General features: G+C 39.3%; 1 protein-coding gene and 1 non-coding gene across 2 annotated transcripts; one reads left to right on the forward strand and one right to left on the reverse strand.

The window, feature by feature from the left end:
• Window positions 1–28,423: 28,423 nt before the first annotated feature.
• Window positions 28,424–101,713, reverse strand: UGT8 (UDP glycosyltransferase 8). The gene is made up of 5 exons (XM_075544841.1): window positions 100,892–101,713; window positions 45,807–45,949; window positions 43,441–43,517; window positions 38,434–38,653; window positions 28,424–30,638 (listed from the first exon to the last, which is right to left on the reverse strand). Exons 1-5 carry the CDS (start codon window positions 101,711–101,713, stop codon window positions 30,275–30,277), a joined length of 1,626 nt encoding a protein of 541 aa, XP_075400956.1. The 3' UTR covers window positions 28,424–30,274.
• On the forward strand, window positions 38,342–38,402 carry LOC142444045 (U7 small nuclear RNA). Its single transcript, XR_012783726.1, has one exon. It is a non-coding gene; the product is annotated as a U7 small nuclear RNA (small nuclear RNA).
• Window positions 101,714–144,179: the final 42,466 nt, after the last annotated feature.

Raw genomic sequence — 144,179 nt, forward strand, 5'->3', positions numbered from 1 at the left:
ACTGCATTCGTCTGGCACTTGGTTTATATCTGGTCTCTCTTTCCCTGTGAAGACACAAAAAATACCCTCCCCTTGGGTGTGTCAGTACTCTATTCCCCCATCACACATCTATTATTTCCTTTCCTCTTTCCTTCTTCCACCCCTATTTTAGTTGGCTACCATATGTAGCCCTGGATTTGGTCTGGCTCCTGGCATACTACCTGGACCTCTCCCCTGGAGTGTTTGTAGACAGCAGCTTTTTCCCTGTGCCCCTTTGCACTTGCTTCTCTCTTCTCTCATATATATATAAGCTTACCTCAGCAGACTCATGTTATACTTGTCCTTTTGTGCTTGGCTTACTTCACTTAGCATAATTTCCTTCAGTTCTTCCCATGCATTGATATGCTTCATGCATTCATCACTGCTTTTTAGCGATGCATAGTACTTCATTGTATGTATGCACCACACTTTTTAAATCCATTTGTCTATTGATGGAAATTTGGGTTGTTTCCAACTCCTTGAGATTGTGAACTGTGCCACAATGAACATTGCAGCACAGATGTCTGGCTGTGGTTTGTTTCTTGCCTCTTCTGGGTATATGCCCAATAGAGGGATTGCTGGGTTGTGTGGTAACTCAATTTCCATCAGTTTGAGAAATCACCAAATCTGGTGGCTGTCAATACCTACAGGTCCACCAGCAGTGGATGATGGTTCCTATCTTACCACAGCCACTCACTCCAACACTTATTGCTTTCTGATTTTTTGAATTGGGCTATCTTTGAGGGTGTTAGGTGGTTTCTCATAGTTATTTCAATTTGCATTTCTCTTCTGGCTAATGATCAAGATAATTTTCTCATGTTTATTGGCCATTCTGATTTCTGCCCCTATGTAACTTCTGTTCAGATCCTTTGCCCACCTCCTCAGTGGGCAATAATTTTTTCTCTTATTGTAAGCTTGCAAAGTATTGTTGATTTTAGTAATAAGGCCTTTGTCTGATGTGTCATTGCTACAGATGTTTTCCCAGTTGGTGGACTCTCTTATTACTCTGTTGGTGAATTCTTTTGATGTACAGAGGTGGCTTATCTTCAGTATATCCCACTTGTCTATTTGTGACTCCTCTGTATTTGCATCCTTCCATATTTCTGGTAGCCTATATAATCCCTGTGCCAAGGTTCTCAGATTTGTCCAAATTCCCTCATTGATGGCCCTAATTGTTGGGGATTTATCTAAAGGTATGTGATCCACCTTGAGTTTTTCTTGTGCCTGGGGTGAGGTAAGGGTCTTGTTTCATTTTTCTGAAGGTAGATATCCATTTTTTCCAGCACCATTTATTGAAGATGGCATCTGCTTCCCATTTAATAGTCCTTGGGCCATTATCAAAGATCAGTTGCCAGTATGCTAACATTTTTATTTCTGGGTCTTCAGCTTTTTTCCATTGGTCTGAATATCTGCCATTATGCCAGTACCACACTGTTTTGACTACTGTGGCTCTATAGTACATGCTAAAATCAGGTAGAGCAGGCCCTCCCACTTTGACATTCTTCTTGAGGAGTTCTCTGCTAATTCTGGGCTTCTTCCCTCTCCATATGAAGTTGGTCATCTGTTTTTCCAATTCTTTGAAGAAGGATGGTAGTATTCGTATCGGGATAGCATTGAACTTATATATGCTTTGGGCAAAACTGTCATCTTTACTATATTTAGTCTGCCAATCCATGAGCAAGGGATATACTTCCATTTGTTGAGGTCACTCTTGATTTCTTGAAGTAGTGTTTTATAATGTTCCTCATACAAATTTTTCAGTTTTTTATTCAGGTATATCCCTAGGTATTTCAATTTTGTGCTTGGCTATTATAAATGATACTACCTTTTTAATTGTCTCTTCTGTGGTCTTGTCTGATGTGTATAGCAGTCCAATAGGCTTTTGTTTGTTGATTTTGTATCCTGCCACGCTGACATATTCCTCTATTTCTTCCAACATTCCGCTTGTGGAGTTTAAGGGAGCTTCAATATATAGAATCATATCATATGCAAATAATGATAGTTTTGCTTCTCCTTCCCCAGCTGAATACCTTTAATATCTTTCCTTTGTCTTATGTTGTTAGCTAGGACCTCTAGTATGATGTTAAATAGGAGTGTGGACAAGGGGCACCCTTGTCTGGTCCCGTTTCAGTAGAATTGTTTTTGTCTTTTCTCCATTAACTACCACATTAGCTGTTGGTTTTTCATATATGAGTTGTATAATATTGAGGAATTTTCCTTCTATTTCTATCTTCTTGTCTTAAACAGGAATATGTGTTGAGTTTTGTCTGTTTTTTCTGTGTCTATTGATATTATCATGTGGTTCTTATAATTTGTCCTGCCAATATGGTGAATAATGCTGATGGTCTTTCATATGTTGAACCATTCCTGCATCCCTGGTATTAATCCCACTTTGTTGTGGTGAATTATTTTTTAATATGTTTTTGTATACTATTGGTCAGTATTTTGTTAAAGATTTTTGCATCGATGTTCATTAGAGATAGTGGTCTATAGTTCTCAATTCTTGTGGCATCTTTGCCCGCTTTATGTATCAAAGTTATACTAGCTTCAAAGAAAGAGTTTGAGAGTTTTCCGTCTTTATCTATGTTCTGGAAGAGTTTGTATAGGATTGGTGTCAGTTCTTCCCTGAATGCTTTGTAGAATTCTCCTGTGAAACCGTCTGGCCCAGGGGATTTTTTTGTTGGTAATCCCTTGATTACCTTCTCTATTTCTTCCTTTGCTATGGGTCTGTTGAGGTTGTTGACATCCATCTGGGATAGTCTAGGGTGGGATTGTGTTTCCAAATATTTGTCCATGTCTTCCAAATTGTTGAATTCGTTAGAATATAGACCTTCATAGTACTGTGCAATTATCCTTTTGATTTCATTAGGGTCCATTGTAATGTCCCCTGTTTCATCCCTCATCCTTGTAAATGTTGTTTGTTCCTTCCTTTCTTTGGTTAGGTTTGCCAGAGGTCTATCAATTCTGTTAATTCTTTCAAAGAACAACTTTAGCAGCATTAATTTTTCCATAGTTTTCTTGTTTTCCCTCTCCTGTATCTCTGCTATGATTTTTATTATATCTATCCTCTTGCTATTAGTAGCGTTGTTGTTGACTCTGCTCTAATTGGTGTAAGTTTTGTGTCAGCATATCATCCACGAGTCTTTCTTCTTTTTTTAATGTGTGTGTTTATTACTAGCAGCCTTCCTCTGATAAATGCCTTTGCCATATCCCTCAGGTTTTGCCACGTCACATTTTTGTTCTCATTGGTTTCTAGAAACTTCCTGTTTCCATCTCTGATCTGGGTCAATACCCACTCCTTTTGCAATAGGAAATTGTTCATCCTCCAATTGTTTACCATTGTTTTCTTCACTTCCTGTTAATTTCCAGTTTTGTGGTGCAATGATTGGAGAATGATGTCTGTCTAATCTCAATGTGCTTGAATTTATTCAAGTTTGACTTGTGTCCCAGCATGTGGTCTATTTTTGAATATGTGTCATGTGGGCTAGAAAAGAATGTGAATTAATTTGCATGTGAGTGGAAAACTCTGAAAATATCTATCAAGTCAGGTCGTCTTATTGTGCTATTTAGATCTGTAGCCTCCTTGTTGAGTTTCTTTCCCAATGGTCTGTCTTTAACAGAGAGTGGTGTATTAAAGACACCAACTATAATTGTTGAGCCTGTGATCTCTTTTTTTCATCTTTTGGAGTGTTTGATTTATGAATTTCGCAGGTCTCTCATTAGGTGCACATATATTTATTATGCTCGCTGGTTCTTGGTTTATTGTTCCCTTGAGGATAATATAGTGCCCCTCCTTGTCTCTTGTTATGGCCTGTATCTTGAGGTCAGTTTGGCCAGATATTAAGATCGCTACACCTGCTTTTTTTGCATTACCATTTGCTTGGTATATTTTTCTCCAGCCTTTAATTCTCAACCTGTTTTTGTCGGTAAACTTGAGATGAGTCTCCTGGAGGAAGCAGCTCGATACGTTATGTTTCCTGAGCCAGTGTGTTAGCCTCTGCCTTTAATGCCTGAGTTTAGGCCATGGATATTCAGTGGACTCTATCTGTGGACTCTGTGATGTCATATTGTACCTTTTGTGATGGATATTTCCCTATCTACCTATCTTATCCCCTTGTTTTGTGTGAGTGGTTTATATTTACCTTCTTTCCACTACTGAGCGGATGCTATCCTGGGGGCTGTTTCCTCTTTGTCACCCTATGGGTGGAGTTGTTCTATGTGATGGTCTCTTATTTGACCTTGATCAGTGTTGATTTTCTGCCCATACTAAATCAGCAAGGATCTTTTGTAGGGCTGGGTTTCTTTTTATGTATTCTTTGAGGTTTTCCTTGTCTGGGAAGACTCTTACTTCTCCATCTATCTTAATAGATAGTTAGGCTGGGTAACGTATTCTTGGGTTTCCATTGTTTTCCTTCAATTTTTGGAATATGTTACTCCACTCCCTCCTCTTCTTCATTGTTTCCGCTGATAGATATGAACATATTCTTATTGTGGTACATTTATACGTGACTGTTTCTTTTTCCCTAGCTGCTTTTATGATCTTTTCCTCATAGTTGGATAGTTTGACAATTATGTGTCTTGGTGACTTCTTCTTGGGATTCAGTCTGCTGGTGTTCTTTCAACCTCTTGGATGGTTGCTTGATTTTCATTTAAGCTTGGGAAGTTATCCTCTAAGAATTTCCTTGCTATTTTCCTGTTGACTTCTTTGTTGTGTCTTGTTCTGGTAGTCAAATTATTCTAATATTGTTGCTTTCCATAGCATCTGACATGGCTCTCAAGTTTTCTTCAGCTTCTTTGATTGTCTTATTTGACTGTTTTTCCCATTTGCTGAGTACTGCAAGGTTGCTCTCTAGGTCACTGTTGTAATTTTCTGCCTCCTCAAGCCTATTCGCAAAGTCTGTCAATTTGTCACTGGATTCTGTTATTTTGTCCCTTAACTCTTGTATTTCCCTTTGGTGCATAACCTTTATCTCCTCTATCATTTCATCTTTTTTTCTGAATTGCTTCCCTCATATTCTTTATGATGTTAAGCAGCATTTTGAAAATTTATTTTTGTTGTAGGTCAATATCTGCTTCTATGCACATCAATAGGTTCATGGCTTCTTCCGTCACTGTTTTCTGTTTTTTCCTGCTTTTTCGTTGAAGCTGTTAGAACTGGTTGCTGTTTATGTGTTGTTTTGGAGAAGCCTGGAGTCATATATTCCTGACTCAGAGATTCCTGGGCTCCTTCTTGGGGGATTTGTATGAGTACTTCTATGAACTACCTGCCAGTAGCTGTTCTGATGGGTCAGGCTATCGCTATATCTCCCTGTGGTTTCACTCTTATCCTAACAGTCCAGAATTCCATTACTTGGAACGTGTGATGACTAGTCCTCTCATGTGACACTGGTCGGATTGTTGTGGGCCCATGATGGCATCAATTCCCTGCCCTATCTCTAAGTAGGCTTCACAGTTCTTGGAGCACCTCAGCTGTCCTGTGGTGTTTTTCTTTGCAACTGTAGTGTTCAGGAGGCATACGAGTATACCCTCCTTGGTGTAGCACTCTGTAGCTGGCAGAGGAATTACTGTAGACAAAGATATCACCTTGGAGGGTGCGTGGATTTTCCCACAGTGGCATGGAGCCCCACAATTGATGGTCAGGCATTTCCCCCAATATATTGTAGGGCCTCAGGATTTAGGCTGGGGATGCCCCCACTTTTTGTAGGGGATAACCCCCTGCTGCTTGGTGTGTGGTAGAGGACTGTCATGAGTTCCCCACCTGCTTGCCAAGCCAATAAATGTGGTGGGAGCTCCCCCAGTTGGGCCTTCAGAGTTGTCCTAGGCAGAGGGGAGTGGCCTGTTGGCCGCTAGTGTCTTGTGAATGGATGAAGAGGGAAAGGAGAGGGGAAAGAGAGAAAGAGGAAGACACAGACTGTGGGAATAATGCCAAGCATACTGACACCCACTCATCCATGCACAACTAAAATGCACAGAGTAAACAAATGTAAAAACAGTAAAAAAATAAAAAAGAAAGAAAGAAGAGAAAGCAACTAAAAAGGAGAACTAAATCTGTAGAGGCTGTGGTACGAAATAGAGAAGAACTTGAAGGAGAGGAGTAAAGAACAAAACGTGTAAGAAGAGCACAATGAAAGCAAAAAAGAGAAGAGAAAAGGAAGGAGGAGGAGAGAGAATTTTAAAAACAGTTAAAGAAACAGCTGACCCTGTGCTGTGCTGTGTGTAGCACTGACTCGTCCTGTGTGCAACACTGTCTTAGAGGTCAGGCTGCCCACTGGGAGGACAGGGTTGACCTAGGCTGAGTGTAGGGGTCAGGGAACCAGCAGTGGTATGTGCAAAGATTGACAGGGAGCAGAGAGAATCATGCAAGCAGAGAGAGGGGCAAAGAGAGCAAAGACAGAAAGGAAAGAAAGAAAAAGAGAATAAAGAGAAAGAAGGACATAAACCCAACTGAGTTCACTAAGATTGGCTGTGACGGTAAAGAGGGAGGAGAGAGAGAACGAGGAAATAAGAATAAAGAGATAGCATCCCTAATTGCTTGGATGTGGGGCCAGAGGGGTTTAGACCCTGCCCCAAAATGGCAGGTTTGTGTTCCCTTTTAATTCTGGGACCCAGTGGTGCTGGGCAGAATTGTCCTAGTTGCTGAGATCGCCTTATAAGTTTGACAGAGGTTTCCTCAGCAGTGCAGCATGGTGTAGATCTTTCTCCCAGCTGCTTTGTGTGGTGTACAGCACTCCCACGGAGGGCAGGCTGGAGTTCCTCCTGCTATTTGGGATGATTTTCCCTAAGCGGTGGGTAGTGGCCTGGAAGCCAGTAGTGGCATATGATAGGAGAGAGTGGAAGAGAAGAGAATAAAGAGGGGGAAAAAGAAAGGGAAAAAAGAGGGATAAAGAAGAGAGAATAATAAAACCCCAACAGAAACCTGAACTCATTGAGAATGAGTGCAGTGGAAAAGTTAGAAGGGCTAGTGAATAAAGAGAGAATAGAATAGTAGGTAAGGAAATAATTGAGACTTGATCACCTGTCCGTGAGGCAGGAAGTGTTTCAACTGTTCCTCAAGGTAGCAGGGTGTTGTACCCGTTTGATGTCGGTGAATATGATTTTAAGAGAAAGTTTTGACTCCCTCTTTGTCAAAAACACTTGGTCTAAACTTCCTAAGGAAGAAACTCTAGGTGACATAGCCAATGTCCTTTATGAGTTGATATTTAAATAATTTTTCTTTGGAGGAGCATGAAAAATTATCTAAATTGTTATATCTTAGTCATTATTCCTCAAGCATCCCCACTATCTTAAACACCAAGATCTGGCGACATATCGGGTAGTTATATACACGCCTAGACTGCATTAGGCTAGGTTCTCTAGAGAAGTAAAAACAGTGACTCTTGTCTATGTATGTATATGTATATATAGAGAAAGAGATCTATATCAAGAAAGGGCTGAAACATGTAGAAGTGGTTAAGTTCAGTGCTCCTTAAATCTGTATGTCAGATGTGAACGGAAGGTTTCCCCTGAGTCCTGTAGCTAGAGGGGCTGATAAACAATAAGCAGAAACATGAAGCAGGAAGACCATGGATTTGTGAATGCCTAACTCAATGATCAGAGATCAGCCGGAATGAATCAAAGGCCAGCAGTCCTCTAATGAGCCCTGGGATTGGTAGACCATATAACAGGAGGTTGACAAACCAGATTTGGATTCAACAGAAGTAAGCTAGTTTCTAGCATCCACATACTGGCTGTTTATACTGAGTAGCCCACATCCTGAATGAAACATTCCTATTTTACTGGTATATCAAAACTATAAACAGAGGAACTACTTGGCTACTTTATGGAAGATTCCATCATGTAGTAAGATCATAACATGTGTAAGATCGTAATATATCATGACATATGTCAAAAGATTTATGTCTATAATTGGTGTGTCCAATCTATTAGCAGATTATATCCTTATCAATCTCCATGCAAAGAAACGAAAAGTTGTTTGGCGTCCCATTCAATTTCCCTCACTATCTTGCCAGAATGCAGCCGGATCAAAGATTTTTTAAACATATTTCATTTCTTTTCATTCTCAATGAAGATGCATGCTACTTATTGCAATATCTTAAGATAGGATCACTCATGTATATAGAACAAGCTAATTAACCTGAAGACAAGCAAGGAAGTCCCTAAAGGGTTCCAAGAAAACAAAACTCAAAACTTTATCACTTTGCATTCAACTTAAATTCTTCTTTACCCATTGGCAGGGAAAACAAAACGGACCTCACATGAGCCTTACTATTTCGTTACTGGTCACAAGCAAGGGATGCTTCCTTTATCACCTTGGTCACAAGCCTTGTTACCTTCAGTACTTTTGTTTTTTGTTTGTTCATATTGGGGTTTATCTTAGATGTACTTGGTCATTGAGGGTGATCCTCTTGGATTTGTCTTATATGTTTTTCAGTATATGTAACCCAGGACTGATGAACCTATAGGGCCAGTAAATAAACTAAGGGTTTCTGGGGGATGAATGAGAGGGGGTACAATGTGGGTGGGTGGGAAGAGTGAGTGGCGGGGGTGGGGGGTAGTGGACAGGGGTAAAAGGGAGCTGATGTCAAGGGGTTCAAGAAGGAAAAGGGTGTTTTGAAACTGATTGTTGTAGCAATTGTACTACATTGCTTGATGTGATTTAATTACAAAATGATATATCTGTATTAGCTTCCAATAAAAAGTTTTTAAAAAAGTTATACTCTATGAAATGCACAGGGGCAGTTCTACTCTGTCCTATAGTGTTGCTATGAGTTGGCATCAATTGATGGCAGTCAGTATGGTTTGGGTTTGGTAGAATCCTGGTGGCATAGTGGTAATGCATAGGGCTGCAATCTGAAAAGTCAGCAGTTGAAAACCACCAGCTGTCTAGTGGGTGAAAGACAAGGCTTTTTACTCCCATAAGTAACGGTCATGGAAAGTCACAGGGACAGTTCTATTTGTCCTGTAGTGTCATTATGCATTTTCACTGACTCGGTGGCAGTGCGTTTTTTTGTTTGTTTTGGGTTACTATAGCGATTTCTTTTTTTTTTCAAGAAATATATTATAATCTGTTTATTCCAAGGTAATAATAAGGAGCCTTGGTCTGGGAGACATTATACTGCTGACCACAAGGCCAATGGCTCAAACCCACCAGCTGCCCAGTGGAAGAAAGATGACAGTCAGCATTTAAGTTACTAAGTTAAAAATAATTTGTAATTTTTAAATTTATGCCTTGGGTGATTTTGTTTTATTACTAAAACATACTCTTTTGTAAGAGGAAATAATTCTCATTTACTATCAAATTAGCTAAACTGTTTATATTACAACTATTTTACAGATTTCCTACTCTATGCAAAAGTAGATTTAACAAGAGTACAAAACTTTTGTACTTACCTAGAATTTAAATTGGTAGAGGAAACCTTATATGACATCATATGATCCACAACAATTTTATAAGTAATGACTAAAAAGTATACCCATGACTAGACCATGAGCATATCCACTCAGGTAAATAAGCAGGCATCTTGCGGAACATTGTTAAGTACTACTGAAGTGCAAAAGTGTTTGACAGTGATAAAATGAAAATCCAAATGGAAGTGTGCTATCAGTTGCTTTGTTAGGTACCAATACGTCAATTCTGACTGAAGGTAATTCTTTGTAAAACAGAAGAAAACACTGGCTGGTCCTGTGCCATCATTTCTACTTTTGAGGCTCTTCCTGTTTTCTGCTTGTTTTACTTTAATTGCTATAAAAAATCTTTTTTATAGCAATTTTTCCATTGTAACTAGACTTTTTCCTTTAAAAACACTGGTTCTTCATCATTTGCTACTTCCTGAAATGGTTGAACAGTGAACAATAATTTGGGGTACAATAACTGCATGTCTTCCATCTTCATCTGATACTTCCTGTGCCATTCAATATTTTGTCCACAGAACCCTTCAACATTAGAACTGGTCTTCTGTTCATGATTTTAAGAAGCACTCACAGTCTTTGGGTGTTTGCTAACTCCACAACTTTGTACATTTCACTCTCCTTTGTCTTCTCAAGCTCTCCTTTAAAATCTTCTGTCTCGGCCCTTTTACTTAATCACTTCTTCCATTTGTTTCAGCTATTCTGCATTCCACAAAAAGTTTCAAAGTTTCTTCTGACATTCATTCTGGTCTTTTTTCTTTTCTGTTATTTTTCATGACCTTTTGCTGTTTTCATGTGTGATGATCTTGGTATAATCCCACAAATTGTTGGGTCATTAGTGTTCAATGCATCAAATATTTTCATGAGACAGTTTCTAACCTCAAGTGGGAATTATTCAAGGCTCTCCTTTGTGGACTTTTAATTTATTCAACTTCAAATTGAACTAGTGTTTAAGAATTGATGGTCTCTTCCACTGTACACACCCGGTCTTGTTCTGACCAATGGTATTGAATTTCTCCATTATCTACAAATGAAGTAAAGTTCTCTGTGTTCCATCTATTGAGGTGCACTTTATAGTCTTATGTTTCTGTTATAAGAAATTATTTGTAATGGGTATGCGTGTCATCGGTTATGCAAAATTTTATCATTTCTATCAGTAAGACCTTATTATCACTGCATCTTGATTGCCTGTTTGATCAACTTCAGAACACTGAGGTTGGTAAAACTCTTAAAATGTTTTCTCATCTCCGGCATTAGCAGCAGCTTTCAGGTGTCATGGGATTGGCTTTCGACTGCTAACTGAAAGGTCAATGACTTGAACCAACCAGCTGTTCTGGGGCAGGCAGAGAAATCAGTCTTGCTCCTGTAAGCATTGAGTCTGGAAATCCAATTCGGAGCAGCTCTGCTTTGCTTTATAGGGTGACTATCAGCTGGAATCAATTTGATGGCAGTGGGTTTTGACATTAGTAGTTAGTGTGCTAATTTTAATGTAATTGTTCATAGTTAATCTAGTCTTCTTTGTACGCATGTAGAGATTACCCAATAACCAGCGTTGTTCTTCAGGATATATCTTTAGTCTTTTTTAAACAATGAATGTGACTCAATTCCTCTTTATTTTGCTATTCCCAATAAATGACCAATAATGAGTTCATTTTAATTCCTTAATGCCTACGATGCTGATGTTTATGTGTTCTAATATACAATTGACATCTTGCAATTTTCTTGATTCATAAGTCTTGCATTCCAAATTCTAATTATTAATGGATGTGTACAGATGTTTTCTCTCACCTTGAGTCATGTCACAGCAGCAGAGGAAGATCCCAATAGCTTTGCTTTATCTACCTCATTAAGGTGAACTCTACCTTCACATCATAGTTTGACTGCCTTTATACATTGAGTTGTTAACTGAAAAGACAGTATTTCAAACCAGATGACTCTGTAGGCTGCTGTAAAAAGTTAAAGTCTCAGAAACCAGAAGGGGCAGTTCCACTCTGTCCAATAAGGTGGCTATGCATTGTAATGGAGTCAGTGGCCACGGGTTTGGTTTGGGTTTCCCAACCTGAGGGGCTCATCTCCTGGCACTCTATCAGACAATGCTCTACTTCTGTGCATATGATTGTCATTGACCACTTTTTAATAGATAAACCACCAGCTGTTTATCCATGTGTCTGATTCTGGAAGCTCCCCCTGGAACCTGTTGGCCTTGGTATTAGAAATACTGATGCTATGACTTCCTGCAATACAGCAACACACATGACAATGAAATATCACAAACTTACAAACAAGTGGTTGGATAGGGTCATACTTAAAAAAAATTACCATCTCTGGTATTTTCTCTGCCTGACACACTTCAAGGTACCTTTAAAAGTCAACTAAATAAACAATGAGGTGGACAATTATCTGTTGATTCCTAAATTCCAATTATATATATAATAAATATATAATATAATCTTTCCTTTATGGCACATATATATCTGTTGATTCCTAAATTTGTATATATATAATTGCTTACTGAGGTTTCTGTGTTGGCTTTGTCTTCTTGAAATCGGGGACTAAGGCATCTTCACTTTTTATTCCCAGTGTCACAGACAGTGCCTGGCACTTCACAAACAAGGAAAACAATGTTGGTCTGTGTTTTAATAAAGGCACTTCTCGCAACAGTGAGATCAAGAAAATAATAAGACAACAGAAAAAAGAATACATTTAATGGTATTATAAACAAAGAAACAACAGTTTTGACTATGCAAACTAAAATCATGTCCAATTAAAGAGAATTCGAGATATAAGTGTTCATAATTGAAGGTAAAAATATCAGGCATCCTTTCATATAAAAATAGGAACTGTTAGATAGGAGGAAGAAAGTGAATGCAGCAGATCAGGCACTAGAGATAAAAAGTGCATTAAAATGTAGCTGGATGCACTTTTTAGTAAGTGCTTCGGGAGAAAAAGAAGATCCAGTGCATATTTATTAAAACAAAAAACCTGACGTCTCAGGAAACGGAATGATGCATTAAGATGCTTAGAGTGATAAATGAAGCAAACTAAAAACCAATGAAAACACTGCATTCATGGTTTAGCATAAAAACACCATAAGAATACAGCTAACAAGAAGGTAATTAATGAGAAAATGGTCAGATAATTCAGAACAAACTTGAGAGAAAAGATGAGTGTTGGAAAAGAATAGGTATCTAGGCAAATCCAAGATGGGAGAGAAAATGAACTGCGCATAAAGAGCTGAAGAAAGACGAGGCCAGGGAGACCAGAATGCTTTCTGAAGGGTGATAAATGGCGAACGTCAAGATCTAAGCTGTAATACACAATGTAGTTCATTTCCATAGCCCTGCAAGTCTTTCTCTGTGGTGCTGATAGCAACACCAATGGATACTTAACTTACAATGAAATAGGGAGTCTTCTAGGAGAGGACACCAGATCAAGAGTAACTAGAGCTATTCGATACTGATTCTGACAAGATGTACTCCTACCTTGAACTAATACGAGCATTTGGATGGACAGGTAAGGGGCTTTCGGGGGTTTGAACACTAGCAAAGTTCAGCCGACAGGCAATCTTGGGCAATGTTTTGTATCACAGCCTCAAACTAAAAAGGAGCCCAGTTTTCATAGTTTAACTGGCAGTGTCCAAAAACAAGGATTATAAAAACAAAAACCTCAAAAGTAATAAACATGGCTTTCGATGCCATAAACAACATTAAAATAATGCAACTGACCATTATCCACTTTAGTTGCATGGTTTACTTCCTCTGAAGGGCATACTAATTACCTTTACTTTGTCCTTGCAAAAAGAATTCTAGGATGGAAATCTTAAGACTGGAATCTTAAGGTTTAGTATGAAGTGATCGCAGACAAAAACTTGTAACTGCGATTCATTTCATAGTGAGCCCTATGGGGCAATTCTACTTTGTCCTACGGGATCAGTCACTGTGGTTGGAATCAACTCAAGGGCACACGATAACATGTCCTTAACCAGTGAAGTGAGGAACAGCAGAGGTGTAGCAACACATGTAACAGACTCGACCAACTCTTCCTGAAGTTATATTCTCAAGCATCATATTTATGTTGAAAATTCCATAATTAAGATATCGAGGATTTATTAGGGTGTATCTTATAGGTGATGTCATTGGAGGTCACCCTCTCAAAGTTGTGCTTTATGTTTTTATGTGTTTTGGTTTATGAACCCCAGGATTGATGAACCTATAAAGACAACAAGTAGAATAAGGGCTTCGGGGCCAGGAGTAGTGGGGAGTTGGTAACTAATACTAACAGTAATAGTGGGGGTTGGTAAGAGGGAGACCATATCAAGGAGTCCTAGAAGAAAAATACTGTTTGGAAACTGATCATTGTAGCAATTCTACAATTTTGCTTGACATGATTGAACCCTGGAAATGACACATGTATTAACTCCAAGTTAATAACTATACCTTTTTAAAAAGGCATAATAAATAATATATCAAGGACACAATAAGACTCACATGACTATACCAAACTCACTGCCATTGAGTCTATTCTGACTCATAGGAACCTTATAGGACAGGGAAGAACTGTCCCTGTGGTTTTCCAATACTGTAATTTGTTACAAGGGTAGAAAGCCATGTCTTTTTCTTGCAAAGCGGTGGTCATTTCGAACTGCTGACCTTGAAGTTAGCAGCCCAAAGTGTAATCACTACACTATCAGGGCTCCAAACACATGAGTGCAGGTGCCTGGATAAGGCCCAAGCCTTGAAGTTGACAAATTTCACTGACTTATCTGCCTCCTCTATGTAGAACCTCTTTCAGAACTTGAACTGAATTGTCTGATGTCAAAAAAATTTTTAAAGATGAATTTCCACCAGAAATGCAGAATGCACAGAAGAAGCACTCATCCAATATAGATAAAGCTCTCTGGAATATCACAAAAATATTTTATGTGGAACAATACCGCATGATGGAAAGCACAAGTGACATTCTGAAGTCTAACGGGAGAGGGGAATAAAAACTCCTATTGCTGTTTTCTTTCCAGGCTGTTCATGTTTTTGTTACTGAAACCTTTCTGCCTATTGAACAAACAATAAACAACAAAAACATCACTGCATTTAGTTGATTCCAACTAATAGTAACCTTGTAGGGCAGTGTAGAACTGGTCCTGTGCATTTCCAAGACTAAATCTTCACGGGAGTAGAAAGCCTCGTATTTCTCCTATAGAAGACCTGGTGGTCTCAAACTCCTGCCCTTGCGGTTAGCAGACTAATGTGTAACCCTTATGCCACCAGGGCTCCTATGGGAGATAATCTTGCTATGATTTTAGGTTCAGATACACTTGTGAATTCTTGCTACTTCTCTGTCTTGATCCTTTCTCTGGCTATACAAGACAGCTGGCTGTGGTTCCAGGATTTGGCTGTCATTGGGTATCTGTGTGATATTAGTGAGAGCTAGAGACTAAGAGAACAACCACAGTTCCAAGGGCGGAAGGCTCCTACCGGGAATATCACTAACTTACAAAGCAGCCTTCTATCAGAAAGAAATCTCTCTTTGTGTAAGGCAGTTGTACAAGAATTGTTGCTGAGCAAGTGTTAAAAAGTATATATCTAGGTTTCTAGTTTACAGATCACTGCCCTTTGCATTTCATTCCCTATTAAGTATTCATTCCAATATCCCTAAGTGTGCTGAGTCAGAAATGACTTCCAAATGTTTCCACATTATTTTCAAAAAAGGTTTGATATTAACTTATAGTCAATTAATATGGCCCTTCCAGTCATAATGCTTTATGTGACATAATTCATACCACTGTGGCTATGGTCCCATTTGGGAAGCTATTACTTGATAATAAAGAGAAATAGGATGAGATTGTGAAGTGATTTTATTAGAGGGTATAAATTGGACCACACTCTGTGTAATTATTTTCTTGGTTACTCTCACTTTTACTGGATGCAAGGAATGACACAGTAGAGCTGAGAGGAGAGAACCGGCTTCTGGAGTGGCCTGGGAAAAAACTTGGCTAAGATTAATAGGAGGCCAGTGGCTACTGGAAACATCCTCCCAGAGACTCCAGATCTAATGAACATAATAAGATAGTCTACGGGTGGAGAACAGATGATTATTTGGGGTATTATTAAAAAGGTGAAGGGTTATATGTTAATTTGATTGCACTATCGATACTCAATGTAACGCTAACTGAATGATCTTTCCCTGCATGAGTCTGGTAAGAGAAGGGGAAGACAATGATGGGATTTGTCTGTGAGTGACTGAGAACAGGATTCCCTGCAATGTCACCCTGCCATGAAAAAAGTGAACCCTCTGAGCAGGGGAGAGATCTAATCACTGCCAAGATCCAGGAATGGGTCCTCTGGGCCCAGCATCTGGCTGACCACTCCTGCCCTTCGGATTGTCCAATACACAACACTCTCCATCATCTGAGACATTTCCTCAACCTTTTGTGAGTTTCTGTGGGACAATGCTGGATTCACAGGACCCAGCAAGGGGAGAGCATATACTCCAGGGAGAATGAGGGGAAAGGGAGCGGAATAGCATCAAGGAAGACTTAGACATTTGGGGTATCATCAATCCCCAGTTCTTTGGAACTAGTCTGGTTAATTTTTCTCAAAGATTCATTAAAAAATCATTTTATTGTGGGCTCGTACAACTCATATCACAATCCATATATACATTCATTGTATGTCAAGCACATTTGTTGCCCTCATCATTCTCAAAACATTTTCTTTCTACTTGAGCCCTTGGTATCAGTTCATTTCCTCCTTCCCCCATGTACCCTTGATAAGTTATAAATTATTATTATTTTGTCATGTCTTACACTGTCCAACATCTCCCTTCACCCACTTTTCTGTTGTCTGTTCCCCAGGGAGGAGGCTGTATTTAGATCCTTGTAATCTGTTCCCCTTTTCTACCCCACTTTCCCTCTACCCTCCCAGTATCGCCACTCACCACTGGTCTTGAAGAGATCATGTCCTGGACCTGTGTTTCAGGTTCCTATCTGTACCAGTGTACCTTCTCTGGTCTAGCCAGATTTGTAAATTAGAATTGGGATCATGACAGTGAGGAGTTGGGGGGTGGGGGGATGGGGAGAAGCACTTAGGAACTAGAGGAAAGTTGTATGCTTCACTGTTGCTACATTTGCACCGACTGGCTCGTCTCCTCCCCGTGACTCTTCTGTACTTTGGTTTCTCTTCAGATTGTATAAATCTTTCACCTTTTACTGAAAGATTCTTAACAAACACATAGACACAACTCATTTGCCACAGCCATAAAATGGCAGGGAGTCTTAAAACATACCTAATTACAATGAGGAAGTGGATGGACTTTGGGCCTCTGCTCAAGCCCTTCCTCAATGGAGGAACACTTTGTTCTAACAACCTAACATTCTGTGGTGCTTACCCGCCGGACATGATTGCTGAAGACAAAATGGGTGCACAGCAAATGTGAAGAAAGCTGATGGTGTGCCTGGCTATTAGGCTTGAAGTTAAGTGAACAGGCATCTAGCAGAGAAGCAAAAAAGCCACAGGGAAGAAACACACCAGCCTGTGTGACCACGAGCTGTCGACAGGATCAGGCAACAGGCATCAGAAGAACCAAAACAAACAAGCATACTGTTGAGAACAACGGTGGTTGGAGCAAAGACCCTGAACCCATCTGTAGACAATGTGACATCCCTTCACGGAAGGGTAGCAATGAAAGGGCGAGTCAACCAGGGCTAAATATAGCACCAATTAAACACACAATATTCCTCTGGTTCCTAGAGGCTTTTTCACCCCCCCCCCCCACTATCGTGACCCCAGTCCTGCCTTTCACTGTGGGCTAAGCCAGAGCATGTGCACAGGTACAGATAATAACTCAGGACACACGGAATTCAGGTCAGATAAATCCCTCAGGAACAGAAATGGGAGTAGCAATACTAGGAGGGTAGGGGGAAGGTGGGGTGAGGGGAGAAAAGAAACCATGGAAGCAGGGAGACAGAGGTCGGTATAAGATACAAAAGGAATAATAATTTATAATTTATCAAGCGGTCATGAGGGGGCAGGGGGGAAGGAGGGTAAAAAGAGGAGCTGATACCAAGGACTAAAACAGAACGTAAATGTTTATAAAATAACGATGGCAACATATGAATGTGCTTGATATAATTGATATATTGATAGTTATAAGAGCTGTAAGAGCCCCCAATAAAATTATATTTAAAAACAAATTTAAAAAAAACCTAACCGGAACTACTGAAAACCCAAAAGAACAAATTGAAAGCAGGAAGATGGGAGAAACCAGCTAAGGGAGGGAAAAACGAGTCGTTCAGTATCAGTAGCACATCTTGAGCCAGATTCCAAAATAAATTCAACATCAATTGTGCTTTCACAGATGGTAAAATTGATGTATCCATTCCTTCAGATCAATAAAATGTCTTCAGTGTTAAACCTGGCCAAATGTCTTCCTTGCCTTAATGTTCTTCATACCTCAAAGGTGAAACTACGCGAAGTATCAGTTTGAATAACTTTTAAGAGAAAATGTTTTTCATAACTGAGGTCTAAATGTTTAAATATCTATTTTTTTCCTAGAATAAATAAGTAGAAGTACAAGAAGGATGATATAATCGAAGCATAGGCTGGATTATACTTCTTAACAATGTAATCTTTATTTTCATAGCATGTTAATACGCGTTGAAGTGGTATTTCTAACTTGGTTGCTGAAACTTGTTAGCTCATCTAAACTTTGTTTACAAAAATGTTTTTGTTTTATGAAATAAATTCCTAAATGTAACCATTTTGCTTGGTTTTAGTTAACCTTTATAAATCTAAATTCTAAAGAACCTATAGTTACTTACACATTAAAGCTCTTTGACTATATGAATATTAACAATACATTGTCCAAATTTGGGATATCATTAGCATTTACTTCTTCTTGTGGCAAAGATAATTGCTCAAAGTAACCCTTAAAGCAATCTGGCACACTGTCTTCTAATTCATAGGCTAAATGTTGTATTATATCCAGAGTTCTGAATTGGTACATCCTGATTTAGGACTGATGGCAGAACTGTTAACTGTCATGGTATCTTAGCTTTAGCTTGTCAAGATGCCTGTTTCTGTCGGCTGGTCCTTTGATCTGTGACCAAAATGCATAGAAGTCACCTAGAAATATGACATCATTAAGAACTTGAAATGTAGCATTACACTCGTGGCCATCTAGTTGATTCCAATTCATAGTTACTTTTACAGAGTAGAATGGTTTCTTAGTTTCCCAAACTGTGAATCTTTATGTATGGGATAGATGGTTTATTTGTCACCCATGGGCCAGCAGGAGGGTTTGAACCACCATCTTTGCCGTTTGCAGCCCACAACTTAACCCACTCCACCACCAGGGTCGCTTGAAATAAGATATTATGGGGAAATTTATTTAACTGTGTTTACACTCAAAAGTCCCAATTTCTGCTAAAAGTGATGAATATTCATGGTTATAGTCAAAATTCCTTACGGGTCTGACAAATCTTCAAAAAGTACCTGGAAAAATGGAATTAAAAGATGATTGAATTTTCCCATAAGCTTTTTGAAGCTGCTTCCTATGTAAAACCCATCCTCTCAAACTTAGTTAATTGACATTCTGGAACAATGCAATGCTAAGTAAGAGTGACAAAATCCGTAAACAGGAAAAGTATCAATTTGCATGAAGCAATATCAAGCTCTTCTTAGTTGCTTTGTCTTTACTTATTTTTGAACTAAATAGAAATTGGATCCTAACATTAGTACCAAAGAATTGGACTCGTGGCTTAGAAGAAACGTCCTTTAAAAAGCAGAGATGCAATATTGATTGAGTGGAATTCAAGACAACTGTGCCCTTTGTAATAGGAAATGATCACTTATTTCATGAGTTACTGAAATGATTGAAATTAATTATAGATAGGAATTAACAGAGATACAGTATTTTTAGTTGTATAAAATTCAATGGGAACTCCAGGTTCTCTCAGTTGATAACAATCATTTTTAATGCCTGAGATACTTAATGTCTTTACTAGATTTATTTCAGTAGCTTTGCACTATACTTGTTTTATTTGAATTATGTATACTTTTACCTATAGTTCTGGATTTCAAGTCTGAACTTGAATTATATTTTATTCTGCTGAATGAGAAAAAAAAAACCTGGTTTGATGAAGCCAGGGTATGTTTTCAGTAATCTGGCAGAGTACTGTATACATAAAGAAGGAAATGCTTGTGTTTCGTGTTGTTGCCATAATTTGAAAACTAAAAGTGTTGGCATCCATACTACCCTCCTTCTGCCATTCCAACTTAGCAGCTTTCTCATGTGATTCTGAACCCACAGCATTCTCCACAATTTGTATGAAAAAAATGACAATATGAATGTTTTAATGATATAGTTTACTAAGGCATTTCTAAATAAAATTGGTTGGGATAAATATTGTTCCATCTGCCATAATTTACTATATTACAAGAAATATTTATCTTGAAAATATATCTCAGAACTACAAAAAGGAGAGAAAATGAGTATTTTAGAAAATTCAGAGAGAGTACATATGATTCTTAACTTCTGTTAGATTGAATTTAAAAGGTTCCTATTCAAATGGTTTTAGAATATACCAACTGCAAATAAGTCTTCTCTAAGGCAAGAGTTTACACTTAGAAACAGTTGAATTATGTAGAAGAATGACAAGTTAACTATACTTCAATAATAAAGTGGATCACTGAATTATCCTTTGGTGGTGTTTGCCAATTTACTCTGGTTCTTTCATATTTAATCCTTTTATTTTCAAAGTTAAGTCACTCAATTGCAGGAACACTTTGGGATGTGGCAGATGGCTGAGCTTTGAAGACAGAAGACTAGAAATGCTTGTGACAGCCCAGTACATGGCTGGCACTTACGATAGCACCAGGCAAATATGACTTAAGGAACAGATTATGAATAAATGACCAACAACAAAAGAATTCAAACAACAATGCACAATATTATGAAATGGTTAGTCAATTATGTGTATCCAGGAATATAGTAATACCACACATTTGAGGACTTGCTCTGTGCTAATATTAAATGTTTTAAATACATTGCACAAACATATATACTGGCTTATATGAGCATTTCAAAGCGATGAATGGTATTTCCCATGAAATTTTTGAAGTCCTCTCTCTCTCTCTCTCTGACACACAGACAGATACACACACACGAACATACACACTCACTCTGGTTCACATACCCTTGAGAGGTAAGCATCAATTGCCATTGAGCCCATTCCAGCTCCAGTCAACTCCCTGTCAAAGGAGCCTGTGGTCCCTAGGCATTGTGATGGCTTCTTTGCAGAAGTAGATTACCAGACCTTTCCCCCAGGCACCTGAGTGGATTAGAACCTTTAACCTTTCAGGTTAGCAGCAGACCACACTATAGTCCATTGTAATAGTTGGCCTAAGTAAAGCCATTATGTATTAAACAAACATTCTGCACCAAACCCTAGGTGCGACCACAGGCCTTATAACATTCTCAGAAAAACTAAGTAACCCCTTGTTCTTGGAACTAGCAGCACGCCCCCCTGCAGCAGGAAATTGTGCTTAACTGCCCAACTGCAAGATCTGCTTCTGTACCAGCTTGCTTGCACAGCTCAATTGTTTGCTTCCACACTATAAAAACCTAAGTCCGTAAGCAAAGGGGGCCAGCCAGACAGACACCTTCTTTCTTTAGGCGGCTGGTCCCTGCGCAGGTTTTGTTAATGAACTCTTTTAATTCTTCCAATGTCACGTCTCAGTTGTTCTTGTCCGTATTGTGTACAACATTTTGGATGTACCACCGAGATATTGGTGACCAGGTTCTGCCTCAGCAGGACAAGTGAGACCCCGGGAACGAATGATCTCCTGAGCCAGTGCCACAACTAGGGGAAGGCCTTGGAGAGGGAGAGATGTTCCTCCACCCTGGTTGTTGGGTCTGGTCTTGAAGGCTAGAGAAATTGGTGTGCACATCTGAATTGGGAGAATCGGTTTGGTTGGATGCAACATTCGGACACCCCCAGAGGACCACGGAGACGTCCGTGTTCTCCTGTTCCTGTAAGTTAATGCCCTGGTGGTATTATTTTATTTGTCTTGTATGTCTAGGGTTGTTGTTCCTTGTTTATCGGTGTTTTCATCCTTGTGTAGCTTGGTCTTGCTCCAGCTCGTTACCCATTATTATTTAATTTCCAGCAGTCTGATGTAAAGATCATGGGACGACAACACTAGACTCCACTGCAGTGCCTCTTAAATAATTTTTCTGATTTTTTAAAAGGTCTATGTCAAATTATGGGTTCAAAGCTAAGGCATTCTACATTAGGTCCTTTTGTGAAATGGGTTGGGTGCAGGAGTACCCGACTGGCTTTCAGGGGCTCCCTTTTCTCTGCCCCTGCTGTATCAAGTACACAGGCTTGGCTATGGAAAACCAGGTCACCCATACCAAATCCCGTACATTGAAGTGTGGATTGAAATAGCCTCTGACCCTCCTCTATGTATTTGAAAGTTCCTTCCCCCTGAACAGGTCCTGGTGGCAATAGAAAAGGAAACCCAAGCTAAAAACAAGAAGCCTCAGAAATTTTATCCGGTCCTCCAGAGTGCTGAGGAAGAACTTGAAATTCACCCTCCCCCGCAAGTCCTCCTTGAAGCAGGCGGGCCCCCGGTCCTGGCCCCTCATCTGTATCCAACGGGTGTGTGTGTGTGTGTGTGTGTGTGTGTGTGTGTGTGTGTGTGTCGGGGGGAAATCCGGCACCTGCCCCATAGTATCTGTGCCTTTCAGTCCTCCCGATACCTGGGGGGGAACAATATATGTAAACTTCAAGGGTGACCAAATAAGTCAGACTGGGCTCCAGTTGGCATTTCCCCCTGAGACAAACCATTCTACCCCTGGGGCAGATCAAGCGGTCCCCTTTATGGCTTATGTAAACCCATCTTTTCCTGATAAGCCCCAGGGTTTCACCTCTTTCCTAGAAACTGTCTACCATACCCACCAACCTACCTGGGATGATTATCAGCAACTCTCCCAGGTCTTCGCTGCGAAGGAGCGGGAAAGAGTCCAGCAGGAAGCCCATTAGGTCCTGCTTGGGACTGACAGACAGACAGTCACTGTCCCCATCTGTGAGAAGCCTTGTTTCCAATTCAGCGTCCTCCATAGGGCCCCAATGATGCGCAGGACAGGGAAGCCCTGATCAGGTACCACCAATATATGTTGCAGGCCCTCGGGGGGCTGTCAGGAAGCCCACTAATTTGTCTAAGGTAAGTGAGACAGTGCAGAAAGCTACTGGAAAGCTACCAGCGCTGTCCTTGAACACCTTATGGAGGCTTATAGGCTGTACATCCCAATCAACCCTGAGGCCCCTGAAAATCGGCAGGACACCAATACAGCATTTGTAGCACAATCAGACCCAGATACCCACAAAAGCTGCAAAAGCTAGAGGGGTTTGAAGGTAAAAATATTAGTAAGTGAATATAGCTAGCCCAGAAAGTTTATAATAACATGGAGGATCCACCTGTAACCTCCACAAGGCAGATGGCAAAAGTTACAGTGGCTGCCCTGCGGAAGCCAAGAAAAACATAAACCCTGGCAAAGGCAAGGGGCAGGACGTCCTGAAAACTCCTAAGTGAGAAACTGCCTTAAAAAAAAAAAAAAAAACTAAAATAAAAAGGGCCCTTCTGTCGGCCCCAGTCCTAGCTCTTCCGAATCTGCAAAAAACATTTAAACTGTTAGTACCAGAAGGTAAGGGGACTGCCAAGGGGGTCCTTATGCAACACCTGGTACCAGGAAGAAGACCTGTGGCCTATCTATCAAAAAAGCTGGCCCAGTAGCCTCCAGCTGGCCAGGATGTATGCTGGCCATAGCAGCTACAGCAGCTTTGGTAAAGGAAGCATCAAAGCAGATGCTGGACTAGGGCATTACTGTCACAGGAGGACACTCAGTGGAGAGTCTCCTAAGAAGCTCACCTGACTGCTGAATAACAAATGCCCGCATGCTCCAATACCAAGTACTGTTGCTAAACCCACCTAGTGCCCAGTTTAACAAAACAGCTACTTTCAACCCCACAACCCTGTTGCCCGACAAGCTGGTTGAGGAGCCAGTCCATGACTGCATGGATACACAGGGAAACTCAAAAGTAATTAAAGAAAACAACCTGGGTGACCAAGTGGCCAAGGAAGCAGCTGTGGGTGCTCGAAACCTGGGACTGACAGTGGCCCTAGTCGAAGATGGCGGAAAAGGCAGCCCAGCTGGCCTGTGTCAAAGACCCACATGGATGGCTAATCCCGCAGACTAGTTCCAGAAGCAGGTGGGGGAGAACTGGTGGACCATCTTGATAAAACCACTCATTTGAAAGAAACCAAGTTATACCGATATTTGTCTAAGAGGTACAAAATTCCAAACCTCCAAAAGCGGTATCAAGCAGCAATTTGAAAATGTTTCACTTGCGCCCAAGTAAATGCCCACCCCCCCCCCAACCAGGCTCATGAAACACCTCAGCATCAAGAACGAGGTCAATCCCCAGCCCAATACTTCGAGGTGGACTTCACTGAGGTAAAACCAGGACTGTATGGCCATAAATAAATTATGCATAGAAATTGGTGAAAACTTGGTCAGATTTTTACCTTTTGTCCTCTTGCATGTGTGGTGTACACCTTACCTCAAAAACCTAACACCTTTTGAAATTCTATATGGCCGCCGTCTCCTCTCTTACCAACCATAGCAGGAGGAGCTGGACCCAATCTGGCCAATAGGCCAGACCTGGCTGGAAAGCCTGGACCTCTCCATAACATATCTGTAGGTGACTGGGTCTGGGTCACATGACACAAGGCGCCTGCTTGCAGCCAATGTGGACTAGACATTACCAGGTGATTCCCCTCACCCCTACGGCGTCAAGGTTGCTGGGAAGCTGCCATGGATCCCCTGCACCCAAATAAAAAAAGCATCCAAAGAACACCGGCCCGAGGAATGGATTGGGCAAAACAATCAGATGACCCACTAAAGATCAAGCTGCTCAAGCTGTTTTAATTGGACTAATCTTGCTGTCTGGCACTGGGTTCAAGGCAAACCCTCACAAGCCAGTCCCCTGTGTTTGAACCTTAAGTGATTACAATCCGGGAAAATCCATTAATGTCAGCAAACCTACAGTAATTTCTCCCACCTGTGAGTTTGATTCATGTGCATTTTGGCCAGTACTCCCCCCTCCCCCAGGAAAGATCACTTGTGGGTAGGTTATGGAACACAAGTGGTAGAAGAGTTACAGGCAGCAGATCTATATGCTTTTCCCACTAACAGCAGAAAAGTTGCCAATGGCTACCTGAATTATATTGCCCCAAGTGGAGTTGTAAACCCATGGTAGCAGGGTACTGGCAGCCTATAGAGATGCATATTCTCAATTCTGGAGAAAGACTAATCCTAGTACTTGTAAGGTGGGGAAGTGTAACCCTATAAAATGGCAAGTTAAAAATCATTTATTCCAAGAGTGGCTAAAAGGAAAAACTTGGGGGATCCGACTATTTGTCAGTGGGCCCAATCCTGGTGTCATAGCTACACAGTCCAAAAATGAGTCGCACCTCCAAACTGGTTCAGCCCATCGGGCCTAGCAAAGTGTTAAACTCCCCATGTGCTCCACTGCCTGGGTTGGAAACCCAGCTGCAGGAACAATCTTATTCCACATTCCTATAACTAAACTAACTAAAAGAAAACCAACAGTAGTTCCTGAAAATAAACCACCAATATCAGAAGTTAAAACCTTAGAAACATTCTTTTCTTTTATAAACACAACAAACCCAAATTTTACTGAAGAATGTTGGCTATCTTTAACCCACCTCACCCCCTTATTTTGCGGGTATAGGGACCAATGTCTCCTCCTTCATAGAAAACATCACTTTAACTCAGTACAACAAAAACAGCAGTGTGTGTCTGTGGAGAGAGGATGGAGGATGATCTACTCTTACCCTAGAAAGCTTACAAGGGGAAGGGCACTGTTATCAAAGATCCCCAGGAGCCCAGCAGTATAGTCAGTATTGTGCTACTGTCTCTGTAATCCCCTCCCTAACAGACCCAGATCTATTAGTTGCACCTCCAGGCATGTGGCTTGTCTGCTCCAGTGGAGTCACTTCATGTTTGTTTTCCCTGACTTTGCTTGCCTCTTTGCAATGTGTGTTTTAGTACATGGTTTGCCCTACGTGTACATGTACTCCGGGAAAGCTGAATGGCAGCATTTCAATACCTACTCAAGAGTTAAAAGAACGCCCATCCTAGTTCCCCTGGTCATGGGTTTGGGCATTGCTGGATCAGCTTCAATAAGCACAGCTGCCTTATTATAAGGAAATGAAAACTATAAACTACCTAGTCATCAAGTAGATAATGATGTGCAAGACTTAGAAAACTGTCAGCTATTTAGAAAAATCGCTTAACTCCCTACCTTAAGTAGTACTGCAAAATCGGCGGGGTCTTGACTTCTTGCTCAAGCAAGGAGTATTGTGCATGGCCCTAGGAGAAAACTGTTGCTTTTATGCCAATCATTCAGAAATAATTAAAGATAGTTTAACTGTAGTTAGAAAAAGACTTAGTGAACGGGAGAAAAGTAGAAAAAGTCAAGAAGGCTGGTTTCAACAGCTGTTCAATTGGTCGCCCTGGCTCACCACCTTAGTGTCCAGCCTAACAGGCCCGCTACTCTTGCTTTTAATTGGGCTAACCTGCGGGCCGCTCATTATCCATAAGCTAGTCCAGTTTGTGCAAGATTGAGTAAAATCAGTTGTTAGTGCTTAGCAAATCAGACAAGTGGCTAGCCCAAAGTGAGCTGCCACTACAGTCGTATGAAAGCTTGCACTTGGAAGATCCACAGGTGTAACAAGAACAGGGGGAAATGTAATAGTTGGCCTAAGTAAAGCCATTTTGTATTAAACATTCTGCACCAAACCCTAGGTGAAACAGCAGGTCTTATAACATTCTCAGAAAAATCAAGTAACCCCTTGTTCTTGGAACTAGCAGCACACCCCTGCAGCAGGAAATTGTGCTTAACTGCCCAACTGCAAGATCTGCTTCTGTACCAGCTTGCTTGCACAACTCGATTGTTTGCTTCCACCCTATAAAAACCTAAGTCTATAAGTAAACAGGGCCAGCCACGCAGACACTTTCTTTCTTTAGGCGGCTAGTCCCTGCGCAGGTTTTGTTAATAAACTCATTTAATTCTTCCAATGTCACGTCCCAGTTGTTCTTGTCCAGACTATGTACAACACCATTTGCTATGTATATCGCAAGGGGAATCTTGTGAGGTAATTGTCATTATACAAATAAAGACAAAAGAAAAATAACAGTTAAGTGTTGGACTCCGCCATATTTCAGAAAACCTCAGCTTGAGCTTAAAACATGATCCTCTCAAAAAAAACATAATGGTACTTTAAAGAACATAAACTATTGTTTTAAATATCCATTATTTAAATGCCAAATGTTTTAATGCCAAACACAAAGACATTAATCATATCAAAGGTGTAATCAAATGCCAAAATTGGGTAGACAAGTGGAGCACGCCAAGGCTTCTTTGACAAGGGATTCCTACAGACGTGCCTACACATACTCGTACATGTGCTACAGCCCTCATCATGTGTACTTATATGTCAGTTTCTCCTACCAGAGCATATACGTCTTGAAGGTCTGGCATTGCCCTAATCATCTGTAATTTATCTCGGCATCTGGACTATGATTGGGTAGGAGGTAGATAGTCAAGGTTTGCAGGAAGAATGCCTTCCATGGCAGTTGTAAGTCTTGGTGTATAAACATGCTTTCCTGGGTTCCAAGTAGTGGTGGATCAGAAGGCACTTACCGTTCGTAAACAGAGTGGTCCAAGAGGTCTTACATCACTAAACCGAACTTCATGCTAATTCCATTACACATATTTTTGGCCCTATAATATCTAATTAATGTCTGAGAGGCCTAATTACAATGCAGAGCTAAAAGCAGCAAACTGAGGTGGGGTGTGTGACTTCACCAGGTCATCTGAATGCAAATGTTATTATAGTTTGTGTGGAAGCAGGAATGGGGGATAGTACTTAAATGACACAGGGCTTCTGCTGTGCCCTGACACCGGAGGTTCCCATCAGGGGTCCAGGAGAGCGGGCAGGTGTCAGACCACATGATCACAGTTTTCAAGTGAGAATCCAGTGCGGGGGTGTTGCAGAGGAGTGTCATGTATCAGAGTCTAGCAGGTAGAGTGGTCAACATGCAATTGGATTGAGTTAATAGGTGATTCTTTGAGGATACTAACAATCCCAAGTCCAATTTGTTAAGCACCACAAGAAAACTTCCAGAATATGCGCAGTAACAGGGAGCAAAAAGACTATGCCTAAGTTGTATACACTGTTTCTATGTCCTCAAGAGAGAACCTTCTAGCTTTCTTCAATCTCTGACACATAACAAACCAATTACTCACTTCCAAACTTTAGCACCTCTGGTCCTGGACATCCAAGTTCTTCCTCTGTGTAGTCAGAGGGATATTAATATGTTTTTACTCTCTGGAAAAAGCAGTTATCTTGACCTTTTAATTTGGGTTTAACATGGCCAGCTATGAAGGTATTAGAAGAGGCTTTCTAAAAAAAATTAAAACTTTCTTAAAGAAGATCTTGAAACCTTTATTAGAGAATTCAACCCAAGTGAAGAAAAATAAAAGCCATTCTATCAATACTAACAACAAACTTATTAGAAAAAGAAACAAACCTACAACAACAAAAAATAAGAGTGATCAGGAGATCCCTCCACTTGACATTCTTTTGGGGCAGTTTTAATAGCCATGTTGATGTATTTGTAGGGTAAGTTCCTCTGTTCAGTAATGACTAATAAATCTTCTGATGTAATACAGTTTCCACAAACACAGACACATATAAATGTTTGGAGACCTGCTTATAATAAAATATGTAATATCATAAATAAAATCTGAATAAAAATTTTATTCCAACAACATTTCTCTATTTTAAATTATGTTTATTGTTTAAGGTTTTTATCACAGTGGAAATTAGTTTATGCTTAATCACCCAGTCAATGCTTACTGTTAACTTCATCCAATTCCAAAAAAGTAAAATCAACTCATTCATACACTCTAATCCTATTACTTTCCCACCACTCATTGCCTGTGTCTCTATCTCATTGAATGCAACATTGTGAAAAGATTGTGAAAAGGTATAATTAATAGGCTTATTTGCATAATACCATTTCTTCAAGTATTCAGAGAGCAGGACATTTGCCTGCGTTGTACCTTAGAAAACTACAAGTGGCATTCTTTCTACGTACAGGGGAATGGCTCCTGGTGGGAGTGCAATGAAGTTGTATGTCACTGTGTATGACACGGATTTACAGTATTCTAGAATTTTCACAACTCTTCCCATGTTAGCGAGCAACATTAAGTAATGGTGTACTTCTCAGCTCACAGCTTTCAGATGTGGGACTTCAAAAATACAAATAAATAAAGCATACACTCAACATGTGTAGTGCAAATGCTAAGTAAACAGAATGACATGGAATAACTTGTCTTTGCTAACCAGTGCAGGTTCAGCAGGGCATCATGGTGTTACCATGCCTGTGCCTCGTATCCTGTTCTCATATGAACTTCTCACTGTTCCATGCCAGTCACGAGGACTTAAAAAAGGAGCTGGGATGGGGTTGAAGGAATGAGGAAGGAAATAGAAACTCATTTTCACAAACAACTAGGACAGGTTTGCTTTCACTTCTGTATATAGCATGTAAAATTTGATTTGTTAACAAGATATCATATCTCTGAAGACATAGTGGGAACCTTGATGGAGAAGTGGAAATGTCCCATTTAAAAGAATGAAATATTGGCAACAATGTGACAGAGACTGTGTGACCCAGACCAAAAAAAAAGGGGGAAGGAAGATGATGAAGATTGTGTGTGTTTTAAAATGAAATTCTTTTGAAATATAACACATGAACATGCAAAAACTGACATCACATGAAAGTCATCAAACAACTGCAGAAACACCGGACAGTGGGCTTGGTTAACAATGCTGTAAATCAATAAAATCATACTTTGAACAAAAGTCACAGCTTCATCTCAATTATGAATTTAACATAGCATTACTCAGTAGAATGGAAAAATTCTTATAAAATTCTTCAAGAGAAAAATTACCAGCAAAAGGTAACTAAAAGTCGACAACCAATTTTACATTTACTTAAGTGCCTGGATTCTCCCACCCTTGGGACTAACTATAATCTGTAAGAAAAGGAAAACAAGACAAAACAAAACAAACATAAACACAAAGCAAACAAAACAAAAAGTACAAAAAGCCTTCCCCTGTCTTTTTATTTTCTTCCTCAGTATTCAGTTTTGAAAGAAAAATGTTCTTTTCATGGTAGTGTTTCTGAGTTCATACCTATTAAAAGCTAGAAGAGAAATATTTTGAATCCTGTCTTTCTATTTCGGTCTTGAATGTGTTGCACTTTCAACAAATATAACAAACAGCCAGCTAAAGTGTTCTTAATTAGGACACACACACACACACACACACACACACACACAAGTCTTAAGAGAAAAGAAACCATTCTTTATCTGGGACATACACATCTCAAAAGTTAAAACTAAGGTCTGACACAGTCACTTACGTATTTGATTTAAATAATTAAGGCTTCTAAAAGGTTCGGTGCCACAACTCTCTGCATCAGTACTTGGATAAAATATATATATATCTGTTTCTCATTTTAGGTTTGTGCTTTTTACAGCCATCTTAATTCCACGGAATTTCATTAGTAAGATCTGATAAAGGAGTGTTAGAATTGCTTACTGACATATTACTTTTAGTAGCTGTTAGACTAAATTCTCGTGATAAAAATTCCATGACTGAACAGACTTGTTAGCATCACCTGAGCAGCGGGCTCATTTTACCTTCTTTTCATGGATAATGTGCCCATTTCTGTTGTACTTGCCATTGAGGATGCCATTGTGGTAATGTCCGTTCACTGTACTATGCTCACTTCTAGACCACACACTTTTGATTTTTCTATAGATAAATTTTGTCACTATGGACCAGAGGAAATAAAACAAGGCAGCACCCAGCAGAAGCACAGAGACAATATCCAGTAAAAAATACTGACAGAAAGAGATTTGATGAACAACAGCACGTAGGTGATGGGCTCCGTTGTGACGAAGAATGTAATCTATCCAATAGACAGTCCGATTAACAGGGTGGCCAGGTTGATCCTTGTGAATCTCTGACAGCTTCTGAGCCCTCTGGCGGTAGCTAGGGGGCAAACAAAGAATGACCAATTAGATAAGGAGGTGCTTTGCCACTCACATTTAATTCCTATTAGAAATAAAATAATAAAAAATATTTATCCTTTATTAAGTACCAAGTATACTTACTCAAAGGGTAGACTGCATTTCAAGTAAGTCCACCAATTAATTACATATCTTTGTAGTACTTGAGTAACTGGACTGATTGCACAAGATCTCTTTAAAGTGTTCAAAACAAGTATGTTTCTTTGAGGACTAAGTTGTGGCTGACCTAAGGCTTGGTATTTCCAATTGAATACAATAGTGCTGGCAAAAAATATTGAAAGTACTATGGACTGCCTAAAGAACAAACAGATTTGTCTTGAAAGAAGTACAGCCAAAAAGCTCCTTAGAGGCAAGATTTTGTCTCACATACTTTGGACATGTGGCCAGAAGAGACCAGACCCTGGAGAAGGACATCATGCTTGCTAAAACAATGGGGCAGCAAAAAAGAAGAAAGACTTCTACAAGATGAACTGACATGTGGCTGCATGGATGGGCTCAAACATCAGAACAATTCTGAGCATGGCACAAGACCAGGTAGTGTTTGTTCTGTTGTACAGAGTTACTCTGAGTCAGACCCCCCCTTGATTGTATATAACAATACAATATCACGTAGTGAGTATCAGCCAGGGAATAAAGTAAAGGTACTATATTCTAAAATAAGATGATAAGAGATAGATAGATAAGATATAAATAGATAGCAATATTGATTACTTGGTATAAACTGAAATATCTCTTGGACATATATCAGTGAAGTAAATTAGCCTTTTGGATCATTATTGCATGTTGGGTGTGAAAAATGGTCATATATTTGAAACAAAGAAATGTAAATTAAATGACTGCCGATGAAATGACCTTTGGCAAAAACATTGTAATAGCCAAATCACTGTTTTCTGTTTATTTTTCCCGAGTTTTAAAAAATCATTTTATTGGAGGCTCGTAAAACTCTTATCACAATCTATACATACATCAATTGTATACAGCACATTTGTACACTCGGTACTCTCATCATTCTCAAAACATTTACTCTCCAAGTAAACCCCTGGCATCAGCTCCTCATTTGTCCCCTTCCCTCCCCACTACCTCATAAACCCTTGATAATTTAAAAATTATTATTTTGTCATTTCTTATGTTATCCAACATCTCCCTTCACCCACTTTTCTGTTGTGCATCCCCCAGGAAGGAGGTTATATGTAGATCTCTGTAATCAGTTCCCCCTTTCTACCGCACCCTTTTTTTAAAAAAACATTTTATTAGGGGCTCATACAACTCTTATCACAATCCACACATATGCATACATCAATTGTATAAAGCACATCCGTACATTCTTTGCCCTAATCACTCTCAAAGCATTTGCTCTCCACTTAAGCCCTCTGCATCAGGTCCTCTTTTTTTCCCCCTCCCTCCCCGCTCCCCCATCACTCATCAGCCCTTGATAATCCACAGATTGTTATTTTGTCATATCTTGCCCTATCTGGAGTCTCCCTTCCCCCACTTCTCTGCCATCCAACTCCAAGGGAGGAGGTCATATGTGGATCCTTGTAATTAGTTCCCCCTTTCCAACCCACTCACCCTCCACTCTCCCAGCATCGCCCCTCACAGCCCTGGTCCTGAAGGTATCATCCACCCTGGATTCCCTTTGCCTCCAGCTCCCAGATGCACCAGTGGACAACCTCTGCCCTATCCAGTCCTGCAAGGTAGAATTAGGATCATGGTAGTTGGGGGAAGGAAGCATCTAGGATCTGGGGGAAAGCTGTGTTCTTCATCGCACCCTTCTTATACACTCCTGATATCACCACTCTCATCACTAGTCCTGAATTCCCTGTGTTTCTAGTTCCTATCTGTACCAGTATAGATGTGGTGAAGAAAACTGATGGAGGCTGGCTATCAAAAGATATAATGTGTAGGGTCTTAAGGACTTAAAAGTAAACAAGCGGCCACCTAGCTCAGAAGCAACAAAGCCCACATGGAAGAAGCACACCAGCCTGTGTGATCACGAGGTATCGAAGGGATGAGCTATCAGGCATCACAGAACAAAAAATGATATCATTAAAATGGGTGCATAAGCAAATGTAGTGAAGAAAGATGATGGTGCCCGGCTATCAAAAGTTATAACATCTGGGGTCTTAAGGGCTTGAAGGTAAACAAGTGGTCATCTAACTGGGAACCAACAAAGCCCACATGGAAGAAGCACACCAGCCTGTGTGATCACAAGGTATCGAAGGGATGAGGTATCAGGCAACAAAGAACAAAAAATCATATCATTGTGAATGAGGGGGAGTGTGGAGTGGGGACCCAAAGCCCATCTGTAGGCAACTGGACATCCCCTTATGGAAGGGTTGTGGGGAAGAGACAAGTCAGTCAGGCTGCAGTGTAGCAACGATGAAACATACAACTTTCCTCTAGTTCCTAAATGCTTCCTCTCCACTCTATCCCCCACTATCGTGATCCCAAAATGTGCTTCTATCCCAATGTGCTGAAAACTTTTAAATACTTACATGTTTCAAATGTTATATATGAAATTTATACCTTATTGACCTCTCTCACACCCTTCAGGATGTTATAAATGTATTCACTGTTTAATATCAAGAATATTCTAAAATAAAGCACTGAGACCGTTAAAGTATATTGTGCCAACCTGGCCAATAAACACATGTGGGCTTAATTGAAGGGCAGAGAGACAAATGGCTCTGTGAGCATGCCTTTTTAGTTCTCAGGTCTCGCTTTCTGCTGGTTGGACCAGGGTGCAGCTGCCTTAGCCAGCAAGGCTCACTTCCTGCAAGACATCATTGAAGATAAGTCACATGGACCTACCCTGATGCAGCCCTCGGTGCTGGAGTAGCCATGTGGAGACCCCTGCCAGCACTGAGATGCTTACATGTTCACTGACTCAGCTTTCCTCCTGTAGTCGGCATTACTGCGTCTGTTTTGTGAGGTGGAGGAGGACTTTGTGGATTGGTGTCAGACATATGGGATCATGTTGGACTTGTGGGCTTGGGTAGCAGTGAGTTGGGATGTTTTCTTGATGTGCACTTACCCTTTATATAAAACTCTCTCTTATACATAAGAATTTCTTTGGCTTTGTATCTCTAATTTACCCAGACTAACACAAGCACATACACATATTTTAAAATATCACTGAGAATTAACTGCTGAGTGGCCTATGATTACCATCTGTTTTCTCTCTGATTAAACAGGGCTCATGCCTCATAGAACACTGGCTATATGAAGGTAATCCAGCCTTTTGCTGTTTTCTGTGGAAAGGATCCACTCTTAGGAGCTCTGCAACTGTTAGCCTTCACCAACTCTAGGACTGCATTTTTTTTTAATTTAATTTATTTTTTCATTTATTTTTACATTTTATTAGGGGCTCATACAACTCTTATCACAATCCACACATATACATACATCAATTGTATAAAGCACATCCGTACATTCTTTGCCCTAATCATTTTCAAAGCATTTGCTCTCCACTTAAGCCCTTTGCAACAAATAGTTCATTTTTAAGGATATAAATGTGTCTTCTCATACTTCTGGAGACTAGACATTCAAATTTAAGGCACCGGATCTAAAGGATTTTTAATATTGCAATTTTTTATTATTGCAAACGGAGAGATCCTTGTGTCAAAAATAGTACATGAAAGTTGCAAACAAGTGCAAAGAAAATAACCTTGATTTATACATTACAACTTATTGGAAAAAAAACTCACATAGATTGTCTTTGTAAACGAAAAAGCATAAAACCAAAGAGAGATAGTATCTCTCACAATAAAGCCATTAATGACTCAATCAACTGGAGAAATTGCATGTACTACCACCAACTGTGCATTATTTTAATATAAAATCACTCGAACGACTGAGTATTAAAATATTAGGCAGTTTAAATTGGTTAAGAATTCTCTTCAGAGATAAATAATATTTAATATCACCAAAATAGGTATACTAAATTTAACTCTGAGTGAAATCATTTCAATAGCTGAGTATTCATGGGAAGACAAAGAAAGAAATTCACTCTCACAATGAATTTATCTACAAGGGTGTTATAGACAAGTGCATTCTCCAAAACAGAATAAGCATGGAGGTCACTCAAGGACCTGGCTATCTATTCTCTCTTGAGCTGTGACACAGCCTCACTTCTTCTTCTACCTTGTGCCTCCACTAGAGGATCCAGTCACATCCTCCCAGTCCAAGCATTGGCCAGAGCATTCTACGGAGATGGTGGTGACTCCCACTGTGTGGACATGGCTCTATTTCCTGTAGAATCTGTTCTGAGTACCCCAACATGTCACGGTGAGCAGGGGCTCCACAGTCATAGGTCAGAGGATTGAGCACATCCTTAGAGAGAGAACAACTCAGGCCAGGCTTGGCAGTTGCTCAACCCACAGCATATCAAGAAGACCTAGCGATGTGACATCTTGCTTGGCCTCTTATATCCTTCCTTGGGCTCCACATGCAAACCTCCCGCAGGCTATCACTAGAAACCCCATGCCAAGCCTGCCATGTGCGGCCTTCTTCAAGGTAAAGATGGCATGCAGAACCTGTGGTTATTCCTCTGCCTTCAGGCAGCTCCCTTGGGGGAGCTTCTCTAGAGATTCAGGAGTCACAAGGAATGAGGGAGGGATGAGGGAGATTGGCTCGTGGGGTCTTTTCTGTAGGGGTTCTCTCTGAGCTGATTCTGCAGGAGTTGGGCCCACAGCCGATCCTTCACAGGCCCTGTCCCTCATGTGCTCTGTTTCCGGGCTCTCCATCACAAGCAGTGGTGACTGCTGGCATTGGATCCTCCAGCCCCCGAGATAAAGGCTGCAGCGATTGTCAGCAATACGCCACGAGGGAAGCACCTCCTGCCCTGTCTCTGAAGAGTCAACTCTCCATCTCCAGAGACGCACCTAAAAACAAGCTCTTGAAACCGTCAAGATTCCTGGAAGAAGTTCAGACTTACACAGCTTTGAAATTAGGGGTGCTTTAGAGTATAGCTCTGAAGTATAAGGAGACCAGGGACCGGAGAATATTTGTCCCCAAGAAGTTCCTAGGAAAAGTCCATTTTCTTTCATTCCATTTTCCTGTGACCTTTTTGAAATTGCTTTGTATGTGGGAGACAGGTGACATGAGCCCAACCTTGTACTGATGGTGTGCTAAGACAAGAAGAGCGGGAAGAGAAGGTGGAACTGCCCAAATAAAGGGCAAGTGAAAAGGACGGAGAGATATACTGAGCTGGATGGTGGGCTGGAGGGCTGCGGGTCAGCTTCTTTTTGCCGTCCATCCCCTCTCCTCTCAGGAGCCCTTTGTGATGAGGCTACTGCTCTGTGATACAGGCCTGGATTTATAGACCAGTGTGTCCTCCGAGTGCTCAGTGGCCTGAGAACAACAGTGTGAGTCAGACCATGGGGAATTCCCTCTGTGCGCTGAGAAGCATCGGTCCTCATTACTGAACCGAGCTGCGTTGACAGGAGCCCTGCAAGCATCTTGGCCACTGGGGGTGGAGTGAGGGTTTTCTTCCTGTTTCTCTCCTACCTTCCTGTTACTCCACCACAAGAAAACAAGAAACTTTCCAATTACGTGAGAAATGGATTTTCTTTTTCTGTTCCTATTTCTAAATCAAGCACATAGGCTCTGAGACGAGAAATCTTAGGAAAGTATAGAGCCTTCGTACTTAGAAGAACACAGGCCAAGCAGAGAGAGTGAGCACAGGGATTTTTATCTGTAGACATCAGACAGGAAAGGGCTCCAGGGGGAAAATACCCAAGCAAAGTGGCTCAGTGGCTGAGGACTGGATTCCCAGAGTTTGAGAACCCTGTGGGTAGACAGAGCCTTCACACGGGCTCACCCTTAGCCTTCCCGAGGCAGGGATCTCAGAGTGATGTCCTCCTGTTTTGGTAGGGCTAATCTGGAGCATGATGTTGCATACCCAAAAGTCTGCTCGGAAGTTGGAGGCCAACTCCGGCCTCTAAAATGAAATCCTACCAGATGGAGCACAGAGGCATCTGGAGATCTAAGTCTATGACTTTCATGAGCAGAAGGAATCTGGCTAGATCTCATGAGAAACATCCTCAAATGAGTTCTTTGAAGAAGGAAAACAATATGTTTTCATCTCCTGTGAGCCAGATACAGGAGCCTGGGTGCATAGTGGTTATGAGACAGTCAGCTTGAGCTGTTCAAGGTCAGCAGTTCAAAATCGCCTGTGTGCACTGGGAGGGAAGAGCAGATTTTCTAATCCCAGAAACTCTTACAGTCTTGGAAATGGTCATTTGTACCTGTCCAAGGGGGTCACTGTGAGTGAAAATCAACCCAGTGTCAGCAACTCAATGGCAGTAAGAATAAGAGTAAAATGAGCACAAGAGGGAAAGCAAAGAACACCATGAAATAAATGCAGACAGTCATGCTATTCGTAAGTAGTGAATGTCTGAAACTTGTCCTAATAGGCAACAGAAGGACTGCATTTTATGATGCTTCCTTTAAAGACCAGCATGCTAGGTATCATTTTCATAACAAAACATATTTTGTGAAGCCCTAGGGCTTAAGAGAAAAACTACAGGACACCAGGAAGAGATATATGCAAGCACTTGGGTCACAGAACATATTGCTCCAAGAGCCAGAACTGCAACCAAGACACTGGCTCCTTTATGGGGCCAGAGCATGAAGGCTGCCTGTGAGCCCACACAAAAACAGCATAATGAACCTTCAGTTTGCTTGAATCCCATTTATGGATCATTTTAAATGAAAGAATTTATCCTATTGTTGGTTGTTCCTTAGAATAGAACAGAGCTCCACAATCTAGTTTTAAACTGTATCACACAGGTTTCAACAGCAACACACACACACACACACACACACACACGTTTCAACAGCAACACACATACACACACAATCTAGTTTTAAACTGTATCATACAGGTTTAAACAGCAACACACACATCAAAAACAGCAACTAGGAGAAAACAACTGAAAACAAGAGCAAAGACCCACTTACACTGTGAAGGCTTAAATGTCATTTGAAAGGTAAGAAGAATCTGGTATCATGGCTGAACAGGGGGAAAATGCTTTAAAACTACACAGGTCTCCTCCCACCCTTTGAAACTCCTGTGACGTGGCTTATTTACCTCAGGATACATCAAGAAGTAACAAAATAAAATAAAGATTTAGATTAGTCATTCATGTAAGTAAACATGTTTTAGTATTTCAGTGACACCCAGTGCTAGGGAACCTAAGCACCCAGGTTTAATGTCCAGTACAAAGTTCACCAACCTTGAAATAAGACAGTTCTGACTTCAAACTTCTACTCTTAACAGTTGTGCAATTTTGGGCAAATTTCTTTACCTCTTTGAATTTCAAATGTCTCATCCCTGTACCATGGATAATAGAAATTATGGTATATGGTCATTATAAGTATGAAAATGAGATAAAAATGTAAATGCCCATTAGGATTTCAAAAAGGGAGCTTTTTATAAGATTTAGAAATTCTCAGACTAACACTCAGCTTCATAACGTGGCTTGTACCAAATTATGGCTATTTTTAGTTTCCAGTTTAAAGGATACTTATACCAGACATTACACAAAGAAACATACAAGTTACTATTGTAGTTGGTTTATCAACAATTTATTGACATTATTAGGTTACTTATACCAAGCTATTATATGCATAATTGATCTGCTATGTTATTAATTGAAAGCTTAGTGCTACAGCTCTTTTAGAATTTGTCTAGCAGGTTTTCTGGTTTTCCCAGAAAACCCATTAAAAAAAAAGAAAAGAAAAAGAAAGCTTACCTGGGGTTATTGATAACCTTCATCAGTGCTTCATACAGCTCTCCTTCAGTAACTGTCTTCCATTCTAGCAATATGCCCATGCCTTTTGCTTGTACCCGGGTCATAGTATCATAATGGTCTCCAAAGAGTGGAATTCCCACTACAGGTACACCATGATACATAGTTTCAAAAATACTATTCAAACCACCATGACTCAGGAAGGCTTTAATATTTGCTTGTCCTAAAAACACGAAAAAAGGAGAACAACTCATAATATTGAATTAGTTTAAAGAAAAATCTTTGTCTAGAAATTTGCTTAAAAACTGTCACAGTAATAGGAATACATTATGGCAGATATAGAGTTTTTAGTAGTATAACCTTACCAAGTCTCACAATACACTTAGTAAAATAGGGTTTTGGTTTTCAGACTCCATGGAAAGTTAGTAGCTTAAGTCCTTCCAGAAGTACATTAAAAAAAAAAAAAACCTTCTCACACTTTGACTACTGTAAATGTTCTGAAAGATAAACCCTATCCCTACTACCTCACAATAATTTTTTAAAAATTCATTTTAAAAAGGAAAAGAAAAGGCTAAGATAGAGGTAGTTCATTGAGACCATAGGGTCTGAACTCAAGCAGTCCTAGATTGGGGTAATATAAATCTCCCTCCCTTGAAAATTAACTGAATGAATGAATACATGAGTAAATCAATAACTAATAAATGGCTTAATGATCTACTTTTGAAAAATGCATCATAGAACACACTAGGGAGTACATTCTCCTCCTACACATATTCGTGGACACAAATCAGAAGCTACTCATGGAACCCACTGCTGTGCAGGCCCTTCTGGTTCAGTCATCATCTAGGATGGAGGAGGACAGCATCACAGGCTTCCCATGGCTGATGGGTTTTAACTTCTGACATTACAGCTAGCACCAGTGTACTACAAGTGCACTACTTAATAACTGTGCCACCAGGACTCCATACATCATGATCCAATTAGTAAATATCAACTGAGAAGAATTTTAAGTAGCTGAAATGTGTAATTTCAGTACTACATTATTAATTTCTCTTAAAAAACAAACACAGGTAGCAATGTGAAGGGGCCACAATGTGACATAGTGGTTACACATTGGGTTGCAATTTGCAAGGTCAGATTGCACCAACCACCCCAAGAAAGAAAGATGTATGAAGAGTTAAAGTCAAGTCCCATAAAGGGTTACTGTCTTGGAAACCCCACAGGGACAGGTCTACCCTGTCCTAGAGGGCTGCTCTGTGTACGTATTGACTTGATGGTTGTTGAGTATTTTACCTACTTAAGTGAGCAATAAGAAATAGGGGGTTACAAAGGGATCAGTTATCACGCATCAAAGACCAAAAAATCATATCAATGGCTGCACAAGTCCACGATATAATCGCTGAAGACAAACAGATACCTTCAGGACCAGGGGTGTGAGGGCGATGCTGGGAGAGTGGAGGGTGAGTGGGTTGGAAAGGGGGAACTGACTACAAGGATCCAAATGTGACCTCCTCCCTGGGAAATGGACGGCAGAGAAGGGGGGGAAGGGAGACTCCAGATAGGGCAAGATATGACAAAATAACAATCTGTGGATTATCAAGGGCTCATGAGTGAGGGGGGAGCGGGGAGGGAGGGGAAAAAAAGAGGACCTGATGCAGAGGGCTTAAGTGGAGAGCAAATACTTTGGAAGTGATTAGGGCAAAGAATGTACGGATGTGCTTTATACAATTGATGTATGCATATGTGTGGATTGTGATAAGAGTTGTATGAGCCCCTAATAAAATGTTTTTAAAAGAAAGAAAGAAATAGGGGGTTATACGACATTCCTCAAGTTTCTTTAATGCTTACTCTCCACTCCCTCCCACTATCATGACCCCAGTTCTCTCTTACAAATCTGGCTAGACCAGAGCATGTACACTGGTACATATAAGAACTCTTGACATAATACAGAATCCAGGACAGATAAACTCCTCAAGATCAATAATGAGAGTAGTAATACCATGAAGGTAGGGGAATGTGGGGGAGATAGAGGGAACCAATCACAATGATTGAGGTACAACACCCTGACCTCCAGGGGGATGAACATCAGAAACATGGGCAATGTAAAATATGAAAATAAAAACAACTTATAAATTATCAAAGGTTTATGAGGATGGGAGGGTGGAGAAAAAGGGGAGCTGATACCAAGGGCTCAAGTAGAAAGAAAATGTTTTGGAAATGATGATGGCAAAATATGTACAATGTGCTTGACACAATGATGTACAGATTGTTATAAGAGCTGTAGGAGCCCCCCAATCACATGACTTATTAAAATTAAAAAAAAAAGAAACGGAATGCTGACGAAAGCAAAAATGCCAAATAATGTGTGATTAAATCCTACTAAAACATAAGAAGCACATTATCCACATTAGGCTTGGTATGAAAGTGTTTTTAAAAACAAGGGACTGAAGCCAGGAAGTGCAAGGTGAGTTTCTGTGCTTACTCAGGAGACACATTATGTCATACAATTTATTTATAATGTTCAAGTGATGTTAGCCATCAGCATTTTACATTTTCCAGGGTTCAGTTTTGCATGTCAGGTATACATGCACGTTGGCACAAACACTTCTAAAAATCAGTTGTGAGAGTTGACGCAATATACAACATATAGATGCCTGCTGAATAACAAAAAAGATAATTTTCCAAAATCAATGAAGTATTTCAAAAGCCTGAACTCCCATTGAGCCACCTACAGTATATAAAAGGAGCCAAATGACTTGCATTAGAAGAGCAAGTTAAGGAAGCACTGAATCTAATAAATCATTGTACAGCAAGAAAGGAATTATGGTTTGCAAAAATGCCAATCCTTCAAAAGGGGCTATCTACCACCCAGGCATAAAACTGGTTATGCGTGAGCTGCCACCTTCTCAATGAGGCCCCAGTGGATCTCCTGCCCCAAGGTCTATGACACTTTCTAACATAGTTGGTCACTTAGTGTTTCTATTCCATACTGACAATGGGGATGCTCAGCTTCCTACGTCCAAATGAGCGATCTATCCAGCATACTTCCCTAGCATTGGATTCAAAATATCTTTTAAGCAGCGATGCCTTTTTTGAATAAATCCTTACCATCCAAGCCAGTAGTGACTGAAAGGAGCAGAGCTGGTGTATGTGCATGAGTGTATGTGTATTGGGGAGTCAAAGGAGACTAGTTTGATTCCTGCTTCTCATCCTGCAGAAACCTGTGATCACAGTTTAGAAACTGTTACAAAAAAACCAGCTGACATACTAAAGGTCCATACCTACAGTTTTTAAATTACTCTGAAGGAGCCCTGGTGGTGGAGTGGTTATGTGTTGGGCTCCTAACCACACAATCAAAAGCTCGAAACACCCAGTGGCTCCGTGGGAGAGAGACGAGGCTTTTTACTCCCATGAAGAGGAACAAACTCAGAAACCCAAAAGGGCAGTTCTACCCTGTTTTATAGACCACTGAGTTGGAATCAACCCAATCCAGTGAGTTTTTTTGAGTGAGATACTCAGAGGAGTATGTGACTTGGTGAATGGTATTCAGCTATAGACTTCCAGCTAGCTACAGAATGCTGTAGAGGTCCACAGTATAAAAGCAACAACAACCAAAGAAGCTCACATGATAAAATGTTAGGTGTTTCTATATATTAGTGCCACATGGCTGGATTGAGCTAGCTAGATTGAATACCTTAAGGTATATCATTTAAATCTGCTGCTACTTTATCCTATGTATAGGATCCCTGGTGGCATAGTGGTTGCACTTTGGGCTACTAACTGCAACGTCAGCAGTTCAAATTCACCAGCTGCTCCTCTGGAGTAAAATGTGCTTTCTACTTCTTTACAGAATCACAATCTCAGAAAATCATAGGAACAGTTCTCTCCTGTCCTGTAGGTTAATTAGAAGTTGGTATGGACTCATGGCAATGAGTTTGGTTTAGTTTTCTGGGTATATTGTTTAGAACCTTAAGTCATACAGTAAAAATTAAAAAAAAAAGAATAGTAAAGATTTAAAAGGCACTTGTAATTACCTTGTTTTTCTATTTTATCATTTATAAAATTAATAATGAAAAATGGTTACATAAATATAAAAAATTTATTTACTGTGTTTAGTTACAAAACTCAATTGGCTAGTTTACAGGATTGGACCCACTGTAGTTCCAATAAACAAACTTTTAAAACTTTAATTGTAAATAATATAATTTTAAATTTTACGCTACTTTGTACATAATCTGTTAATTTAAGTATTATTAAATAAACAAAGCTTAGTATTTCCAAAATAAATAATCCTTTTGTAATTTCCTTAGTAAATAATATATTAAGAAGATAGATTAGTGCACAGTATGTTTTCCTAGAAAGGTAATAAACAAAATGAAATTGACATTCTTACTATCTGGGTTTATATAACCAATATACATTATTTAGGCTCCAATATACTTTTAAGAGTATGCAAATAATGAGAGATATTTTAATTCTGAGTTGAACATCACAATCCTGTAACCCAAAGGAATAAAGTACTTCAATGTCAACTGATGATTTATGGAGAAATGTAGGCAGATGACACAAGTCAAGTTAAAATGAATTCACTCTTTCCATGATCTTCTGAATTCTGGTTTCAAACTAGTCTATTACGAACTTTTGGTTTCTCTGGGCTATTAGAAACATCTGCAAAAGCTATAAACCAAACTATTTGCACTGTTTTAATTTGACTACTTCTTAGCTGGTCAGCTTAAGGAGGTCACACTTTAATCACTGCCAATTTATATAGTTTACTAAGTGCAATGACCAGATAAGTAATTTTTTAATTGACAATTTAATATATAGGCCTAGACAATACATGTTATATTTCTTCTACTAAAAAATATTTGTCTAATTTATTTGAAATAGTGGAGCATAATGGCCATATCATAGAGCAATTACACAATGCACAATCAATTACACTTAAAAACTCACAGTTACACAATAAAGACCAGAGTCAAGTAAGTGTCAAATACACCAGTGACTTACCAAGCAGATCATTTTGGGGTAACCATTCTATGAGCTTAGTGTTGTTCCCCAGATTCTTGGGTTTGGTTCCAGAAAACCTACAATGCACAGCAGACAATAAAGCCTTTTTTTAAATCAAACCTTACCTAGAGTAGAGATGTTTCAATTAAATTATTAGATTTAAAATCAAACATAATCTTTTTTTGTCTTCTTAAGAATATAATTGTGCAACCAATAAACTGATTGCTTCATTTTCAAACGTGCATAGGCTGAATAAGAAATACTTTGACTACTGCTTGTGGTAGCAGCTGTACAATTCTACTTGATGGTACTGAAATATGGAATGGTATCGTATATATATTGAATCCCAATCAATAAGAAAACCACTTTGCTTAAGTTGAGGTCTATTTTCTACCAACACCACCCGCTCACCATTACACAGAGATGGGGGAAATACAAGCAAATAAACCTATGCTAGAAAGTTCTTCTCCACTAGTACGCAGAAGTTGGAATACAAAGGGACAAAGAAGTCCATCAGTGAGCAATTTTTAAGTCCAATTCTTGACATGCAAATTTTAAGAGAAGGTGTGAAAGAAGAAAGCAATTTTATCCTATATGGCCCTAGAGAAGAGGTATTCTGTGTGGGGTGGGATTGGGGGATGGGAGGTGGTTGGAAGAACATAATTATGCGGTTCCTTGTTTTAAAACATACCACAAAAGTGTTTATCATCTTAGAGAATAAGCGTCTAAATAGAGCAGACATAAATTGAAGCTAACAGGGTACCAAGGTCTGAAAGTTTAGAATAAAATATATATACAATTCATAACTTATAGGTAGATGAGCTGGGAAGAAAATCTATACATTGTTGTCATAAAAGAAAACCCACATTAGTCAGAGCCTACTGGCAATGGCAAGGCTCCTAAACAGTGCAAATGGTTTGTGTACAATCATTATCCTAAACAGTTGGTGTGTAGAACCAACCAGTGGTACAGAAGAAAAGGTTTGGTGATATTCTCCATTAGAACACAGGGGTGGGGGTACTAATGAACAATCCTGCTCTGTAACACATGGGGTTGTCATGACTAACAATAAGCTCTGCCGCAACATGTAATGATCACGACATTTCTTTAATCATGGAGGAATCATTGCTATATCCCCAGAACCTAATAAAAATGGTAACATCAACTGAAGTAACATGTTCAGTAAAGTAATTAGGCCCCAATTATGAAACACTGGGTTGAAAATCCCAGAGGCAGAGACAATGCCTTGGCATTGGGATCACAAATAAATTTGGGTCTACCTACGGGTCTGTTTATAGTAGTCGGCTGCTTGTGTTTCCAAAGAGTTTGATCTTTTATATAATAAAAGAAGTGGAAAATGTCTGTGATTGACAACAAATCAGAATCCAGAATGTCCTTTCCAGAGTGTACCTGATCATTAGTCCATCTATCATTTTCTACCTTATTCCAAATCTCATTTGAAGCATTGAAATGCATACAATTATAACTACCGTATATATTCGCATATAAGCTAAGTTTTTCAGCACAAAAAAATGTGCTGAAAAACGGGTTCGGCTTATAAATGGGTCAGTGGTACCCCAGCGAAGTGTAACATCTCGCTGCCCCCTCCCCTAAGGTAATGGAATGAGTGCCCGTTATCACCTGGATGAATGCCATTTCTCCGCTGTTCATTCAAAGCCCCGCTGACACTGCAGGTCTTTGAATGTTTTTTTACTCACATCTAACCAATCAGAGCCATCCTATGATGTGTGATGTGGACGGCTCCAATTCGCAAGCACACGTAGTGATTCATTTACGCTGGCAGCTGAACTGGTAAGGATGTATCTGTGGCTGCGCTCCGTCTCTCTCCTCTGGTCTCTGTGTTAATTCACATCCTGTATCCCCTGTCCGCGCGGACTCCCCGGCCTCCTCCGGGCTAACATTACCCCACTGATGTCTCATTTTTCAGTAATTTTATTTTCATTATTGAAACTCACCAATGACTTCCGTATTTTCCACCCTAGGCTTATACTCGAGTCAATCAGTTTTTCTGGTTTCCCAGGTAATAATTAGGTACCTGGGCTCATACTTAGGTCAGCTTATATTCGAGTACATATGGTAAATTTTAACAAGTAACAGTAAATAATCCAAGGGTAGATGCGGGAAGAAATCCAATGATAACATAAAAATACACCTCACTTGAAGATAAATCCTTCCCAGTTGCATCTTCTTTCTATACTTTAAGATAGTTGCTTATGAATTAATCCCTAGATTCCAATAAACTCAGAAACAAAAGGAATATCATTGTGTTGTGCTTTATTGGGGCCTGTAGGCTAAATAACAGATTACTAAAAAAATAAGAACATTCTCTGCCATTATTACCTTACCTCCAAATTACTTTTTGAGGCAATCTTGCCAGAGCTCCTGCCAGTTTGTTAGCAATATCTTCTGACAGATACTTGACTCCAGCGCCGAAAGACACCAGGACAAAGCCATGTTCATTAGCACCATTTACCCACCTTTGAAGATCCTGCCAAACACAGTAGAGAAGTTAATTTTATTAAAGACCAAGATCGCATAATCAATGTTCAGATAACTCAGTTAAAACACACATCCCCCACCACCACCACCACCACTTTGAAGCTATTTATTACTCAATAAGATGTAAAGGAGAGAGTATCATCTTTGCTTCTTTAAGTACTTAAGATATATCATCTAACAAATTAACTACAAGAGGGCAAATAGATAATTTGATAACAGCATGTAACAATAACAAAAAATTGAGTAACTAAGGACCTGAGATCTCAAAGTGAAAACAAACTTATGGTTGATAACAAGAGACCTTAAAATGTTAGTGGGAAATGTCATTATCTTTCCATTCCACCTTTGGAAGCCTTCTCATGTATACGTGTTCAGAGATGAATCTGCATGAGGATACAATCATATATGGATTGAACATATGTCACAAGCAGTGTCCTTGAATCAAGGGTGGGTCTACCTGGGGATGAGTCAGGGCTGCTGGAAACAATGTTAACATTTGATTCCAACAAAAGCCTGCCTGATGAGCCACTTAAATACATCGTTCATTAAGAAACTCAATGCACCGCCACCAACTGCTCTGACAGGGATCACACTAGAAGATCCTGGATATAGTAAAACAAAACGGAGGAAGAAAACATCCTCAAAAACACGAGGCTTCTTAGCCAGATAGAAATCGGTAGAACCCAAGCACTATGGACTGAAGTCGCCCTTAAAGTCTGAAGCTACACTCACTGCTGTGGATCACTTTTCAGCCAATTAATAAACAGATACATAAGGGAAACAATAATACTACCGAGATGCACACACGTTAGAAAAATCAACCACTTGAGATCAAAAGGGCAGCATTTACTCCAGGACAAAATTCAGAAGGATTAGGTAAAAAAGGAGATGAAAACAAGAAACTCAAGGGGGTGCTGGGGTAAGAGATGTTATTTTGAAGGGACTATAATTAATGACATGAAACAAAAAGTAGGAGAGTTGTTGAATGAAAACCTGATGGTCTGCTCTGGAAACCTGTGCCCAATTCACAATAAATATAGTGGAGGAAAAAGAGAAAGAAACCCAATGGATCATAATTCCTCCCTGACACACAGGCACCTCATCTGCATTGTTTTCCTGTTGCTGTTTTGGTGTGGTTTGGTCTTGGATATATTAAATAATTTTCATCTCTGAAGTGTTATATACTATAGTACAAACATGATTCGGGAAGATAAGTAATGAGCTAACAGTGCCAAAATCTACAGACCTGATGAGTTTCTTCCAATTTCTCTAAATATTTCTCAACTATCCATAGAAGAGACATCCTACATGCTGGACAATGAGGCATCTGGATTCTGGAGACCACTCGGTGGTCACTCTCCCACAATTTGTGCCATCAAGTTGAATTTTCAGGTGTGTCTTTACAAACATCCTTTACATAGATTCTATGATAAGGCAGCTCTGCTCATTAATAGGGACCATCTTTAAATTGCTGGCATCATTTATTTTGTAGGATATACCATTAGCAATATTTTTCAGCAGAGTTGATTTGTACTGAAAATAAAAGCATCTAATTTTAAGCGACATCATCCTTGTTGTATATCATTTGGTAAGCACAAGCTTGTGTTTATAGCAAGTCATCCTTTGACTAAATCTGTGCCTAAGCCTCCCAGCTTCCATTTCCTATGTGAAAACTAATAAAGTCAGGGCACTTTGCAGAACACCTAAGTCCATGGTAAGAAAAAAAACCTGTTGTACATCAACAACTCTGAAACCTTGTAATGAATACAGAGGACAGGCCCCATTCTGTATTAATAAAATGCAAAGGGAATGTCACAGTGACAGGTCATACACTCCATGGATCTCTCACTTCAAGACTCTGTTACCTGCTTTGCAGTTAGTAATATGGAACAATTTCTTCACAGTGGCATTGTTACCTAGGTCAGGATTGGTTTTAAAGTTCAGGTTTCTATTTTGTTTCTTTTTCTTGTATTACTTAATGAAGTCTGGTATTAACTACTTCTATCTACTCATTAGAGTAACAGGAGAGCTAAAACCTCAGTCTGTGATCAAAATTACTTAGTGAATATTGTCACTTTTTAAGACCAATAGAATGAACAAAAGGAGGCATCCCTTTCTACTTAAGTATTACATATTTTAAAGAATGCTTATTATTTTTATGGATAAATGAGTTGTCTGAAATCCTTTGTGGGGGACAGGAAGGAAAATAAGGAAACAATTATGTATTACAAATCTTAAAGGATGTTTATTATCATCAAAGGCTCTATAGTAATATATTTGACTTTTTATGATCATGATCTAGATAGAAACTGACTTGATTTCTAGCATTGCCATTCTCTATTCTTAGAAGGAGTAATACCAACTGCCTTTCCACGGTGTCAGGAAGCATAAAGCAGCAAGTGGTGTCACATCCTCCTTCCCTTTGCCATGCCCGCTCATGAAGGTGCATTTCAGGGAGAGTCAGTGTGAAGCAAAGCTAGGAGACAAGACCTGGACCATGCCCGAGAGTTAGACTGCGTGCACAAATGCAGAACCTTATAAAAGAATTGTAGGTGCTATTTCGGCATGATGAATGTTAAGAAATTGAGACTGATGCAAAGAAAGTGTCAAGAGAAGAGGGAAGTATGATCTTGAGACTTCTAAAGAAGAAAGTCATGGATAATTTCATCTCTCAGCTTCTCTACTCCAAAACAAACAAACTTTTTATCACTTGGGCTCCATGTAAAATACATCCTAACCTCAGAAATATGAAGGTAGCCTTCTTTCAACATCCCATTAGAATAAAATAAAAATATTTTTAAAAACTGGATTGTGCACACCCACTTTTTAGTCCCACTAGACTTGATGCTGAGGTACGCCAGACTCCGAGGTCTCTGGGAGACCTTCAACAGGTCTGGGGGCAGGCAGGATGCTGTGGTTAACAGTAAATGTGTCCTGACGGCAGCCTAAGACCCAAACCTCCTTTTTTTTTTTTTTTTGCTTTGAGAATAGAAGCCTTGAGAGGGGCCAGAACAGTTGAGAAATCCCTAACACTACATTCTTTGTCAGACCCATCATTCGGAAGCAAAGAATGCCTGGACTGTGCAAGAATCCGACACAGAGATAATGATGGGAGAAAGGGGGATGGGTACTTGGTGCCTCTTTGTTGTTGTTGTTCCAAAGACCAAATCAATAAGTCTCTGTTCAGACTTTACAGAAACTTCTGCATGGTCAGGTGGGTTGCAGAGGAACCAAACATCTATTCTGCACAATCCAATAACTAACAAGAGGGTTTTGCAACACAATTGTGACATCAAACATGACCTGTGCCTACTTCTAAGCATGCTATCTATATCAAACAAAAATTAGTACTGTTAACACAAAAGATACCATTCAAAAGGCGCATGTAACTATCAGTTTTGAGGTTGATAGGCACCTATCTTTTTCTGTTTTCATGCCTGGCAGGAGATTTTACTGAAACTGAAATTGCAAATTGTGCTGTGTGATCTTATTCAAGGCATGAATTCCCATCTCTAAATAATCCTAAAATTTAGAAGAGTGTTATGAAGTTTTAGTGAGATTAAATATATCAAGGTGCTGTGCTAACTAAAAATGACCCTGTTATTTTCCCTGGATAGAATGTTTGAGAAGTACACACAAATTGTGGGTTGAAATGAAATCCATGTGGTGGGAGGAGGTCATGCTACACCCAAAGATATTTTCTTCAATAGTACTTTGTTTACAATATTTCTGAACTTTGAAGATAAAGCTAGTTAAAATAAATGCATAAACATGATCATTAGCCATAAAGTCAGTTCTGATGCATAGAGATGCTATGTTCAACAGAATGAAACAGTGAGTGTGAAGACCTGCATCGTCATCACAATTCTGTCTATTCAGTCTAGTGTTGCTGTCGGTGTCCCAATCCAACACAGTGAGGGTTTTCCTCATTTTCTCTTACCCTCTACTTTACCAAACATAGACCCTCCTGATAATATGTCCAAAGTCCTCTCAGCATCTTCACGTTATGGCTATACTTTTCCCTAAAACAGATGTATTCTTTCTTCTGCCAGTCTATGATATATTCAGTATTTTTCGCTAACACCATAATTCAAGTGCATCAGCTGTTCTATCTTCCTTGCTCATTGTTCAGCGTGTGCATGCATATGAGGCAACTGAATATACCACAGTTTGGTCAAGGGCAGCTTAGTCCTCAGTCTTTGCTTTAATATTTTAAATTGGTCTGTTGCTTTTGGGCAATACATTCTTTGATATCTTGACTGCTCATTCCACAAATCCTAATTGTGGATTTAAATAAATTGAAATATTTCAAAACTTCAGTATTGTCTACACTGCTCATATTGTTGTTTATTGGTCCAGCTATGAAGAATTTTGCTTTTGTTGAGGTGTGTGTAAACTGAAGGATACAGTCCTTTATCTGTATCAATAAGTGTTTCAAGTCCTCACTTTTTCAGCAAGCAAAGTTGTACTATCTGCATATCTAAGGTTGTTAATAAGCCATCCTCCAATCTTGATGTTTGCACATCTTCCTTTAATATTATCTTGATCATGTTACTGAACATACAACTGAACCACTTGATCAATGACCAATTCTTTTTGATACATTCATTGTCTTTGTATTCCTTTGATCTTCTTTTGATGCTTAATAAACCTTCCCCCAATCCTGATGCCTCATCAGTTCCTCAGATTATTTGCTCAGCGTTCAGAATGTTAAACAATGCACCCTGGCACCCTCCTTTCCTGATATCAATCCACACCATATCCCCTTGTTCTGTAGGAAAACGGCTTCTTAGTCTGTCAACAAGTTCCACATGAGCACAATTAAATGTTCTAAAATTCCCACTCTATACAGTGCTATGATCCACACAGGAATCCATGTAGTTGAATGCTGTTGCATACCCGATAAAACACAGTACAACATCTTCCTGGTGTTTTCTGCTTGAAGTAAAGATTAATCTGACATCAGCATTATATCCCTCATTCCATGTCCACTTTAGAATCTATTATGAATTTTTGGAAGATCCTCTAAATAGACTTCTGCAACCCTTTCTGAATTATCTTCAGTGAAATATAACCAATGTGTGCTATCAATGATGGTGTGCAGGAGCATTGTCCCAATATTATTGGAACAATAATTTCCCATTCTGTTGGGTCTGCTTTCTTTGAAAGGAGTGAGCACGTCCAGTATTGCATTCATTTGTTGAAATGCCTCAATTGGTATTTTGCCAATTCCTTGAGCCTTGCTTTTCAAGAGTGTCTCAGTGTAGCTTGCACTTCTTCTTTCAATATTACCAGTTTTTGATCCTATGTTCTCACCGAACTAGTTGATCAATAACCAATTATTTTTGGTAGAGTGTCTCTCTATTCCTTTTATCATCTTTTGATGCTCTCTAGTCAATATTCTGTCCATAAAATCTTCCCATCTGAAGAAATTCCAAACATCTTCTTCCCTTTTGGTTTTCTAACGCCAAGTATTTACACATTTTATTATAATATTTTAGTTTCCATTGTAGGGATATAAACCAAAACTTAACAAGATGCCATCTGACGCCAGCAATAGTGACACTGATCAAAGCAGAGAGAACAAGATAAGTATGGCTGTAAAGATGTGGAAACCAAACGATGTATACACTGCTAGTAAGACTGGAACACGACCTAACTGCTATGGAAAAGTGGTATAGCGCTTCCTTAGCAAGCTAGAACTGTGAATGCGATACTACCCAACAATCCGACTCCCGAGGGTAGGATATGCATATATCCTAGAGAAATGTGAGCTATGACATGAAGACACATATGCACACAATTGTTCACTGCAGCATTATTGACATAGCAAAAAGAGAAAAATATAAATGTCCATCAACAGATGAAGGGATTACCACAGGCTGTGAAATATGCAAGCAGTGGAATTTGGTTCAATGATGAGGAATAATGAATAGTTTCATGAAACACCTCTCAACATGGATGAATCAGGAAGACAACAATCTGAGTAAAATAATCAATCACAAAAAGACAAATATTATTTGAAAACTCCATTATAAAAAGTCAAGATTAGGTTTACACACTTCCAAAGGTGAAAAAGCAGAGACGAGCAGTGAAACTGGATGAATGGAAATGTGAAAGTCTGGGAGGAAATAAGCTAAGTGCTTACACATTGAGTGGATAAAAACCAGTATCAAAGGACAGTCTGTGTCTGAATCACTGATTGAAAAAGAAATTTTCTATGTGCACTGTCCCCTAAAGCACAATGAAATGTTCAAAAAGAAATGTAAGATTAAATAAATAGATGCATAAATAAGCAGTTTCCAAAAAATACACAATATTAAATCTGGTCAATATCCCAATCCCAGAAAGCCCAAGTGATTTCCAAGATTGTCCAAAGGGATTTACATATACAAGGCCAATGGATGTCAAGGTGAAGGTTTGATGAAAAGAAGAAAAACAAAGTGTTTACCTGTTCACTAAAAGCTTCGCAGTAGTTCCAGTCCACTGTTTCAGGTGGGGGAGAAAGATGTTGGAAAGACACACTCAATAAACAAAGGTAGATATCTCACCAGAAAAGAAAATAAGTCCAACACCCACATTGCTACAGCATATGTTCTGTATCAAAAGGGACTTAAGAAATCAGCGGAGCTTTGTGGAAACCAGGAAAGATGTAAACATGAGTATCTGTAATAGGCTCTGTTGGTCCTGTGGCGTGAGCACGGGATGGCTCACTTTAAGAAGTTTGATTCAAATCCACCACGAGGCTGTCTGCTTCTGTCAAGGTTGAAAGCCTGAGAAACCCTCAATATGGACATTAAGAGTCACACCCCACCCAGTGTGGTTGGTGAGTACTTGCAATAGAGAACAAGAATGGGAGAAAGGAGGCTTGATGCAGCATAGAGAAGCAGAAAATAGGGAGCAAGATTAGAAGATTCTATCTTTAACAGTCTACTGTCAGACCAAATATTCACCTTACCACTGTAAAATTTACAGACTCCCATGGCCACCAAATACTGGTTTCTCAAATCATGTCTCAGAAAGTTAGATGAAATTTAAAATGCTTCAGTAATTCAACAAACACTCATTGAGCACTGATTACACACCATCTTGCACATACGACGTGACACATACACTGTTCATGGTACAGTCTCAGAGACTTGTAATTTATAAAAGATTACATGAACAAATACCCTTGTTCTCATGGGGTTTACATTCTAATATGGTCATAATCTAGTATTCTTCCCTTAGCCCCCACCATTTTCCAGTACATTATCTTCTCGTCAGTCCCCTAAGAACAGATGGCCTTTGATATCTGGGATGTCGTCCTGGCATGATAACTATTTGTCAAAACCCAAAAAAGAATATACTTCAGTGATTTCCTGTGAGGCCTATTCCTTCCTATGGATCTTGTCACACAGGTATATATTTTTTTGCACAAGACTCTCTCTCTGCCTAAGTTGTAGGGAATAATAGGAATTCAATCTTGTTTATTTTAATAAATTAAGAGAACTAGTAAGTAATCTGATTCGGATGAGAGAAAAATAGCACATGCATTGTTTTACTTTTGGACGTTTGCCCTTTCCCAGAGAATTTCAACCGACAGAGACTACCGGATACTTTATAGAAATATCACATTTTAAAATTCCAAATATAAGCCACAATATTATGTATCCTGCTAAGACAAAGTGAATAGTTCTGCCTGTCAGGTCACTTGTCAGCTGCTTTCCTTCAAGAGTTTGGTAGTTACATAATATGGTGTCAACTGGATACTATTAAGAGTGAAGGGGTGGAAGTTAGCCTGTCAATGAGGTCACAGCCTGATGACCTCATTGGAAGGCACCAAGGAGATAAATAGCTCACTGGAGGCCAGTCCCACACTCTCTCTCCCTGGGAGACATTCCTGTTGACAAGCTACATGTAGCTACACTGATGGAGGCAGAGCCCTGGAGCTGAAGAAGCCACGTGGAGACGCACGCCCACACTGAAATCATTCCACCATCACTGGATCTACAAGACTTTCCATACACTGGCCTGTGATCTTCCTGCATTCAGCATTATTACATGTCTCCGTGAGTCTAAAGAAGAATTTATGGACTAGTATTGGACACATTGGGCTAATACTGGACTTATGGACTTGTTCTGGACTGGGCTAGGATGTTTCTCAATATACAATTGCTCTTCGATATAAAATTCTTTCATATACATATGAGTCACCCTGGATGTTTCCTAGTCCAGCCAGACTAACACAGTGGGTATCATAATATTATGCTATAAAGATTCAAATATGAATATTGGCCATTATAGAGGATACCCACCTCAATGCCCACTGCAGAGTTGATTTTGACTAAACAAGATCCTACTTCAAGTTTCTGAAGCTGTAAATCTTTATGGGCATAGACAGCCTCATCTTTTCCCCTCAGAGTGACTGGTAAATATGCACTACCGACATTACAGTTAGTTGTCTGAAGCAGGAAATAAAGGAGATAGTTGAAACAAAGAGATCTCTGAGAGGTGATGAGTGAAGAGTGAGGAGGCAGGAGAGACAAACTGAGGGTCTAAGCCAGTGTTTCCCAAAGCGGCTGGTACTATGCCCTGGGGGCACTAGAACAGTCCAGTAGGTTGAAAAAGGATACCTATAGTTTATCCTAGATTATGGGTTAAAAGTTTTTAATTGCCAGGGAGGACCATGAATAACTTTTTTGTTCTTTCTGAAAATAGGTCAGTAGGACAAATAAGTGGGTCTAAACCAAGTTTGTATTGGTGAAAATAAGGAGTGGATATATTTGGCTGTATATTTTATATCATTTTACTTTATTTTAAAAGGGGTTTAGAAAGTGCATGGGATAGGAAGGGTCTAGAGTGAGTCTCCAGTTTATGAAATGGAATGATTACATAATTAACCAAGAAAAGAAACAAATAAGGAGAAGTAGGTTAGGTGGGGGGGGGAGGGGGAGAAAGGAAGAGAGTTCATATTGGAATTCGAGTATGTTTATAGGTGGAACTATCTATAGAGTGGTAGAATATGAAACGTTTCAGGAAAGAAACAGGCAGCAGATAGAGCCTTGAAGAATGATCAACTATGGCAGTGGTTCTCAACCTTCCTAATGCTGCCACCATTTAATACAGTTCCTCATGTTGTGGTGATTCCCCAACCATAAAATTATTTTCCTTGCTACTTCATAACTGTAACTTTGCTACTGTTATGAGTCTGGCGACCCCTGTGAAGGGTTGTTTGAACCCAATAGGGGTCGCAAACCACAGGTTGAGAACCACTGAACTATAGTAATTGAAACCTGTGTGGTGTCAAACAAATGGGCACACAGTAGCCCATTGTCTTTTTGCCAAAGTGAATATGGTGGAGAAACTATTGCAATTACTAAGTAGGGGTTAAAAAAAAAAAGCAAAGTCTGAGTCTAAAATCTCCATTGGCTTCATTTAGTCTCATTTCTGTTAACAGCACCAATGAGAAATGATCCATGGGTTCAGTTAAGTTGGAATGTGAAGAATCTGTGCTGTGTGCCTCTGGCCCTTGGCTGTGGAACCCCACAGAAGGTCATTTTGTCCCGACACTCGTTAGTTCACTCATGCATGATTCCAAACCAAAGCAGAAGCCCCAAATGACCATTAGAGAGTTCTAGAACAAGGACAACTGAGAGTATTAGTGTGATGGTATTAATGCAATGGAAGACCAATATTAGGATTATGTCCTCCAGGCCACCCTCAGACTAGCATGAGGAAGTAGCGAGTTATTCTAAAGTTTAACTCACAAGAAATTATAAATAATATGCTAATATCTCCAAAATCAGGGCTAAACATATTGAAGGCCAATTTATTGAAATAAAATGTCAAGAATTGTTTGGTAGCTAAAAAGCCCCTTCATAGATCAAAGAAGTATTTTATTCTTTGTATTACTGATTTGGGTGTTTCTAGAATATAAGCAAAGTTTTGTCAAGAAAAAAGTAAATGCAGAATTTGACTACAACCATCGGCTTTTAGCTCATCTCACTTCCCAGATCAATCAGCTAGATAAACAGATTCTAGTAGGTCAATGAAAGAATGAGAGTGCACCTGAGTCAGCTTCTCCCAGATATATAGCCAAGTAAATATGAAGCTAGAAAAAGCAAGCAAAAGAGAAAAAATAAATAAATAACACCTGCTATAACATTCTATAGCCATTGTTAGTTCTTGCAGTCGCTACCTGTGGAGCATGAGCAATATAATTAGACAGGAAGAAGTCAAGACATGGCTTAAAATTACTTATGGAGACCTCCTCCCATCCTCAATCTTATTCCCTCTGTAGCTAAAACATGACTACAATTATTCAGGAAGTATAACTGCTCCAATGCAACAAAACCAATGACCCAGAAGGGTATGGGCAATGGTGCATTGATGCTGGGATGAGTAATCAGTCAGCTCAGGCAGAGCACTTGTACCTGGGGCAGAAACACGCACACCTCTGGGAACAGTCCCTGATGCACTGTGTAGTCTTCCACTTTATATACATGCAATTTACAAAACTGATCTCACTCTATTCTTGGATAGAGAACGAGAGTTCAGATAAGAGGAAAACCACAGTTAGACACAACACTTTACATAAATGTGGGATAAACATCATAAAATTGTTTAACCATACACCTCAGTCTCCCATCTAGGTCTACCCTGAAAGGACTCCAACCAGGCATTACTCACTATAGATTCAACTCTACAAAACAAAAATTTGCATTATCTGCTCTTCTAGTCTGTCAATCTTATGACTTCTTTCCATGAATACAATTATCCAATACACGCCTAGAGAACTTATAGTAGTAAAACATTGCTTTACTTTTTAAACAATTTCATATTATCCTAATTCCAGCACCCTATCAGCACCCTATGAGTCAGAACAAATCAGATGTCAGTGGTACAATATAAGTGAAGGAGCCTTGGTGGTGCTGTGGGTTTGGCACTAGGTTGTTAATAACAAAGCCAGCCGTTCAAACCCACCAGCCATCTACCAAGGAGAAAGATTTACAGTCCCCAAAATTCTATATAAAGTCACCTTGAGTCAGAATAGACTTATTGGCAGGCTGTTGGTTTGGGGTTATCATTGTTGGGTGATACAAATGGCTAAGTTTATACTAATAACCAGAAGACCTCTAGCTTGAACCACCAAGAGAAACTTTGCACAACAAGCTTGGCAATTGGTTCCCCAAAATTCCAGCTTCAGAAACTACAGAGCAAGTCTGCAATGGTCATGAGTTGGACTCAGTATGATAGCAGCTAACAACAATAGAAACAACAAAAATTATTAGTAAAGTTTACTTCCCAACCTCAACCACTACATTTAAACATTTTTATCCAAGTTCTCACCACTAAATGACCAGTGTTCAAGTTTTCAATTCTAATTACTATCTATTAAACATTATTCCACCTGGTCTGTTTGTCATAGTGTGGTGGCATGCTGCTGTAAGAGAATCTATGCCCCCCAGTATTTCAAACACCAGCAGGGACATCAATGTAGGAAATATTTCAGTGGAGTTTCCTGACTAAAACTTAACCAGTGAAAACCTTATGAATAGCAGCAGAACATTTTCTGATACAGTGCCAGATAATGAACCCTTGGTTGGAAGGCACTCTAAACAACTAAGAACTGCCCCTTCTAACTCGAGTCGACCTTATATATGTAGATGGCCTTAAGCTTTTAGGACCCTCATTTATGGATGAAGTATGACTCAATATGATAAAAAACAGTGGTGAATATTCATTTAAAATCTGAATCCAGTATGTATTAATTATGATTATCAGAAAATTGAAGTAGTTGTGAATAAAATGGAACACATATTGTTCCATATCCTAAGCATTAATGAATAGAATATTACTGGCAGTGGTAGTTTCATAATCTGTTGTCAATTTGAGACTATTTAGAGTAAAGGGGTAGAGTTTAGCCTGTCTATCGGGTCACAGCTTGATGACCTCATTTGGAAGCATTAAGGAGACAAATAGCTCACTGGAGGCAGGACACACACACACACACACACACACACACACACACACACCCTGTGAGGCATTCCTATTGACAAGACACATGGAGTTACTCTAGAGCCCTGGAGCAGAAGGGGCTATATAGAGACCCCTGCCAGAGTGGAGATGTTTCCACTGCCACTGGTTCCACAAGACTTTCCACCCACTGGCCAGTGACCTTCCTGCATTCGGTGTCATTTCATGTGTTACATGAGTCTGAAGAGAAATTTATAGATTGGTATCGGACATACGGGCTAATATCGGAATTATGGACTTTGACTGGGCTGGTATGTTTCCTTAATGTACAATTACTCTTTTAAATAAAGCTCTTTCCGATACACATATAAGTCTCCCTGGATTTGCATCTCTAGTCTTCCCAGGTTAACACAGTGGCCATTTTGAACTGGATCACTGTATGCTGTACTATGCCAGAAATGAGGAATTGAAAAACACACTAGTGTTTCATACATCAAGAAGAGCCTCTGTGCAAACCCTCCCTCAACTAAGAACACTTTGTTCTAACAACCTGCCATTCTGTGCTGCTCACGCTCCCAGCACGATCGCAGAAGACAAAATGAGTATATAAGCAAATATGATGAAGAAAGCTGACATTCCCCACTATCAAAAGATAAAGTGTCTGGGGCCTTAAAGGCTTGAAGTTAAAAAAGCAGCCATGTAGCAGAGAAGCCACAAATCTACATGGAAGAAGCACACAAGCCTGTGGGATCATGAGGTGTCAACGGGATCAGGTAACAGGCATAAGAAGATCCCAAACAAACAAACAAAAACATATTGTCGAGAATGAGGAGAGTCACAGCAGAGACCCCCAAACCATCTGTAGATAATGGGACATACCCTCACAGATGGGTCACAAGGAAGGGAGGAGTCAACCAGAGCGCAGTACATCACCACTGAAACAAACATGATTCCTCTGGTTCCTTGAGGTTTCCTCACCCCTCACCATCATGACACCAGTCCTGCCTTTCACTGCAGGCTAGATTAGAGCATGTACACAGTTACAGAAAAGAGAGAAGAGCTTACAACACATGGAATCCAGGAACAGGAATGGGAGTAGCTAGAGAGGAGGGGGGAGGGGGGAAGGGATCGCAATGACCGGCACATAACCACACTCACCTCCATGAGGATGAACACAGACACCATGAGGGAAGGGAAACAGTGGACAGTATAAGATATGAAAATAATAATTTATAATTTATCAAGGGGTCACGAGAATGGGTCGGGAAAGGTGGGGAGAAAAAAGGAGCTGATACCAAGGGTTGAAATAAAAAGCGAATGTTTAAGAAATAATGATGGAAACATATGTACAAATATACTTGATACAATTGATATATGGATTGTATAAAAGCCCCCAATAAAAAGATCTAAAATAAAAAGAACTGTAGGTTGAATGACAGAATTCTACATAATCGACTAGTTATACATGGCAAATACCTTTTTTCCAGACACATAAACAATGAATTTACCCTGGGGCCTCCGCAGATGGAGTGCATAGGAGATAGACAAACTACATATGTGAAAAACCATAATGAAAAACAATACAGTCATTCTGAACAATCCACAGGACGATAGTGAAACAGACCATCAATTGCTCGTAAGTAAGTTAAAGTTCACTTTTAAGTGAAGAAAATTAGAACAAGTCCAAAAGAGCCAAAGTACAACATTGAGTCTAAGTGTAGCCCACCTAAACTTAGAGAACATGTCAAGAACAGATTTGGCATATTGAAGACTAAAAATCATGGGATGGCACCAAGGACATCCCACATGAAGAAATCAAAATGTCATTAAAAAGACACAAGACAGTACGGAAAGCATCAACAGCATTCATATCAGAAGAGACTCTGAAACTGGCTTTACACGTAAGAGTAGCTGAAGCAAAAGGAACAAATGATTAAGTCAAAAAGGTGAACAGATCATTTGAAAGGGTGACTCGACTGGAGTAAGTGAATCAAAAGGGATGAACATGTTCGGCATTCCTCTGGCTGAGGGACTTGAAGGGAAGTTTAAGCTTCAAGTTATACAAGATCAGAAGTCTATGGGTCAAAAATTGAATAATGTAGTACGTAAAGAAGATGGAACAAACACACAAAGTTGCTATGTCCCAAAGACTTGGTCAATATTCACCCATTTTAGTAGGTAGCAGATGTTCAAGATTCAATGATTTTGTTCCAAGATGTACTGAAATCATTAGCATAAGACAAGTCTCCAGGAATTGACCAAGTATTAATTGAGATATTTCAACAAACTGATGCAGCACTGGAAACACTAATCTATGCCAAGAAATTTGGAAGAGAGATACCTGGTGCCTATTGAAAAGAAAGGTGGTCCAGTTTAATGTGAAAATTATCAAACAATAGCATTAATGTCATATGCAAATAGAAATTTCACTGAAGCTATTTAAAGAAAGATGTCACAGTGAATATTCAAGGAACTACCAAAATTGTAAATCATATTCAGAAGAGATATGTAATGATGATAATGTAAATATGATTTATGATATAAGATAGATTTGGGTTGAAAACAGAATATCAGAAAGATGTCTTCCTATGTTTTATTGACTATGCAAAAACATTCAAATGGATGGATTATAATACATTAAGAATAATATTGCCAAGAACAGGAAATTCCACAACTCTTAATTATGCTCACTCAGAACACATATATGCAGAACACTTGTAAAATGCACATTTAATTGTGCTCTTGTGGAATATTTGTATAGAGCAAGAGGCAGTCTTTTGGGGGAAGAGGAGTAGGGAGGGAGGGATGCTGCATACTTTAAAATCAGGAAAGGTATGTGTCAGAGTTATATCCTTTCATGATATTTACGCAATTTATATGCTGAGCAAATAATCAGAGAAGATGAACTATGTGCATAATAGGACATCAAGATTGGAGGTAGATAATCAACTGACACAACCAGCTTGTTAAAGCAAAGAGGACTTGAAGCCCTTACTGTAAAGCGTCTGAAGGGATTACACACACACACACACACACACACACACACACACACAACCTTCACAATTGGACCAAAGAGCAGCATCATGATAAATGGAAATAAGATTAAAGGTATCAAGGATTAAACTTTACTTGAATCCACAGTCAATGCACAGAGAAGCATTATTCAAGAGATGAAACAATGTATTGCACTGGGAAAATCTACTTGTCAAAACCTCTTTTAAGTGTTAAAAAGTAAGAATGTCACTTTGAGACTAAAGCATACCTGACTTACACCATGGCATTTTCAGTTATTCCACATGCATGGAAAAACGGATAATGACTAAGACTGGAGAATAATTGATGCCTTAATGTTATAATGTTAGTGAAAAATGTTAAATATACCACGGACTGCCAGAAAAGCAAACAAATCTATCTTGGTAGAAATATAGCTAGAATGCTCCTTAAAATTGGAGATGGAGAGACTTTAGTATAAAATACTTAAGGAATGCCATCAGAGGAGACTAGTGCCTGGGAAAGCACATTATGTCTGGTAAAGTGTAAGGTCAGTGAGAACTATGAAGACCTTCAATGGATGTAAGGCAGACGCAATGGTTGCAACAGCAATTGTGAGGATGCAACACAACTGGGCAGATTTTGATTCTGTTGAACAATCAGCATGAGTCAGACAATTTGAGAACACCTAATAACAACATCTATTGGACACTAAAATTTCAGTATTTCAATCTTTGACAATCCCACCTATCCTACTGTTATGCAAGACACTGAGATTCCCAGTCATGCAGGGAGCAGAGCAGGATTCTGTAAGAATCTAGTGGTCCAACCACCTCACTACTGAACAGAAGAGGTGGAAAGCAGTGCCTTACCCAGGCAACAGGGTAAGTCAGTTCAGTTTCCTGAATTTCAAGCGTTACAGAGCTTCTAATCACTCTTAGTTAAGGTATACAGAAATGACCAACAGTCAACTCCAGTCACCTCCACTGTGGAAATGAGGGGTGAGCATTATTGCCTTGCTAAATCAAATCCAGAAATGACAATCTGCTGTTGAAACCCAAAGTTTAATTTTATTTTCACAATCCTATGTGAATTTCCCAAGAATGTTAATTTTATACATGATAATTTAGAGTAATTGAAGCTATACTCCAGTACTTCCGCTACATTATGAATTAATTGTTTAATTGAAAAGGTATTTGGAAGATGACTTAAGAACCACTTAGCTGTGATGCATACCATTGTTTAGATGGAAATCTTTGCATCAGTTTTACCCTAGAAAAACAAATTCAATGTTTCTGCTCCTGTCTCTATGAACGAGGAACTGAAGGACTTGTTACATCTGTTCAAAATAAATAATTTCTCTGCATGTGCGTAGCAGTAAACACCTGAAACGCCTAAGATGAATCTCAGATGTTTATAGAAGGAGAGAGATTGGGAAACTCTTATCAGAACATTTCAGAATGAGAGCTGAAATGATAAGTATTTGGAAAATCAACAAGCACTTATTTTTCATCTTGAAATTGTTTTAAGTTACACAGAACTTCAGAGAGAATGTGTGACCGGCCTAGAGACACAAGAGAAACAAGAATAAAGAAAAAGGGTAAAGGAACACTTTCAGGACGAGAACGCATTTAGTACTTTACTGAGGAGCAACAGGAAAAATCAACAAGAAAAAATTTATTGGGTTTCTTCAAGTCAAATTGTTTGCACATTTTTTTCATACATGTGACTTGTTTGTGTTTTGACAAACAGCCACTAGGATAAAAAGTTAGGAACATGGATAAGCAGCTTTCCCCTGTAAATAGCTAAAAGAGGCAGGCAGGTAGAGATTTCAACTATCTCATCCATTTCTGAAACTCTTAAGTGTAACATTCAGAAAAATGGTAAGAGAATCAAGGGCCAGATCTGACTCCTTGTCTCCCAAAGCTGATTGCCACAAGGCAGGAGTCAGACATGGATCCACTCTCCATCCTTCTTAGTCCTAGTTTGACATCATGCCCTCACCCCATTCCTGGCAATCATTGCTTGCTGATAGTGACATCTATAACCCTACTTCTGAGATGGCTCATTTTATACCCAGCAGGAGGCAATTGCAATTATGGTAATTCAGTTTACAACCACATACAGCTAAATCATAATCCAATCAGTATCTTCCCCTCACCTTCTTACTCAGACTCACCAGGAAAGCAAAGATCTTTTGGTGGAAGTAATAAAAGGTCATGGCCACTGAAGCCATACAGATAATTGACTGCGCTGCAAGAAGTCTCAAAGAAATGCAGAACAAAGTAGAGGTCAGATTCTTTTTCTTTTCTTTTATCAGATACTTTAATGATTAATCAAGTAAGTGATTTTTGAAGTGATGAATTTCAGATAGGACATTTTTCTAAGACAGAAAATGCAAGTATTAAGCTAAAAAACAATTTTTCAAGAATAGAGAATTGTGTTAGATGGAACTTAAACAGTAAGAAAGGTGGTAAAGACCCAAAGACAATGTGCACATCTACAGAAGAAAAAAATATATTCTATGGAAAAACAATGTCTGCACAATCAATACTCCTGGAAACAACAGTCAAGAGCTCAAACAATGCATCGCATTGGGTAAATATCCTTCACAAGAACTCTTTAAAGCGTTTACAGATAAGGATGTTGCTTTAGGCCTAAGGCTCTGTGCCTGACCCAACCTCTAGCATTTTCAATCGCAGCATATGCTTGCAAAAGTTAAGATAATGAATAAGGAAGTGAACAGAAGAACTGATTCATTTGAATTATGGTGCTGACAACAAATATTGATAGTACCATGGACTGCCTACAGAACAAACACATTTTTCTTGGTAGAAGTACAGCCAAATACAGCTTAGAGGCAATGAGGCAAGGCTTGGTCTCACATTGAACATATAATCAGGAGAGATGTGTCCCTGAAGGACAGACACCATGATTGGCAAAGTAGATAGGACAGGACCTAGCAGTATCTAGTTCTGTTGTTCACAGAGTCACCATGAGTCAGAACTGACTTGCTGACACATAACCATATGGGAAAACAATCGACCAAAACAAAGGTTGGTTAAAGACTCAGCGATATAAGGGCTCAAAGATTTTTTTAAAAAGTAATAATAATAAACCTGAATTTATAATGAGCTCATTCTGGATTCCTATTAATTAGGAGTCGACTGACAAACTGAGTAACAATCAAAATAGATTTTAAAATAAAAGTCCTGAATCTGAAAACAGTGATACAAGGTATATACTTTTTATGTATCTGGACAACTTAGTTACAATATTAGACTAAAGAGATCATAACAATATAAAGAGGTAAACAATCCCAAGGAGAAAACACTGGGACCAATGGTTTCGGGGAAACATGGGAAAAGAGGAGGTGGGGGAAAGGAAGGGAGAAGCCAACAAACCAAGGGACAACAGAACAACAAATGCTCTAAAATTGATGGTGAGGAAGGCATAGAAAGCCTCCTGGGGTTCAATCAAGTGCAAGGTAACTGAGAGGAATTGCTGAAAGCTGAATGAAGGTTGAACATGATGGTGGGATTAGAGGAAAGTAAAAAGAAATAGAGGAAAGAACTAGTAGGACAAGGTCATTTATAGAGGTGTAAATATAAACATATGTAAATACACTTTATAGATAACAATAGAGACATAGATCTATGTACCCATATTTATATGTTAAGTATTAAGGTAGCAGACCCACATTGGATCTCTACTCATGTATTCCCTCAACAAAAAAACACTTTGTTCTAATAACCTGGCATTCTGTGATGCTCACCTTGCAGACATGATCGCTGAAGACAAAATGGGTACATAAGCAAATGTGGTGAAGAAAGCTGATGGTGTCTGGCTATTAAAAGATATAGTGTCTGGGGTCTTAAAGGCTTGTAGTTCAACAGGGGGTCATCAAGCTGGGAAGCAATAAAGCCTACATGGAAGAAGCACACCAGCCTGTGTGATCATGAGGTGTTGACAGGATCAGGTATCAGGCATCAGAAGACCGAAAAGAAACAATCATATCAATGTGAAGGAGGGAGGTCAGAGTGGAGACCAAAAGCCCATCGGTGGATAACTGGACTTCCCCTAAAAGAAGAGTCACAAGGACGGGACCAACCAGCCAGGGAGCAGGTATAGCACCAATGAAACGCACATCATGCAGTTCTTTAATGCTTTCTCCCCCCCCCCCAGCCCCACTACCATGACCCCAGTTCTACTTTACAAATCCAGCTAGATCAGAGCATGTACACTGGTACAAATAAAAGCTCTCGACACAAGGAATTCAGGGCAACTAAACCCCTCGGGAACAATAAAGAGAGTAGCAATATCATGAGGCTAGGGAGAAGGTGGGGGGGGGAGAAAAAGAGAACTGATTGCAATGATTGACATATAATTACTCCCACCCAGGGTGACCAACAACAGAAACATGGGTGAAGGAAGACAGTGGATTGTATAAGATATGAAAATAATAACAATTTATCATTTATCAAGGATTCATGAGGGTGAGAGGGTGGGAGGAGAAGGAAAAAATGAGCCAACATCAAGAGCTCAAGTAGAAAGAAAATGTTTTGAAAAGGATGATGACAACATTATGTATAAATATGCTTGACACAATGGATGTGTAGATTGATATAAGAGCTGTAGGTCCCCAATAAAACAATGTTTAAAAAAATGTAAAGAATGCACTCATTTTGTTTTGACAGTAAAATTAGGCAAATTTAACTTTTATATATTTGTATGTAGCATCGAGTACATACACTGAATCGAAGACTATGAACTTTTGAAAAATAGCTAACACATAAGGAGAATGTGGAAAAATTCTCTACAGGTGTTATTTGTATTACTTCATGTAAAACTACATGAGGAGAATGTACAGGTAAGATTGTAATAAAAAAGACTCCAGGTCAGTTAACTGCCAGTCATTTTGAAATAATATGACAGCACAGTGGGAGTCATTGCAAAGAATGTAGCACCTGGGCAAAGGGGAATCAGTGAACCTATTATTCAGCAGGTCCTGTGGGCAAATGCAGAGATCACCTCATGAGTTCAATTCGGGAAAACTTTTGTGGACTCGTTAAGAAGGGGCAAAACACCGTGGATCCAAAATATTGCTGCTTTTATATATTTAACAATTCTCATCACAATTTCAATCAGATGTTTTGTAAGTGTACAATCACATGTAAATCTATACTTTTCTACCTGGTCAAAAGTACCCATCAAGAAATAAAGGCTTACCAGACAAAGCAAACTACAAAGCTATAAAATAAACAAGTACATACTCCTAGGTTTAATCCATAAACCACTTTTAGCTATATTTATGAACATACGCATGGCATTGTAGAGAGAGACTTCTAAAAGAGTCCTACAATCTTAAGTAACAAGTCTCAACCTTTACCAACCGCACTGTAGATACACTTAGCTATAGATACACTTAGTTGAACTGATGTGTGGGCACATGGCAACCTAAATTCAGGTCAATGAGGTCCAAGTAGAAAGGAGATTTCCTATAGCAGGAATTAATCTGTCATTTCGAGCAAGAGAACAAAAATTACACACTGATAATTGTAAAGCAGTAAGCTGAATGAATTTTGGTTCCTGCTGACTTCTCAGAGACACTGAACTACCTACCTCAGAACTTGTCTTGTGTTACAGAGAAACTTCCCTTGAGTCATCAGAGCTCAAACTTGATTCATGCTATCTTTATGGTTCATTAATGTACTAAAGAGAGTGCCCTGGTGGCATGCTGGTTAAAAGTTGGGTTGTAAACCTCAAGGTTGGTAGTTCAATATCATCTGCCACTCCTTGGGAGAAAGATGGAGATTACTATTCCCATAAAGAGTTACAGCCTCGGAAACTCACAGGGACAGTTCTACCCTGTCCAATAGGGTAGAAATAAGTGGGCTTGGAGTAATTGGCAGTGAGTTGTTTGTTTTTGCTAGTTTAATGTATTAAAGGCTTAAATTTTACGGACTTGGTCTGCTGAAGGCTATGGTTTTTACAGTGAGAGCTTCAACTCCATTTTCAGTTTTCACATAAATTCAGCTTATATTGGAGGGTTTTTTGGTTTCGTTTTATTTTTAATGAACATTAACCAGAAGTATGGCCTTAGTTTTGGCCTCAGAAAAAAGTATGCTTGAAAATGGATTACAACTGCCTCGTGTAGCCCAGTGTAGCTCTAATGATACTGTTGATTTAGCATTGAGCTTCTAATCACAGGTTATTAGTTCAACCTCACCAATGGATGCTCAGGTGGAAGATGGGACTGTCTTTCTCAGAAACATTTACAGAATTCTCTACTCTGTCCTTTAGTGTTTTGATGACTCACAATGACTCCATGGAAGTGGGTTTATTAGCAAGGTGGCCAGATAAGAGATAGGCAGTCTTGTCCCCATAGGGGACTTACCTGGAAAACTGCCAGGAACTTTGTGGAAATTGACATACCAGGATATCATGGTCAGGACCCATACTCTGACCATCAAGTCGTCACGTGGTCAAAGTGTCCCAGAAGTAATCATTTCAGCTTTTCTAACGGCATTAATGGGCCTATCCCAATCATGGTCCTTTTCCCACTTCTGTGATTCCATGTGCAATGATGATAAAATTGATCTGCTGGCAATTATGATTTTGTGATAACTTCTTTTGTTTTCTATTGTCTATTAATCAGCATCATGGACAGAAATCCTTTGGACAATATTTGCCAAATCAATTCTGACTCATGGCAGCCTTATATAGGGTTTCAGATGCTGATTTCTTTTCAGGAGCAGATAGCCTCAACTGTTTCCTAGGAGTGGCTGGTGGGTTTGAACTGCCAACCTTGAGGTTAACAATACAATGTTTACCTGATTGCACTACCAGAGCACCTCCTTAGACACCATTTTGGCCAAATGCTGATGGTCTCCCTCATCCAGATGATCTGTCTTATCTTTGTCTTATTTACGACTTAATAAAGAAGTCTCTATAAAATATTTTAATGTATGGTGTTTTTTGCATATTAGGATGCTAACTGCAAGGTCAGCAATTTAAAACCACCACCTGCTTCTCAGGAGAAAGATAAGGAATTCTACTTCAGTAAAGACGTACAGTTTCAGAAACCCACCGAAGCAGTTCTACTCTGTCCTATAGGGTCATGACAAGTCATAATAGACTAGATTGCAGTGGGAGGGGATGTGCCTCAGGAGACAGGCCTGCCAATCTGCTTCCAAAGGCTACAGTCTAGAAAACCTGATGGGGCAGTTCTACTCTGTGTACACCATGTTTCCTGGAGTCACAAGCCACTCAACAACAGCGAACAGCAATAGTACCTGCCAAAAATTCTTCCTTCTAAATTATTATTCCATATACCTTATATGATATTGCAAAGACTAACTTGGCAGAGGGAAAAATGTATGCAATTTGAAATGATCAATCCAGAGACTTCATAAGAAATATTTTATTTCCTCAATGAAAGGAAATCTGTTGTATCTCGAAAACTAAATGTTACCTACTCTTTGTAGGGCATTTGGAAAAAAATATGGATGGATACATTTTAGCTGTCTGATAAATACTTTGGGTTTCATTTTTTCATCTCTCTCTTTTTTTAAATTTGCTTTAATGTACCTGCAACATCTACAATATCTTTTGGGAGAGAGGGTCAACTGCCTTTTCCTTATTCTTGTCAAGGACAAGATAGATGCATGCTTGTAGACACAGATGAGACGAGGCACAATGGCACAAAGAACCATTCTTCACATTTTTTGCGCTGAAATGTAACCTGTTAACCTCTCTAATAAACCCCTTAGTCAAAAAGTATTGGTGGGAGTTCTGTGTAGCCATTGAAATTACCTAGAAAAGCTAACAGATAATCAGTGAGGGATAATTGCTGTAAGAACTGGTAAAGGAGGGGAGAGGGTAAAAGCATAACTGCTCTACTTCCTAAGAATCAGGAGTCAGCCAAGGGCTCATGTTGACGGTGGTTCCACTCCTTTGTGTAGGAGGTCAGACACTGCCCTATCCCCACTCTTACATCTGCTTATAAACTCTTACATCTGCTTACAACTCTGTTTGGACAAAGGCAAAAAGCGTAGGCTCCTAGCTGATATCCCATTCTATACAATGAAGATGAATAAAAGGAATCAAAACTAGGGCTCTTACATTTTATATTCCCAGGGGCGGACAAGACAAAGAACTTTAAGAACTACTAAATTGCATGGATTTTAAGTTAGAGAATAAGACAATCTCTCCCAATGGCAAATTAAAGATACTGAATTGAAAGAAATAACCACAATACAAGCAAAAAATAAGACATTATACATTATCTGGAATACCTGTTTATGTTCATGAAAGTGTCCTGCACAGCCTGCCAATCAATAAGCAAACACAAGGAAAGAAAAGATAATGGCACGAAGTGAAAGACAGGGGTACTTGAGTCACACGTCAGTAACCTGAGCTTAAATGCTGCCTTTGCCACTAACTGGCTAGGTAATCTTTGGCAAGTTATTTAGCCTCCTTGTACCTCTATGTTCCTCATCTGTAAAACAGAGATAAAAATAGATATTACCTCATAAAAATGATAGAAAGCTTTAATGAGTTAATTAATGCTAAGTTCTTAGAATGGTAATTGTCATATAAAAAGCACTATGTATTATTGATCCCACAAATAATTTTCTGTAGGGCTTTTCTCTTGAAGACCTGTTAAAAAATGCTGTTTTTGGGAAATAGGCTCTTCTCATGAAAAGAAGAATTGTGTCTGATTGTACTCTTTTTGTTTGTTTCCATATTTTTACTGTGAACAATGCTGTGATGAACATGAGTGTGTGTATAACTATCTTTTTCTTTTCATTAAATACTTTTATTGGGGGCTCTTACATCACGATCTATACATTCATCCACTGTGTCAGGCACATTTGTACATATGCTGCCATCATCATTTTCATAATATTTTCTTTCTACTTGAGCCCTTGATATCACTTCCTCATTTCCCCCTCCCTCCACAAGACCACCCTCCCCCATGAACCCTTGATAAGTTATAGATTATTATTTTCATATCTTCCATTGTTCTCTGTCACTGTTCATCCCCTATTCTGTTGTTCAGCCCCCTGGGAGGGGCTCACCCCAACTTCCCTTAATCTTCCTGGTATCTCTATTCTCATTGTTGGCCTTGAGGGCTTCTCTATCCTAGATTCCCAATGTTTTGGGTCTTATCTGTAGCAGTGTGCATGTTCTGGTCTAATCCAATTTGTAAGGTAGATTTGAGATCATGATAATGGGGGAAAGGAAGCATTAAAGAAATGGAGAAAAGTTGTATGTTTCATTGATGCTATACTGCACCCTGACTGGCTCATCTCTTCCTTGTGGCACTTCTATGAAGGGATGTCCAATTGTCTAGAGATGGGCTTTGGGTCTTCACTCCTGGCTCTCTCCCTCCTCCCTGACCCCTGACCCCCACCCAATTCACATTGGGTATGATTTTGTTCTAGGTCTTAGATGCCTGATATCTGATCCCATCGATGCCTCATGATCACACAGACTGGTGTGTTTCTTCCAAGTGGGCTTTGTTGCTTCTCAGCTAGATGGCTGTTTGTTTATCTTTAAGCCTTTAAGACCCCAGTCACTATATCTTTTGAGAGCCGGACACCATCAGCTTTCTTCACTACATTTGCTTATCCACCCATTTTGTCTTCAGTGATCGTGTCGAGACTGTAAGCATCACAGAACGCTGGATTATTAGAACAAAATGATCTTGTGTTGAGGGAGTACCTGGATCAAGGCCCAATGTCCTGATGGTACTCTTAACAAAGGTAATGATGACACCCACAACTGCTTTCCTCATTGTTTCTGTGGCATGTATTGGCATTGAAGTGTTTTACTGTTTTGCAGGTCAGAGCCAGTCAGAATGTGAGAATCTATAAAGTCTGTCACATATATCTATTATTCAAGCATAACATAAATTCAGCAGCTATCTTTATCATAGTAAATTTCAAACAAAGAGCTTGAGTTATACTTTCCTAACAATTTGGTTAATTTTAAATTCTTAATTTACAAAAAAGTAAATGCAGTTATTGGAAAATGAGACTAAGTAACTTACTGCTATCAAATTGCTGCGGACTCAAAGAAACCCTATAAGATAGGGTAGAACTGCCCCCTCTGAGTTTGCAAGACTGTAACTGTGATGGCAATAGAGACCTCATCTTTCTCCAATGTTTATTAGAGCAAGTTAAGAAATATTTAGAAGATTATTGTGGATAATCAAGTGAATGAAGAATGTAGCTAGCGGGGTACAGAGCTTTAATTGAGTCAAGCTCACGATATAACTATGTACAAAAGAATGAACCTCTGCCCGTTTCTCTTTTATCCTCACAGTCCCTGGCATGTGCAAGTATATCAAGCTCACTATTGCGCCGACACTTCTCACTGAGGGTCCTCCTCACCCTCAATGACCCTTTACTTCATCAGGTATGGGGTTCTTTAGGGATTGGTTTCTTCCTGATTAGATGACCAAGGCAAGCAAGTCAAGCAATGTTCTATCATGATCTGTAACATTTCCATTGGCTAATTTTTGGAAATAAGTCACCAGGCCTTTCTTTCTGGTCTTATCTAGAAAGTTGCAGGAACCTATCATCCATAGAGGAACCCTACTGGTGTTTGAAACACTAGTGAAGTGATGTGCAAGCCACCACAGGAGGATAAGCTAACAGAAGGCAGGTAGATAGGTAAAAAAAAAAAAGTAAGGTGAAAGTGTTGTTTCAAGCTTAGCCAAACTCTCACTGCCATCAAGTTGATATTAACTCATAGCGACCCTGTTGGACGGGTAGAACTGCCTCTGTGAGTTTCTTACACTGTAACTGGTAACAGGAGTTGAAAGTCCCATCTCTCTCCCTTGGAGTGGTTGGTGGTTTCTAACTGCTGACCTTGTGAATCGCAGTCCACTATGCTACCAGAGCTCTATTAAAAAGTAAAGGAGACCCACAAATGGTAAATGTGTGCTATGGTATAACTCTTTATAATGCATTCTACAGACCAAAGAAGAACAGATTAAAAGTTTCCCTTTAAGGCATCAAAGGCAAAAGGAGCTTACAGTAAAGAAATAAACAATCAGTACATATCAATGGCCTCAAGTTAGTGATATCCAAGAAAAGCAAATTTTTATCACAATCCACACATAAGCTTTCTGATAAATTTTGGTTAAGCAGTCATCGCTATTTCAATGAAATAAGTAAGCTTTATGTTTTTCAAGATAGTGTTAATTGAAGTAAACTATTGAATAATTACTACAAACTACAATGAAATAAAAAGAGACATGGTGGCACTTATAGGGTGTGGGTTTTTTGTTGTTCTTCTTTTTGTAATGAAATGAGCAAATACTTTAATTTTGAAATCTAAAGCAAATAACATGGCATACTTAAGCTGAGAAACCGAAGAAAATTTTGAGCTGCTAGTGGGTAGATTGAAGGATTCTATAAAGAGAGAGAGAGAAAAAAAAAATTAACCCTGAACATTGCAGAAAGTATCAAATGAAAAATGTAGAAATAAACAGTCACTCTTTCAAAAAATATTGGTTAGCATTCACCCATTTCGGTTACTGATTGTACAGAAAGAAATCCAAGATGCACTGAGGGAGCTAGTGGAAAATAAGACTCCAGGAAATGACAGAATAATAGCTGAGATGTTTCAATAAAGAGACACAATCCTAGAAGCACTCACTTGTCTAGTCTGAGGACAGTTTCCTGGGCAACTGACTAGACAAGATCTAGATTCCAAAGAAAGATGATCCTGTAGAATGTGGAAATTACTGAATGAAATAACTAATACCACATACACTTAACATTTTGCTAAAGATATTTCCCAAAAATGTTGCAAAAGTACATAAGCAAATAATTGCCAAAACCTCAAACCATACATAAAGGAGGGCACAGAACAAGACATACTAATGATTGATGCCAGATGGATCTTGGGTGAAAACAGAAAACACTAGAAAGATGTCTTATGTATGCAAAGGCATGGTATTGTGTAGAATAATGGATTATTAACATTGAGAAGAATGAGAATTCTGGAATATTTGTGATCATGTAGAATCTATCTATCTATCTATCTATCTATCTATCTATCTATCTATCTATCTATCTATCTATCTATCTACACACACACCAAGAGTCAGTTGTAAGTTCATACAGAACAGGGGATAATTCATGGTTAAAAAGCAGACAAAGTGTGAGCCAGGATTGTATCCTCACAACAAATGTATTCCATTTATATGCTGAATAAATAATATGAAAAGCTAGATTACATGAAGAAGAGTGTGGCAACAGAACTAGAGGGACGCTTAACAAACTGAAATATGCAGATGGTATAACCTTGTTTGTTGATATTGGAGAGAACTTCAAGCACGTCTTTAGGAAAATGAAGACCACAATCTTTGGTATGGATTAGATCTCGACACAAAGAAAGCAAAAACCCTCACAACTGGACCAAAAAGAACAGCATGATTAACGTAGAAAATATTGAGGTTGCCAAGGATTTTGTTTTACTTGGATCCACATGCAACAACACCCATGGAAACAGGCAAGAACTCAAACAACATACTGCATTAGGAAATGACAAAAGACTTTTAAAAGTGTTACAAAGTAAAGATATCCTTCTGAGACTAAGGTGCTCCTGGTGAAGAAAAGCATGCTTCGTAAAGGAGAGTCAGGGAAAGAGAGGATAACCCTCAAGAGATGGACAGACACCATGTTTGCAACAATGGGCTCAAACACATTAATGATTGGGAGAACCGGTACATGATCAGGTGGTGTTGTGTTGTTTTACACTAGGTTGCTTTGAATCTGGAGGGATCGTGACAGAACTTAACAACAAAACAATTTTCTTAGGCTTTGGGGAAGGAAGTATGAATGATATAAGGTGCATCAAAATGGTACATTCTAGAATAGGGTAATCAGATTAAACAGATAAATACAAAGGCACAATATTACCCCCAAAATATCTTTTTGTCATGTTATTTTGTATATATTAGGAAACATTGCAGATCTCTATTTGTTTAATTTTATTAACTTGTTCTTTCAGATAATTTTTATGGAATACCTACAATCTTTCAGGAGTCCCAGAGTTGTGTAAACGGCCAATGAGCTTAACTGTCAATTGAAAACTAGGTGTTTCCACTCCACTCAGAAGCTACTACAAAGAAAATCTCAATGTTCTATTCCAAAAGGTCACAGCCATTGAAAAACACGGTGTACAGTTCTCCTGAAACCTACATGGAATCATCATGATTCAAAATCCACTCAATGTAAACTGGTAGTCTTCTAACACCAGGAATGCAAAAATGAAACAGGGTATCTACTCTAGAGGCTCAGGCTAATGAGAAAAAAAGGAATAAACAAAGTGCTGCAATTCTATGTGTTGTCTTTTTAAAACAGACAAGGAACTATGAGAATGAAAATGAGCAGCCTCGGGGAGCCAAGAAAGCTATTGAAAAGAAGTGGTGTGTAGACTACAGAGTTAAGATTGGGTTCTCCTAGGAAGCAAAGAGTATTTACAGAGGTCTAAATACAAGCAAGTACATATGTAAATATATTTATATATGATGATGGGGAAATAAATCAATATGCATATATTTACAGGTTTAGTATTTAGGTATCAGATGGATATTGGGCCTCCACTCAAGTATTCTCTCAATGCAAGAACACTTTGCTCTATTAAATTAGCATTCTATGATACTTATCTTCCCGACATGATCACTGAAGACAAATATGGTGAAGAAAGCTGATGATGCCCAGCTATCAAAAGATACAGTATCTGGGATCTTAAAGGCTTGAAGGTAAACAAGCAGCTATCTAGCTCAGAAGCAACAAAACCCACATGGTAGAAGCACAGCAGCCTGTGTGATCATGAGGTGTTGAAGGGATCCGGTATCAGGCATCAAAGAACAAAAAATCAAACCATTGTGAATGAGGGGGAGTGCAGAGTGGAGACCCAAAGCCCATCTACAGGCAATTGGACATCCCCTCATGGAAGGGTCACTGGCAAGAGAACAGCCAGTCATGTAGTGTAGCAAAGATGAAACATACAACTTTCCTCTAGTTCCTAAATGCTTTCTCCCTCCCCCATTATCATGATCCCAACTCTACCTTACAAATCTGGCTAGACCAGAGGATGTACATTGGTACAGATAGTAACGGGAAACACAGGGAATCCAGGGTGGATAATCCCTTCAGAACCAGTGGTGAAAGTGGTGCTATCATGAGGGTGGAGGGTGGGTGGCGTGGAAAGGGGGAACCTATTATAAGGATCTACATATAACCTCCTCCCTGGGAGATGGACAACAGAAAAGTGGGTGAAGGGAGACGTCAGACAGTGCAAGATATGACAAAATAAGAATTATAAATTATCAAGGGTTTATGAGGGAGGGGGGAGCGGGAAGGGAGGGGGAAACTGAGGAACTGATGCCAAGGGCTTAAGTGGAGAGCAAATGTTTTGAGAATGAAGAGGGTAATGAATGTACAAATGTGCTTTACACAATTGATGAATGTATGGATTGTGATAAGAGTTGTATATGCCTCTAATAAAATGATTTTTAAAAATAATAATAAAATAAAGAGTGTGCATACAGTAGATATATAACAAACGACTATAACAAACCATTTATCTCACACTATACGGGTTGAGGTAAAGGCAGTTGGGTGGGGGTCAGACTAAACCCAAGGAGGTACATGTTATTCCAACACGTAGATGGGGACTAGAAGGAACAGGGAAATAGAAAAGGGGGAAAATGGAGAGATGATGGCACAGGGGGACCAGGGCATTAACCCAATGGGGTGGGGTGATTAGGTATGTCTCCACAGAATTGGGAGTGTGCATGCAGACCCATGGCACACCAAACCTCGAGGGCTACGAAACCACTTGGAGAAACTCATGAAAAGTGTGGGTTACAGGGCTGGCCCCAATCAGAACCAAACTGACCCCTGCCCTAGAAGCATGCGCTACAGACTGGGGAGAGGGGACGGCATGCCACGCTCACAAAGAAGGAAAACGAGAGAGGGAGAGTATGGGCATATCAGCACACCAAGCAAGAGGACATGTCCCCGCACAGAGCTGATGAGGTACAGAGAAGACTGTAGGTTTCATAACAGCTCAAGACATGATGTCCCCTCATGGGAGCATGCCATGATGGACAACACTGGGGGCACATGGTAGGGAGTTAGTCTAGTCTGAACAACCCACAACAGGGTGAACCAAAGAGAAAACATAACAGATCGGCAACAGGAGAAAACTCAAGCCACAAAGTCCCTTGAAGCCCCCCAAATAGACTCCAGGCTAGGAGGGGCAGTTCCTGGAATTCCACCAGGAGCAGTGGAGTGATAGTCATAAAGGTCAGTGGACAGCCATCAAATTATGTATACTTTTTTTTTTGCTAGCTATGATTATCCATTTTTCCCTTCAATCTTTGGTTGTCTTTTTGTTTGGTCTATTATTGTTTGGTCTATATTGTTACCTATATAAGTGGCATAAAAAGCAAGCTCAAGGAGAAAACAATGGGGCTGATGGTTCCAGAAGGACTTTGGGGAGGAAGAAGGGGGGGAAGGGAGGAGTGAGCAAACAGTGCCATATACAGGGGAGCAACAAGGGAATTAACATCAACAAAGAGGAGGACATAAAGATCCTGGGGTGATGGAGCAACAGCAATCTAGTTAACAGGCAGAAGAAGGGTTGTGGGATACAGAAGGATTTCTCCCAAGCTGTCTCCCCCAAATATATGCCAAATAGCTGCTTGCGAATGACTACACTTGGAGGTCATCAAAAGTAGGTCAGGGGTTATGCTCCCTGAGAGTAATCAGCCATCTAGAGCTAGCAGTCACCACTGTTTATCCCACAACAAGTAGGGACCACTCCCTTCTGATAAGGATACTTGTCTGTTTCCTTGTAGGAGACCCCAGAGAGGTCAACCACCCCCCACCCCCCAAGGATGACTAAGGTTAGGCTGCCATCCTGACTCTAGGTTCCGCCCATCTTGTCACATGTATACTCCCATTCCCTCCTCTTCCTATTGCATGTATGTCCCTAGACCACCCCCTCTCATTACTGTATTACCTACTGCAAAACCCCTTCCTGTGATGTATGTCCTCACCTGTAATTAGGGGGCTTGCATGTCCCCAGAGAAGATAAAAAGCCTGGGATAGCATTAAAGATCTCTCTCTCCCTCCATGTTGACCACCAAGCGGGGCTGAGGTGAGCATGCTACCAATCAATTGTGGCTGACTCCATTTATTTCAATATTTCTCTTCTATCTCTCATGCTCTCTATAACTTTACTATGATCTTTACTTATTATAGCTATACAATTGCGCCAACCGGACCCGTAATGATGTGTTAGGTACTGCCTTCTCCTGACAAAGGGTGAGTATGATGGTGGGGCAGGAGGAAGGTAAAAGGAAACAGAGAGAGAAGAATCTAGGAAGCAAAGCTATGGGTAGAGGTATAAACATAGGTGTGTACATATGTAAATACATTGATTGATAAAAATAGAGGTATTGGCCTATATACATATTTATATGCCAATACACTGAGGTAGCATAAGGACTTTAGCCCTTGTTCAAGCCTTGTCTTAACACAAGAACACTTTGTTCTAACAACCTGGCATTCTGTGATGCTCACCCTCCAGGCACGACTGCTGAAGACAAAATGGCTGTATAAGCCAAGCCAATGTGGTAAAGACAGCGGATGATGCCAGCTATCAAAAGATACAGCATCTGGGGTCTTAAAGGCTTATAGTTAAACAAGCAGCCATCTAGCAGAGAAGCAACAGCCCACATGGAAGAAGTGCACCAGCCTGTGTGATCATGAGGTGTGGACAAGATCAGGTAACAGGGCATCAGAAGTCCCCAAACCAACAAAACACATATTGTTGAGAACGAGGACAAGAGACTTCCGAACCTTGAGGTTAGCAGTCCCATGTTTAACCCGCAGTGCCACAGAATAAATTAAATTCAAATTTAAGTAGTTACTTAATTATGGAAGTAAAGAGAAACCAAGGATTAGCAAATGTGCTATATTTTAAGGTAATCTACTACCTATAAAGATGAGGCTTTTATGACTGTTTATTCCACAATTGATTATTAATTGACATCGATTCACCAGAAAGCTCTTTCTGGAAAACAAAGCTGGAATGTACGGGTGAAGTACCCTACCCATTACTTATCTATACTTTGCAAAAAGTAAGCCTGTGCATACAAAGTAAGCCAAACTTTTCTATGCACATTAGTAATTCCTCACAAATAAAATCATGCTGGTCTTGTTTCATGAGTAATCATACACTGGACAGTATGGCAAGGAAAGGAAGTATGTGCTAAATACTTAACACAAATAATATTACTATTAATTCCAACTCCATCTTTAGCCTTCAAAGACTTGACGGTATTTTATGCATTTCATGTAAAAGTTAAAAAGCCTTGACACAGTGTTTAAGTGCGAGCTTGATAAAATACTAGGTGGATGAAACCTACAGTCGGCTTCAGTAGAAAATGTTGTTAGGTGCCATCAAGTAGGTTCTGACTCATAACAACCCAAGTACAGAAAGAAGCACTGGATGACATACTTTTGCAGGGACTAGGCTCTCCTGGTCAAATGTCCAAAGTATGTGAGAAGTCTAGACATTCATTGCATCTAAAGAGCATTCTAGCTCTACTTCTTCAAAGACAGATTTGTTTGTTCTTTGGACATTCTAAAAGACCAGAATTCAGGTATTTTAAGATTCTTTGCTAGTACCATAAGTCAAATGCATCTATTCTTCTTCAGTCTTCCTTATTTAATGTCCAACTCTCACACTCATATGAGGAGAATCAAAATACCATCAGGTGCTCCTTGGTCCTCAAAGTGGAATCCTTGCTTTGCAACACTTTAAAGAGGTCTTGTGCATCTGATGTATCCAATGTACTGTGTTGTTTGAGCTCTTGGCATGCTTCTTTAAGCATCGGTTGTGGATCCAAGCAAGAAGAAATCTTGGACAATTTCAACTTTTCTCTGTTTATCATGACGTTGCCTATTAGTCCAGTTGTGAAAATTTGGTTTTCTTTGCATTAAGTTGTAATCCATACTATAGACAGCAAACTGCTCTTCATGAACAAGTGCTTCAAGTTCTCACTTTCGGCAAGTATTGTTGTGTCACCTGCACATCACAGGTGAGTAAGCCTTTCTCCAACCTTGATGCCACACTCTTCTTCATATATTCTAGCATCTCTAATTATTTAGTCAGCATCAAGACCAAATTACTATGAGCGGATACAACCCGGAAGCACACTTTTCCTGCTTTTAAGGCATGCGGTATTCCTTTGTTCTGTTCACACAACTGTTTCTTGATCCATATACAAGTGCCACATGAGCACAATTAGGGTTTCTGGAATTCCTATTTTTCGCAAAGCTATCTGCTCCACACATTTGAATGCCCTTGCATAGTCAATACAACTCTGGTATTCTCTGCTTTCAGTAAACATCTATCCTGCATTAGCAACAATATCCTTTGTTCCATGTCCTATTCTAAATCTGGTCTGATTTCTGACAGCTCCCTGTCAATGTACTGCTACAACCCTTGTTGAATAATTTTCAGTAAAATTTTACTTGCAAAAGAAAAATTTTTACTTGCATGTGATATTATCGATATTGTTCTGTAATTTGTGCTTTCAGTTGGAGCACCTTTCTGAAATGAACACGAATATGGAGATCTCTTCTAAGCAGTTGCCAAATTTCTTGGCATAGACACGTGAGTGCTTTCAAGGCTTCATCAGCTTGCTGAAGCATTTCAACTGGTATTCCCTCAATTCCTGGAGCATTCTTTTTTGACTAATGTCTTCAGTACAACTTGAGTTTCTTCCTTCAGCAGCATTGGTTCTTGCTCATATGCTACTTTTTTGAAATGACTGAATGTTGACTAGTCCTTTGTGGTATAGCTACCCTGTGTATTTTTTCCACCTCCTTTTAGTTATTCCTGCATTGTTCAATATTTTCCCATAGTATTGTTCAATATTACATTCTGAGGCTTGAATTTTTCCTCAGTTTTTTCATTTTAATATATGTTGAATGTGTTCTTTTATGGTTTTCTACCTCTAGGCCTATAATACTTTACCTTTTCCTTCTTGAGCTGCCTTTGAAATGTTTTGTTCAGCTCTTTGACTTCAACCTTCAATTTGCCTTAGCTACTCTACATGATGAAGAGCGGATGTCAGAATCTCTTCCGATGTATACTTTATCTTGTCTCTCCTGTCCTCTTAATGATCTTTTGCTTTCTGCATGTATGATATTCTTAATCCCATCCCACAACTCAACAGGTTGTCTGTCGTGAGTGTTCTACAGAAAAGCTGTTCTTAAAATGTTCTAGAGATACGATCTCCAGGTTTGCCTCTATATCACCAAGCCTGTATTTTCCAACTACTGCCCCTTCCTCTTTGTTTCTACCTTTTGAATTTCAGTTGCTAAAAATTATCGGTGCATCTTGATTGCATGTTCAGGTGGGTAGACTCAGGGTCATATTTTGGTTCTCAAGAATTTGTTTCAATTTTCTTCAGCTTCAACATGAACTTACATATGAGCAATTTGTTCTGTTCCACAGTCTGCTTTTAGCTTCATTTTAGCTGCTGATATTGTTTCCCCAGTTTCCTCTCATAAATGTAGTCAATGTGATTTCTGTGTAGCCCATCTGTAGAAGTCCCGTAGTGTGCCCTTTTATGTTGTTGATCAAAGATATTCAATATGAAGAAGTTGTTGGCCTTGAAACATTCTATCATGCAATCTCCAGTTTTAATTCTAATGCCCAGGCCTAATTTTCCAATTTCTGCATTTCAATTGCCAGCAGTTATCAGTGCCCCTTGATTTCATGTTTGGCCAATTGCAAACTGATGACATTGATAATATTCTTCGATTTCTTTACTACTCGCTTTGGTGGTTGATTCATAAGTTTGAATAATAAATGTACTGACTGAATTTCCCTATGTACAGATATAATCCTACCACAGATAACATTGTACTTCAAGATAGACCTTGAAATACCCTTTTGTTGATAAATGAAGCACCATTACACTTAAATCCATCATTATGGGTATAGTAAATTGTATGGTGGGTTTTTTAAATTCAAAATTGGTCAATAATGGTCTATTTTAGCTCACTAATGTCTGGAATATTGATCTTTATGAATTCCATTTTATTTTTGACAACTTCCAATTTTCCTAGATTCATAATTCACATATTGCAAGTTCCAATTATTATTAGATGTTTGCAGTTGTTTGGTCTAATTTTGAGTCATGCCCTATAAGCCAAAGAACGTCCTGAAGGTTTTTCTCCATACATATTATTATTGTGGACTCCACTCTGAGAAGGCAGCTCTTCATCAGTCATATTTCACCCGAGGGTCTAATTTTCTGGCACTATATATCTGACCATGTTTTGCTTCTATTCATGAAGGCTTTCAGGATCTGACAATGTTTTGATTCTAACCATAGGGTTGTCAGTAGCTAATTCCTGGTAAGCGGACAGCGTATTACTTCTTAATAGTCTGTTCTTTGTCTGAAAACTTTGCTGGAAGCTGTTCACTTCGGGTGGACCTGCTGGTATTTTAAATATCAATAACATAACTTCAAGCATTACAGCTACACTCAAATCACCACAGTAAAACAAACTGAGAAAGGTTAAAGATCACTACCCTGGAATCTATGGGGTAATGCTACTCTGTCCTACAGAGTAGAGTTATTCTGAAACAGAATTATTTGGCAGGCAATATGTGTGTTTCTGTTTTACATGCAATTTAGCATTCATATATTGTCAGAAATATAAATTCTCTAATATATAATTTCAGATACACATAAGGGAAACCCAATAAATGTTTTTACTATTCAAATCCGCTTTGACCAAAGAAGTAATGGTTTGTCAAGAAACAGTTCAAATTGTTGGAGAGGAGGACGTATAATGTCTGGTAGGGTTTGGTCAAGTACAAAGTATCTGAGAGGAATTACTCAGAGTCAAATGGTAAGTTAGCATGATAGACGGACATGAAAAAGGTGAAAGGAAATAGAGAAAAGAAGTAGGAGGAAAAAGCTATGTATAGAGATATAGCTACAGGCATGTACCTATGTAAATAATACATTAATTTATAAAGAAAGGGACAAAGGCCAATGTACATATATTTATATGTTAAGTATTAAGATAACAGACGGACCTTGGGGATTGATTCCACTTAAGGCCTCCCTAAACTCAAGAATACATTGTTCTAATTATCTGGCACTCTTTGATACTCACCTTCCGGACACAATCGCTGAAGAAAAAATGGGTGTGTAAGCAAATGTGGTGAAGAAAGCAAATGGTTCCAGCTATCAAAGATATAGAGTCTGGGGTCATAAAGGCTTGAAGTTAAATAAGCAGCCATCTATCAGGGAGCAAATAAGCCCACATAGAAGAAGCACACCATCTATGTGGTCATGATGTGTTGACAGGATCAGGTATCAGGAATCAAAGGGTCCAAAATAAGCAATTATAAAGATGTGAAGAAGGGGGTTTGGAGTGGAACCCCACCTGTAGACAACTGGACACTCCACACCCTCTGAACAGAAGGGTTACAAGGAGGGGACGATTCAATCAGGGTACAGTATAGCACCGATGAAACACACATTATTCCTCTAGTTCCTGAAAGCTCTCCCGCCACCTCCCATAACCCAGTTCTATCTTAGAAATCTGGCTAGACTGCAGTACACACATTGGTACAGATAAGAGCTCTAGACACATGGAACTTAGGATAGATAAAACTCTCAGCAACAGTAATGGGAATAGTGATGTCATGAGGGTAGGGGGATGGTGGGGCGGGTGGGGTGGGGGGAGAAAAAGGGAACCCATCACAAAGTTGGATATATAGCCAGCCCACCCCCCAGGAGAATAAATAATAGAAATGTGGATGAAGGGAGATGATGAAGAGTGTAAGACATGAAACAACAATAATAATATACAATTGATCAAGGATTCACGAGGGTGGTAGGGTGGGAGAAGAAGGGATAAAATAGGAGATGACATCAAGGGCTCGAGTAGAAAGAAAATGATACACAGAATCCAGGGCAGATAAACCCCTCAGGGTCAATAATGGGAGTAGCGATACCATGAAGGTAGAGGGAAGGTGAGGGGAAAAGGGGGGGCCAATCACAATGATCGACATACAACCCTCCCCCCTACCTCCACCTTTGGGATGAACAGGTATATGGGTGAAAGGAAACAGAGGATGGTATAAAATATGAAATTAAAAATCATTTATAAATTATCAAGAATTCATGAGGTTGGGAGATTGGGGAGGGAGGGGGGAAAAGAGGAACTGATACCAAGGGCTCAAGTAGAGAGAAAATGTTTTATAAACGTTGATGGCAACATGTACAAATGTGTTTGATACAATTGATGTATGGATTGTTATAAGAGCTGGAAGAGCCTCCAGCAAAATGATTTATATAAAAAAATTAGATTCAATAAATTCCAGCAATATATGATTCTATGGCATCATGTTTTGCTTTGAACAATATCATTATTTGTAAAAATATTCTAATTTGTATATTTTGAAAGATATCTATTGTCTTTGGGTGCCAATATGTATAAGCTTGTTTGTCCTGAAAAATATTCCAGTAGTGGGAACCACAGAAATTATTCTCTTCTAACAAATAGCTCTTCCCACACAATCTATCACCAGATGTTAGCACTGAAAATAAGTAACACTGGAAACATACAACTTTCCTCTAGTACCCAAATGCTTCCTCCTCACCCACTATCATGATCCGAATTCTACCTCACAAATCTGGCTAGACCAGAGGATGTACACTGGTACAGAAAGGAACTGGAAACACAGGGAATCCAGGGTGGATGATCCCTTCAGGACCAGTCGGGTGAGTGGCGATACTGGGAGGGTAGAGGGAGAGTGGGTTGGAAAGGGGGAACAGATTACAAGGATCTACATGTGACCTCCTCCCTGAGGTACGGACAACAGAAAAGTGGCTGAAGGGAGACATTGGACAGTGAAAGACATGATGAAATAATAATTTAGAAATTATCAAAGGTTCAAGAAGCAGGGGGAGTGGGGAGGGAGTTGGAAAATGAGGAGCTGATACCAAGGGCTCAAGTAAAAACAAATGTTTTGAGAATGGTGAGGGTAATGAATGTACAAATGTGCTTTACACAATTTGTGTATGGATTGTGATAAGAACTGTATGAGCCCCTAATAAAATAATTTTTTAAAAAGAGGCTAGAAAAAAATAATAGCCTAAAAAGAATAGCCTAAATAAATTAAAGTGAAAAATTGTGTTCCATGTATCCAATAAGACATTAAATAATTCTACTATAGTTCATTTCTTTCAGGTCATGTCTTTCTTCTCCCTCTAACCTGTTTCAGAACAGATTAAAAAGAAAATAATGCCAAAGGGAAATAGTTAAGCACCACAATATAATGATCTTATTCATTTTACAAAATACTTTTTTGCATCATTTCATGGATAAAGAATTTGGGTTGAGGTCCACAACAATTAAACAAATTACCTTACAGTACTATTCACAATAAAATCTAGAGTAAAACAAAACAAGTCTTGCCTTATGTGAAATCCTGTGCACACTCAGTACTCTAGTGAGTTAAGAGGGAAGATTTTCAAAAGGAACTATGCTCGGAAATTATGGGAAATTTCACTCCAAAACTAAACCAAGCTCACTGCCATTGAGTGGCTACTGAATTATGATGACCCTATGGGGCAGAGCAGAACTGGCCCTGTGAGTTTCCATGGCTGTAACTCTTTAGGGCAGTAGAAAACACCATCTTTCTCCCAAGGAGCAATTGCTGGTTTTGAACTGCTGACCTTGCAGATTGCAGTCTAATACACCATCAGGGAAAGTGGAACAGACAGAGAATACATTACATTTTCATTCAATATTAACTACCGTCCACTGAGACTATCTTTTTTGACACTGCTTTCTGGGCACAAAATCCTATTCCACCTCTTGGCCTGAGTTCAATGAACTGTGAGTGTCTTAATGCTAAAAATCAAAGAGTAAGACATAACAAAATGCTCAGAGTACGGTTTGGAGCGGCTGGCTTTTCAAGTTCCTCTAATACACCACTCGCCCTTGGCCTCAAGAATCAACACCTGACAATAAAAATTTGTTGAAAGAAATGGTGGATGAATGAAATGAGTGAATAGAATTTGATTAGAGGGTGGCAAAGAGCCAGAGACTGACGTCCATTAATTCCAATTAGGGTTTTCTTTCATAAGCAGAACCCTTAGTGGAACTTTGGTGGTCTAAAAAACTAATAAGTGGTTTGCTATATCCTTAAAAGCTTTGTAAGGATTTTGGCATTTCACTCATTCTATTCGACATCTCATGTATTAGCTTCTACACAGTAGACCAGCAGACACTTTAACAAATAGTACTCAATAAGTGAATGAATAAGTTCCATAATTTCTTTCTTTCGTAGGGATGAGGCAATGATGACCTCTTCTCAGCTAGAAACTTGTGTGCAGCAACAAAGAGCTTCCTAAGAACGAGATTTGGACCTAAGACGGGGGGGGGGGGGTGTGTTAGTAGCCACAAACCTGTAAACTCAAAGAAACCTTTAAAACTCAGTAGACTCATACTGAAATAAAAACAAGTATTCAGCATGATCCAAAGTTCGGAATAAAAAGCAGGTTCATGTTCCCAGTTAATGAAGATGAGATTTAAAATGGGAGAGAGTATAGTGCTTCAGACATACTGTTTATTGTTAGTTGTGTTCAACTGCGTTCCCACTCATAGAGACCTTATGCACAACAAATACAAAGCACTGTGCCATTCTGGTCTACCTGCACAATCATTGTTATGTTTGAGTTCATAGTCACAGCCACTGTGTCAATCCATCTCCTTGACGGTTTCCCTCTTTTTCACTAATACTCCATTTACCAAGCATGATGTCCTTGCCCAGAGACTGGTCTTTCTTGATCGCATGTCTAAAGAACACCTCAGATCTTCCACTGATTGTGATGGAACAGTAAAAGGAAGGATGAGAAGTGTAGGTAATAGCAATGCGCCCTAAAATGTGGGATATTTCTAGCTACTTCTTTCAATCAGTTTTAGTTACTGAGTTGCCCAGAGAATTTTGTTCTAATGTCTTAATCAAGTGGACATGTTCCCAGCACAAATCCAGTGACCAGCATGATGGAAAACCTGCAGTGGAACATGCTTTAGAACCCCTTCAAAAAGCTCTTACTGGTCACTGTCTATTATTCCCAGGTCATGTTATCTCCCTCTGCACCCTGTGTCTTTCCTTTACAGAACCTCTAAACATCAGTTCATCTGATTAATAATTTAATGTCCATCTTTTCCATCAGACTTGAACTCTTTTGGGGGCAGGAGTCAAGCTGTTTCCTAAATTCTGTGCTCAGGGGAACAGGCCGAAGCCTTTGAATTTAGGAAAGTGTAAATGTATATACCTTAAATAAATTAATGAATGACTTAACAATGTCTGTGTCTTTTACCTGATCTGAGTACCATGATAAAAGCATATTGTTGGTGCTAGTAACTAAGTAAAAAGAGCACCCAGGGTCACTGTATGTCTTATATCGTCTATAGAATAATCAACATAAAGAAATCTGCGTTTTAAGACATGCATTAATCTGTCAGATGCTTTATGCAGATATGTATTTTAGCCTGTAAATGAAGGTCAAACCAGTTCAAACTTCATTTTGCAAAAGGATAAACTGTGCGTATTTTTGGTTCAGTAGGTCCAGGCCCCTTGCAAGAAGCACAGGTACGTGTGAAGTGTATTGAGAATGGAGTCACTTTGAGTTTAGTTTGTTTGATTGCTATAGGACCTATTGCTGATGCAATCCTGCAGTCCAAATCTACCCAGAGGTGCTGCTAAAGCATGGCCTGGCAGCCTACTGCAGAAGTCAGCCAACGAAAACCCATTGGGTTTATCAGTTCTATCCTGGTACACATAGGGTCAGCACAGAGTTGTAAATGACTCAATGCCAACTAGTACTGGTAGTGTTCCCGGAATAATTTATGAGACAGGCAGTACATTCTTTCCATGATGACAAAGAATATCAAACTTAATTAAGTTGTGTGGCCCTGAGGGATAAATGCCCAAGGAAGGATATCTATTATGAGTCAAGTATAGGAGCTTTAGTTCCCGGACATTTGGCATTTATTTGGGCTTTTAAAATATCTTTTTTTGATTTCCTTTCTACATCTTGATTTTCACCAGAAAAGTGAAACTGTCAGAAAAAGCTGTTAGTGAAGTTCAGTTGTATAAATGGTATTGGAATCCCTATCTTTGGTTCTCCATTAAATATTTCCTTAAAAATGCAGTTAAATTTGCTCTAGTTTTTAGTATTGTCTGTTTTCGATTGAGGTTTTTATCTGTTTTACTTCCTTGTTTTTGTTAGTTTTGTTTGCTTTTGAAATTTTTTCCTCTATATGAAATCCAGCATAGATAAATCTATAGAGATAGTACCTGGATCAATGGCTCCTTGAGGATATGGCAGGGGAGGTTGGCAGGAAATGGGGTGCTAATAACGATGAGTACAAGAAGGAAGAAAATGTTGTATGATGATGTGGTAATGACTAAACTCTGTGTAATGTGCCTACATTGTTGAATCGTATGATATGTAAAGTATATGTCAATAAAACTGTTGGGAATATGTACTTCACACCTTATGATGCTCTTTAATTGGATTTAAATTGATCTTCAATGAAATTATTGAAATAAATAAACATTTAATGATTCCCCTTGGAAGAGTCATATGCCAAGTCCATGATGACAATACCAGTTACGTGTGTCACATGTGACTAAAACATCAGTTTCTTCCATCCAGGGCTCTTTGCTCATTATGATGAAATGACAAATTTTCATGTCAATCTAGCTAGGCTCACTTGTTTGGCCAAATACTAGTTCAGAGAGTGTTTTTAGATAGTTATTTAAAAAGTATTTTTGATAATACATAGTTTAATATTTTTAAATTAGTTGGTCTTAGGCAAAGCACATTATTTTCACAATGTGTGTGGAGTTCATCAAAGGAGCTTGAAGGCCTTAAAGACAAAACATAGTTAATCCTATAGTGTATTCTGCTTATTGATGCACATTTTTCCAGAAGGCCCTCAATCTTCACTTTTCCCCATTGCCTGACACAAGACTGCAGACATTTCCAGCCTTGGCTGACCTATCGGTCTGTGTGATTGCATGGCTGTGTTCTCTAGAGAACTTTAAGACAGACAGAGGCATAGTTTAGATAATATGATAGAGAACAAAGCTAATCTAGAAAGCTAAACACACTAAAAGTGTGTACTTAATAGATTTGAGACAAACATTCAACTTCACCAATTCCCAAATTTACATTTCTAAACAAGGAACCATTTTAAACAAAATTTGTACAATTTAAGCATTTCAAAGATTTAAGTGTTTTCTGTACATCTTAGCTTCTCGCCCTTGTTTTGTATTGAGCCGATTTTATTCTGAAACCTGGGATGGGGTGGGGTGGGGAGTAGAAACACCTCACTGCCATCGAGTTGATCCAAACTCTTAGACACTTTATAGGGTAGATTAAAACTGGTCTGTGAATTTCCGAGACTGTAATATCCTTAAGGGATTAGAGAGGCCCATCTTTCTTCTGGTGGGTTCAAACTGCTGACCTTGCAGTTAGCAGTCCACTTGTAAACCTACCAAGCCAACACGGACAAATAAAATCTCTAAGAGAAGGTTAAAACTCACATTATGTGTAGCACTGTATTATCTATGAACTCACAATAATTGTGAGATCTGAGGCTGTAAATACTGAAAATGGTGTCTTACTTCCTTTAGGAGTACAATCCCCTGCTATTCAGTCACTCAAACTACACCCTCTAATTCCCTTCCACTATGATCTAGACGCCGTTTACTCACAGACTAATTATACTGCTAGTATTGATTTTTTTAGCTATGCCTTATGGTCTTTAGACCTTGTATTTCCATATAAAATATTCACTACCCATACATGTGTTAAATCACTTAAGTCATTAACAAAGCATAAACAAATTTCAGTCTTCATTCACTGCTGCAACCAACTAAAGCTGAGGTTTAGAAACAAGGCAGTTTTGACCCCAAAAAGAGGTGTTTGGGAGCCTGTTCCTAAGGAAGATTGACTGAGGATGCTACAATACAGTAGGGGTTCCTGGTCTAAAAGGATCACAGGAGGTAAAACAGGCAGAGGGCTGCAGGATACAGGAAGGGGATGAAATACGTGAAAATGGAGAGCAATCGAAGTCTACAAGCGAAATACAAACTTGGAAACTTAAGAGGATAGCCACGTTTTTAAAAGATGGTGAATCTCGGTGCAAGAACGATATTGATAAATTATTCCTAGCAGGTAAAACATTGTTCAAAGACTGCCCTTTCTGTAAGCTCAGCACAAATGTTTTTCAATGAAGCCACTAATATGCAAAGATTATTTATTTAAGTTTCTCAAACAAAAATGGTATTGTATCAACACTACTGGGTACGCTTTGTCCAGTTTGATTTCTAATTAGCAATTCTTAGCAGGATTAAATGCTGAATACACAGCTGGGCTTGAGAGTGAGGCTTCAGCTGGTAGTGCCTAATACTGATTTTTTTTTTTTTTTGAGCAGAAAAACAAAAGTACTCAAACACTGGATAGAAAACTTTTGAGGTTCCACACTCAGGAGCAAGGGGCAATGCTATCAAAATGAGCACACAAACTGATAGTGCACAACATCTAAAAAAGTCGAAAGCTGTGTAGTATTTGTCCTCTCTGTTGATAAGCTATTTCTAATAAGCAGAAAAAAACAAGTCTAACTCAGGTGACTTATTCAGGTGAAATTATAAACATTATGTACTACATGCACATGTTACATATTGTGTACCTATATCACATATTATATATGGTTTCAATTAAATTATAACTAAAATAGACTTTCAATGTGTGCTTCACTAAAGCGATACACTAAATCATCTATATTCAAACTTTACTACCAGAAGCCCATATAATTTAAATTAAAATAAAAAGAGCTTTCTGGCATCCAACCAAAAGCAAATATTAGATAATCTAGAGCACAAACGTCTTCACTTTGTATCTTTTTAAAAAATATTTTATTTTATATCATTTTATTGTATCTTTCTCTCTCATAAAACATTTAACTCTTCAAATCATTGAAGACATTATATTTTTCTCTTTTTAACAAAAAAATTAGCCAAGTTACACATCAGTATCAAAATTTTACCCTTGAAATCCATAAATATCCTGTAAACCAGACTCATTTAAAGTCTATTCGTGAAACAACCTATTTAAAGCTTAACTGGGTGGGGGGGGCGGTGGAAGAGGGAATAAAATAAAACTGAAACAACTATCAGTTGTAAAATAAATTTTTACAGTAAATATCTTGTTTGGTATGCATTATTTACAGACAGTAGGGTAGTGTTAGGTGTCTCCTGACTGATTATTCTTTTATTTATAACTAAGCCAAGTTTTCGTGAATGTAAGTGTTGGCAGCACAGTAGGCAAATCCATTCCCCCTTTACTTACACTATACATAGTGTTCAGTTAAATATGAGCTTTACCAAAATGATATCAAATTATTTGCAAAGGCCCTAAAGGCCTCCCTACATGTGGTTTTCTTTTTTGCCTTTTGGAATAAATATGCTTCACAGAATAATATTCACAAAGAAGAGCATATTGTCATACACACACACAAAAGCTTACAGATAGACTTTAAAACTTGAGAAGTCAAATTATATATCACAGATTGATATGTTCTCTTTGACATTACATTTCAAGAAAAAAAGTAATTCAATTATATTTCTGGAGATGGGGTAAGGGGAAAATATTTTCTCTATTTTAAAATAAAACAAATGATACTTTGAATTATTCATGTTTTCAAAGTCAAAGTTGCTTGTATTAATGCTATCCCAAATTACATCATGTGATTCCTCAGAAAATTAATGTTTCATTATTCCCATCTCTTATCTATTCTCTACTGAAAGTTCCCACTTTTATGAGTTACTACATCACACATGGAGGTCTGCTTAACTCTGCACCAGAAACCAATTGTACCATGAAAAAGAATTAGAGTTAAGAATAAAACTCTCATACTGACAATCTCGTATTCATCTCCTCACTGGGAAAAAAAAAAAAAAAAAAAACCTGTGCAAGTCTCCCCCATTAGCCTTGCCACAATTTACTGATCAAGAAATAAGGAACCCAAAATATGAAACAACCTTCTCAAAGACCTAGATTCTGAATTTGAATATGTGCACATTACAATCCTTGAGAAGACTGAGTATTCCAGAGCACATCACTGTAATCATACAGAACATAGACCAAGAGGCAGCCATCAGAACATAAATTTTATGGTTTAACATCAGGAAAGATGTTAAGCTTTCAATATGGATTACAATTAAATGTACAGAAAATAAAAATCATCACAACTGGACCAATAGGTAACTTTGTGATAAACAGAGAAAATAATGAAGTTGTCAAGCATTTTATCTTGCTGGGAATCAATGTTCATGAAAGAAGCAGTCAAAAGATCAGAAGAAACATTGAACTTGGCAAATCTGCTGCACAAGATCTCTTTACAGTGGATTTCACTTTGAAGATTTAGGTGTGAAGATTAAGATTAAACATTAAGACTGGCCCAAGCTAAAATATTTTCAATAGTTTCATATGAACATGAAAAGTTGTACATTAAATAAAACTGAGGAAGGAGGAATGCATTGAATTATAGTGCTGGTGAAGAATATTGAAAGAACCATGGACTGACTAAAGAACAAACATCCACCTTGGAACAAGAAAAGCCAAAATATTTAGAGGGGCGGATGGTAAGATTTCTTTCTCACCCTTGAACATATTATTTGGAGAAACAGTCCCTGGGAAAGGATGTCAAGCTTCTAAAGGAAAAGGATTTTGAAAAAGAGGAAGATGCTTAATGAGATGGATGGACACAGTGGCTGCAACAATGGACGCAAACCTTAGAACAAAACCCAAACTACTTATCACAGTGGATAAAAATATGCTATGATAGCTGCTCAACTCTTAAATTACCAGAATCACCTTCACCCTGACCCCACTGATTTTTCTTGGTCTTCAAATTGTACGTTTTACAAACCTTATGATGTGATGCTGTGTTCTCTGCCTGGAATGTTCTTCCTATACTAATTGGCTCCACCTTTTAATAAGGCCCTTCTCTGACAACCTGAAGAACTACACTTGTCCTTTATCAATACACTGGGTGGGTTTCTTTTACAGCATTGTATTTGTTTACTATTTTTCTCTGCACTTCCCCCACTGAAGTATAATTAGCATGAATAAAGGCATTATGACCTGTATCTACCATTGTTTGCCTGCTGCTAGTAACCAGTTTCTGGCACAGAGCAGGCATTAATAAAGTAAGATTAAATGCATAACTAAGTAGCTGAAGCAAATGTAGTTAATAATATGGTTGCTAACTGAAAATTTGAAGACTTGAGCCTACCCAGAGGTACCTCAGAGAGCATGTCTGATGATCTACTTCTGAAAATTCAGCCAGTGAAAATCCTAGGAAGCACAGTTCTACTCTGACACACTGGCTTCATGAGTCAGAAGGGGATGAGTGCTTGAATTAAGTGTTTTTCTTAAAGATCTATGCAGATTAAATAGCTGATCTCAGTGAAGTCAATAGAGTAAAGCTTTCTAGGTCTTCTTCTCCTGATACATCAAGACTCAGAATGAGAAGAGACAACTGCAAGCATGCACTAATAACCAAAATATGGAAGGTATAAAGTATAGAAAATTGGAAGTCATCAAAAAGTAAAGTGGAATATGTAGAAATCAACACCCTGGATATTAAATGAGCTGACATGGACAAGGGTTGGCCATTTGAAAGTGGGACAATAATATGGTCTTGCTATCCCCAAAAATGAAAAATTAAGAGAGAAGTGGCATCTTAGTCAGCATCAAAGAGAACAATTCAACATCTGCCCTGAAGTATACTACAGTCAGTGATAGGATAATACCCATACTTCTATAGAGGAGACCAGTTAATATAACTATTACTCAATTTAATGAACTTAACAACCAATGCCAAAGATGAAGATACTAAAGATCTGTATCTATGTCTGCAGTGTGAAATAGATCAAACATGGAACCAAGTTACTTTTATAATGATGAATAAATGGAATTCATAAAAATAGAGGTATTGGCCTATGCAAATGTACTTATATGGCAATACACTGAGGAAGTGGACAGACTTTGGACCTCTGCTCGAACCCTTCTTCAACAAGAACACTGTGTTCTAACAACCTGGTATTTGCAATCCTCATCCTCCTGGCATGATTGCTGAAGACAAAATGGGTGCATAGGCAAATGTGAAGAAAGCTGATGGTGCCCAACTATCAAAAGATATAGCACCTGGAGTCTTAAAGACTTTAAGTTAAATAAGCAGTCATCTGCCAGAGAAGCAACAAGTCTACAGGGAAAAAGTACACCAGTCTGTGCTATCATGAAGTGTTGATGGGATTGGGGAACAGGCATCAGAAGACCCAAAACAAACAAACAAACAAAATCATATTGTTAAGAGCAAGGGGGATAGGAGCAGAGACCAAAAACCCTCTGTAGACAATGGGACATCCCTCACAGAAGAATCATAAGTAAGGGATGAGTCAACCAGGGTGCAGTATAGCATCCATGAAATACGCACTATTCCTCTGGTTCTTTGAGGCTTCTTCACCCCCCACTAGTATGACCCCAGTCCTGCCTTTCAGTTCTGGCTGGACTGGAGCATATGCAGTTAAGAGCTCAGGACATATGGAATGCAGGTCAGATAAACCCCTCAAGTACAGAAAAAGTAGTAATACCAAGAGAGTACGGGAAAGGTGGGGGGAGGAGGGGAGCGGGAGCCAATTGCAAGGATCAAAGTTAAACACACACACACGACCAACCAGGGGGAAGAATAACAGAAACGTGGGTGAAGGAAGACAGTCGTCAGTGTAAAATATGAAGATAATTATAATTTATCAAGGGGTCACGAAAGGGAGTGAAAATGAGGAGCTGATACCAAGGGCTCAAATAGAAAGCAAATGATTAGAAAATAATAATGACAACATATGTACAAAGATGCTCCACACAATTGATGAATGGATTGCTATAAGAGCTGTAAGAGCCCCCAATAAAATGATCTTTAAAAAAAGAAAAAGAACTATAGCATTGGTGGTAGAAACAATACCTTAGATCATATGATAGAATTTGGTAAAGCCAATGATTTCTTTCTGGAAAACACTATTTTTTAGCATCATGAGAGCTACACAAAAAACAGTGAACTACACAAGAATAAAACTGATTACCTCTGTTAAAAGGGATAATGGAGAAATTCACTATCATCAGGCAGAGAAAGGCCATTAGCCGACTATAAAATAGACTATCAGGTATACCTACATAAATTCACCTTTGTCTTAAGAAAATTAAAGCAAGTATAGGAGTACAGGGATATATATAAACTTTAGATATACGGATGGATTTTGAGCTCATGATTTAATTGCAAGCCCTAATCAAATGATCAATTTGATTCCTGTGTATTTCACATTTTTATGAGTAGCTCTCACGTTGCAGAAAAAAGTAATTCCAGGGGGAAAATCACTGTCTTTAACTTCAGAAATAGGTTTGGCCTACTATGTTTGAGACAAAGAACAAAGATTTCCCCAAAATTGCCACAAGACCTTGAAGAAAAAATTACCGTATGTCATCCCAGTCATTTATTATAAAACAAAGAAGATTTATAATTATGACCTGGCAGATATTGGGAATATGGATGAAACTGTCATGACTTTTGATCTTCCAAGCAAGTTTAGAAGAAAAAAACCATTTCTCTCAAAACCACAGGAAATGAAAAAAAAAACAAAACACTTTACAGTTGTTCTGTCATGTTTGGCTAATGGAACTAACTGTATCCTGTCATTATTTTCAAAAGAAAGACCTTACCTAAAAAGATCAATTTCCCACCAAGAATTACTGTGCGTGCACGTGTTAAAGGCTGGATGGATGAAAACGGAACAAAAAAACGGCTGGAAGAAATTTGGAACCGACGACCAAGAGCAGCCTTAAAGAAAAAGCCATCGTTACTTGTTTGGGATATGTTCAGAGCCCACCTATCGGATGACATAAAAAAATTGGCAAAATCTAGTCAAGTTACTTTAGCCATTATTCGAGGTGGGCTTACTTACTTACTGCAGCCTGTGGATGTATCTTTGAATAAGCCTTTTAAAGACCATGTACAAAGGATGTGGCATGAATGGATGTCATCTGGTCAAGCCCGACTAACAAAAGGAGGAAATCTCATGAAGCCTGACATAGAGTTAATAGCAAAGTGGGTTCGAGATGCACGGGAAGACATTCCAGAAGACACGGTGTGACGTGCCTTCCAGAAATGTAGTATTAGCAATGCTATGGATGGCAGTGAAGACTGCGCTTTGTATGAAAATGACAGCAGTGATGGTGATGGCGGCGATCTCAGTGGGGACAGCGTCTAGGATGACCTCACACCAGCTGAAGCTCTGCACTGGGATATGTATGGATGATGACGAGGAATCCAGTTTTGAAGGATTTTAACTCTTTACATTTTAGCTTGATTGTTGATTGAGCTCAGAGAATAGTACTCTTAAGATATCATTGTTGATACCTTATTGTTTTTAATTGAACTATTTTCCACTTACTGTGCTGGTTTACTAATGTTAAATGACTTGTTATCCTTTTATTTAGGTTTTTATTTAAAATAAATACTTAAGTACATTGTCCCACTGATGTCTCAATTTTTAATAATTTTATTTTCATTTGTTTTGATTATTAAAACTCACCATTATCTTCTGCATTTTCCACCCTAGGCTTATACTCGAGTTAATCCGTTTTTCTGGTTTCCCAGGTTATAATTAGGTACCTCGGCTTATACTTGGGTCGGCTTATATTCAAGTATATACGGTAAGTCCTATAGCAAAGAGTGGTGGAGAAATCAGATTATACTCAACTAACTGAAAAAATAGCTTCATGGGTTGCTGACAAGGTCGGCAGTTTAAACCATCAGTGGCTCTGTGGGAAAAAGCTGTGGCTTCTACTCTCATAAAGAGTTAGTTTCAGAAACTCACAGGGAACATTCCAGCATGTCTTACAGGGTCACTATGAGTCAGAATTGATTCAATGGCAGTCAGTTTGTTTTTTGGTTTGGGGCTTATAGGTTTGTCTTAAAACAAGCAACCATCTAAGTGAAGTATCAGCTAATTCCACAGAGAAGGAGCACACTGACTTATGTGATCCAAGGATTGTAAAGAATGAAACACAATGTCACATGAGTGAATTGTATTATAGCATGAATTCTGAGCATCTGGTTTTCAGAAAGGTATGATGACAGTGAAAATTCAAAATCGATTTATAGAGTCCCCACACAAATTAAGGCTATATTGAACTCTCTCAAAACATCAACAAGGGATTTGAATAATCTTGCCTTCAAACTTGAGTGCACTGAATTACTGCAAATATAGTTAGGCTAAAATTTAACATATTGTCTCTCCCTCCCCCTTTTGATCCATATTTAATTTGTTTTACCTTCTATTTTCTTCTACTTAAATCTTTAGAGAAAGGTTGGCAATTCAACAGCAACATCTTAAACTGACTAAATAGAGCTATGGGGCAGTAAGCTACATAGATGTAAAATGCGATCTAGATTCTTTGTAGTTCTTAAAATCTAGCTAGATATTGTATATTCACATTATCAATTTACACTGAAAATAATTTCCTGAAAGAGAAAAAATCCTCAGCAAAAAAAAAGCTTATTTTAAAATAAAATATTTTACATAATGTCATTAAAGTGTACGGATCACATTTGTAAAGTTAGTGTACATCAGTGGTTCTCAAAGTATGGTTCCCCGACAGCAACAGCATCACCTCAAAATGTTAAAAATTACATTTCCAACCTAGTGACAAAATTGAAAACTCGTCCTATAATCTGTGTTTTAACAAGCCTGGCAGGTGATTCTGATGTGATCATTACATAGAAGATGGTTACATGGAAAATACAGTATTTTAAAGATATAAGAAGACACAGGTACAAAGATTAGGATGGGCTGCTGTTTCTGCACTCTAGGTTTAGGGGGGAAAGTCTACACTTTGTTGAGGCTTCTGGGTTATCTAGTCTAGTTCATCTGAGTTTGAACATGGAGGAGAATCTGAACAGGATCTTTGGCTGCTAGTATACGTATATACATTGGGCTTCTCCCCTGTGGGAAGGACAGAGGAGGAGGAGGGTACCAGGCCAACAGACTAACTTTCCCACTGACACCGAGTCCATTCCAAATCATGGCAACCCTGTATTGGGTTTCTGAGGCTGTAAATCATTACCTGAGCAGATAGTGTCAATTTTCTTTGTTGGAGAAGCTGGTGGTTTTAAAGAGTCAACCCAGTGCTCATTCAATAGAATCACCAGGGATTATTAGGCCAACAGAAGACGAGCTGAAATCCCAATTCCTCCATCAAGAAACCACAAACAATATCACTAAGATTTTAAAAATAATCAGCATTCCAAGGTTCCACTAAGCTGCCTTCTGAATTCTTCTGACCTTGAGAAAACATACCCATCAGCATCCACTCATTTATTAGGGCACTCAAAATGGGCTGTAACCCATTTACCATACTTTCCTGTCATTTTCCCTCTATTTAAGAGAGAAAGAAGATGAAAAAAAAATCCTAGAGGTGGGAGATGTACTAATATAACCACCCTCTTTGAGATATCAAATAAAATTAAATAGACACCAGTTTCTGCATAGTTTATCCAGTTGTAAAAGACGAATGACAAAAGATGTAGCAATATTCACAACACAATCAATTATAGGACAATCCACATTATATTTGGCTTTGCCACAAGCCAGTTATTTAGCCTTAAGTAGGGCACTACAATGCCATGTATTTCCTTATCAGAGCAATATATTCTATTTTGAGAAAAACTAAATTAAATGTTGGTGTGAACTATGTGGTCATAGAGGCTCAAACCTTATTAAAGTTTCTAAAATTTGTCTTCTGAAAAATTTCTGTACCCCTTTATTCCAAATGTGAAATTCAAATCCCACTGTCAAATCATTTCCAGACATCTGGAAAATCTAATCCATTTGCAGTGTAAGATACCTAAGCAATAACAATTAGGCTGTTATTAGTGAACCAGGTGCTCTAAGCAATCACTTGCTGGGCCGTATTGTTTTAGTGTCACTCTTCCCTGTAAAATTATAGGCATTTGAGAAACTCAGTAACTTTTAGAACACTAAGATCTAGTTTATTATATTCAATGAATGTACTAGAGAAGTCCCAATAGAAACACATGTATTTCTAAACATATAAAACCCTACCATAGTAAGAATAGTTGCAGGAGTACAAACAACCATTTTTAAATAATTCTTAATTGAAGAAAACTTAATGGCACATTGAACTAAAGACAGCCCTTTAGACTCATACTCTAACGGAAATTTGGATGATAATAAATATACTATTTATTTACACATTAAAATTAAAAATAACTGTTATAAGGGCTGCCAATCATACATGTACGAGTTTATTTCAAATGAAATGTGTTACATGCCTGTACAATCAGTGGATGGCTATAGACAAGTTCTTCTTGATTGTACATTTACTTGGCTTTGTTTCATGGTAATGCCTACAGAAAAGAACCAATCAAAGCAGTGCTATTCCAAGCTATCTGTTGGGCCAGTTAAATTCAGGGGAGAGAGGTTGGTTCAGATGGTTATGGTGACTATTAAAAACTAACCTTAGTAGATTTTTCTCAAAGGACACACAACAACTACAGGGGCTTTTAGGAAAACTTAAAACTAAAACTATAAAGGCCAGGAACATGGCACTGAGGCATTTTTCCTACCAAAACAATGTGCCTGCTTAACGCTTCAAGGGTAACAAAGGCTGTCTCATGAGAAATTCGTTAGGAAACCTTACTCCAGCCAAGCTGATGCCCTAATCTTCTGATCTATTTTTATGTCACAAATGAAAAAAAAAAATTCAAAGAAGCACTCTTTGAGGCCCACAAGGATGCCTAAACTGCCATTTTGATGTGTTATAACTCCAATAGCATAGGATTCTTCTGGGAAAAGTTGGAGAAATGCAAACATTGCATTCAGAAGTACAGAACTAGATGGAGCTAGAGAGAGAATATGTTAAGAAACAATAGCTACGTATTCTGATCTACACCAAACCAAACTCACTGCCATCAAGTCAATACCGACTCATAAGTTCCAAGCACATCATTACTCTATGAGAAATAGCTGCCTTACTGTCTTTATTCTGTGCCTGCACAGTAAAAAGTCTCCATTATGGCCCTGACAGTTTTGTTGGTTCTGATTGTTTGTTTTTTAATGGCATGAGTAAACCTGGAAATAAACTATTTAGCAGAAGTACTGAAAGTGACGATTTTCAGAAGGAAGTGAAAAACTAGTTTTAATAGTGAAATTATGGGACTGGCTTCAATTCCCTGATAAATGACATATGATGGAAAGTTTAATCCTAAATTGATCTTAAGTTAGACAATCACCACAACAATAGATACTTACCATAAGTATGGCTACTGATCATTTTAAATAAATAATAAACAAACTAAGATGAAGAATAAAGCTATCAATAAGTCTACTGACAAATGAACCACTGGAGGGAAGGGGGAGGAGGGGGGACATAGTGTAGGTCTGCCTTACAGAGCAGGTTTTCTTACAGCTCCATTAACTCCATCTTTGAAATGCAATAGCAATAAGAGATGATTTTCCTAAAACAACCAAATTTGCTCCCGAATTTAAAATGAGTTGGCTCCCTAATTTGATCAAACTTACCATCTCATTTTTATGTCCTTCAGAGTGGGACATAAACTTTTTGGTATGTAAACCAAAAGCTCACTGCCATCAAGCCAATTCTGACTCATGGCAACCCTACAGGACAGAGTCGAGCTGCCCCTGTGGGTTTCTGAGACTGTAACTCTTTACAGGAATAGCAAGCCTCCTCTTTCTCCTGAGGAATGGCTGGTGGTTTCAAACTGCTGACCTTGTAGTTAGTAGGTCAATGTACAACCCACATATGATTCTCCAAAGAAGTTGTATCTTGACACAGATGGGGTTCTCCAAGAGCGGAAATCAACATGATAAAAACTGGTATATTTAATTGAATTCATGGAATCTAAGCCTGCCCCAACCCAGTGTTCAGAGATCTGAGACATTTTTATTGTTATTGGTTGTTCTGGAGGATGGTAGGTGGGGAATAGAACACAGAAGATTCTGCTTTTAATCAAAAATAAATGCATGTAAATTCAATAAAATTAACCATCTAAACATTCTCCTGACATAATGCCAAGGCCCACTGCCATCAAGTCCGTTCCAATTTACAGCAACTCCACAGGACAGAACAAAACTTCCCCAAAGCTATAATATTTATGAAAGCAGGCTGACACACTTTTTTTGGGTTGGGTGGCTGATGAGTTTGACCTGCTGACCTTCTGATTAGCAATTTAAGTGCTTAGCCATGATGCCACCAGAGCTCCATCTAATTCACTGTAACTGCTGCCCCGTCAACTGACTCATAGCTATCCATAGGGCAGAGTAGAACTGGGAGGAGGGGGTGGGTGGGTTCCAAGATCATAAATCTTTCTGGGAGCAGACCATATCATCTTTCTCCCAGAGTAAATTACTAATTATGATTAGTAATCCAATGCTTAACCTACAGGGCCACCACTAAAGTGATTACTTGATCTAGAATCTGTTTCTCTGCTAGTCTATTGACCATGTAGCAGAGCGATCTGTCAGCATCTCATGGATGCTCATTCAAAGCAGGAAATCCTTCCAGGTAAGTAGCTTATCTGAAAATAAAGGGATTTTGAGAGTAGCTATGTCATAAAACAAACCATCTTATCTCTCCCCAAAATAAAAAACGACTTTGTATATATATATATATATATTTTTTTTTTTTTTTTTAATTACAAAAGTGTTCAGCAAACCTTACTTCTGGTAGTGGGCTGGCCGGTTTGGTTAGGATCCCTCCGACATAAACGACGTTAGGCAAGGTGGGTCTTGGAAATTCCAGAGCTATGTCAGTACACAGCATCCACAAGCTGGACCCATGGACCAAATCATACATGGACTTCTCCGGCAGCAGCTTGTACTTCTGCATTATCCGTTCATATTTTGGAAGAACCAGAAAGCTGACTCCTAGTCTGGAAATGAGGTAAATGCCGGTGTTTTTCATTCTTTGCAGCAAGTTCATGTGGTCTGTGAGGAGTGAGTTAAACTCTGGAACATAGGCCAAAGGAGCAGGAGCACCTACTTCAGCAGGATACCAGAGGCCAGTTGAAAACACAGCATATTTAACCCCTAAAAGATGGGCTATCACAAATCCACAAATGTCATTCGGGTCCACCAGCAGCAGGTCAAACTTCTCCTTTTTCAGACCCTGAATGAGAGCATGGTTACCAACTATCATATCACAGTTCTTAGTATAGTGATCCAGTATGTCAAACAGTTCGATTGCTGTCAGTCTCCCAGAGAAAATATTTTGCATTTTGGACTGGAGGAAAGCATCCGAGGTGGTACTGTTAAAGATCCCTGGGTAGCGCCGGAGGCTGTAATGATTAGATGGAGCAATCTCTCTGCCATCAGAGAGGAGGAACACTGTGTGGTGGCCTCGCTCATGCAATGCAGAGGCAAGCGTCTTGAAAATGTATATATGGCTTTCAAACATAATTGGCGGCACGATGATGATTTTGGCAGCCTTCGCTATTCCCATAGCACTCCACAGGAGCAAGAAATACGGAGTGTAGGACTTCATAGCTGAAATGACAACCAGAAAACAGCTTACAACTGGATGAAATCATTACAATTAACAATGCATACTCACAAAACCTTGTTTGTTTTCAAAGTCTGACTACCAATACTTAATGTGAACCACCTACTCTTTACCTAGAAGCCCTGGTGCTAGCAACAGTTGCTAAGAGCTCAACTGCTGACTGAAGGATTGGCAGTGAACCCACCCTTATCCCCAGTATCTGCAAGATAAAGACCTGTTGATAACTTCTCTAAAGATTACAATCAAGAAAACACTATAGGAGAGTGCTACTTAGTCACCAGGGGTAGCTCTGAGTCAGAATCAACTTGACAAGACTCATCACCAACAACTCTTTGCCTAAGAAATAATTTTTTTAATTCATCCTATCCCCCTCCCCTTTATTTGAACTATCCTTTTATTTGTGGAAAATCATTTTAAGAATAGAACGAGAAACAACGGTGCCACCAAACTGAAACATACAAAGTGCATCTGTTTGGGATTATTAATAATGGGGAGAAAAACGTAGGTTATTTTTTTATTTGAAATGAAACTGCTATAGGGGCGGACAAATGCTACTTCTCACTTTCATAATACCTGTGAAATATTTATTTTTCATCTAATTTAGAGTCAATATTATATCAGGAAGGAAAACTAGAATTTTTACTTCCCAGGTATATCAACACGTTTCTTTTATTTAAATCATCTTTATCTCAGCACTTAGATTCTCAATTATGACCAAAGCATACCAAAGTAAGATTGTGTTTGAGAAAATAAATAATCCAAGAAGTAGTTCTGTGGAAACGACTATGCCTTCACATACAGAAAAACATTATCTTTCACATGCCTTCCCCTTGACATAAATACCATAAGTATCCTAGCATTCTTTACATAACATAAATTTTCTGATTGATTTCAGGAAGTGAAAGTTTTGCTAGAACAATTCAGGAAAGTAACTCTCTCTCAGTAAACATTAAGTGATTGATGAATAAATATGCCCTCTACTTTGCCAAGCATGATGTCCTTCTCTGGGAACTGGTCTCTCCTGACATGTACAAAGGGAGCACTCTGGTCATACTTCCAAGAAATATCCCACAGTGTGACAAATTGACAGATTAGTGATAGTCTCTGACAGATAAGTGATAGTCTCTCTACAATATACTATAAATAAGTATTTTTCATGCAGAAGACATATAGCATGCAAATTCCTCTATCCTATTCAATAGAATTCAAACTCTGACTTTAGATTAGCTCCCAAACAGAGAAAAGATCTAAATAACAACTGCCAATGCAAACTGGGCACTTTTATTTCAAGGAATTCCAGAAAGATTTATATACAGCACCAAATCAACACGATTTTTACCTATTATCATAGATTAACCACCCTATTCCCACATATTCTCACCATTTAAAGGTAGCATTAACAAGTGTATCTAGTCTATAATTAACCATTTCAAGTAATCTAGAACAAAAATTAATAGTAAGAAAATCACAGATTCTATCATATTTCATCATATTACAGGGTGCTTTTTTCCCCCTCCCTTGCTCCAAGAACATGTTCAAACTATTTCTTAGTAAGCTGAAATTGCACTATGAAGGGTATATATAAAAATTAATATTACAAATTTATAAATAGCCTTATTAAATGTTACTTAAATCACACTTTTTTCCCCAAAATTGGAGAAAACATTTCCTGTGGCCATAAAGTAAATTTATTCCACAATCACATGATCAATGAAGGAAGAGAACTAAGTACACTCAAATTTTCTAAGCTTTTATTCAACTGCACTACTTCCTCAATGCATCTCTGATACTATCTTCTCTCATTTCGAAAGAAAGAAATAACTCATTTAAGTGGACTTACTACCAATTTCAGTTGTGAATTTTAAGCAAAACAATAGCTACTCCCCACCGCTGGAATCGCTGTCTGCATGTCCCACAAGATGCAACTGATAATGAATCAATAATAAGCGACTGTGCTATCCACTGGGTTTTGCATTTTCAATGGTGAAAAAGCAGAAAGGCATTCAAGGAGTAAGAAGAAAAAAAAAATGGATATCAAAAGAGACTCTAACACTTGCTCATTAAGGAGACTAGAAACTGATGAACTCAGAGTGAACAGAATTCCTAAGAACATCTTGAGAAAACAAACCATTTTAATGAAATACGCAAAGACCTAGATTAAAAATCAAAAAGGATGAACATGCTCAACATATCATGGTATATTCATTATTCTTCAAAACAATTAATTAAAGGTATCAAAACCAAACTCCCTGCCATTGAATCCACTGCTGACCCATAGTGACCCATAGCACAAGGTAGAACTTTCTTGTGAGTTTCCTAGACTGTTACTCTGAAGTGGAGTAGAAAGGCTTGTCTTTGAAAATGTACATTGATGTGAATATTCTTTAAAAGAGCTGGTACACACTATTTTAGCTTTGTAAATCAGAATTTACAGCATTTCTGTACAAAGATGTGCAATGAATTCATTTACAGCAGTAAATACGCAACAGCCAGAAGACAGGAATAGATTAATCTAATTAATAATAATTTATAGAGGAATATGATTGAAATATTAAATATATTACAATTACAAATCACTATATACCTTGAATTTTTAATATTAGAGGTTTACAGGTTCAAACTATGGGTTGTACGTAAGTCATATGTTCATAGCATCATAGACATAAAATATGATTAATCACAGCCAGCAACACACAAAACTGTACTCAGTGTTATTAAGTTGATTCCAACTCACAGCCAACAACAAAGTCAAATATCAAACTTATTTCAGCGTCAATTTTCGGTTGAAAATTTGTGTCGTTTGCTTCCTTTACTTTTTCACACTTATTTGGATATTTTAAGTTCCCTAGTAACTATATATTAAATTTAAACCTACTCCTTCATGTTGGGATGCATTTCCTACTCAAATAATTAGAGTCTGCCTTTGACTCAACTATAATTCTAACCACACTCTCATTATGATTTGTGCAAAATACCTCCTAATGATAACACAATGTTTTCTCTAGTTTGCTTATTTGATTGAATTTCTCAACAAGAATATATACTCAATATTAATCCTTTGCTTCTCCAAATTATCTCATGGCTTATGGTATACTAGGGTTACTATATAGTATCAAGTAAAATGCTCAATAACAAAGAAAATTCAAAATTAATTTTTGGATATTCAAATACACACCCTTTCTTTATTTACATTAAAATTATTTCTATGTCCGTATCCAAGATAGAAAACAGTAAAAAAAATTCATACTTTTTACATAATAGATGTACCCTTCCCTCAACAAGAGGGAAGCCATTAATATCTAAGAGTAGAATAATCTTGGAAAAATGAGAATTTTTAGTAGCACTTGACTTCAGATGTTCCATGTTAAAAGCACTCCATTGCAAAAAAAAAAAAAAAAAAAATCCCCCTCAGGCCAAAGAAGAGGATTTAAAGTGTCACAGCACCCTTCCTCCCTCCAGGGGAAAACACAGACTAGCCTTGTTTCTTTCTTTCCTTGACGTAAGTGATTAAAACCCTCCAAACCCAATCCATTGCCTACATGTCCTACAGTCAATTTCTACTCAAAGAGGACCTATAGTACAGTGTAGCGTTTTCAAGACTGTAAATCTTCATGGGGTTAGACATCCCGATCTGTTTCCTGAGGGGAAAGATGGTCGGGTGTGTTAGAGTGGCCGGTGGTTTTGAAAGGTTGATCTTAGGGTTAGCAGCTCAGTTTAACCTACTGCACCATCAGCACTCCTATAAATGGTTAAGAGATACTGAAATTTTATATAGGACCACCCCATTATACTATTAAACTTTTTAAATTTTTATTTTAAATCATTTTACTGGTGACTCATACAACAATCCATACACACGCAATCCATACATACATCCATGTGTCAAGCACATGAGTTGCCATCATCATTCTCAAAACATTTTCTTTCTACTTGAGCCCTTGGTATCAGCTCCTCATTTTTTCCCTTCCCTTCCCCAACCTCCCTTCCTCCCTCACGAACCCTTGATAATTTATAAATTATTATTTCATGTCTTACACTGTCCGATTTCTCCCTTCACCCAATTTTCTGTTGTCCATCACGCAGTGAGGGGGTTATATATAGATCATTGTGATGGGTTCCCTCTTTCTCCCCCACCTTCCCCTTACCATCCTGGTATCACTACTCTCATTATTGGTCCTAAGGGGTTTATCTGTCCTGGATTCCCTGTGCTTCCAACTCTTATCTGTACCAGTGTACATCCTCTGGTTTAGCTGGATTTGTAAGGTGTAATTTGGGATCATGATAGTCAGGGGGAGGAAGCATTAAAAGAACTAGAGGAAAGTTGTATGTTTCATCAGTGCTATATTGCACTCAGACTACCTCTTCTCCTCCCTGTGACCCTTCGATTTAAAAAAAATAGATGTTAACTTGAGTGAAATGGACGATAGCAATCCATAAGAGGGAGGAGAGAAATCAAGGAACAGGTGAGGGTAAACTATTAGAAGGAACCATGTTGGTGACATGAAATGTAACCTATCTTCTTTGCAATTAAAATAATAATAATAATATAGATTGTTTAATGGATATTTAATCAGGCCTTATTTATCCCACTTTGTCAAACGAGTCTAACATTTCAGTGCATAACTCCATACTGACCACCTACTGATTTAAAAGAAGACAAAACAAAAGCAGGGAAGCAAAGTCAAATATCAAACCTTTGGCTACCCCAAGAACCACGCCTCTGTTTTTTTTCCTAGTCAAAGTTATATCATTGGTAACTGTAAAGTGGAAAGCAACCACGAGGAAGAACCAGGGAAAAAAATGACAAGCGCATAAACTTCTCAAAATAACTCCACTTCTGACAGCCTACAATGCCAGTAGCTCAGCAATTCATAAGCCAGCTGTCATTTAAATACAAATTAATCAAAGTGTTTCCATGCTAAAGGAAAAATAAAAGGCTAATGGGAAAAATTAAATCATGTCTATTAAAGGTGAGCCAGGCAATTTAGAAAAAAATAGGACATTTACTTCTAAACGCTGATAATGTAGTCTGATGAGCTGAACCAGTAAAGTTTTCAGTATTTCTACACTTCCCAGGAACATGTAGTTCAAAGTAGGATGTAAAAGTACAAAGTGCAAGTAGGTAATGTGGACATTCTGCTTTTACACTGTCAGAGACCTGAGCATTTTTGTTGTTCTACCACTGCGGTTCACATTCGTACTTGGCTATACTGCTAGTACTTTACCCAGCTCCTGGTACATTAACATCCCATTGGCATCAGTTGATTCTGACTCATGGTCATTCCGTGGGTCTCAGAGCAGTGCTCCATAGTTTTTCTTGGGTGTGGTCTTTAAAAGAAGCAGATTGCCTGGCTTCTTCTTCTGCAATACTTCTAGGTGAGTCTGAAACTGCATTCTTTCAATTAGTTGTCATTATTGCTAGATGCCATCGGTCAGTTTTCAATCACTGTGATTCTATATAACAGAATGAAACACTGCCTGATCCCACATCATGTTCCCAACTGGTAAGTTGTTGGGGGTCACTGCGTAATTCCATTTCATTGAGGTTCTTCTGTTTACCTTCTACCAACCATGATGTTCTTTCCAAGGCACTGGTTTTTCCTGATAACATTCCCAAAGTACATGAAATGAAGTCTCCCAGTTCTTGTTCCCAAGGAACAAGATGGTTGTATTTCTTCCAATACAGATTTGCTTGTTCTTCTGGCAGCTCACAGCACTTTCAATATTCTTCACCAACACCAGAATTCATATGCATTCATTCTTCTTCAATGTTCCTTATTCATTATCAAATGTCCACAAACATATGAGCAACTAGAAAATGCTATAGCTTCAACGGTCTAGGCTTATTTTCTGTGAAGCACCTAAACTACCTTTTATAAGTCAAGATATTTTTGAGTCTTTGCAAATTCGTACATGACATGGAGTAACCAACTATTCTGGCTATTACTAATCACTTTTGATTTTATCTGCATGTACAAGATTTATTGAGTGTCTTAGTTTTCATTTTACTTAGAAACCACATAAAGGTAAGAATACTTATCTCACCGCCATCAAGTCATTGCTGACTCATAGGACTACCTGTAGGCTTCAGAAGCTGTAAACTGTTTATGGGAGTAGAAGTGCCAGTGGTTTTGAACTGCCAACCATGTGTACCACAGCCCAGTGTATAACCACTACATGACTAGGGCTCCTTAAGAATACTTACAGCTCTTTCTGTTTCATAGAGGAGAGTAAGACTAGAGGATAAGAACTTGACCAAGATACAAGTTGCCGATCCTCTTTAATTCCATCTTTAATCCCCTTTCTTTCCTCCCATGCAATGAAAGCGGGGAAAAAATAGTGTACATTGTAAGCAAACTGATGGGGGAGAATCTATTTGGTGTAACAAAGATGTTAACTAGTCTGGTTATATTCAGGCAAACCCTTGATATCTGAAGTTGATTATTATTGGTTTACTTGCAAGTAAACTGCTAAAAGTAAAGCCCACTGTCTTGGAGTCCAACTGAGAACCATCCTATAGGACACAACAGGACTCCTCCACAGGCTATACCAGGTTGTAAAACATTATGAGCACAGACTGCCTTATCTTTCTCCAGTGGTTTGGAACCACTGAAAAAAACATACCAAACACACTGCCATTGAGTCCATGCGTATGCATAGCAAATCAACAGAGCAGGAAAGAACTGCCCCTGTGAGTTTCTGGGACTGTAACTTGTCTCTGAAAGTACAAAGCTTCATTTATCTCCCGGGAGTGGCTAGTGCTTTTGAACTACAGAATTTGCTGATAGCAGCCCAACATCCACCTACTACACTAGCAGGGCTCCTTTCAATTGAGTAGTTCAGCAATTAACCCACTACACCATCAGGTCTCTGTTCAAAGGAGAGACCACATTAACTCCACATTGTGGAGTTGCTTCGAACTCACAGCAATCCTGTAAGACAGAATACATTGCCCTTTGCATTTCTGTGGCTATAAATTTTGATGGGAGCAGAAAGCTTCATTTTTTTTTTTCCCAGAGCTAGCTGGTGAATACACACTGCTGGCCTTGCAGTTAGCAGCCCAAAACATAATCCACTAGCCACCAAGGATTCCGTCCTAAAAGCACTAAAGTCCTTAAGTAATACTGTAGAATGAGGGCATCTTAAAATGGGAAGAAAGATTTAGAAAACTAAATTCATCTGTAGCTTGTTAACACAGACTCCAAAGTGGTGATCTAGCAATTGAATTGCCTGGCTCTCTTAAATAAGGAAATCTGGTGGTATAGTCATTACACTTTGGACTTCAGTACTCATGACCGGTAGTTTGAAACCACCAGCAGCTCCATAGGAGAAAGACTGGGCTTTCTACTCCAGTAAAAAGTTGCAGTCTAAGAAACCGACAGGGGTTTGTTGTGAATCAGCAGTGAGTTTGGAGGGTTTAGTTTGTTTTTTGGCTTAATTAATTACAATTGCAATCTGGGTCAAAAACATTCTCTGTGACCGGAACTCAGGCTGTCTGTTAGCAATCGTGTGTGTGTGTGTGTGTGTGTGTGTGTGTGTGTGTGTGTGTGTGTTTTCAACAAATTGAGATAACTGATGGTTTGACTCATCAAGGAAAATTAAAGAAACTGAATGCAAGTCACAAGTACACTGCAGATATTTAACTTCAGTTGCAAATGAAAATTGAAGAAGAAGAAGAAATCTGGCTCCACTTCACAAAGATTCATCATCATAGAATAAATTAACCCAAAACTCCCTGTCCAATGTTTTTGCTCAAAATGCCCAACATCATTTTTTCTTTTAAATACTATTTTGTCAAATTAGAGAATTATTTAAAAGGCATGATGGAAAACAGTCTACTGCTGACATTAATGTATTCCTTACAGTACTAACATTAAGGAAAATAAGACTAATATACATTTCTAGAAATGTTACACAGGCAGACCTGACTTTTATATAAAGTACAGAAAAGAATAGGTCAGTAGCAGAATCACTCAAAAAGTTCACTGCTGCAAGCACGACAATGAGGAGTGCATGGATGAGTGTGCCAGATGCAAGAGCTGTTATACAGTGTGTTGTTGTTGCTGCAGCGGCTATTATAAACATCTCAATCTAGTGGTATTTACCATTCCTTCTCTGAATGCAAGTATCTGCAGCTATTACATCCAGGCATCCACAGTACAGGTGGTGAAGCTGTTATCAGAAACTTGATGCCATTTGCTTATCAGTAATCACTGGCCCAGGCCCTCCTGGGAAGTTTCTCTGAACACTTCAGGTGGAGGGTAAGATAAAAGCAAAATAGGAATTAAAGAAAATAGGACACTATGGATACCAAAAGACATGATGCTCAGAAAACACAACACGTACTCAATTAGGATTTGCTAATGTGGTTGAGTTAGTTTACTGTCCCACCCTGGCCGATGAACACATGTGGGGTTAATTGCAGGGCAGAGAGATAAATGGCTCAGTGAGCCTCGCCTCTCTAGTCTCGGGTCTCTTGCTTTGTGATGGTCAGACCAGGGTGCAGCTGCCCTAGCCAGTTAACTGCTTCAGCTGGCAAGGCTCACTTCCTGCAAGACATACCTGAGGAGAATTCGCATGGACCTACCCGGATACAGTTCTGGGTGTTGGAGCAGCCATGTTGAGATCCCTGCCAGTGCTGAGATGCTTACACGTTCACTGATGTGGCTTTCCTCCTGCAGTCAGCATCATAGTGTGTGTTTTGTGAGATGGAAGAGGACTTTGTGGACTGGTGTCGGACATATGGGTTAATGTTGGACTTGTGGGCTTGGGCAGCACTGGGTTGGGATGTTTTCTTGATGTGCACTTACCCTTTATATAAAACTCTCTTCCACGTGGAATTCTATGGATTTGTTTCTCTAAAGCACCATACCAACAGTGGTTAAATAAACTCTTCTAAAGAGACAACGTTAATCAGATAGTAGTGAAGAGATTCTCAACTTTTGTGTACAGACAAATCCCTGAAAGTGCTTACTAAAATTGCAAATATCTAGGTACTATCACCAGATTGGCAGCAGTGGTGTCTGGAGAGAAACCCCAAACTCTTCTTTTTGGATAAGCAGATAGTGATTTTGATGCACTTCTCTTACCAGATTAAGACTTACAGATCTAATGTGTTAGGCAGGGTTCTCTAGAGAAACAGAACTAGGACACTTCAGCCCACTGTTACAGCCAAAGTGTCAATCCACCTCCATGAAGGTGTTCCTCTTTTTTGCTGCCTCTCTACTTTACCAAGCATGATGTCTTTCTCCAGAGTCTGGTCTCTCCTGACAACATGTCCAAAGTACGTAAGACAAAGTCTCGCCTCTAAAAAGTATTCTGGACTGATCTCTTCCAAAAGTGATTGCTTTGGCCTTTTAGCAGTCTGTGGTACTTCCAATATTCATCCCCACCACCACAATTCATATGCATCAACTCTTCTTCAGTATTCTTCATTCAATGTCTAACTTTCACATATGTATATGAGGAAATTGAAATTACAATGGCTTGGGTCAGGTGCACCCTTGTCTTCAAATTAATATCCTTATTTTCAACACTTTAAAGGGGTCTTGTGCATCAGATTTAGCCAAGGCTATACATCATTTGATATCTTAAGTGCTGCTTCCATGACCCTTGATTGTAGATCCAAGCAAGACAAAATACTTGAACATTTCAATCTTTTCTCCTAGTTGTGAAGATTTTGAACTTATTGGCATTGAGTTGTAGTCCTCAGTGAGGGCTACAATCCTTGATCTTCATCAGCTAGTGCCTCAAGCCCTCCTCACTGCCAGTGAGCACAGGTTGCTATTAAGCCTTCCTCCAACGTGATGTCATATTAATCTTCATATAATACAGCTTCTCTGATGATTTACTCATGAGGATGGTGAGAAGATACAACTGTGACGTGCCTTTTCTGATTTTAAACCATGCAGTATTTCCTTTTTCTGCTTGTACAACTGCCTCTTATTATGAACAAAATGAAGTGTTCTGGGATTCCGATTCGCATAAAGGCTATTCATAGTTTGTTATGACTCACAGTTGAATACCTTAGCAATAAAACACAAATAAATATCTGGTATTCAGCAAAGATCTGCTTTCAGCCAAGATCCCTCTGACATTGGTAATAACACTGTGTCACAGCCTCTTCTGAGTCCAGCCTGAACCTCTGGCAGCTTCCTATCAATGTACTGCTAAAACCACTGTTGATGATCTTCAGCTGGAATTTACTTACATGTAATATAAATGATATTCTATAATTTGAGCATTCTGTTGGATCACTTTTCTTTGAAATGGGTACAAATATGGATCTCTACCAGTCAGTTGGCCAAGTAGCTGTCTCCAAACTTCCTGGAATAGACAAGTAAGTTCCTCGAGTACTTCATCAGGTTGTTGGTTTTCTAACTCTAGGCCTTTCCACATTTCATTATAATAGCTTGCTAAATCTTCTCAAGCTGCCCTTTGTAATTTTCTATCCAGCTGTTGGACTTCATTACTTCTTCCATTTGCTTTAACTACTCTACAATTAAGAGCAAGTTTGAGTCTTCTCTGACATCCACTTTGATCTTTTCTCCTTTATTAATAACCTTTTGCTTTCTTCATGAATGATGTTCTTGATGTCCTCCAACAGCTCATCAAGTCTGTCATCGGTGTTCAATTTGTCAAAACTGTTGTTGGGATGTTCTCAAAATTCAGGTGGGAATATACTCAAGGTCTTCTTTTGGCTCTCGTGGATTTCCTTTCATTTTTTTCAGCTTCTACCTGAATAGATGATCAATTGATAGTCTGTTCCACAGTCAGACCCCTGGCATGATTTTTAGCTGCTGATATTGAGCTTCTTCTAAAGTTTCTTCTCATGGAAATCAATCTGATTTCTGATAAGCCTGTGTGTATAGTTGTAGTTTGTGCAATTGGCCAAGCATTTGAGCATGCCCTTAATGAAAATTTGGGTACTGAGGATATACCACATAGGCCATATCTAACCTACAGAGATTACACAAGGGAGAAGAAGAATTCAACTCTACATTAGACCAAAGCCAATTTTTAAGAGGTAGAAGTTATGTTTTCACTCTCTAACCTTCTTTACCCTATTCTGACACCAATCATTCCTTCCACAACACCCTAGTTTTCTATTAGTTCTGACAATCCTTTACAATGGCCACATAGAAATCACAGACAATACTAACCATTATGGGATTTATTAATGAATTTCTCAATCATGCCAGTGGGCAAATCTCACTCTGGTCCTCAACTTCTTAGCCACTTGGCTTCTTGACCTCTGCCCTTCTCAGACAAAAGTTATAAAAACCCTTTAGCATTGATAAATGGATAAAGGCCCCCACATTCTGCAAACTAGTGTGCTGCCCAAAGGCACTTAACTTCTTGGCTCATTCCCTGGTCCAAGAAACCTATCACTTTGTCCTCTGGTCCACCACCTGTTTTTAAAACAGTGATCTCAAATGAGTTCAGCTCCTCACTCTCTCTTTTAGGAATTATGTCATGCTGGTCATGAGATTCTCTGTTCCTGCTTTTAAGATTGATCTTTTTATACCCAATGGAATGGCAAAACTGACCGATCCCTGATTTTAAGTCCATATACACTATTTGCATGTTCCCACCCAGTCATTTGGTGGGAATTTCAAAAACTAGGGCTAGAAGAGTCATACCCAATCTAGGTAGTCATAGGATCCAAAAACCAATCCTGTAGGTTTTTCTAGTCGGTGGTAGTGTACATATCCCAATCGCGGTCCATTTCCTGTTCTTCAGTCCTGCCTGCTACGATTTAACCACTAATCATGATTTTGTGACAATTTCCTTTGTCGTCCTAAATTTGTCACATGGCTATAAATCCTTGGGAAACCATTATGGCCTCATGTTGATGGTTTCCCTTATCTAAATATTTGTTTTTGTCTTTATCTGACCTTTGTTTAAGACTTAACAATGGAGTCTCTATAAAACTTATCTGAATTTACCGGTACAGGTACATTCTCCTCTAAAACAGACACAAGCTCTTCTGTGATGTAGGGCTCTGCGTATATACACACTGCACTTTGAATAAGTAAGTAAGGCTAGGACTTGAAACCAAGAGGTAGAATGAAAAGGAATAATGAACAATAGCATAAACATCCAGGACATAATAAGAGCAACTTATTAAAAAGCAAATTATTTTTAACTTACATACACAAAGTCAATTTGCTTAACATAATTGACTTAACATACATTTTTGTTTTTACTTATGTAGCACTTCAGCCACTTTTAGAACATATGGCTGAAGTCCAGCAACACTTCAACTCTGGTGCACATTATAATCCCATTGGGAACTTTTAAAAAATAGATAAAGATGCCTTAAGACCTGTAATACCCCTTAGTAGATCAATTAGGTCAGAATTTCTAAGGATGAGGCCCAAATCTTAGAATTTTTATTTTAATGCTTCCCAGATGAGTGCAAAATTAAAAACCAATGGGCAACACTAAACAATGCCACAGCAAGGCACACACACACAAAAAAAAACAAATATCAAATCCAATTTGAGTTGTTAGTTTAAAGTAAACTAAGGAGTATATGTGTGTGCATGTGAATCACACAAAAATTCTAGAGCAGTTTAAGAGACACAAAACCAAATCGACAAACAAAAATAAAACCCACTGTGCCTGAGTCCATTCAGCTTCCTAGTAAACCTAAAGGGCAGAGCAGAACTGCTCCTTGGGGTTTCTCACGCTGGGCATGTTGAATAAAGCAGATTGCTCATCTCGCACCCACGGAGTAGCAAGTGGTTCTGAATCACGGACCTTTCCTTTTAGCAGGGCAATGTTGAACCCACCATGCCACCAAAGGCATCACATCACAGATAAGCAACTAAGTATTAAGTAAGATAGAATTCCATATGCTTGAAACATAAAATTAAGCAGGAAATATTTTGACATCCAAATTGAATTTTTCTCTCTCCTTAAAAATAGAATTCTTTTCAACACGAGGAAATTGGATATTTGGATGACAATATTTGGATCACAAATCAGTAGTAAGAACCTCTCGCACACACCATCTGCCTGATCATTGTTGAGAGTTAAGCCAGAGTCTATTTCAACCACAGTGACCCATGTGATGGTAGAACTGCCCATAGGATTTTCCAGGTTGTAATTTTTACAGGAGCAGGTTGTCAGGTCTTTTCCCTGGGAAGTCACTTAGTTTGAATGGCCAACCTTCCCATTAGCAACAACATGGAGCTTGTTAAAACCAGTCCTTCGAAATGGTTCTTCCCCATCTAAGCACACATGATGAAGCAAAATCAGAACAGATCCAAATTTGCAAAATGAGAGTAAACTAAAATGGTAAACAGAACGGGAAAAGTTATGGGTCTGCATCCTGGTAGAAACTGAATCCCCCACCTGGAAACCTGCACCTGCAGTGCAGCTCCGAATGTGTCTGTATCACTCTCCATTATCCTGGTAATAAACCAATCAATCTACACCAGGCTCCTGCAAGGGTTCATTGTACCACACTACAGAGTCTCCCATTCCAGGGCTTTGACCCATAATTATTCCATTCTGACTACCATTCCACTTCACTCAAATCCTCCAATTTCAAGTTTGTTTCCATTTTGTTTCATTGGCCATGAAGGAACCAATTAAAACCTGGTTTAAAAACCTCCTACTATGCCTGTCCCAGAATTGCTGAGTCAAAAATCTGGATGAAGCAAAAAATTTGCATGTCTAATAAAATTCACGAAAGATGATGAAGCTACTGAACCAAGGACCACGTTCAGAAAATAACTGACAGAGATAAAACTTTGTAATTAAAAAAACAAAAAGCAATTTTTCTTTTCACTAAAGGGAATAATGGCAAAAAAGTGTTTCCAAATTTTATCACGAACCTATTTTTTAAATGGATTAGTATATTAAAAATATGAGCTCACTGAACCAAACCCACTACTATAGAGTTGATTCTGACACACAGTGACCCTATATTAGATTTCCAAAGCTGTAACTGTTCACGGGCACACCGCAGCCTCATCTTTCTCCCTACAGCAGTTGAGTTTAAAGCAGGGATCCTGCAAAAATTCAAAGGGACTTCAGAAAGTTTGTGGGAAAAAAATAGAATTAAAAGATAACAGAATTTTTCCACAAACTTTTAAAATATCTGTCACATAGGTGTTCCACATTAAAAAAGGTATCTTGGGGGAAAAAAAGGTATCTTGTGTTTTTGGTGAAATTAACAGTCCAGGTTGCTATCAATTATGTCCATGCAATTATGTCCATGCAGCATGTGTTCCACACTCAGAGAACAATACAAAAACTGCTTTTTTTTCTTCTCTTTCCTCAAATGAGGAAAAATTTCATTAATATAAATTAAGTATATGACTTTAGAAACTGACCGATATCTACCTGAAACACATACAGGTTAACTCTGCAAGAAGGAAGAGAAGGCAGACAGACACTAAGAATCTCTACAACAAATATATATGAAATTGGTATGGATGATCGTCCTGAAACTGTGAGCTATGGAGGAAAGGATAAAGAAGTGGATTAAATACGGATGAGAAACTGAACAAAATCTGCAAATGAGGAAGCAGACCTAGCAGCTGAATTATCAGCTGGCATGGTACACCACCACAATTTTGAATATTTTCAAGCAACATTAAGAATGGACAGCAACTTGCGCAGCTGCAGAAGCACTCAGACCAGTAGCAGGTAACCACAAAAGTTCACACATGCTGGTAACACCCTATCTCACACGGATGCTAATAACACCCTTTCTCTAACAATCCATAATAACAATCCATACTCTGAGAGCAGTGGCATTTCCTCATTCATAGGTGCTGGTTGCCCACAACCCCTATGTTTGGAGGTGCGTGTTTTCTGCTCCTCAGGCCAGCAGAACTCCAAGTGTGATGGACGCCTTGCCCCAGCAACTCCTGAGCACACAGAAATGCCTTCTGAAAGCCAATGCCTACCATCCTCTAAGCTAGAAGAAGCTCCTTATGGAGCCAGGAAACCTTCTCCCAGCTACGGATGGATGATCCCTCAAAAACTCTCTCCAGAGCCAGGCATGCTGATCCCAGCTGCCCTTGAGGTGGCAAATACCGTATCACAACAATGTCTGAGGTAGCAGACAATTTAAGTTTACACACCAAAATAATGCAGAGTGACTCACACAAGTGACCAGGAAACTTTCTGAGTAAGAAAAACTAAAAAATAATAACAATAATAAAACCTCACTGAAATCAAGTCCATTAGGACACATGGCGACCTATTTGAGGAAGAAAGGGCATTGGAATTCAAAGAAACAATATTTAGTTACCTTTAATGGATCGAGAGAAAGATCAATAAAAATATAGATAAATCAAAGATGACACAGACAAAACTTTAGAAGAATTCAAGTAAACACTACAAGAGCTGATGAAATAAATGAAAATATGAGGTACCATACATAACAGCAAATAGAAATCCAGATTAATGTTTAAAATCCAGAAATAAATAATGTATTGAAAGAGCTAAGTAGAATTGAATCATTGGAAGGCATTATTAATGAAATCAAAGACAATGTCTCTATACCTCTACACTAATATGCTAAAAGAACAACCATGAAAAAGAAGACACTGAAGAGTGAATATCTAAGAATTCTGTGGGACACAACCAACAGGTATAACATACCAACAATAGTAATCAACCAACAAGTATAACATACCAACAAAAATAACCAACAGGAATAACATGCATGTGATCAGAAAGAGATTTTAAAAATTGAATATGACCCTGCTTACAAATTAGTATCTAACAGAAGAAAATTTAAAATACGAACAAAAGAAAAAATCCATAATCAAATGAGAAAACCACCTAGCATTTTAAAATCTTTGGGGCACAGCAAAACCAGTGCTCAGAGAGCAATGTATGCAATTAAATGTACATAGCCAAAAGTAAGAAGAGAGAACCAAACTCAACACCTTTACCCAACAATTACAAAACAACAGCAAAATAAGCCTATTATTACCAGGATAAAAGAAATAATAAAATTTAGAGCAGATATAAATGAAACAAGCAGTAGAAAACAATAGAAAGAATCAACAAGAGTTGGGTTTGGTTCTTTGAAAGGATTAATGAAATTGGCGAATCACTGTAGAATCTAAAGAAGTAAAAAGAAGAGAAGAGGTAAATAATAAGAAAAAATGAAATATGTGATATCATACCAGAATCAATTGGAACAAAAATAATAATACCACATTATGGAGAATTTACTGCAACAAATTTGAAAATCCAAAACAAATAGACTTTTAAAAAAAACACACAATCTACATAAACTAGCATGAACTGATGTGGAAAATTTGAATAGGTCCTTAAAAATATAAAAAATTAAATAGGTTGATCAAATCATTGGTCCCATATTAAAAATGGAAGTCCTGGCCCAGATGCTACCAAATATTCAATGAAAAATTAACACCAATTCTACTCAAACTATGTCAGAATATGAAAAAATTCATTTAAATCACTTAATTCATTTTATAAAATAAGCATAACCCTGATAACAAAACCAGGCGAAAGCATCACTAAAACAATAAAAGTTACAAATTAAAGAAATTTAGAGACCAATACGGTACTGGCAAAGAATATTAAAAGTAGCATGGACTGCCAAAAAGATAAACAATCTGTTTTAGAAGTATGGCCAGATCTAGCTCAGAAGCAACAAAGCCCACATGGAAGAAGCACACCAGCCTGTGCGATCACAAAGTGCCAAAGGGATCATTTATCAGGCACCAAAGAACAAAAAATCATATCACTGTGTGCTCACCACCCCAATATAATCGCTGATGATAAATGGGTGCACAAGCAAATGTGGTGAAGAAAGGTGATGGTGCCTAGCTATCAAAAGATACAGCATCTGGGGTCTTAATGGCTTGAAGGTAAATAAGCGGCCATCTAACTCAGAAGCAACAAAGCCCACATGGAAGAAGCGCACCAACACCAGCATGCGGGATCACGAGGCGCCGAAGGGATCAGGTGTCAGGCATCATCAGAACAAAGAATCACATCATTGTGAATGACGGGGAGTGAGGTTTGGAGACCCGAAGCCTATCAGTAGGCAATTGGACATCCCCTTGCGGAGGGTCTCGCAGAGGAGATGAGCCAGTCAAGGTGCAGTGTAGCAACAATGAAACATACAACTTTCCTCTAGTTCCTAAATGCTTCCTCCACCCCCACTCCCGGCCCATTATCATGACCCCAATACCACCTTGCAAATCTGCCTTGACCAGAGGATGTACAATGGTACAGATAGGAACTGGAAACACAGGGAATCCAGGGCAGCTGATCCCTTCAGGACCAGTGATGAGAATGGCGATACCGGGAGGGTGGAAGAAGGGCGGGGTGTAAAGGGAGAACTAATTGCAAGGATCTACATATAACCTCCTCCCTGGGGGACCGACAAGAGAAAAGTGGGTGAAGGGAGACATCAGACAGTGCAAGATATGACAAAATAATAATTTATAAATTATCAAGGGTTCATGAGTGAGGGGGACAGGGAGGGAGAGGAAAAAATGAGGAGCTGATGCCAGGGGCTTAGGTGGAAAGCAAATGTTTTGAGAATGATGAAGGCAATGAATGTACAAATGTGCTTTACACAATTGATGTATATATGGATTGTAATAAGAGTTGTATAAGCCCCTAATAACATGATTTAAAAGAAGAAGTACGGCCAGAGTGCTCCTTAGAAGCAAGGATGGCCAGACTTTGTCTCAGGAGAGACGTGGAGTAGGACATCATCCAGGAAAGACTAGTCCCTGGAGAAGGATATCATGCTTGGTAAAGTAGAAGGGCAGCAAAAAAGAGTAAGACCCACAAGGAGATGAATTGATACTGTGGGTGAAACATTGGGCTCAAGCATAGGAACAATTGTGAGGTTGACCAAGGACCAGGCAGCATTTCAATGGAACTGAATCAATGGTATCTAACAATGAGTTGTTTCTGTCTCATAGTGATATTACACAGTCATATCATCTTTCTCCTGCAGAGCAGCTGGTGAATTTGAACCACCAACCTAATGATTAGCATTTTCACATTAAAAGAAATAATCTTTAATAGTTACTAAAGTTTGGAGGGATAGGTCACCCAACTCACTAACCCACTGTCATAGAGTATATGCCACCTCTTAGTGAACCTCTATGTTTCTGCGGCTGTAATTTTATGGGAAAATCTGGTAAATTTGACCTTGAAGAGTAGCAGTCCAATGCTTACCTAGCAGTGTAACGAGGACTCCTTAACTAGAAGGTAGATATATTAACTTGGGTGAAAGAGAAAGCAATAATAATTTTTTTTCATTTCAGGGCTAATTAAAAATTAATTAATTAATGTAAATGCTCACTCTAAACTGAGGTCATAAGAGAAACAAATATTTGGTTAAAAACAAAAGACTTAATGCTTGGTTAAATATTTTAAAGTATCTTTGTTGGGACTTTTCATAACTTTTTAATATTGAAAATTTAATTATTGGAATATCGAACGTAAGAAAACAGAGAAAAAATTTTCTTTTCTCCCACAATGAGACACATTCACTTCTAAGGGGATAAGTTTTCAAAGCACAAAAGATCATGGGACTATTTTCCCTGTTTACTAAGCCATCTCTTCTTTGAGATCAATAGTTTAAATGGAATCCTATCATTCTACATTAATGTCATTAAGAGTCGCAAAGTAAATTTCCATGTGATTTCTCAAATAGAGTCAGAATCAAGACTAATGGAATAAAGGTAAGTATTGCCTCAAAATCATGAAAGCTGGATCCTTTTTTGCTTTTTTGTAGGCAATTCAGAGAGAGGAGGGACCTTTGTGACTAGTTTTTAGAGATCTGAGATGGGAGTGTGGATAGAGGATTAGGGGTCTAGTGATTTTTAGTGATGCATTTGCCTGGTTTTGGTATGAGGGTTATGCTCATTTTATAAAATGAATTCAATAACTTTCTAAAAAAACAAAATTTTGGACATTTTCCTATTCAAATTTTTATATGTACTGTGGGTGAGCAAATGACCATCTTTTCTCATGATGATTCATAAGATTTCAGACAATAACCACAAGAATTAATTTAAATAGCAAATTTACATTACTCCTAGAAAAGAAAAATTGTTAACACATTCTGGAGAAATGCAAGTGAATTTCTCTGATGCTTCCTCATTGACAAGAGTAAAAATACGCACTTTTGTTTCATCTTCTAAGCACCTAGGATCACACAAGATACTTCACTACAATCAAGCAAGCACAGAGTGTATTAGATATGTCATTATCATTGTGATTAATTAGAGTCTACAAGATGATTCCAAGTGTTTTTTGGTTTGTTTGGGGGTTTTTTTAGGTTAAGTGAATTTGTTGAATAGTTCAACTTGCTTTATAAACCATCTGTTGACTTTCTTACAGAGCCTTGGTGACAGTGTCGGGTAAGCGGTAAATTGCTAACCATAGGGTTGACAGTTCAAACCCACTAGTCTTGGTAAACAGACAAGCCTACTAAGTCACAATCCATACATTGTGTCAAGCACATTTATACATCTGTTTCCATCATCATTCTCAAAACATTTGCTTTCTACTTGAGCCCTTGCAGCTCCTCATTATTCCCCCTCCCTCCCCCTTCATCATGAACCCTTGATAATTCATTATTATTTTGTCATATCTTACACTGCCCGATGTCTCCCTTCATCCACTTCTCTGTTGTCTATCCCCTAGAGAGGAAACCATATGTAGATCCTTTTTTTTTTTTTTTTGCATGATGCCTTATACCTGGTCCCTTTGGCACCTTGTGATCGCACTGGCCGGTGTGCTTCTTCCATGTGGGCTCTTTTGCTTCTGAGCTAGATGGCCGCTTGTTTATCTTCAAGCCTTTAAGACCCCAGTCACTATCTCTTTTGATAGCCGGGCACCATCAGCTTTCTTCACCACATTTACTTGTTCACCCAGTTTGGCTCCAGCCGTTGTGCATATGTAGATCCTTGTAATTGGTTTCCACCCCTCCTAACCCCACCTTCGCTCCACCCTCCGGGTATCGCCACTCTCGTCACTGGTCCTCAAGGTTTATATGTCCAGGGTTCCCTGTGTGATCACAAGGTGTCGAAGGGATCAGGAATCAGGCACCAAGGTAAAAAATAAATCATATCATTGTGAACGAGGGGAAGTGCAGATTGGGGACCCAAAGCCCATCTGTGGGCAACGGACATGCCCTTGCGAAGGGTCATGGGGAGGAGAAGAGCCAGTCAGGGTGCAGCCTAACAATGATGAAACATACAGCTTTCCTCTAGTTCTTAAATGCTTCCTCTCTTTCACCCCTCCCCCCACTATTATGATCCCAATTCTACCTTACAAATCAGGCTGGACCACAGGATGTACACTGGAACAGAGTTATGGGTTTTTTTAATGTCTTAATTTAACATTTTGAGTTAGTGTAACAATTTAAAAACTACTGAAAGATAACTGAGGCTGAAATGTCTAATTTGTAGAGGGAAAAAGGAAAAGGGTTCTCAGGACTGGTTGCCTAGCATCACATAGCTAATCTGTAGTTACTCATTGGAGGAATTAAAACTAGTACTTAAATTTCCTGGGTCCTAACCCAGTATCTCTCCCCTGTACTAAAGAAAGCCTGTCCAATTTTGCCCCTACTATGTCAGATAACAGACTTTCTCTTGAATTTTGGAATATACAAATCAAGCTGTCATCTTTGATATCCATTCGTAATTACCTTAATCATGCCATTAAAACACACACACACACACACACAGACATCTTCACTTGAATGCATGAGTTTCTACCATATCATATCACCTAATAGGTTTCTTGCTTAATAGATGAGTTAACCCTTATGTGTTAAAAATACCCACTGTACATAGTACCAAGAAATCAACATGTCGGCTTGAAAATGATTCCCTTTCCATTCACCTTTGATCAGGAGAAAGAAAAAGGAATAGGAATAGATGTTAGTGTTAAATTACATTAACTTATTCACTTGACTAGTAAAAGCAAAGGTCTGAAAGCCTAGAGCATTTGGAACCCATAGAGAGGCAATACAAATACTGTATGACTTCATGACTTCAATAAAAGGACAGGACCCTATTGTAGTGCTACGCTGATCACTAACACGTGGACCCCCAACCCTTTATCCACACTCCCATCTCAGATCTGAAACCCAATCACAAAAGAACCATCTTCTGTTCGACTCAAAAGACAAAGAAGTGCACAATTTCCAGAAAAGCAAATATAAATAAGAAGGTGGAGAGAGAAGAGAGTGAGACTGTGGTCCCAACAGGAAAAGGTAGGAAAATCAGCGTGCCTGATTTCTGTACATTTTGCATAGATTCCAGTGACATCGAGTGGATTCTGACTCACTGTAACCATAGTAGGGTTTCCAAGACTAAAAATCATTATGGAAACAACCTCCTCTTTTTCCTGCAGAATAGCTGGTGGGTCTGAACTCTCAACCTTGTGGTTGACAGCCCCGCACTTAGTCCACAATGCCACCTGGGCCCCTTTGACTTGGTATATAATTTCACTATCTTTAGGTGCTGAAAAGTGTGTTTCTGTGAAAGATTATCAGATGAATATCATGGCTTTCTTGCTTTGACTTACCCTTCTTACACATAGTCCAGATATTACTCTGCATTACTGTTAACTCACTCAGTCCTGGCCTTTCTCTTAGTTTTTCTCCCACTATTTGTACTCCCTTTTCTTTTACCTTGCTTTCTTATTCCTTATTTCTTCCTTCTCTTTCCAGTTTCCCTTATTCGCCCTTTATCTCCATTAAGCCAAAATTTTCTAAAATATTCTTGCAGTGTTTACAACACCAGGAGAAAACAGAGTCAATGATTTAGCATTAATATTCCTTAAAATAGTTCTGTGCTTGACCTTATCCACATTTTTCAACCGTTTAAATAGACTGGCAAACCTGTTTGACAAGTTTTGCTCTTCGCCCAGCTCTACTGATTGGCTGGTAAATACAACCAAAGGACAAGCACAACAGCGCGAAAGCAAAAGCTATGTAAAGCCCAAGGGATCTCTTCACAAAGAAAACCTGCATAAGGATTTACAGGTCTTGCATTAACTGCCTAATCTGAAGGCAGCTCTCTCAAACCTCACTATATCATTCCTTCCCTTGCTAAGCTTAAAAAAAAGAAAGTTATTCCTGTTGATGGTACTGTCTCTTCTGAATAATGAATAGTATAATGAGGGTATGGTGTGGTATCAGATTCAGTCTTTTTCTCTTTTGGTAGGGGGCTGGGGAGAGTGGATTACTTCATAGATTTTCCCCTTCTTTAAAGCATAAAAGCATACAGGTAACATTTAAAATTCTAATTATCACATAATATTTATGAATTCTGTTAACATAACAATTCTCAAAAATAAAAAGAGCTAGAAAAAAAAAAGAATTCTCAACTCATGTCTAAGGTTTGGCATGAGGCGGATTAAGTCTTTTATCTTACAAATTTCAAGAAATTCTGATTGAGAAATAAGAGTACAGAGATATGCCCAACTTTTGTTGTTATGTGAGTGTGCTCAAAAATACAAACTTTCAAAATAGTATTAGTTTTATGGGAAGATTTACTTTGACCTGGCTTGTAGTAGGATTCTCTCAATACATTGAAAAATATGCTTTCAAATTATTGTCCAAAATTTTTACCTTAGGTATTTGAAACATAAAACAAAATGAATATTTGTAAACTCAACTCATATATTTAATAATGCTAGATTTTTGCTAGATTTCCTTCAATTGTTTTGAATATTTTAATTCTATAAATTCAATTTATAGAAATTGAATTCTTATACAATGTTTCAGGAACATATTACTAAAATATAACGTATTTGTTAAGTTTAACACTGGTTTTAAAATTCACATTAGTCAATCTTTAAACAAATATAATATTATTTAATCAATTTAAACAAATGTCTCTGTGGGAGGAAAATTAGCCAAATAGTTATTATTTATTAATGCATGTGTAAAGCAATAGCTATGTGAATATAATTTGATTTCTTGAAAGTATTGTGTTCATTTCTTCATAATAAAACTGTTACCTTTTATATTGATATTCCAAAACCAAGCAAACGTTTAACATCAGTTATAAATTTATCATTCATTTAATGAAGTGAAATACTGAAGAAAGAATTTGACTATCTAGCCAGGGGTCCTCAAACTTTTTAAACAGGGGGCCAGCTCACTGTCCCTCTGACCCATTGGAGGGCCGGACTATAGTTTTAAAAAAAAAACTATGAACAAATTCGAATGCACACTGCACATATCTTATTTTGAAGTAAAAAACAAAACGGGCAAAAACACCCAGTGGGCCAGATAAATGTCCTCGGCGGGCTGCGGGCCGTAGTTTGAGGACCCCTGAATTCTAGACCATTTTATCTTCAAACTGATTATACCTTCAAAATTAGGTCAACCAATTTTGAATGACTGTGAACAATTCATTAGAATTTCAGGAGACACTACCAAAACACGCTGAATCTCTGAAATATTCCTAGTCCACAGCCTTTCCATCTAGTCCAAATATACTAAATCCAAACCTTCTGAAGGACAAAAAGTAGGTATTTTTGAAGACCCAAGGTGACAGAGTAGAAATGCACTGTGCGTTTCTCTTAGCTATTTGCTTCATGAAGGCAGTTTGCCAGTTCTTTCTCCTACTGAGCTGCCAAGTAGGTTCAAATCTTTCATCTTTTGCTTAGAGAGGATCCCTTAATCTTCTTGCCACCAGGGTTCCTTCAATATTGCTACAGGAGCCTCAATTCTTACAAAACAAACAGAAAAACATTCTATGAATCAGTCCTTCTAAATACTTTTTACATTATTGAATTTTAAGGTCCTATAAAGCAAATAAGAGCCTTCTAAGCTAAGCAATCAAATGCCAAATTATATTTTGTTCAGTTTAAATATCTTTCTGCTGTTTTTGTTTTCAGATGCTTTTAATGTTACCTGTGTCTTTATTAAAATATGAAAGGAATTATAACTCCAAAAACCATAACTCACTGCCATCAAGTTAAAGTCAACTACAGCACCTCTCCAGGACTAGGCAGAAGTGCCCAGATGAGTTTGAAGACTGGTTTTTCTCCAGTGGAGTGGCTAGTTATTTTGAATTGCTGACTTTGTGGTTAGCGGCACAAGGTGTAACCACTATGCCACCAGAAACTGTAACACACCCATAATCCCAAAATATTTAATATCCCAAACGAGGTATTAAAATGCCAATGCTTTGATTAACAGGTGTTTTTGAAAGCAAAGATTGAAAGACTTCACCAAAAAATGGAGATCATCTTTGACTACAAATGGAGATCATGTTTGGGAAAATGGAGGACCAACAAAAAACAAAGAAATCTTCAACTAAATAGGTTAAGTAAATATACAAGAGACTCAAACATGCCAAGGAGAACGGGGACAGCTCAGGAAGGGGAACCATTTAGTTCTACTTTAAATAAAGTTGTCAGGAGCCTGTGCTGACTCAGTTTGGAGGCTACCAACAATCAGGCTCTCAGGCTGGTAGAAGCCTGACCTCTCCTAAGAAAGCAGCATTCTCCATATCCCTCGGTGCTTCTGAGGAATTTTCCTACCTTCTTTTAATCCCGAAAGGTTATAAAATATGAGTTTGCATCAAAAATATCTATCTCAATTGCCCTCAATGAGCCTTAAGTGAGAAAGACCAGTTCTGTAAGAAAAACTGCTGCAGACCCCCCTAATCATCGTAGACTACCCAATTTTCACTTTAAAAAAACCTAGTGCTTACTGAACACAAACAGTAATTTCCAGACATTGTGCTTTATCTCATTTGTCCCTCATAAAAGAGTTATAAAGTTTGCATGTATGCATTTAAAAGAAAGTTTGTAGAATGGATGGATGTATAGATTGTGATAAGAGTTGTACGAGCCACCAATAAAATGATTTATAAAAATAAAATTAAATTAAAGTTTGTAGACAAGAAAAAACACTAAATTGAAAATTCAAAGTCACGGACCTGTTCAAGGATAGAATGAGGGCAGTCAGATGCTTCTAATCTTGGGACTTAACTCTCCTTAAAATGCTCTCTTCCCTCAGATACTGAAAAGCGGCCCACCTGATTCTTCTCCAGCCTTTCTCACTCTGGCCCTTCTAGTGTTTCTTAACTGCTCCCTATTTCCCCACCCAACTCTTAACTGCTGGGATTTCCCCCAGGCCTGTTTTCCTCCTACACTTTATACTCAGCCCTGAGAGTCCTTATCAATTTTCATTGTGTTTCAGCAACCAACTATACACTAAAATCTGCTAAATCAGTCTATCCATTCATCTCTATGCTAGCTTAGACTTGCACCTCCAATTATTTTTACAGGTACTTCATATTCTACACAGGAGTTCTAGCAGTGCAACAGGGTGTTAGGCTAATGACTACTAGGTGGGGATTCAAGCCCACCAGCCCCTCCAAGAGATGAGATGTTGGCTGCTCTCATACAGATTTAGTGCGGTAAACCCTATGCTATGACTCAGAATCGATCGGTGTGAATGAGTTTTTAAGCCCTATGGGGTAGTTCTGTTCTATAGGGCTGCTGATGTTCGGAAGTGACTTGATGGCAGTGTAGTTTGGACTCATATTCTACATGCCCAAAACAGAACTCTTCACTTTTGCTCCTCACAGGCAAATCTTTGAAGTCCTAATGCTAGCCTCCTACATATCCATAGCTGTGACCAAACCTTTTCTTCATCCCACTACTACGTTAATCCAAGGCCCTCAACTCATCAACTTCTCTTACCAAAATAAATCTCAATTCTTTTTCCCCTAACCTTTCGATTATGAATTGAATGAAGGTTTGCAAAGCTGATCAGTTTTCCATTCAACAATTCATCTCACTGATTGCAATTCCCACCCATGTAATGTCACTTACCCTACTTCCAATACATTTTCATGTGTTCTCCCCGGCTCCCTGCTAAAATTCCTAAGATCTATCCCGCTAGCTTACTGTGAAAGCTATCTTCTTAGCACATCACTCATTTATTTAAAATATCATTGAATGACAATGGTCCATATTCCATATGATGGCAGGCACAGCCCTCCATGATCAAGCCCTGCTATATCACTCATCTTCCAGTCGCTCTTCTGTGAAGCCTTTCAATTTTCCACTCTCATCTAAAATTGGCTCCTCCCAATTCTATCACAGTACTTAGAGAACTTCTTATTCTGACTTGTTTACCACCACACCTCTGTAGACCATTCAAATCCCTTCTGGGGTTTTATTTGTCTGCATGTCCCCAAAGGCTATGCTTTTAATAAATGCTTTTCTAATTTGAGAACATTTTAAATACTCTGAATGACAAATATATGATTGCTACTGTCTTCATGATGAAATTTTACTGATTTATGTACTGCTTCCATGAGTAAATATGCAAAAGAACATTTAAATAACTGGCCAAGCCTCAAGTATTAAGCATTAAGATGATCAATTCACACTTCATGTTCCTGACGTCCAGAGTAGCACGATATTACCAACATTCCATGTGGCTAATAAGGTTTTTAAACAAAAGTACATCAAAAAATGACATACTACATGCATTCCTACACAAAGACAATCTGGGTCTACCACAAGAAAAGTAAACTTTCTAAAGTGTAGTTGCAACAGCTGGAAAACCAATCATTTCCCACAAAACTGAACTGTCTGAAATGATGGTGCATTTGGAAAGATATTATACACAAATATTTCTATTAAAAACAAATTTAAAAACGGAAACCTCAGCCTTGCCTTGAAACAAGTGTCTGTCCCACAGGTGACAGGCTTTATATTCCATCACATGGTCTTCAGGTTTCATGCTATTTCATGAAAATTAAGATGAAAAATTAATATAGCAGCAGGACCTGCTCATGGCCCGAAAGCAGTTGAAAATGATAGCTGATGGCAGAGAGTGGACACAGAAAAGCCATTCAGGAATGGCACTTCTGTCTCCATTCTAGTTTATCAGCCCAGCAAACCAAGACCATCTAGTATAGACAAAAACAGCTCCATACACCTCAAGGAACAGTACTACTGAATTTTATCAATTCATGTTCATAAAGACAACACGGCAAAAAATGATTAGTTTATATGCCATATTCTCCAAGGGAACAAGAAAGAGTATATTAAGACGTAGTGATGTTTTGATTGACTACATTTTTAAATGTTCAAGTAATTAATCTTGTGAGGATCAGCTATTTAGAAAATGTGCTGATGTCATTAAGTGCTAACACAGGATCTCAAGTAAATGAGATAGTATACACGTTGCAGAAACACTCAAAATTCATACTCTTATGGTACACTATGGCGTTCTAGTGTGAATTAATCATCATGTCATTATTAACTGATAAGCATATATTTCTGAAAAAGGGCTTTAGGATTATTTTTTCACTTGTCAGCAGTCATCATCAATCTTAATAATGGTTAAGGTGGTGGCTGTTTAATGGTATCATGAAAATGTTTTAATTCATTTAAATTATTGAGAAATGTGAACTGCCAAATTCTTCAAATGAAAACTACATTTTACAAAATCTAACTTCATTATAAATATCTTATTGGCTGTATTTGTTTATTTCTTCTAATATGCACCGAGAGCAAACACAGCAAGCACCAAGTTCAAGAAATTTTGGATTTAAAAAGGTTTCAAATATTTTCAGTACTATTACCCCCAAAAAAGTTAAAATGTACTTCCTTCTCTGTTATACCCAAGTTCCTAATGCATTACCAAGCTTAATTAAAAGCTAGGGCACTGTGATCAACTGTAGTTTTTAAACACACTTTTAGCACTAGATTATACACAACACTCCATGTCAACTAAATCTGGATGGCAAGCAGATGAATCGATATTGGTGTGTCCCTATTAAATTAACCACAAGAGTTGCTGAAGGAAGTCACACTCCTGAAGCAAAAACTCAAATGACTAGGAGATAGTTCTTACCCACTATAATGGGTGTTTCCTTCTCAGATAGGAAAAAAGGGCTTGGATTTAATCCAATTAACCCATATTTCTAGTACCGGATGCTATATATTTTGAGACGTATGATTTTTAATTAAGTTTAAAATTTCCAGGGCAGGAGGCAAAGTGTGGTAAACACGCCTACTAAGAAAATAAAATGCACTCCAATGGCACTCGAGTTTCTTTAGTAGATGCTTGTAAATGCGGCACACCAATTCTGAGGAAGGATTGGTATTTCTCAACGTGAAATGATCTGATACACCACGGCTAGCAAGCTTAGCATGGAACCAAACTGCTACACCTTCACGTAAATAATCTTGAAATAATCCGAAGGTGACCGGCAGATGAGACTAAAGGTTTTTAAACTGTACTTTTGTTTTTCAGCGCGGTCCAGATAAAAGCCCACCTATGCCAAAAGGCCTGGTCTGTGTCCATTACTAACAGGATTGTGGAGCTGGTAGGTGAAGTTTGCTGGGAAAGACCTCCCATCTCTTCCCTCCAGTGAAAAGCCCTCAAAATGACTCCTTCCAAGCCAACAGCTTCCGCGCTAGTTTGCGGGACTCCTTCTGAAGTTCTTCGCCTTCTCTGCCGCCTTCAGGGATACTCTAAAGAGCGTGGAAGTTAAGGTACAGCTAAGGCTTCTCCGGAAGCCCTTTCCTTAGGAAATGCTGCAGAAGGGCAGGATCGCCTTCCCCAACTTTATAAGCCCTCAATTAGCGGGTGATTTTACACAAACATTGGACACACTGCCCTCCACACACACCACTCCCGCCGCTTTGGACCTTCCTTTTGCACCAGCGCATCGCATTTATCTGCACCTCCCAATGCAGGTCTCCCCCTGGAACCCCAAGCCGCACCCCGCAGGGCCCCTGCCACTCCTGCAGCCCTTGGAAGGCGCCTCCTCCCGGAATTCCGCTCGCCCTCCTCTCCCTGCCCGCCCGGGTCCCCTCGGAACGCGGGCGGCCCGCGCGCGCTGCCGCTGCCCCTGCCCCTGCCCCTGCCGGGCGCGCCGTCTGTGCCCTGTGCGCGTGGCTCACCCCGACACAACCCTCCACTTCTGGGGGTCGCGCGGGCAGGTGCTGGCAGTCCCGGACGTCCAGCGTCGCGCGCGGACGGCGCCAAGCCACCCCCCGCCCCCAACGAGCCGAGCCCCCTGCCCCTCAGGGCGACTGCACCGCCGAGTTGGAGCGGGCCAGGCGCACCTCAGGCCCCGTCCCTGCCGGGCGGTGGGCTCCGCTGCAGAGACCCCTTCAGGGTCATGTGCAAGGTCCTCCGTCAGATCCTCTGCTCCGGCGCCTTTTGGCCCCTTCTCCGGGTCTCCGAGCGCGCGCATGAGGGGACCCTCAGGGATGCCTTGCGGCAGAAAAGGAGTGCGACCGAGGAGGGGGGACGGGGGGCACCGCCGGGGCGGATCCCCGGGACACCCCCCACCAGCCCCCAGCCTCTCTCCGCACCCCGGACTCATCCGGAACGCCCTCTGTCCCACTCCGTCTGCGCTTGGCGACTCGCACCCCCGTCCCTGGGTGCCCCCCCATTCGCCCAGCACTCACCTCAGGGAACAAGCAACGCCCCCCTCCGCCCGCCCCCTCGCCCGCCCGCCGGGACGAGCTGCTCCCGCGCCTCACCTCGCGTCCGCGCCGCTGCGCGTGAGGGCTGCGTGTGGCCCGGCCGTGTAATCGTATCCGGAGACCGAAGGGACCGCGCGGGTGCGCTGGATCGGGTGTCGCCGCCCGCGGTGGCTTGGGGGCGTGAGGGAGGCTGCAGAGTTAAGAGTGCGGGCTGAGCACCGACTGGCTGCGCTCGCCGCGGACGGCCACGCGCGCGAAGCACGCCGCCCGCGCTGCCGCTGGGCCCCCAGGCGCGCCGCGCCCCGCCCCGCGCGCCGCCGGAGCGCGCCCCTCGCCTCCCGCGCCCGGCTCCCTGGGGCCCGGCGCCGGCCTGCTGCGCGCGCCTCGGGCCGCGGCCGCCTACCGCTAGCCGCGTAGGGGCACGTTACCGCTGCGCCGCGGGCGGAGGCGGGGGCCGGGATGCTTCCCTCAGCGCGGCGCGCAGCGAGCGGCCGGGACGCTCGGCACCTCTCCCGGCGTGCGCGAGCGGCGGGCCCGGGACAGGCGCGTGGCCCCGCCCCCGGCCCCCTGAGGGCGTGTCCTGGGCCCTCCGCCACCGCCCCCTGGACGGCTAGAGTGCGCCTCTTTCACGCTCGTTGATTTCTTCATTTCAGTCAGGTCGGGTGGTGTTGGCGCCCTTCTCACCCCTTCCTCGCTTCCCGGCTTCGGTGCTCCCAAACTCGAAAAGTTGCCCGCGGACCTGGCGCTGATGCTTTAAAGGAGGAGCGGGACGTTTAGATGCAGAGGCACCTGTTTGCCGCTCCAATTCTTCGCTTCGTCCAGCGAAAAGCATTCCACTCGCGGGTTTGAGGATCCCCGAAAAAGTAAAACGGGTTACCCACCGGGCTCTGTACCCTTCCACCTCCCAAGTTCTTGGTCAAAGGGCCATTTATGCTTTGCTTGGCCGAGTGGATGGCGACTTTATCCTAAATTACCTCTATTTGCCAGCTGGAGATCCTTGCCAAAAAAATCTGAGCCAGGAAACAACATGCCCAAAGCCTGCTGGAGCACCTTTCCTTTGGCGCCTCAGTCCTAAGTTCCTTTAACTGCTTGATGGTAGATGGCAATCTTGATGGGGACCAGGAAAGTCTACTAGGAGTATGCTGTACACTTTTCCTGACACCAATTTGTCTTGTTTTCCATGAATATATATAAGAATTGGTCACAGCTATCGGTGTTTATGTTTTAACTTTATAAAAACAGGAATCATGTCACGGATAAACTACAGAAGCTAAAATTCTAGCACACATCAACGTGGGACATATACGTTATGCGTTTGTTTACACATGAGAACATTGTGTTTTAATCATCTTATTGGGGCTTGTACAACTCATCACAATCCATACATCCATACATCCATTGTGTCAAGCACATTTGTACATCTGTTGCTATCATCATTTTCAAAGCATTTTCTTTCTACTTGAGCCCTTGGTATTCCCCTCTCTCCCTCATGAACCCTTGATAATTTATAAATTATTATTTTTTTCATGTCTTTCACTGTCCGATGTCTCCCTTTACCCCCCTGTCTGTCGTCCATCCCCCTGGGAGGAGGTTATAGTTAGGTCATTGTGATCTCTTCCCCCTTTCTCCCCCCACCTTCTCCTTCCCCTGCTGGTATGGCTACTCTCAATATTGGTTGGTGCTGAGGAGTTCATCTGTTCTGTATTCCCTATGTTTCCAGCTCTTATTTGTACCCATGTGCATGCTTTGATCTAGCCAAATTTGTAAGGTAGAATTGGGGTCATGATAGTGTGTGGGGAGATGGGGGGGGGGACAGAAGCATTAAAGAACCAGAAGAAAGCTATGTTTCATCTGTGCTATACTGAACCCTGACTGGCCTGCCTTCTCCCCACTACCCTTTGGCCTCACCACAAGACATAACTTTCCTCACTGACCCATAGCACCACAAGGGACAACACTGGAGACACATGACGGGAATTGTGCCTGCCATGACCCCACCACACCTAGGCGAGATGCTGGGGTTGTGCAATAGAGCAGCAAGGGGAGCAGAGCAATGAAGGCCCCAAGGAACACCAAAGTACAAAAATTCATATTGTAAATGAGGGTAAGTGCAGAGTGGAGACCCAAAGCCCATCTGTAGGCAACTTATCACCCCCTTACTGAAGGGTTGCAGGGAGGAGATGAGCCAGTCAGGGTTCAGTGTAGCAATGATGAAACACAACTTTCCTCTAGCTCTTAAATGCTTTCTCCTCCTACTATCATCCCAATTCTACCTTACAAATCTGGCTAGACCAAAGGGTGTACACTGGTGCTGATAGTAACTGGAAACACAGGGAATCCAGGACAGATGATCCCTTCAGGACCAGTGGGGAGAGTGGCGATACATGGAGGGTGGAGGGAAGGTGGGGTTGAAAGGAGGAATCAATTACATGGATCTACATATCCTCCTTGAGAGATGGACAACAGAAAAGTAGGTGAAGGGAGATGTCAGACAATTTAAGATCTGACAAAATAATAATAATTTATGAATTATGAAGGGTTCATGAGGGAGTGTGGATGGAGCGGGAAAATGAGCAGCAGACATTAAGGGCTCAAGTAGCAAGCAAATGTTTTGAGAATGATGATGGCAGCAAATGTGCTGGACACAACGGATGTATATACGGATTGTGATAAGAATTTCACGAGCCCCCAATAAAATGATTTTAAAATAAATAAATTAAATTAAATTTTTAAAAAATATTGCTCACTCATGGAGAGATTTTCAAATGCATATTTCAAAAGAGTTCGTGTATTTGTTGCTGATTAGGAATGTGAAATATGGTGAAATACATGGAAGCCATTTTCTTACTTTTTATGCTGAGGTGATTACACATCTCTATGTGTTTCTTTGAGGATTAAGTTGAGTCTGTCCCAGGCCTTGGTATTTCCAGCCCCCTCATCACCAAGTGAAAGCTGGACAATGAATAAGAAAGATTGAGAAGAAGATTGGCTTATGGAGTCGGTGAAGAATATTGATAGTACTGTGGACTTCTGGGAGAACACAACAACTCTCTTTGAACAACTACAACCAGAGAGTCTGAGACAGTAGCCAAAGGTTTACTCACCTGTTTTGTTTGTGTTATCAAGAAGGACCAGTTCCTGGGAAAGGTTAAGCCAGAGGATTCGCCAAAAATAAAATTAAAATAAAGTACTCTCCATATAATGGACTGAGATAGTGACTGCAGCATAACATTTGTGAGAATGCAGCAAGAAACCCAAAAGGGTTTCATTCTGTTCTATGCAAGGTTCCTGGAGGAAATCAAATGCTGACCACCTCTAACACCCCACCCCACGACATGCTTGCAAGGTTGATTGCCACTAGTCAGGGGTCAGACATGCATCCACCCTCCATTCCTTTTAGCCTATTCTGACACCAACCATCCTTCCCAAGGCACTCTGCTTCTCTGACTGGGTTCATTAATTCATTGCAACGGCCCCATAGAAGCCACAGATGATGCCCATGATTATGGAGTTTACCAGGGCAGTTAAGAGGTGACAGCTCAGCTGAGAAATGCTCAAGATACTTTTGTTCCATTAGGAACATTTGTTGTTGCATCTCTGCCATACTTTCAGACAGACCTCTCTGACCCTCAGCCACTTGGCTTGGTCTTTGCCCTGCTCAGACAATATTACAAAGCTCTTTTAGTATTGCCAATAAATGCCTGAAGGGCATGCCCCTGGAAGGCAACCGACTCCATCTCTAAGTCAGCACACTCATTCCCTGAATTAAGTACTCAGAGGTAATCTACTTCACGAGCCAGTCCTCTGCTCCAAAGCATCCAACTTTATTTGCTCTGAGTGAGCCAGGAAGTCCTTTGCTCTGTCTGATTTTCTGGCTCCTAGTTCTGCTGCTCCTCTGGTGTCAAAGCGGTCTCCAAGATCAAGGGGATTAAAAAAAAAAAGGTATCTCATTGTCCAAGGGACACACTCAACTCCTAGCTCTTCTTTCTTGCTGGTAGTAAAATTCCACATTCCTGCTTCTAGAAAGAGCCCTAGTGGCATAGTGGTCACATGTTGGGTTGGGCTGCAGTCCGCAAGGACAGCAGTTTGAAACCACCAACCCGTCTTCAGGAGAAAGATGGGACTTTCTACTCCAATAAAGAGTTACAGCCTCAGAAACTCACAGCGGCAGTTCTACTCTTCCCTTGGAGGTCTCTGAGTCAGAATTGACTCCCTGGCTGTGAGTGTGTTGCTTCTGAGATGGCTGATTTTATACCCAGTAGGATGGCAAGTCCTATTAACCCTGATAACAATAGCTGAATCCGATTAGTGTCTTCCCTCAGCTTCTCTTATCCAGAGGCCTATCAGGAACTTGTTGCTCGGTGGGAATTACAAGGAGCGTGGTGAGCTGACCCTCAGTAAATAATTCACTCACTGCAGTTACTATGAGTCAGAGCCAACAGGAAGGCACCCAACCACAGCAATTTGTGCTTCCCATTTAAATTTTCATTAGGAAAACTTAAAATAACAAAAAGTCTTAGACAATAACATAGAAAGCAACCAATATCAGAATTCAAACTTAGTATTTACTTTAGAAGGTGTTTCCTCAAAAATCAAGCTTTAGTTGTGAGTTAGTGTTCTGATATTGCATATATAAATTCTTGGTAAAGATGTAAACATTAGAAATTATAGCACATATTTTATCTAAAACTGATATAACGTTTATTGGCTTTAGAAAAGTAATCTGGCCATAATTTACCATGTTTTGTCATACTTTTGGGCTAAAACATTGCAATATATTATGATTACATATATACATAATTATCATATCTGGTCTGTCTATAACCTTTCTTAGTGTGTGGTATAACAATTATTAAATATCTGATAGCCTTGTTCACAAAATGCACTCCATGTGTTAAACCAAGATAAGTCAAGGACTATATAAATATATGTATTATAGTTTTAGAATTTGAAGTTATGAAAGCAAGAAATTAATGAGATTCTCAAATCTGTTGTATGTACCTCAGCATTTAGCATTTACTATTGTTAACTGAAAGTGAATAATGTAAGAATTTGCCACTTTAAAGAAGCATATTTAATCCAACCTCTAAATACATATACAATGTTGCACAAGATTCACCCTATCATCTTTAGTTTATAGCATTTTGAATTAAAAAAATAATTCCAGCCAGTATGCAATAGTCCTTCCAGTCAATGTGGAATAATTGTTGTTAGGTGACATTTAGTCTGCTCCAACGCATAGCACCCCTATGTACAACAGAAGGAAACACGACTGGGTCCTGCACCATCTTCACAATCTTTGCTATGTGTGAGCTTGTTGTTGCAGTGACTGTATCAGTCCTTCATGATGAGGGCTTTACATATGCTGACACTCCAGTAGCCATCACTTGTCTGTCAGTTAGTTTAGCCTACTGTGATAGCTTGTTTGATGAAGTGATGCTGAAAGCCAATCACTGGTATTTTAGCAGTAGGGTTCCCAAATAGAAGAATATTGGTGCCAGTGAGGAATACTGAAAGTCCTATGGGTCGCCAAAAGAACAAACAATTCTGTCTTGGAAGAAGTACACGCAGAGTGCCCGTCAGAGGCAAGGATGGCGAGACTTCGTCTCACATACTTTGGACATGTGTCTAGCAGAAACCAGTCCCTGGAAAAGGACATCATGCTTGGTAAAATAGAGGAAAGGGCAATGAAAAAGAGAAAGACTCTCCTTGACAAGATGAATTGACACAGAACTATAACAATGGGCCCGACTCTAAAACAAATTGTGGGGAGGGTGCAGGGTTGTGGAGGGTTTCTCTCTGTTCCATGTGAGGTCCCAATGAGTCAGAGACGACTCGACAGGAGCTAATACCAACAACAACATTATGGTAGTTTGTATAATTAAAATCCCTACATTGTTTCTCATTATTTCAAAGAATCCACAGAAGCTGGCTTGGAGGGAGGCTTCTTCACAAGCTGAGGTGTGCAGATGACACATCCTTGCTTGCGGATGTGAGGAGGACTTGAGACACTTGCTGATGAAAATCAAGGATTGCAGTCTTCAGCATGTATTTCAACTCAATGTAAAATCCTCATAATTGGACCTGTACGTAACATTATGGTAAATGGAGAAAAGACTGAAACTGACAAAAATTTTGCTATGTTTGTATCCATAATCAATGCTCAGACAGCAATCAAGAGACCAAACAATGCGTTGTGCTGGGTAAATCAGCTGCACAGAACCTCTTGAGAGTATTGGAAAGCAAAGATGTTACTTTGATGAGGAAGGTGTGCCTGAAACAAGCCATGTTTTTTTAATTGCCTCATATGCATGTGGAAGCTGGAGACTGAATAAAGAAAACTGAAGAATCGATGTGTTGAATTGAGGTGCTGGAGAATAATATTGAAAATACTATGGACTGCCAAAAAGACAAGGTAGAGCTGGCGCGCTCCTTAGAGCAGCGGTTCTCAACCTGTGGGTTGCAACCCCTTTGGGGGTCCAATGACCCTTTTACAAGCGTCACCTGACTCATAACAGTAGCAAAATTACAGTGATGAAGTAGCAATGGAAATAATGTTATGGTTGGGAGTCACCACAACATGAGGAACTGTATTAAAGGGTCACATCATTAGGAAGGTTGAGAACCACTGCCTTAGAGGAAAGATTTAATTTGGACTTCTTTTTCTATTATGTGAGGCAGCACAGAACGATCAAAAGAGTTCTGTTTATGAGAATATGTTTTGATTGTAGGATTTATTTTTCATATAGACACTGGCGTTCAGTTTTCAAGAATGAATATAAGTCCAATAGGCTAATTCAAAACAAACAAGCAATAGAGAAATACAAATGAAAACAACAGCAAGATACACCTCAGACTGACTTAGAAAAGTGAATAATAATAGTAAAAATAGTAAATGCTGGAGAGATTAGAACATTCATTTATTGCTCTTAAGACTATATAATTGTATAAGCACTATGGAAATTAGTATGTATTTCTTTAAACAAATGCAAATACAATTACTTATGATCTTATAACCTCTCAACTGAGTGCATGCCCTAATGAAATAAACAAGACAACACAACTAGACATATACACACCTATGTCTATTACAGCTAGTTCTACTAGAGCAAAATAGATTAAAACAATAAATGCCCTGATTATAGAGGAATTGATCAACAAACTCTGGTACATTCCTACAATGGAATATTATGCATCAACAGAAAACAATGACAATTCTGTCAGACAACTCTGACAGATATGGACAATATTTATGCTTAGCTAAGGTATTCAAACTTACATGGATAAATGTCTAATGACACAATATTGTAAAGAAAAACCAAAAGTGGTTTTGCACCAAAGGATAAGAATGAGGCAGCATTCAATGACTTCAAAGAGTATATGTTCAAGAACTAAAGGCATTGCAGTTAGAAGTTTAAGCTACACTGAAGGAATTAGCCAAAACCAAGGCTTCAGGAACTGATAAAATACCTTGAAATATTTCAACAAGTTAATGAAGCACTGGAAGCACTCGTCTTTGCCAAGAAATTTGAAATATAGCTACCTGGCCAAATGACTGGAAAAGATCCATAATTGTACCCTATGTTAGTCTGAGTACTTTAGAAAAACAAATCCACAGAAACTCATGTATAAGAGAGAGTTTAATGTAAAGGATAAGTGCGCATCAAGAAAACATCCCAACCCAGTGCTGCCCAAGCCCACACGTCCAACATTAGCTCATATGTCTGACACCAATCCACAAAGTCCTCCATCTCACAAAAAACACACGTTAATGCTGACTACAGGAGGAAGCCACATCAGTGAATATGTAAGCATCTCAGTGCTGGCAGGGGTCTCCACATGGCTGCTCCAGCACCCGGTCCTGCATCAGGGTAGGTCCGTGCGGCTTCTCCTTGGGGATGTCTTTCAGGGAGTGAGCTTTGCAAGCTGAAGCAGGAAACTGGCTAAGGCAGCTGCACCCTGGCCCAACCATCACAAAGCAAGAGACCCGAGTACTTGAAAGGTGAGGCTCAACAAGCCATTTATATCTCCACCCTTCAATTAACCCCACATGTGTTTATCTTTATTGGCCAGGTTGGCACAATAAACTTTAACTGTCTCATACCTATTCCAAAGAAAGGTGATGCAGCAAAAGTAGCAAATTATAGAACAATATAATTCATATCTATACTCACTGCTATCAAGTCCATGCTGACTCATAGCAACCCTATATGACAGGGTATAACTTCCCTGTGGGTTTCTGAGACTCTTTGTGGGAATACAAAGACCTGTCTTTCCCAAGGAGAAAGACCTGTCTTTCCCAAAGACCTGTCTTTCCCAAGGTCTTTCGCAAGACCTGTCTTTCCCAAGACCTGTTTTTTCCTGGTGGTTTCAACTGTTTACCTTGCTGATTGCAACCCAATGTGTAACCATTGCACCACCAGGACTCCATCATTAATATCACATACAAGTAAAATTTTGGTGAAGATTATTCAACAACAGTTACAGCAATACATTAACAGGGAGCTAGCAGAGATTCAGGCTGGATTCAGAAGAGGATATGGAGCTGACATCAGAGGAATCCTGACTGAATTTTGAGAATTCCAGGAATATGCTTACTTGTGTTTTATTAGCTATGCTAAGACACTCAACTGTGTAGATTGTAATAAACTATGGATATCCTTGAGAAGAATAGGAACTCCAGAACACAATTGTGCTCATGCAAGACCTGAGCATGGATCAAGAGACACTTTTGCAAGCAGAACAAGGAAACACTGAATAGTTTAACATCAGGAATGGCGTATGCTAGGATTGTATCCAGTCAGCATACATATGCAATCTGTGTACTATGCAAACAGAGAAGCTAGACTATGTAAAAAAGAAGTCAGCATCAGATTTGGAGGAAGGCTTCTTAACAACGTTTGGTAAACATGTGACACAACCTTTCGTGCAGAAAGGACTTGAAGCACTTGCAAATGTCGATAACACCATGCTGTAAAGAAAACCCAAATCCTCACACTGGACCAGTAAGTAACATCATGATAAACTGAGAAAAGGCTGAAGGTCTCAAAGATTTCATCTTGTTTTGAAACAAGCAGCAGTTGAGATCAAATGACAAATTGCATTGGGTAAATCTACTACACAAGACCTACTCAACGTGTTGAAAAGCAAGGATGTTACTTTGAGGACTAAGGTGTCTCTGGCCCAAGCTATGGTACTTTCAGTTCCTTAATATGCATATCAAATTTGGACAGTTAATAAGGAAGACCAAAAAAGAATCAATGTATTTGAATCATGGTGCTGAATGCACTGCGGACTGCCAAAAGAACAAACAAGTCTCTCTGGCAAGAAGTACAGCCAAAATGATCCTCAAAAGAAAGGTTGGGATGACTTTGTCTCACATGTTATCAAGAGACCAGTCTCTGCAAAAAGACACCATGCTTGGGAAAGTAGATGGGCAGAGAAAAGAGGAAATCCCTCTAAGAGATGGATTGACACAAAAACAGGCTCTAACATAACAATTATGACCATGAAACAGGATCAGGCTGTTTTGTTCTGTTGTGCATAGGGGTCACTCTGAGTTAGAACTGACACGATGGTGCCTAAGAACAACAATAACAATATGTATTTCTCTTTATGCATATCTAACCATTTGACTTCTAGAGAGAACCCATTTGAAACTGAGAGTGGTTCTAGAAAAGAAACCTTAAGGATGAGTTTCTTGAAGTGGTTCTCAATTATGATTAGGCCTCAAGGAATTGAGAATTCTGTCTCTGTTAATAGCGATAAGTTTAGCACTGTTGGTAAGAAATGTGTTGATAACCAGTAGTGTGAGGTGGCAATATGAATACCTAAATGTTCACCACCTTTAAATGAACGTTTGGTGAGAAGTGAGGCTTTCTGTGATCATGTATTTTATATCACTGTAATTTGGTCAGAATGAGAAGTAGAGAGAAACTGGTCAGTACTACTTCACTAGACAAGCTGGTAAAGGTAAGAGTAGCTCAAAGTTTCAAAAGCCCAGGTCAAACACTGCAATAAAGGCCTCAATGTTGGCACTTGTGCCATGAAAGAAAGCCTTATCTTTTCTGGCAAATTAACTGATATTGCTGAATACTAAGTCCAGAACTTCATCCTTCATTTTTCTGGTTCATTGGTGAGTAAATGTGTAAGTCAGGGCGGGCCTCCAGCTCATATGTGATCTGCAACCCAGAGATGATTTGGGCTTGCCCACTCTGTAGCCCTATGGGCCACTTTCTTGATAGACATGTCTTTATTGATAGATGCTTATTTGTTATACATTTTTAATGTCCTGGTATTGTTTTTCAAGAAAACAGCCTAGCACATTCCTTGAACCCATCCTGTACTGATTCCTCTAGTTCCAGAATGTACTGGAATACAAGCAGAACCCCATCTTGGATGACTGATATGTGGAATAGGAACGTTATGGTAGGACAAGGAAAGAGGAAACCATAAGAACTGTATCTCCTTATGGGAAATTGTCGAACAAAGACAATACCACACTCTTGGAGGGATTGCAGTGATGAGTGTCACCATTAAGGAATTCCCCGTTTACAGTCTCAGCAACTCACAAGGGCAGATCTACCCTGTTTTTTAGGGGCATTATGAATTGGCATAGACATGGTGGACATGAGTTTGGTTTTTGGTTTTGACCTTGCAAAACCCAGGTGTGTCTTTCAGACTGAATAAGGTGGTGACTCCCATCACAGCAGCTGTTTAAATTGCTTGAGCAAATGAATACTTCTGTTAGCTGGTATTTGTTTATTGATCTGGCAAATGCCCTTTTCTTAATTCTGGTTGTGACGGACCATCAGAATTAGTTTGCCTCCATCTGGAAAGGTCCCAATACACTTTCACTACCTTTCCTCAGAATTACACAAATTCTCCAGTACTATGCCATGATTTAGCCCACAGGGACATAGATTGCCCTTTTTCTTCCACAAAAATGTCACAAATAGTTCATTACATTGATTATATTATGCTGATTGGACCTAATAAGGAAGAAGTATCAAGCACATATTGTAAAACATGTATGTACCAGAGCAGTGGTTCTCAACGTGTGGGTAGCGACCCCTTTGAGGGTTGAATGACCTTTTCATAGGGGTTGCCTGATCCATAACAGTAGCAAAATTACAGTATGAAGTAGCAACAAAAATAATTGGGGAGGTCACCATAATATGAGGACATGTGGGTGTTACCCTCTCACAGATAGCATTGCACTTCAAGATGGACCTCAAAATGCCCTTGTCATTGATGAGTGTGATGTCATTTCTTTTGAGTTCATCATTCTTGGCTTTGTAAACCATATAGCTACCAGATTCAAAATGGCCAATACCAGTCTATTTAAGCTCACTAATGCCTAGGATATTGGTCTTTATGACTCATTTTTGATGACCTCAAATTTTCTCATTTTCATATAATACACATTCCAAGTTTCAATTACCACTAGATTTTGCAATTGTTTCTTGTGATTTTGAGTCCTGTCCATCAGCAAACTAAGGTCCCAATGACTTTACCTCATCCACATCATTATGGCTGACTATTTTGAGAAGGCAGCTCTTTTCAGTCATATTTTAAATGCTTTCCAACCTGAGGGGCTCTTCTGGAACTCTTTCTGACAATGTTCTGCTGCTCAAGGTTCTCCATGTCTGACAATCCCACTGCTATTCATATATTTTTCCGTGGATAATTGCTCATAAGTGAACCGCTTATGCCTTGGCCCTTGTCTTGTTTTAGTCTGGAAGCACCACTCACACCTGTTCACTTTGGGTAACCCTGCTGGTATTTGAAATACCAGTGGTATAGTTCAGAATGGAATCTATCACCAAAATATGATGAGAAAACTTTGCTTTTCTTCAACATTTCCCAACTTCCTTATGCAAAATATATGGGTCATTGTAGACAACTCCATTTTTCTCACACTCTTTTTATAGCCAGTCTCCAAGTCTTATCAGTTTTTCTCCCTGTCTCTCATTTACCCCAGATGGTATTATGCTGGTAATCAGGTAACGTACAGATTGACTACTGCTCTTTCCCAAACGGCTCTCCACATGGCTTTCAAAGAGAGCTTTCCAAAACACAAATCTGCATCTCCCTAGCCTCTAGAACTTTAAAAATAAAGGTCCAAACGCATTATTGGTAATTCAGTTTTGAGTCTTGACATCTTCAAAAATTACAGAGTAAAACTAAACTCAAAAGGATTCTCTTGGCTGTGGTCTCTACAGAAGCAAATCACCAGGCCTGTATTCCAGGATGCCACTGGGTGAGCTAGAACCACCCACTATTGGTTAGTAGTTAGCACAAACCATTTGTACCACCTATGGATTCTAAAATTAGGGCAAGAATTCCTTAATATAGCCAATAACATTCTTCCTATTTTGTCTCCTTGCTGGCATAATTCTGCTATTTTTTTCTATTATGTCAGTCACTTGTTCTGTCGTTGATTTAGCAAATATTTACTGAGTACCTAGTATGTGTCAAAAACTGTAGTGAACAAAACAGAGTCACACTCGCATGTATAATCTAGTGGGAAAATAGAAAACATTTAAAGTCACACAAATGTAGAATTGCACGTGACATTAAAGGTTGTGTAAACAAAGAAGATGCACTGAAGGAAATTCTAGAGAAACATTTAATTGGGTGTTTAAGGACCCCATCTTCAATACTCATTAGCTAACTTTTCTTATTTTCTTAAAACACCACCTTCTCTTGCCTATTGGGCTCTTATTTGTCCATCGTTTTACTAATACCTCTTCATCTTTGCCTCAATCTATATGGTATTTCTTCCAGTAAGCAACTTCCATGTTTAAAGGACTAGATTTGTTACTTCTCTAGCCCCTGCATTTTGCTGATCATCTGTATTGTACTTATTTATTTTCTTTCTTTTATCTTTTCATGAATGCATTAGTTCAGTGTAATAGGTTTTGTGTCAACTTTGCTGGGTCAGGATTCTCAGTGGTTAAGTGACTAATAAGTTCAGTGG

Source organism: Tenrec ecaudatus, chromosome 3 (assembly GCF_050624435.1).
Source record: "Tenrec ecaudatus isolate mTenEca1 chromosome 3, mTenEca1.hap1, whole genome shotgun sequence".
In the NCBI taxonomy this organism is placed as follows: domain Eukaryota; kingdom Metazoa; phylum Chordata; class Mammalia; order Afrosoricida; family Tenrecidae; genus Tenrec; species Tenrec ecaudatus.

What these genes read in the sequence shown, in the direction of transcription:
- UGT8 (XM_075544841.1), bottom strand. Translation starts at nt 101,713, where the DNA reads ATGAAGTCCTACACTCCGTATTTCTTGCTCCTGTGGAGTGCTATGGGA. An exon ending in CGGCCAGCCCACTACCAGAA is followed by an intron (nt 45,950 to 100,891) that starts GTAAGGTTTGCT and finishes TGTGTTTGGCAG; the next exon opens with GATCTTCAAAGGTGGGTAAA. An exon ending in AAGGTTATCAATAACCCCAG is followed by an intron (nt 30,639 to 38,433) that starts GTAAGCTTTCTT and finishes TTTGCCCCCTAG; the next exon opens with CTACCGCCAGAGGGCTCAGA.